General features: G+C 31.7%; 3 protein-coding genes and 1 long non-coding RNA gene across 4 annotated transcripts; 2 read left to right on the top strand and 2 right to left on the bottom strand.

Annotated features, from left to right (window-relative positions):
* Window positions 1–817: 817 nt before the first annotated feature.
* Window positions 818–19,753, bottom strand: LOC134693965 (uncharacterized). Its single transcript, XM_063554979.1, has 15 exons — window positions 19,645–19,753; window positions 18,029–18,138; window positions 14,881–15,026; window positions 13,733–13,841; window positions 10,535–10,647; window positions 10,113–10,219; window positions 9,513–9,652; window positions 8,895–9,062; window positions 8,572–8,699; window positions 7,200–7,342; window positions 4,628–4,701; window positions 3,540–3,666; window positions 2,804–3,088; window positions 2,013–2,213; window positions 818–1,029 (listed from the first exon to the last, which is right to left on the bottom strand). The coding sequence occupies exons 1-15, from the start codon at window positions 19,751–19,753 to the stop codon at window positions 818–820; spliced, it is 2,172 nt and encodes a 723-aa protein (XP_063411049.1).
* Window positions 19,754–67,205: 47,452 nt separating this feature from the next.
* Window positions 67,206–69,986, top strand: LOC134685004 (uncharacterized). The gene is made up of 3 exons (XR_010101243.1): window positions 67,206–67,326; window positions 68,859–68,930; window positions 69,901–69,986. It is a non-coding gene; the product is annotated as an uncharacterized LOC134685004 (long non-coding RNA).
* Window positions 69,987–76,858: 6,872 nt separating this feature from the next.
* On the top strand, window positions 76,859–117,858 carry LOC134684997 (uncharacterized). The gene is made up of 19 exons (XM_063544330.1): window positions 76,859–76,948; window positions 79,154–79,258; window positions 81,431–81,730; window positions 82,932–83,064; window positions 85,728–85,938; window positions 100,523–101,385; window positions 104,588–104,705; window positions 105,958–106,137; window positions 107,205–107,241; window positions 107,912–108,178; window positions 109,434–109,487; window positions 109,876–110,033; window positions 110,416–110,620; window positions 111,062–111,181; window positions 111,405–111,559; window positions 113,286–113,405; window positions 114,689–114,803; window positions 115,305–115,398; window positions 117,592–117,858. The coding sequence occupies exons 2-19, from the start codon at window positions 79,207–79,209 to the stop codon at window positions 117,725–117,727; spliced, it is 3,318 nt and encodes a 1,105-aa protein (XP_063400400.1). The 5' UTR covers window positions 76,859–76,948; window positions 79,154–79,206; the 3' UTR covers window positions 117,728–117,858.
* A 2,265-nt stretch (window positions 117,859–120,123) lies between these two features.
* LOC134684987 (uncharacterized) lies at window positions 120,124–142,994 on the bottom strand. The gene is made up of 18 exons (XM_063544318.1): window positions 142,884–142,994; window positions 141,604–141,804; window positions 140,897–141,064; window positions 139,913–139,975; window positions 137,378–137,643; window positions 136,666–136,752; window positions 134,615–135,007; window positions 133,956–134,105; window positions 131,170–131,373; window positions 129,692–129,900; window positions 128,295–128,664; window positions 126,716–126,865; window positions 125,709–125,895; window positions 124,158–124,342; window positions 123,494–123,739; window positions 123,106–123,145; window positions 121,759–121,873; window positions 120,124–121,403 (listed from the first exon to the last, which is right to left on the bottom strand). Exons 1-18 carry the CDS (start codon window positions 142,951–142,953, stop codon window positions 121,217–121,219), a joined length of 3,291 nt encoding a protein of 1,096 aa, XP_063400388.1. The 5' UTR covers window positions 142,954–142,994; the 3' UTR covers window positions 120,124–121,216.
* Between the last annotated feature and the right edge of the window lie 1,185 nt (window positions 142,995–144,179).

Genomic DNA, 144,179 nt, shown 5'->3' with positions numbered 1-144,179 from the left:
TTTTTAAAAATCCTAATGTATGAGGTATAACACCCTAAAGCGAGCTAACTTAGATTCTTATCCGGAATATTTTTCATAAGAGAACCACCATTTGTTCTTAGTTCCAACTTACCCTTATACTGTCATAATTTTAGTAACCCTCAACTTTTCTTAAACATCCCGTCATTGTATAATTTTTCTATGATACTTTTAGCAGTAGTGACTTTTTTGCTTATGTGCTTTGTCTTTATGTCATTTTGGTGTTTCTTTGATTCACAAAAACGTGGCTATGTTCTTACACATCCTGTCATTGTATTATTGTGGCATTGCACTTTTTTTTAGTTCTTGACTTTCATTTTTGAAAATGTGATTTTTTTTACATGTCTTTTTTGTGCTTCTTTGTTACATATTCGTTTGTTTTTTTAGTGATTAAGTTTCTAACACAATTTGGACTGCTGTACCCGTTGTTCACATCAACATATCGTTGTCAATATAATTGATTTTGGAGTGACTGTCATACGAGTGAAAAGTAAAGTTAGCTACAAAACCAAAAAAAAAAAATAAAAAAAAAAATGCCTATACATATTCTATTGGGTTTTACATGGGTTTTATTTTGTTTTATATCTTGATCATTGCTTTTGCAAAATTCTGTTCACATAAATTTAAGTTGCAATTTCATGTCGTATACATGCAACAGTAGAATATAGTAGGATTTTTTATTCAGTTTGTATGTCAACAACGTAACTAATATACAATATTTTTTTTCTATTGGATGAACTTCTTATAACATTTGATAACTTTAAATAACTACTAATATAATTCTATTTAAAGAATATCATTATTGACTCAACCGGCTTTCGATCAAATGTCGCTTCTCCTCAGAATTTAGAGTAAATTCTGAAGCAGCTGTATAAGATTGCTTAGTAACAAAGCTCCCTCTTGAGGACAAGAGTGAACTTAATATAATATTTGTGACCATAGATATACACAGAAATACTGTAAGAGCTATAATGTAAGTTCTGTTTTGTTCGGCTGTATTGCCTTTTTTATCTGAAAAAAAAAGAAGTTACAATCAATGTAATATACATAATAACGTTCGTATTCATGGGTAAATAATTTCAATTTTAATTCTATTATTTCTTTAATTTTAAGTTTTGTAACATGTACTGCCGGAAAAACTGAAAGCAGTTTTGTAATCAAAAAGAGCATAATGATGATAAATTAAGAGTTTGACATCCAAGGACAACTATAACATACATGTAAGAAAGTTAGGATGTTAGAAATGTCAGTATGATACGAATATCAATCCTGCTTAGAACTAAACAGAAACGTATTTTGTAATGAGTTTACTAGCACTGCAGGACACTGTAGAGATGAATTATATCATAAACAGCCACATATAGTTTATTTCGTCACCATCGAAAACATAACCCTTGCCAACATTAAAAACAGTTGTCTTAATAAAAGACAGACACTCAGCGTTCCCACATAAAGAGTTATATTGCAGAATGCCTGCCGTTATATCCTTCATTGTACTGTATCATTGGTTTTTTTTAAACTAGCCATTATAGTGTAACATTAAGTTTGTCGGGCATGTTCCGTGAGTTTGTTCTTAAAAATTCTATCGTTGTTGTTCTTAATAAAAAAAAAATAGCTAAGAAACATCGACATCTGGTTCATAAACAATATTTTCTATTTGTCTCTAATATAATATATAATAACATAATTACCAATTTTATTCTCTCCTAAATACATAATCAAAATGTCAAAGAAAAGGATTGGTATTTCTAACTTTTATTTTTAGACATAAGACTGAGGGGATAGGACCTTTATCGGGATTCCGGGACTGGGTGTTTTAAGCTCGGAATTTCGGGATTGACCCTTTCGGGATCCGGGAATTCTTTTTGTCGGATTTCTGGAACTCGGGATTTCGTATTTTAAAGCCCGGGATTTCGGGATTTCGTGTTTTTAAGACCGAGAATTCGGTTTTAGGACCCCTCCTATCCCCCTTAAGACTGTCTGCATAAGTATACCTGTATATGTCGAATCTGTTGAATCAGTAAGCAATCCGTCACCGAAAAGTGCTACCTTTTCATTATCTTTCAATACAAAATCTCCACATGTTCTAAAGTTATCTGGTAATGTATGCAGCTGTGTTCTATTACCTTCTTGTAACACCAAAGCCATTCCGTCTACATTATGCAGTTCGATGTGACAGTGGAAATACCAATAACCTAAACAAAATAGTTGGAACCGGATTAAATTTGATGTTTTATTTTCGAATATTCAACCGAAGCGGTCAGTTTAAAAATAAGTGTTGACAAGTTTGAAAATTGTCATAATCCAAAAAAAATTGTTAAAAATAAGATTCTATGCATTTATTGTAACATTGTTTCGTGGAACTCTATGAAATATTAATAAACCATAAAAAGTTAACAAAAAGAAGAAAAGAAAAAGCGCAAATGTATAATTATTACAGTACGCCTATTGTAAGGTATACTGTTTGTTAAGAGAAAGTCAGCACAATTCACTGGCATTCCAAAATTATACTAATGTTACCCCTCCGACTATGAAATGAAAAACACAGTGGGATATAGCCGGGACTGTCAGGAGATCGTGTGATATCTTTTTTTTTATTCAATTAGTTTTCATTTGTACAGATTTTACTTATTCTTAAACATTTTCAACAGACAGAAGCTATATACAATTTGGTTATGTTTTAGATGGGCACTTCTTTTTGAATATGACACGCAAATAGATTTATATAGGAAGAACTATATATTCATTGTATTACCGCATATACTTTACGATACAAGCAACCTACCAGGATTATCAGCAACAATTCGTATGACAACGTATCCACCCCAGGGCACAATGATAGTGTCTTTAATTGGTGGATTGTCAACATTCATTCCAGGTACATTGCCATAATTCCACAATTTGTCCGCCCATTCAGCTCTATTACACTCCAGTGTATTACACTTTATATCAGGATTCATCCTAGTTAAGTTTCCAGTGGTTGTATTATATTCAGGAAAACCTATCTTCATCACATGAAACCTGTGGCCGTGCATATGTACAGGATGAGCTCTTCCGAAACCAGTAGGTTCTATTAGATAAGAGGTGAAAGAGATGTAATTTGTTTTAAAATAAAGTTCCTTCAAAACGGATAAAATGAAGACTGAGTACAGTACAAAAAAATGTCTAGTTAACGGTGAAATTTTAAAATCATCACCAGTAAAACTAAAACCTTATTTTATTTTTGATTGAAACCTTATAATAGTATCACATAATAAGATTCACTTTTGACCAATTTTGTACGTCAGAAATCCTATTTTGAGTTTACCGCCATCTAAACCACCAAAAAATTTGAACTCAAATACTGTATACTTATTTGAAGAACAACATTACGGGAAATATAAGCTCAAACAACCTCAATCAAAGTTTTGCCTGAGATAGGTTAAAAAAAATATTGATAAGATGCAAAGTAATAGAGAACTCTATTTTTACATTTAAGAGGAGGATCCATATTCAACAAAAATATATTGATATATGTTTACCGTAATTTATAAGTACAAACTGGATCACGTTTCCTAATTTAAGGTTTAGCATATGTGTACAGGTACAAACTGAAGTGCAATTCTGAAAGTCACACGAGGTTGATGAATCAGGACTGTCAGAATCTACCTGTGTAAGTAAAATAGTATATGATATTGAATTTTGTCATTCAAATATTCTTGTTATTTTTATGCAATTTTGCATGTTATTAGACCATGCGTTGACATCTAGTTGTCCTCTTGGTTTTGTGTCATAGGCGCATTCTCAACATTTCCCATTATCGTTATTCAATTTAAAAAAATCACATATTGTTCAGCCAAAATTTCTTTTGCAATTTTTTAATACTATTCAAAAAGATAACAAAACAGGTGAAACTGCGAGCTACTGCTCACTGATGATACCCCCGCCGCAAGTGGATAATATTAATAGTGTAAAAATATGCAAGTGTTCGGTAAACAGGAAGTTGTCAAGTGATGAATCTGAAAACGCATCACACGGTATAGCATACTTATATAAATCCTGAAACCAAATTTCAGAAATCCTTGTATTGTGGTTCCTGAGAAAAATGTGACGAAAATTTTCAACTTGGCTATCATGTGTAAAATCATACAAGTGTTCGGTAAACAGGAAGTTGTCAAGTGATCAATCTGAAAACGCATCACACGGTATACATGTGTAGCTGACTTAGATAAACCCTGAAACCAAATTTCAGAAATCCTTGTATTGTAGTTCCTGAGAAAAATGCGACGAAAAATGTTCATTGGACGGACGGACTGACAGACGGACGGACGGACTGACAGAGGGAAAACAGTATACCCCCCCTTTTTTTTTTTAAAGCGGGGGTATAATAACAATCCACAGGGCAAATAACGACACTAAAAAAATGAAATAGCAAAAATACCGAACTCATCCAAAAAAATCCTTACAGCTGTAAAGTTATAATGAAAAACATTTGAGGTTTTTTACACAATGAATCGCATGAATTATCATAAATAGTTTAATGATTGATTACAATAGAATGAGGAAAAAACATCCAATAGTAACAGTAACAAAACAAACAAATATCTATATGAAACTATTTATGACTTACAAGTAGAGGAGACGCAGGTAAATTCATTCTTATTCCGTTTATAGAGGACTGTGCTTTTGGATTATTATTTAAGTCTGAAAAAATAAACCGTGTTATCTGCTATTTATACTTAAAATCTTGATTTACTTTTCCTATTTTTGAAATCAGAATATTGTTATGAAGATATGCATATGTGTTACAATACGGGGAAAGTTTCTGTAAGTTGGGTAAAAATGTTATCACAGTACCACTACAGTAAGGTTTTTCGTCAGACGTCAGCGACTTGTTTTTGATAGAGCGCGTGTTGCTTAGTCTTTGTTTTTCTATGTTGTGTTTTGTGTACAGTTTTTCCCCCATTGTTTTCGACTTCTACGTTTGAATTCCTTTCGCCTTTAATTTCAGGTTCATCATTTCATTTCAAAATTGAAAATTTAAATGTTGTAATTGTATTAACTTTTGCATTTTTAGATTTCTTGTTATCCGAAAATTTGAGTTATGAAGATAATCCACAACAGTAACTAAATATACTGGCAGATCGTAAGGTATATCTTTAGCTTCTTCCAACGATGGATTTATATATAATGTATATACTAGTACAGAACTATTCAACTCAATGTTAATTGTTTGATTTCCGTTGCCAGAAGAATATTTTTTTGTTTACAAACATTTTTACTCCGAGCAAAACCAGCATTTTGCAGTGCATTTGAGCTTGGCCAACATTGAACATGGTCAAAACAATCGTGGTGCAGTGGTGGCGATTTCTATTAGTAGAGACTGTGCTCCGATCTCAAAGCGACGTTACTACGACCACCACGTTCTCACTGAGATTCATATACGCTTCCACTACGACTATACCACGTTTACACCACGCTGATTAAGACCATAGTACGATTCTAACACGCCCATGACATCTTCATCACGCTCTTGTTACGACTTGACTACGTTCATACTACGATCATCATGGTCATTGTCATTTTCACATGAAATATATAAAAACTCTATAGGTTTTGTTTAAAATTGAGAATAAAAATTGGGAATGTGTCAAAGAGACAACAACCCGACCATAGAGTATAAAACAGCAGAAGGCCGCCAATGGGTCTTCAATGCAGTCAGAAATTTCCGCACCCGCACAAATATGTTCATTATCACTGAACTAGTATATATTTGTTTAGGGGCCAGGTGAAGGGTGCGGGAATTTCTCGCTACATTGAAGACCTGTTGGTGACCTTCTGCTGTTGTTTTTTTTATTTGGTCTGGTTGTTGTCTCTTTGACACATTCCCCATTTCCATTCTCAATTTTATACTAGTTCAGTGATAATGAACGCCATACAAATTATACACAAGAAGCTACAATTAAAAACCATACAAGATGAACAAAGAACAGAGGCTCCTGACTTTGGACAGGCGAAAAAATACGGCGGTGTCAAACACGTTTCTTGAGATTTCTATCGTCTATACCTCTAGCCAATGTAGAAAAAAAGCTCATTAAAACTCAGTTTAAGAGTAGTCCGAGTCCGAGTCCGATGTCAGAATAGGTAACAAAAGAAAATAAACAAAATGACAATAATACATAAATAACAAAAAACTACTGGTAGTTACTGATATGCCAGGACCAGACCTCAATTAAACTGATTCAAAGATTATGTCTTCATTACATGAATTTCAAGCACTATCCCTCCCGTTAGGGGTTTAGTATCTTAACATCACAGTTGTTTGTCTGCATGTAATTTGGACCTCTTGTCCTTTTTCTCCAACGTCTCAATCATGCTTAACACATCTGTATCATCCCTGCTATCGTTCACTAAAACATAATCATGAGCTTGATGGACCAGCAGTAGGTGGTGATTCGGTTTGCATTGGTTACAGTGGTATGTCCGACATCTCATCAGGATTCTTTTCTATTAGAGTTCCCTCTGCCTCTACATCTACTCCTACCACCAAGCCTACGTATTCTGTTAGATTTTTATGACATAACTTTTTTTTTTCCGAGAAATCTACTTATTAGTCAGAAATATAAGGAATAGCACAGCATTTATGGAACACGATGTTAACGTTATTACTGAGAGCGGAAGTAAGATCGCGGAATGAACGTAGTATAATCTTGGTAATAACGTGCTATAATCGCAGTAGAAGCGTGGGAAGATCGTGTTGCAATCGGATAACTCGTGGTATGGTCGTAGTGAGAACTAGATGAGCGTAAAAAGATCTTGATAAGCGTAGTAAAGCGCGGTAAGAACGGTGTATAATCGTAGTGGGATCGTTGTAGAAGCGTAATGAGGACGTAGCATTATCGTGAAAGTAACCAAAATTTACATTTTCATGTCGCTCATACCGCGACCTCAACACGATCTGAATTTATCTAGGATCGCGGTGAGCATGGTGCGATCGTGGTCCAGTGGCACTGGGGCTTAAACAAAACAAAAATCTTCGAAAATTGTGAAAATATAGTTTGTAATCACAAGATCAAGCTTAAGTAAATACATAAAAGTCAATTGAATATTTTTCTGTCAAAGAAAATGTCAGATATAACGAACAATTAAGGAAACCTGCAATATTCCTCATTTAAAAATCATAAGACTACGGTACAACTTACTCGTAAAGTGAAAATTCATGAAGAATTCTTGGAAGTCGTTTTTGGATACGGGCAATGGAACAGGATTGTTTTTTATTTCCGATTTCGACGACTTCAGTGATGACATTGGTACACAATACGTGTTCAGTTCCTCTGGAAATTTGCTAAAACATACAAAACGTGTGATTAACAAAGAACGAATACACGAATTAAGATATGCCATTGAAATGTACTAAGATCGTCTTCACAAATATTCTTTATCAACTTCACAAGAATAGACGATCGTCTTGAATGTACGGATGCTTGGTAATTTCGTTGTTTGTCATCTTAATCAGTGTTATATATATTCTTTTATTTGTCTTTTTATTATGATATTCCTTTGACGCGAATCTGTACTAATACATCCCATTGTGTTATTGTTTTATGCTGCAATTTTTGTATTATTGTCTTTCGATTTTGCATATGCGCTTTATCTGTATACCTTTTTGTGTTTCTTTGTTATATATTACGTGGCCTTGTATTTATACATCCCGTCATTCTGTTATTGTACTGAGGTAAATTTGTGTATCCTTGTCTTTCAATTTGCCAATGTACTTATTTATATTCATTTTTTTCTGCTTCTTTGTAACATATTTTTGAGTTTTATAGCAATTCAGATTATAACACTAGTTTGACTGCTGTTCCCTTATTTTTGTCATTTTTACCTATTATGTCTGTTTTGTTCACACATCGCTGTCAAAATAATGGAATTTTATGTGACTGTCATACAAGTGAGCCAGCAACTAAACCACGTTTGATACACTATTTTCTACATAAGCAAGCGCCTGTACCAAGTCAAAAATATAAAAGTTGTTATCTATTCGTATGATGTGTTTCAGCTTTTTATTTTGCAGTTTGATTAGGAACTTTCGGGTTTGAATGATTTTTTGAACGTAACTAATGATCTTTTTCACGCAGTTTAGAAGTAACCGAGAAAACGCGAAGGAAAAGTGCGTCTGTATTTAATCGGTTTAGATCATAGTTATCAAGGGTACCAGGATAATAATTTACTACGCCAGACGCGCGTTTCGGCTTTATAAGTGACACTCAGATCTAAATAGTTATAAAGAAAGCCAAACAAGTACAAAGTTGAAAAGCATCGAGGACTCCAAAATTTAAAAAAAAATGAATGTGCACAATAGGACTAAGGTAATCTATTCCTGGAACAAAAAAATCATTAGTTTTACGAAAAATTTAAAGTTTTGTCAACAGGAAATTTACTAAAATGACCATATAAATGATATCCATGTCAACACCGACGTGCTGACTACTGGGCTGGGGATAACCTCGGTGACGACACGTCTACCAGCAGTGGCATGGACCTAGTGCACATTAGGTGTTCCAAGAATCTTACCCAAAGAGGCAGTTTATGACACGGCATGGACGATCTTTTGTGCATTCTGTTCTTAGACTGATCGGTTCATCACTTGAAGCTGTTGAATATCTCAAAATACCATAACCTTTTACCATGTTTATTGGTTTCTGAAAAAAGTAAATAAAAGAAAGTATCAGTTAAATAAATCTGATATCAAAACAAGTGAAGATGAGATTTCAAATAGACTACATATATCCGGGTTTCCGGGTCTACGTTCCAGGTATTAAATGTAGCTGATAGCTATACTTTGTCACGTAAAGGTTTAACATACTGAATTTTGCGATCGGGAAATAGTGACAAACCTCATTTGTATCTTTTGCTGCCATATCTTCCATCCGTATCCAATAGTTACCAACAGGAGCATTTGATTGGATCTCAACATCTATCCTCTCGGCTGAATGTAGTATAACTGATTCTGCTTGTTCTGCTTCCACTTCAGTCCCATCAACTGCCACAACTTTCAATTCATGCTAGATTAAAACAAAACAAGATTTGTATTAGATGCAAGTTGTCTGCGAGTTTTTAATTCACCTCTACATACCATGCATATCTACATTATTTTATTTGACTCTTATTCTTCGATTCTAAATCGGGAAATATAATGAAATAGATTAAACGCCTTTCAGTTGTATATTTTATTAGCGAAAATCAAAACTAAGTTTGAATATTTACAACATGGATCAGATAAAATGGACCGTTTTTGAATATAGATGTGCAGCACTTATTTCACTGCATTTCGTCAAACATGTTAAAAAATACTTCGCATCACGGGAAGATAAGTATATGAGTCTTTGATCGTGTATGTCGTAAAAAAAATGACTCTTGTACACTCGTCAAAGACATACAACTGAAGATCATTTGATAAAATTTGGCGTAACTATGATTGATAAATATACAAAATGATATGAGAAACATCTTACATTATCAATAGACACACGGTAAGCATTCATTGCTGCTATACTTATAATTCTAAATCTGTATCGGCCACCCTGCTTCACAACAAACATTTCTAATGGTATATACGGATAATACGTAGATCCATCTTCCTCGTATCGTCTTCCTGTAGACAAAATTATGACAAGTGTGTTATTGATTTTTGGTGTTATTATGTCTTTGGATTATTGTCTCATTAAATGAAATTTACGTTACACCATTTTCATTTTTTTAGTACATTTTTCTTTATACTTCATTTTTATACTTAAGAAAATCATTGCTTTGAGTGCGATGAAGTTAATTTATGAAACACAAGATGCTTTTTTAAATTGTTTTTGTATTATAACAACTATCCAAAAGCTCCTTTACCTCAAACCAAATTAAGTAGGGAACAGTTTTGATTCGTAACAGGAAACACTAACATAGTCAGTGTAGTTTACGTTTGCCAGCACTGTTTCTATTTCCATATCGTTTGATTAGCGTTTTCTCGAATGGTACTTGAATGAAGTGTTTATTGAATTCTGTGTTAGAAGGGAGAATACCCATATGAGATTATGCCTACAAATGCATTTTAATATATAAGTTACCTTTTGCATTTATAACTGGTGTTTGTATTCCCCGTTGTCCTATTTCTGCATAATCATATGTTCTTTTGACATCAAAACATTTTTCCCCGGTCAGGTTGTCTGAAAACCTGAAACATACGGGGTCTACCTCAATTACGTGTATTTATGAATATTTATATGACTAAAGATTAAGCAAAATGAATGTATCTGTATACCAGTCAGTCATCCAAATGGATTTTCAAAGAATATACAATCAATGCTATTTACATGCTTAATTTCATATGTATGCCAGGCACACTGTTACATGTAGTTGTTTTGGAAATTAAACTGATGACGCCTTTTATCAATAAAAGCATTACAAATGCCAGCTATCGTTTTCTAATGGTAATATAAATCGAATGGACATATTTCTGGAATCGTGCACTCTTTTAACATATACAAACCTGTTTATATCCCAGGCAGCCCATTTATCTGCTGTAGCGGAACCAAATGGGAACCAATCAGATAACAAGAACACGAACTCGGGAGCATCAGGTTGTTCTTTTCGTTTCTTGGTCTACACAAATAAAAACATTACTATTTGATTTTTTGTAACCAAAACAGTATACTGAAGTTAATAAAAAACAAACGAAAGGCATCAAGTGAAAATAAAAGTAATCTTAGGTCAGTGAAATTTAGGCATACTAACGAGACAATTAACTTATGTATATGGGTATTGTAATCTTTTTTATTTATAATAAACACGGTCAGGCTAAAAGACCTATTTGCATGCCATTTTGAGCTGGTGCACATACTATGTAGTTCATGATGTGCCTGTTCCCTCTCTTACCAGTGGCTATCTTATGTAATTTCTTTTGTGTTATGATAATTAGAAGTTCTCTGACTGATTCATTCTAAACGTTCAAGTGGAAAATTGAAAAAAGTTGTTATAACCGAAATTGTATTTTTTTCAAATTACCAATTTCTATGAAAATTTTAATGACTTAACATGTTGTAATAGAGATTGCTAGCGATATTTTGTTATGTCAGCCTTTAAATTGAGTAAAATAGTAATGGACACTTATTTTATGCTGTGAATTTTTTTACCACTAAAACTACGGACTTATAATATAAAAAATAACGTGACATATAGTAATGCCCGTGTCACACTGTCCCGATTTTTACGCCGATGGCAACATGGTTATGGAAATTTTCAAAATCGGGTCTGATCGTATCCATATCGGGCTATTCGTAGTGCCATCTTTAACCATCGTAGAACCATCGGCGAATTTTTCTAGCCTTCGGGGACAACTTCGGGGAGGGTTCTAAATTTTTTAACATGTTAAAAAATCCCCGAAGGTGCATCCGATGTTGAGGGTTCGTATTGAGTTCGTATCACCATCCTCACCATCGTAATGTCACCGGGAATGCATCTTTGAACATCGTATTGCATTCGTGTTTCCATCGTTTCCATTGGGCAGTTTTGACATTACGATGTCTACACGAATGAATCACGAAGCTACCCGAAGGTCTTACGATGGCAGCACGACTACGTGAAGACCTCGTGATCCCGTCGTGTTGCCATCGAATAAAAGTACGAAGGCGACAAGATGGAACTACGACGGCAATAAATCCAGCTAAATGTAAGTTAATTTTCGCGCTTAAATACATTTAAAGTGCTATGCGCGATATGCACTGGTCAGTCTAATACGACAGTTAATAAAGACGTTAACAAAACATGGAGCTAATATCATATGATTCTATGAGACCAAGAAAGGCGATAGCGTTGTTTCTATTAATTCAAATGGAACAAGAAGAGCAGCTATTACAGGCTTAGGATTTACTTTATCAAGTCAAATATTATTTTTTATCAATTTTTCATATCAAGTAACATAATGAAAATCCTAAACGCGCCTCGTATACCAACACGGCAGGTACACATATATAGGGAAACCAACTTTTTCTTCATTATTCTGATATTTTTATGTATCGTCTGAGTTGTTGTCACACAAATGTTTACACCATAACCATTTTGTTTTCTATATGTCATATTTTGCCGCATTTGTTGCTTTCTCCACATCCTTCCTTTTGTCTATATTATTATGATTTTCTCCTCGAAAGAGCTCTTTGAATAAAAGGGATCAACGAACCCATTATCTTACCTTGCAGATAGATCAGTAAACATGGGCATAATTATGGGTGATTATTCAGACTAGTCCAAACATTTTACAGTTCAAACCAGTCAAGCCGAGCGTGGCATCCTCTCGTATGTAACATATTGGGGACAAATATGGACACAATATTTGTATATGACACATGCAGAAAATGGTAAATTGAATATGCATATTTGATTCATAAACTATTTTTTTAGAAATCAACCAAAACATTCAGTAACTGGAAATACCTTTAATATTGTCTTTTGAACCAGCAGGTAAAAAATTGAGCAACCAATTTCCTGTGTATTATGCTATTTCAAGGAGAAAAAACAAGTCCATCTGCATCACCTTGGCACTTGGCCTTGAACGTAAAAAATGTCAGATCATTACAAGGAGGAACAATATACCAAATGTGGTTAAAATCTTTTGAAGCATATTGTTTTAGAGTGTCCATAGGGTGATATTGTCTTATAAATAAATTTGGTGTATTTACTGCCTTCTGATTGGTTAAAATTATTAGTTTTATTTTCAATGTTGTCAATTTTTATGGCGACACGCCCACTCTGACGTTGTGTATTCATACGCCAACATGTGTGTATGTTGTTATTGTTAATATAACTAATATAAAAAGTTCTTTGAGCCTTATTTTTGATGAAAATTTATTTATAATAAATGGCAATAATTTATTTGGATTTTATTGAACCATAAAACAAATTTTTGACTCTTCCGTTCGCGGATTATTCAATGTGAAGAGTCAAAAATTAGTTTTATGGTAGTTTTATGGTTCAATAAATTCAAAATAAATAATAGCCATTCATTAAGTATTACAACTGCCACTGTGACCTTGACCTTTGAACTTTAAAGTCAATAGCGCTCAAGATATTCTTAACGAGTAACACCATTCCAAGTTTTGAGCATTTTTGTTTTAGAGTGTCCATAACAATTTTATCTACACGCAACTTACATGTAGTAGGCGATGAGGATAATAAACTAGTTTGTATAAGAATTAGACAAAAAAATCGATTTCCCGTCATTCATGGCAGATTGTACAGAAACGATATGTTGTCGAAATTCTGTTCGTATCATAAAAAAGTTCAAAACAGGTAAAACGTACTTCAGACATCGTATGGCCATCGCGCCATCATCGTAATCTATCGTGTAACCTTCGTAATCAATCGTGTAGCCTTCGTGATCTATCGTGTAGCCTTCGTGATCTATCGTGTAGGCTTCGGCTGAGATATGAAGCTTAAATACCCGTCTTCGGATAACCTTCGTATGTCCATCTTTTACTATCGTATTAAATTTCGGCACCATCGTATAGACTTCGTTATTCATCGTACTTGCTTCGGTCACTTTTTGGTATTTTAACGAAATCGGGACCAACTTCGTACGAACTTACATTTTTCGCATTCGGGTGTCCATCTTATATCAAAATCGGGACAGTGTGACGCGGGCATAAGGGAAAGAAAGTTAACATAACTATAATAGGTTATTTTACGTCATTACCTGTAAGCTAGGATTTTCTAATATAATGAGAGCACCAGCTAATCCATCCGATCTTTGTGTTCCTAAATGAGAGTGGTACCAAAATGTTCCACTTGGTTGTGCCGTAAATCTAAAAATAAGAACGAAAACAGGACTTTTTCAGTAAACTGTAATTTATAGTAGATTGTATGTTTTGTGTATTACCAACTTTGCGGAAAATGTACGAGATAACTTCTTAATATTAATACTAACTCGTCAAAAACAACTACATACATGTAAATTGGCCTTGAATGTTTATCCCTAATATTTTAATAACTGTGCATTTGCATTCAGATATCGCAGATCAAATTTATTCGTTTATAGTGGGTTAATTTAAGTCTAAATTTTAAGTCTTTTGATTGAGTTAAGCCGGTCAATTGATATTTTATCGTGTGTTTTTCTATGTTGTGATGTTATGCCATTGTTTCAGAAAAAGGGAGAAGGTTTGCAACTGTCTTAAGTCAGGAAGCTGATGTACAGTAGTTATCGTTTGTTTATGTGATTTATACGTGTTTCTCGTTTCTCGTTTTTTATAAAGATTAGACCGCTAGTTTTCCCGTTTAAATGGTTTTACACTAGCAATTTTGGGGCCCTTTATAGCTGGTTGTTCGGTGTGAGCCAAGGTTCCGTGTTGAAGGCCGTACATTGACCTATATTGGTTTACTTTTATAAATTGTTATTTGGATTAAGAGTTGTTTCATTGGCACTCACACCACATCTTTCTATATCCTGTGTTGTAAACAGGACAATTTCAGGCTTTACAGAAAGAAAACTATAAATACGTACTATGTTCGAGGATACCGTTTTGTGAGCCAATACATACACATTAGAAAAAAATTACAACCAAGTAGGGTTGTAACAGAAAAGCTCAAAACATTTAAGGAAAACTACAATTGTTGATTTGTTTTTCTAGTTTATAACTGTTCTAAATTTCGAATAAATACCACAGGATTTGTAAAACTAAAGTTATGCTGTTAAAAAGGAGTAGAGAAATGAAAGTCAACACTATAGTTATAAAACGAAATTGATTAATTATTAAAAAAGTTTTAAATTTTCAATCATATTGTTTGGAGTCAAATATAATATCCTATTCTAGGGTATCAAAAAATACTATAACACGTTATATAAACCTGTAAGTGAAAGTTTCTCCAGGATTGATAGGGCATTGTGTCACTCTTGGTACTCCATCCATGTAGGGTGTTCCTTTCTGTGGCAGTCCATGCCAATGAAATGTTATACCTTCCATCCATAGATCGTTCTTCACACGAATCAATATCTATTTTGAAATATCAAGAGTTATATGTCAAACAGTTGTAATGAAAATGTTGTATTCTTAATTCTTTTATGGATTTTCATCAGAGGAAATATGCAAAAGGCGTCAACGATTTGACTGCAATGATCGCCACTTTTGAAATAGACAATAGACAATATTTTATTCGCACAAACACATTTACATTAAATGGTTATGGCATACAAAATTAAGACAATAAACGTACAATAGTTAAATTGATTACAATTATATTAGAGTGACAGTGGTATTCACAACAAAGAAGAAAAAAGGCTATAAATATCAACAGTTAACACATTATTAATGTTCATGAACAATTGAAAAAAGAACACAAACAAAAATTAGGTTGGCATTGCATATTAAAAGAAATACAAGTTATACAGATGTTCTTAATAAAAGACAATCATTAATATACTTTATGGTGATTTTTATAATGACTGGTAGACTGCTATTTAAAAGTACAGTCAAATGCTTAAGTGTTATAGTGGACTGTAATTTAATAAAATTGAAATTAAGATTTTTATTAATATTTTGTATATAGGTATCCCTTAATGATGAATAACATGGACAGATTGAGAAGAAATGGTATTCATCCTCAATTTCTTGTCTGTTACAGGATAAGCAAATGCGTTTACTTCTTTCAATGTTGGTATAACGCCCTCTTTCAATTGCTAGGGAATGTGCACTTAGTTTAAATTTACTGAAAACTGATCGGTCAGTTTTGAATTTACATATATCAATATATGGGGGCCTTTTCCTAATTCTTTTAGTATGACAAAAGAAATTTAATTTTTCACATTTATTGATAGAACAATTTATAATTTGATAAGCCTGGTCATAGATTCTTTGTTGGATACTATTTATGTGATATTTTAAATTAAAAGTATCAAAAGTGAGATGACCAAAACATAATTTATTTAACCAGTCTTTTACAATGTTAACCCATTTACTTGTTTTCTCTACATTATTATATATTTTATGGACTAAAGTGTTAGGCGAGTTTACAATATGGTTTAGAAATTTTATAGCTGAAAGCTGAATTTTAAAGTACAAAGGGATTCTGTTTGTCTCAGTTAAACAGGCTATATTTGTTGTTTTGCACTGTACACCTAAAATTTCTTTAATAAATTTAATATGTAAATGTTCAAATGGATCTGAATCTTTGAACACTTGGCTTACACCCCAAACTTCACTCCCATAAAGAGTTATTGGAACAACTAAAGTATCAAATAGTTTTTCAAGCATACTGCAGGAATTATCTAAAGAGACTGTTTTTTTAATTTTAAACCAAGCCTTTCTCCCTTTTTCCATAAGATTTTTTTTTGAATGGCTTAAACTTCCTGAACAATTTATAGTTATTCCAAGGTAACAAATAGATTTAACAGTCTCAAGATGTTCTTTTTCTACTTTAATATAATTACAGTGAGATTTTCCATTAGAATTGAATATTATAATTTTTGATTTTTGTTTGTTAACATCAAGTTTCCATAGGGAACAAAATTTAGTTAACTCATTAAGTGCATTTTGTAGCCCTTCTTGGGTTTCAGATAATAAAATAATGTCATCTGCATATAATAATGATGTTAATTTAACATCTCCTATAATAATTGGTTGAGTGTTTGCATGATCAAGGTCATTTACAAGGCCATTTATATAAATATTAAACAAAGTGGGGCTAAGTACATCCCCTTGTTTTACTCCATAATTTGATATAAATTCATGGCTCATACCATTTTGAAATTTAATTCTGCATTTGTTGTCATTATACATTGATTGGATGACATTAAAAAGCTTGCCTGGAAGTCTGTTTTGGAGTAGAATGTAGAATAAACCCTCCCTCCAGACAGTATCAAAGGCTTTTCGCAGATCTATAAATGCTGCAAAAATTTTCTTTTTTTTAGTTTTATATTTGTCTACAATAGACTTTAATGAGAAGATATGATCTGCTGTTCTAGCTTTTTCTTTGAAGCCAATCTGATTTTCACTTATCAAATTATTAGTGTTAATAAACTTCATTAGTCTAGTGTGTATAATTTTATTGAATAATTTTCCCAAATTAGAAGTCAATGAGATACCTCTATAATTAGAGGGGTCAGATTTGTTCCCCTTTTTATGAATTAAAGTAATCAAACTTTTGTTCCATAATTTTGGGAAGCTGCCTTTCATAAATACTAGGTTAAAAAGTTTTAATAGGGGTTCTAATAATACTGGCATACCGCATTTAATCATTTCATTAGAAATTAAGTCTTCAGCTGATGATTTACCATTTTTAAGTGTTTTAACTGCATTTAAAATTTCAGCTGGCTGGATTTGTTTATTAAATTCGTTGTCAGAGTTGCATGTATTTAGTGTCTTTTTTAAGGCTGTTAATTTTTCCATAATTATGTCATGGAATTTATTGTTTTGGATGTTAGAAGTACTGTTCATTTTTTCAAAGTAGTTTATAAATAATTCTTGATCAAAATGGTTTTCCTCTTTTATTTCTGAAAGAGAACTTAATTTGTTAAGTAAATTCCAAAATGTCTTTGGGTCTTTTTTCATATTTAGTGAAATTTGGTCACAGATTTGACTCTTGTAATTTCTTTCTTCTTGTTTACACCTTCTTCGAAATTTAGATTTGAATGAGTAAAATGATTTGAAATTACCTTATTATAATTGAATATTTGAAGGTAGCAAAACTACATTTTAGGCCTATTTGGGAAATTCTCTTTATTTCTTTCAATATATATTTTCATTGCAGCAGATAAAAATAGAAAACATCATTTCTGTATAATAGAAATGAATAAAGTTCCCCTTTTTTACAAGCAGGAACATAATTGGATCATAGTTGTCTTTTTTCTTGACCTTTGATTCTAGGTGGATTTCAGTTTTTTGCGGCAACGAATAGTAATGTAGATCAAACAAAAAATAAAAAATAAAAAATGGATTGTCAAAGCTATAATTATGATTGGCATACTTGCATTCTCATTTAGAACTTTTATCTAATATACCTGTTGTCCTTCATAAACTATCAAAGAAGGCCCTGGAATTTGACTATTTATAGCAAATGCCATTCGGGGTTCACCATCACCCGTTATTATACTGTCTTTGAGGTCATCAACTACAATAAACCAAACAAAAATATACAGCAATTAACTTTAAAAGAGAAAAATTAAAAATATTCTGATTCCAAATTTGATGAACAAAAAAGTCTGGTCCAGCAGGTGACACAAAAGTATTCTGAATGCGCATTCCCCTATACCTTATAGTGCTAAATTTTTATGAAAATATAATTTGATTGAAAGCGTCGTAAAACTAAATGAGTGTGTTCTCCTGAGAAATTAAAATTCTGACTCAGAAGAAAAAAACCCAACCCCCCACCCTATATTTATAGATTATCGTTGATTATCTCAACGAGATTGATTTTCTCGCTTGAGCTGGTACAGCGAAAGTGAGAAAAGCAATCGAGTTGAGATGACCAATGATAATCTGTTTATCGCTATTTTACCTATGACAACGTTGTCAATTTCAATGTCAATTTCGTTAGCAACGCCACGTGGCCTCCTTAGTTTCTAGCGATAATTTTTCCATTTCAAGCGAGAAGCATGATATGAAAATTATCACAAAAAAAGATCAAAGGAAAAATGCACAAAATAGCGATAAGTTAAATTATTGCTCTTAAGCTATAGTGCTTTATTTAAAAAAACGCTTTTAAATGTGTCAGTCTAATATACATGTACAAATCATTTACAAATATATCTGTTAATGAGAAAAAACACAATGTTTTCACAGGTCCTTTTCATTTGATAAGCAATGTAGCCCAAACCAGGTGCGGTGAACTAACAATAAAGAAATCCCCAAAAGTATCTGACGCTCATCTAAGTAAATAACATAAAACAAAGAAATAAGACAAGTTGCGAAAATATAATTTATTATTTTATTTTTCTTTCCAATTATGCAAAGTAAACAAAAAATAAGATCATATTTATTCTTATCGTAACCAAGCCAGTATATGCAGTATACATGTTTTACGGTGTATAAGAAACTAACACAAAAAGAATGTATAAATCAAGAGTAAAATATGATTATAACTATGAATAAACGACATAATGGTTTTACATATTAAAAACTTCTCGGCATCTTACTAAAATGAAATCAGCCGAGTTAGAAAACCTTAATCCAAATAAAAATAGTTCTTTTAAATTCCCAATTTTCATGACTCAAACCTACTGCATTAAATCCAACAATAACTACCCACAATGGTCTGTGTTTTTACTTTTTAAAGGGGGAATGAAAAAGAGACGTTATTCTGTAAAAGGTATTAATTGACTTTTTTCAGTACAAGAACAAACACCACTTGAACTGACAAGTGATTTATAAAATTTGATTGATCGAACTTTAATGCTAGATATGCTATATGAGAGAAAATAGAAAATTTAAAAAAATGACAGGAAGTATTTTACGTATGACTGATGAGCTTTTAAAAGTTTTAAAATTACTAACTATCGGCATAAAGAGATATTAAGTCATCACTGGTTTACTAGAATTGATTTATTGAGACTGACCGCCGAATAGAAAATCTTTATGTTGTGTCTTTCTGATACTATAAAAGTGCATGTAACCATACCTGTCTTGTAAAAGTTGTTTGAACCACAGTCTGTTCTAGCTTGAAGTGTACCATTTACTGGTACTATTGGATATCGTGTACCTGTTCCAGAAGGGGGATTGTAAACCATTGTCTGTATATAATTAACTGTCCAATTATATTCACAAACTGTTTTAGTCATATCACAATTTGGTTCCACAACGTTATTGAATGTTGAATTAATCAATTTAAAAACAAAGCATAATGGTATTGCTGTAAATAATCTCATTACGGTCATCTACGCAACACTTGTTTCGCCTAAAAATACAAAAGTTTTAAACAATTTTACAAATACAAGAGATGATGTACGATCACTGATTAAAACAAAGTGTGATTAACATTATTTGATATTTCCTATGAACCGTATACTTTTCCGCAGCAACACTACATTTTTTTCAATCTTTTCGAAGTTATCATATGGAAAACAAAAAAAAAACCAATAAGTATGACTAAATATTGTCCGAATCTTATATATAATTATAGGAACATTCACAAAGATATAATACTAAACATTTTGATAAAGATCCAAAGGCGCTGTTTGTGAAATAAAAAGCTTTATAAAGGAAATTATCGGTACATCAATTTTTACTGATTGATTTGTTTCTGCAATGTATTTTATTCAATATTTACACTAGAAAATAAATTAACTCTTACCTTTTTTGTAAGATAAACTTAGAGTATACTTACCTTTGTGTTGAATGTTATCTTCCGAATGATTTCAAATGATCGCCTTTGTCAATCAAATCTAAACAATTTGAAATACCAGAAAAATCACTGCTGATATTTTTCTCCTAAATCGTGAATTTGATATTTACAAAAAAAAGAAAAGGAAATATTATTTTGCTAGCATAGGTAGTATCAACTAAGCATGTGAGACTGATGTATAAAATCAAACACTGTAATTTGTCCTTGTCCTTAAAGGTACAATTATCTTGTCCCTTTATGTCTTACTACTGTAATTCATTCTCTATTTTACCCATCATACTAGATATTAATCGTTACTTTACCACTGTTTAATATCAATTTGATGCAGTAAGAACATATGAACAGGGTTCATTGCTGATATTCTTGTTATGACACCAAGAACCAAGTTACTAGTAACTTTAAAAAGGGGAAAAAATTGAACATTCGTGTTCAGGATTACTGCATTTTTCATTGATCATTTCGTGTGTATTCTATAATGTTATATCTAAGGAAACTGTTACTTGCATACTGAACTTGTGCAACAGAAAATAGTTTCCATTAAACCTATAATAGAGAACAACTTAAGTATATCTCGTATACTGGCTAGCATCTGATAAGGATCAGCTGAGCAGTAATCTTAGCAAAAATAAAGATTATTTCAATTTTCTCATTATGAACTTATCATATTTATAGAGCATCCCCTACATATATGTTAATGCATACATCTTTAAGTTGTTGCTATATTCCAGGGCTTGCGTTTCCTAGATGGGGATGTTTGTTAAAAGGATGTTTTGAACATGAAGCACCAACCAGTTTAGTTAGGTTCTTGTTGCTCAATGGTTTGTTAACTGTTTGCTGTCGATTCTCTGTGTTGATTGTATTTAATCGGCGTAATAAAAATAACCCCTTGTTGTCTCCTCCCCCTTTTCAATGACTGTTGGTTGTCGATTCGCTTTGTGTTCTGTATATAATCAACTTAATTTAATTACCACATTGGTATCTTCACCTTTTTTATAAAAGGAACATGTTCTTATGTAGTTCTGGTACACCACAGTCTTATGTTAGAGGGGGGGGGGGGGTATGATCATTTCAACATGTTCAATCCGCCACTTTCTGAATGTACATTACATGTTTCACGTCAGGAAGCGGCAATTCAGTACACGTGGTTTTGTTACATATTTGTCATTCATTCAATATGTTTGGCAATAATTCGGCTGTTATTTTTCTCGCTTGAAATGTTTTAAATTGTCATTTCGGTGCCTGTTGTAGCTGATTTGGTGGTATGGGCTTTGTTTATTTTTGAAAAGCCAAGTACAGTTACCTATATTTGTTAATGTCTGTGTCGCCTGGTATTTTGTGGAGAGATTAACTGTCGAGTTGGCCTTCGAAGACTTCCGATTGCCACATAAGCGATATAAACATAAATAAAGATATAAATAGCTAGCATGCTCGTGCAATTTCATTTTTCTAGATCTGTTTATTTTCATATTATAGATTAATGTTTTATAAGATTTTTTTCATGTGGATCGAACCAGTCAATCAAATGATTTACCTTTGTTTCACTTTCAATGTTGACATTCTTTTCCTTTAAATAATTGAACATGCACAATGCAATGCTTCTTAGCTCATTTTGACAAAATTGAACCGTACTGGGTTCTAAAATTGATATAGCATTTCACTTTTTTACTTTCATTAATGATTGAACACAAAAAAAAATCCTATTTTATATTTTTATATATCTCGTATCTAGTGGCCCTTTAGATAGGTAACGTCTTATTGGACATTTTCAAAGATAACACAAACAAACATTATTTTACTCACTTGTACCAAAATAATGTCATAATTTTATATTCTATTTTTCTTATTTTTGCATTTAAAATTTCATATTTTTATTGATGTATTGTTTAAATATAATTTATAAATTACTTTATTTTAAAAAAAATTATTTTGCAAATTATGTCATCATATTAATCAATACATTTAGAATAATTTATGATAAGACATACAACATTTACATGATTTTTTTCTGAAAATCATATTCATATTTGAAAATTTAAAGAACTTGCGACAGGTTTATGATGTCTTAGCTAAGATTATTCTAAGACAGCTTCGAGACGAGGTCTGAGATATGTCCGAGGATAGTCATAAGAGGATCATAAGACATGTCCTAAGATATAGCTTATGACATGTCTAAGGATAGCTCCGTGAAACCGGCCCCAGGCAATTTTTACTTAACCTACAAATTATTGAGTGCTAAATTTGATCGTTGCCGATACAAACCATAAATTATTCAATTTTAACTTTAAATATAGAACGGTTGTATGAATATATTATGTTCAAATAGTTAATTGATTCAAAATCCTTAATTTGGAACCATGATATTGTCCACAACTGGGAAATTAAGAAAATAGTTCGATAAAAAACTTTTTTAAAATTCACTTTGTATAATATACCATACTGATTTCATTGCATAGGTAAAGAGGTATTTACACAAATTCTGAACTACAATGTTATATCAAAAGGTTAAGCCCATTAACCCTGACAAAATCAAGTTTAAACGTTATACTATATCTACCATTGAACGAATGAAAAACATGTATGCGTATACAATTGTCGCTTTATTACTGTAACGTGTACATAGTGCATCAATGAAACATATATTGAAAACTTCTTTAGAACCCTTCACATACTTTTGAGATGATGAACAACGTCTTTGTGTGATTTCTGATGTACCTATATATTAAATTCGATCCATAGAAGCTTTTAAAAACCATAACTGTATCTAATCATATTTACTTATAACCTGTTGATAAAATATTTATTTACGTAGTAGTTTTTTTTCTTATGTTTTGCATTATTTCGGTAAGCTGAAAATAAGTTGTATATCAAGTTTCAGTTTTTAGACATTTTTTTCTCTAGCCTCATGCTATTGTATACAGTCGATTCTTCTAAAAAAATCGTTTAATTTTTTCTCATTTTGGAAGTCCATAGTCATTGTTTCTATCCACTCCATTTGAAGTTTTGTGAATAATGGTCTCATTGACATTGTTATCATATCTCCTTATTTATTTTTTTATATTACATTGATTTTAGTGTGTATAATACTTCAAAATTGGTTTATTTTTCTTGGATCTAAGCAATTACACATTATATAAAAATTCATGGTATTTCTTACTTCTAATTGTTGTAACACATCAAGCATGTGCTTACTGGGTGGGTATAAAAGATTTTATTTCTTTTAAGTACCAAAGCCATGCTTTTAGCAAAAACCCATCATAATGGTATCGCTCAGAATGGTAACTTTATTTGGATGAAACGGTTTGTTAACTGTTGCAATTAAAGATAACACAAGCGAGGTAGCATTAAAGCAAAAATAAATGTACCTTTTTGGTGTGCTGCTGTCTCATTGAAATATACTCTAAACCAACTTGTTTTCGCAAGCGATTCATTTTCGCGGCTTTCGCGAGTAGATATGTAATGCGAATATAATTCGTCGCGAATATGGAAAACATTCATTTTCCTTATTCATCTATATGAGGTAAATTTGAGAATCGCTAAATTAAATCGACGAGAAATTGGTTATAAATGGAAAAAACGCAAAATAAAGTATCCATTTACGTATACTTATAATAAAAAAGCAATCGATAATTGATAATGATTGTTGAATAAAGATGATGTTGTAAAGATTTGGCTACTTTTCTAAGGCTAGTTACAAAAAGTCTAGGCAAACTAAATAACCTCTTATGACTATTTATCTTCCATGGTTTGTTAAACATGACGAAAGTGTATATGCACAATGATATTACAAAAAGCTAGTTCATCAACATTCAGAGAGTTTATCATGAAAAAAGAGCAATTCATTTGGACGTAAAAGTTGGCTAATTTGAACCGAATACACCAAAATATAATTCCTACAATACAAACGGGTATCCCAAGACTATTTCATGAGGTATTTTACCTGTTTTATGTATTTAAAGTCGTGCATCACACCCAAAATAAAGAAGTTACCAATGTTATCAGTTATGCTATAAACAAAATGTAGATAAACAGAAAACAAGCAGACACCGTTATGTAATAACATGATTAACTTTTCATCAGCAAACTTCCTGGATGTTTTAATTCCTGAAGTGGTTGAAAATGAAGAAGGCAGCAGTTTTTTGTGTTTTGGCAATTCTGATAACTCTCTATTGTAGTCTTGTTGAGGGGTAAGCTATTAATAATTATTTATTATAATAAATGAATGGTGTACAAATTTTAGCAATTCAAGTTTGTGGTAGACAAAATATAGAAAAATACACTTTAGGATGGTACCTAACACTGCAGAGAGATAACTATGTAACATCAGCTAAACGTTTTAATAACGTTGTGTTGTTACGGGAATGTAAAGCTTCTCAATGATCAAAATTGGTGTTTGTCAAACTGCTAAATAACCAGTGTAATTTTTCTGACAAAACGGTTCTTTCAAATTTTTTGAATTTTTGTTAAAGGGTCATAGTAAATACTTTGACAAAATTTGAAGAAAATAAAACGAGCCAAATTAATTTTAGTGAAAGTGTTGGGTACCACCTTAATAAGAATATCTCTAAACACATGTGTCTTCTTTATAACTTGAGACATACAGAACGTGGATATTAAAATTGATACTTTCTATGTATTAAGAAGTCTCTATAAAATATATAATAATTTCATGTTTTTTTTTTTAAACACTTTTACAAAACATAACTATTAAAATTGATGGCTAGAAGACATTGGAAAATTCATGAAATACTACAAAAAAAATGTTATTTTGATGTACATGTAGATCAGTTTCCGCTTGTCGTAACCACAACGCCGTCCTCTGTTTCCCACGGTATTCTGCGGGGTTTGTGTTGTTTAATCTTTCATGTATTTATGTAGTTAATTTGCGACTATGTTTTCGTTTTTCTTTCTGATTTTGTCAATCCCTGTTTGACTATGTGTTTTGATTTTCAATTTGTCATCTATTTTTTTACGGTGTTTTGTGGGTTTGTGGGTTTGTTAGTTTTTAGTCATTTCTTTCGTTCTTTACAATCGTGTTGTCATTTTTTCTTCGACTTGTGGAAATTATCACAACAAATAGCTAGACAGTGAAAATTTAACAAAAACGAACAAAAAAACGATACTTTACTATCAGTCATTTTTTTTAGCTCATAGAACGAGGCTGCAAATGCTTAAAAATTATAGTAAAGAAAAAGCAATAAAGAATGTGGATACAATTATTTGCATACTTAGCAATTTTTATACTTATATATTTCTTTCCAAAAACGCTTCGGGATAAAGCATATGTCGTTTAAGATGAATATATAAATATATGCCCCATGAAGGAAGATTATAAATGTTTTTTGCATTCTTAAGATTCCTTGCAACAACAATGCACTGTATGTTGCATGTAAAAAATGTCAAAATGTTTGCGACAATCAAACATGCCCTTTATTTCATTTATGTATATCCGTTATTCCTACAATTAATCCATGTCTTTCTATGTTGCAGCAAATACTTTGTAACGCTCTTATCGGCCCGATATTTTGCCCATGTTTTATTATTTTTGTGATTTTACTTTTTAATGATAATGTATGAGATGGGCATACGTTACCAAAATAATAATGCCATGGGAAGTAAAGTTAAACATGCTCCTTCGATTAAATGTTCATTTATTTTCTTTGGAAAATATCATTTGATATTTGCAATGTTGACTTTGCAATGTGTAAATCTTTAATGTTTGTTTCAATTGTAATATGGAATACGGTTAATGCTTGATTTAATCACGAGGACTGAATTCGAATACCGGTCAGTAATAACAACCATCACACTTCTATCTTGCGAATGAAAAAAAAACCATTCTAACTAATAGCATTTAAAATCTGTTAACAATATCTTTTTAGCAGAATGATCACATCTTTAGAAACTCATCCATTCAGAAAATTTCTATGTAAATAAATGCATGTTATTGATTCAGTACTAGTGATACAAAAGCCTATGTTTTTTTTTCTCATCATGGTGTCTGAGATATACATAGCTTTTTTGCATAATATTTACAGAGGATGGTGTTCTAGAACTGTTCCTCGTTACGAAAGAAGGACAATTTGCTGTAGATATGAATGGAGTCACTGGTAAGTTATCTTTATGTTAACTTATAAACCCTATATTCATCTCGTAAATGCATTACACAAACTGCAGTTAAAGATATTATAAAAGTAAATCAGTACATAATTATTCAAAATTAGAAACATCTCAAGAATTATAACAGATAAATATAACTGTCAGTAGCAACACGATCAGCAATATAGAATATACCCTTAACAAAACAAAAGACGAAACAATCAGATGATCGACCTTTTACACACTTTATTACTATTTTTATCTTGACTATTACAATATATAAATAGTTTTATAAATTTTAAAATCATCAGATATACAAGAGCTTAAACAAATGCCAGTAACCGTAACCAAATGACTCATTCAACATTTAAATGATAATTTTTGTGATTTTGGAATTATCTTGAACACTTTAATAGCTAGGTATAACCTGCGTCACAAGATCTACGAAAATGACAGAAGTGATAATAGTAAACGTACAAATTAATATCAAAACCATCATAACCAGGTGATCGAGTCAGTTCTAAAAAGCCTCTTGTTTGGAATGAAAACAATTCGAGGTTTGAATCGGACACACAAGAGTGAATAATAAATTCAAGGTATTTGGGAAGAATCGTAAAATGAGGCCTTTGTAACTCAGTGTTATCTACACCTCTTTTTAGAAATATCCATATGCATGCAAACTGACAGAAAGGTTGAGGTACATGTACTATATAATACTCGTGCAACAATCTCTTATTTTTCTATTATCTTGTAATTTTCTGGCTGACTTAATTGTAGCTTTTGTTTTGATTGTGATTTTTGCTGTTTAAATATTATCTATAGTTATTCCAAACAAGAATGTGTGACTATAATACAGCTCGCTGCATGCTGAAAGTGTGTACTAAGTGTATACTGATGTGATCATACTGATCTACTCTTAACCAAACTGTTAACATAGCTAAACTTAATAAGGACTGATGGGACAGATGGACGGATATACCAAGAGCATTGTATCCAAGTACTATCGTAGATAACTACTACAAAATATACAACATGCGTTTGTTTTTATGTAACATATTTGTTTTTCGTTTATTTAGTACGGCAGCTTTGTGAAAAATTGTGCACATCCTGCTACAAGCATAAAATTTTGCATAGATCTTCCTCAACTACTTCTCTTTTATTTCAAATTTGAGAGGCATTTGAAAAAAATGTCTAAATTCCGGTAAAATCTAAAATGGCGGATATCATACTAAAATTAGCCCAATATCGAATGCTTGTATGTGAAAAGGTGTTATTAACATGTTACCATCATACTATTTGGTACAAAACTTTGTTTTGTACTACTTTTGGATATATGATATAGATTAGATGTCTTTAAAAACCCTACTTCCAAAAAAATCCAACATGGCGGAAATTGTACTAAAATAAGCTTATTTTTAGGTAGGGTAATTGAAATGTGTTTTAAAGTATTACTCCTATCATTAAATTGTGCAGGAACCTTTCTTTTGTGCTTTTCATGTATAAGATATATGTCTTTAAAACACTTACTTCCGGTTATATCCAATAAGGTGGACATAGAAATATTGATAATTTTTCATTTTAATATTCAACTTTTTTCAAAATGTAAAGAAAATGTTTTTTTTGTAACTGGTCATTAAACTTTTGGCTTTAAGTCATCATCAAAACCGCTAATTTTATTCAGCTTTATATATTGTTCAATACAAAGTTACAGTGAGTTGCCTATAGGTGTTACTGTAAAACTTTACCTATAGCTCAACCTGTTTTTAAAATTGACAACACAATAGGGACATTTAAATTGACCAGTTGGTATTGTTAGATTTAAATCTACCTTGACGCTACCTGTAAAATTCTCCTAATCCCAAAGTTTCAGCATGCTTTTTTCCAGAACTTTTTCTTACCTAGGATTATTCTATTGAGAGATTTTTATTTTACTGTCATTCAAAATATTAGGAGTGATCAAGCCAAACAAGATGGACTATATCTTATATGTTATTTTCTTGCAGTTTATTTAAAATTGCATGGCCTAAAATGCACTACATTTCATCTTAATGTTTGCATAGCCAGATACTAGCAGTGTTTAATACCCTAAATAATCCAGTCGTAATACTTAACTCACTTTTATGAAACATCAAAATCATATTTGAATAAACAATTTCATTTTTTTTTTACACTAATATTTGACATCTCATCCAGAATTCCAAAGATTTTAAATAGTTCCAAATTTTATTCCTTTTTTCACTACTTCACTAGATATTTTTCTAAATCCATAGTATGTATTCTGATTAACTTCCCATGATTTACATCCCAATTAAGCAGGTGCAGAATCTTTACATAATTCAGAATCTTGTATTTTTTTTATCATTTCCATTACTATATTCCAAATAGTTATCCTCTTTTTACAAATATTTTGTAATATTTCATTTATATTTTTACTTTATATCACTTGATTTTACTATATCCACAGTATACATTAATTTTTATTCCATTTCCTATGATAAATTTCCAAATCAAACAATATTTGATCCAGAACTTTATAATGACTATTTCCAATTTCACATTCACAACATTTCCTCACGTAAGGAATATTTTAGAGTATTTTACTTTCATTTTTCACTTTATCACTAGATTAGACTATATCCACTGCATTAATTCAACATTTTAATTCATTTCTAAGATCCCATTTAAATGGTAAATCATCTTAAGTTTGAAAAAGATCCCAAAATTAATAATGAATGTTTTTAAAATCACATTTAAAGCCACAGAAACATGTTGGATTAACTCACACTATGTCTCCTACTTGAATTCCAGTTTTGATTTTTTTTAATCTTTAACATAACTAAATCCCATCTTATGAAAATTTGAATTTCCTTCAGAGAACACCGCATTTTATGCACAAAAAGTCCCACTAATATTATAATAGATTCCAAAGAAAAAACACTGCAAGGTATAATCCAAAGTTATTTCGAATTTGACATGTACAACATCATATGAAAGCCCCACAAAACAGTTTGAATGAATTATTTCCTCCTTGATGTCCTTCATGACAATAAAATCTTGAAAAAATCCACATCACATCTTAAGAAGCTAAATGGCTATAAAAATCTAAGAAGTGAATTTAAATAAAATAAATCCAATATTGTATGCACAATGACACCAAAAGATTTCAAACAATGCAATAATAATCCAAACAAGAATCTTGAAGGGTCATGTGAAGAAACGAACAACATATCCCTCTGAAAATTTAAACTGTAAACAAGTGAACAGCTATTTCTTGTTTCACTGGCAGCTGGACAATACTATATATAAGGGTTATAATTCTAAAGAAGCATTTAGTGTGTTAAACAGTTTAAATTTTCAAGCATATTAATACATATTTAATTTGAACTTTTACTGATTTATAATTTTAGGTAAAAGATAGATAAATCATATATACCAGGGATTTAAAACAATGAAGACCAAAACTATTTTCTTCCCCATCAATTTTTTAATAGAATAATCCTAGGTGAGAAAAAGTTCAGGAAAAAAGCATGCTGAAACTTTGGGTTAGGTGAATAATTTTGTTTACAAGTAGCATCAAGGTAGATTTAAATCTAACAATACCAACTGGTCAATTTAAATGTCCCTATTGTGTTGTCAATATTTAAAACAGGTTGAGCTATAGGTAAAGTTTTACAGTAACACCTATAGGCAACTCAATGTAACACTTAAAAAAAACCATGGTGTATTTTCTCTTCCAGAAACACATGTTTTCTTGGGTCGTTAACCCCATCTGATAAGTTTGTTCGATCTTACAACAAAACCACGTATCGTTCTATCAATGATATTGTCAAATCCATATCTGGTGAGTTGGCTGACCAATCATCATTCTAAATGATAGAGTCACATCTTCAAACAACATCTATGTCACAAACTAAAGTTCTAAAACATCTTTAGAATGACTAAATTATGGCCGCAAATACATGTTTATTCACAATCGGAGAGCTTATTTTCGAAATTTACAAAGATCGTGGTATTGTTTCCTTTTCCAGCAAACGTGTTATCTCCCAATGCCTAGTGTATTTGAAAGGTCATGGAAAGACAAATATCTGAAGCTTTTCCCAATTCCAAATGCAAGCCAAAGTTCGTCTGCCTCTATGTCACCGAAAAGCGAAACAGCAATGACAGCAACATCCGAGTCATAACACAGTTGAGTCTGTCTTTCACTGCATCAGACACATGCATCTTGATTCAAGTGTCAGCCTCTTCATGGGAACATGGTGCTAAGCTTGAAACATCATCATTTGGTGAATAACACAAAACATCCTTTGCAATTGTTGCAACAACTACCTTTTCCTTAAAATCTTTTGAGCAAGCTGTTGCGAATGAAAACTTAAAAGTTCTTTCTTATTGTCGTCATCTCTCAGAAACTTTTTGCCAGTTTTGAGGATTTTGTTTTGACTCTGGATTCGTCTGTGTATTCCCTTTTCCCTAAATGTAGCTCTTGCTCCTTATAACAAATGATCAGGACATTCTATCTTATCTACTTCGGGATGTATTTCAAGTTTATCACCATGTTCACATTAAGAGGCTGACAATAGAATCATGGTGCATGTGTCTGATGCAATGATAAACGAAGTGGAAGTTGTACGAGTCATGATTCGAATAGTCGTTACTAATGATGATGTCATTACTGTTTCGCTATTCCGCGACAGTGGTAGACGAACTATGAATTGTATTTGGGAGGGCAACAAGCTTTGGATAAATATATATCAAAGATCTTTCAAATGCACCTGGCAATAAATGATTACACACACTTATTGTGATCCATGTCTTTACCGGTTGTGGTATGGTTCTCTTATTGCTTAAAAAGAAAAAAAGAAAGACTGCGTGCGAGACACTGATGGCATTTGACATATATAATGATGATTGATCAGCCTAAATCACCGAGGTTTAAATGTAAGATCACACAAACGTATCAGATGGGGTTAACATGGTTAACGACTCAAGAAAATAACTATTTACGCAACAGGGAACATTAATTGAGGGTATTCCCTCAACTTTGTCTAGTCGGTTCCACCATGTAAAACGTGCAATATACTAAGGCATGTGTTTAGGGAACGAGCTTGGAATTGCCTCTTATGCTCCCAAGTTCAGGGGCTAATGGATGGCGAAGGATGGTCCTTTTGTATAACTCTTTCTTAGGTCTCATAATTTTATCAGAAGCTTGTACATTGTGGATGTACTGGGGAAGGCGGTTCAATGCCAAAACATGCTTCATCGTAGGCATCAGAAACAAAAGCCATCAAATCTACAATTTCAATGGACACATACTACAACTAATCAAGCATAACCCGTACCTACGCCTACACATTTCGAAAGACCTCAAATGGACCACCCACATATAAAACAGCAAATTTAACACTAGGCTTTTGAAAGAAGAAACTTGAAATACTGCCCACAAGAGTTCAAAAAACAGCTCACATCTCGCTCGTCAGATCAACGATGGAATATGGAGCCATACATAGTATGAGACTCCTACACGGTAACAAACATAAATAAGCTAGAAAGAATACAACGTCAAGCGGCAAGATAGTAGTAATTTGAAAAATGTTTTAGTACTTTAGTAATTTTATTTTGTTTTAATCAATCTTTATAAAACTCTAAATCAAAGATAATGATTGAGGACTCATTTGTGAAATTTATGCTAATTTTTTTTTTTACCAGAAGTGTTATTCAAAAATTTACAACAGAACAAAATTAGTGGTTTTGAGGATAACTTGAAGCCAAAAGTTTAATGACATGCCAAAAAAACCCAGAAAACCCCTTTTCTTTACATTTTGAAAAAAGTTGAATATTAAAATAGAAAACTGATATTTTTATGTCCGCCATTTTGGATATTACCGGAAGAGATATGTCTTTTACAGTTTATCCATGAAAAGATTCCTACACAATGTAATGATAGTAGCAATACAATAAAACACATTTCAATTACCCTCCTTAAAAATAAGCTTATTCTAGTACTTTGTCCCCCATAGGGCTGATGTAAATATGATGTCCCCCTTTTTGGATTTTACCGGAATTGAGACATTTGTTTCAAATGCCTCCCTATCTGAAATAAAAGAGTACTAGTTGAGGAAGGTCCATTCAAAATTTCATGCTTGTTAGTAAGATGTGTACAATTTGTCTGAAATATGCTTGTAGCCGTCGCACTAATTATCATGTACATATTTATGCCGTTTTTTTCTTTCGTTTGAATTTATTTTAATTTGTCATTTCAAGGCTTTTAGAGCTAACTTTGTGTTATGGAATTTTCTCATTGTTAGAGACCGTACAGTGTCATAAAGTTGTTAGTTTCTATGTCATTTTGTCTCTATTTAAGAGTTGTCTCACTTTAAAACATACTTAATGTTCTTTTTTTAAAGATATAAAAATATATGACAGTGTGTATAGTTTTTGTATCTGTGTTTTATTTGTGATTTTGCATGAATACTCACAATAAATTGAAAAACGTGAGAATTGGAAGTTTCTCTTCAGACTGCCACCAAAAAAAAACCTCTATATAGTTGTTCTTGTTGACTCTGATGAATTTATTTTATTAAATAAGTAATTGGTGGGAATATAGAACTACTACAACCTACGCTACTGAAAGATATTGTTGTATTGGATGGACAGGAAACAGTTGTAACACACGTGAGTGAATATTTTCGCATACCATTATTAGATATAGGCACATTTATTTTCACACACACGCTATGCAAATTTTGAAATTCAATAACAGTATTTTATCTAAGAATACCAGAACATTTTCCAAAATAAGTAAACTTGTGTTGATTACAGTGTTGTGTCGTTGTTCTCCTCTTATATTTAATGCGTGTCCCTCGATTTTAGTTTGTTACCCCGATTTTGTTTTTTGTCCATGGATTAATAAGTTTTGAACAGCGGTATACTACTGTTGCCTTTATGTACATAAAGGTAAAGCATGAATGTATTAATCAAATTTAAGACATTTAAGCAAACGATGAAAAAAAATTGTGACTATGAGACGTCATATATTAAATCATGAATAGTTTAAGGTGGTACCAAACACCTTGACGAAAATTAATTTGACTCGTTTGATTTTTTTCACAAAGTATTTACTTTAACCTTTTTTTCCAAAACTTTTCCCTCTTGCTAGAAAGGTTGCTTGACCGTGGAGAGATGTCTTATGCCGTTGTAATCAGCACAAACAACAAAATGTGGAACAATGATCACATAATTTTGTAAAAGTGAGACAAAAGATACCAGAGGGACATTAAAACTCAGATTTCGAAAATAAACTGACAACTGCATGGCTAAAAGTTGTTCCATTGGCACTTATACCACATTTTCTTATTTCTATGTTTATAGTTGACTGACAATGATGGGCTACTTTTATCGTTTTTTTTTTTCAACAGACAAAAACAGCTGTCCAATTAGGTTTATGAGGTTCTAATCATTAATGAAACCATTAATCGACTAATGATTGTAATATCCAAATAAAGGCAGTTTGGGAGACTTAAGAATGCGGTTTTAACACGCTACATCAGAAGCATGAAGGGAAAAATAAAATCTTGTTATCGCAAATTTGGTGATCTCAAAATTGTTTGGGATGAAGTTTGCACGATTTGTTAAATCGGTGTGAGAAAAATATTTCTCTTCACTAGTAAAAAATCTGTTCTCTGCAAATAATTGATTGAAATTTAATTGTGACGTTAAATTTTCTTTTTTTCCTGAATTTTCTTATTGTGACGTCATGAAAAAAGGCGACCATGTTTGATGACGTCACATCAGAAGTACACAACTTTTCTAAAATCTTTAAAAAGGAAGGAAACACAGGGAGACTTTGTAAACGAGGTAAGAATACATTTTTACATCCTTATTACATGAAAGGACAAATAACTGAATTAATTACGATAATCTCTAGGTGACTAAAGATTTTGATGGAATATAAAATAAAAGATTGAGAATGGAAATGGTGAATGAGTCAAAAAGATAACACCTGACCATTGAACATAAAACAGCAGAAGGTCACCAATAGGTCTTCATTGCAGCGAGAAACTCCCGCACCCGGAGACGTCCTTCATCTGACCCATAAACAAATATATATACTAATTCAGTGATAATGGATGTCGAACTAAACTCCAAATTATACATACGAAACTAAGATTAAACATCATACAAGACTAACAAAGACCAGAGGCTCCTTATTTTGCGACAAGCGCGAAAATGCGGCGGGGTTAAACATGTTTTTTTGAGATCTCAACCTTCCCCTTTTACCCAAAAATAGAAATGTAAACGCATAACAATATGCAGTAAAATTCAGTTCAAGAGAAGTCCGAGTCTGAGGTCAGAAAAGGTAACAAAATAAAATAACCAAAATCACAATAATACAAAAATCACAAAAGACTACTAGACATTTGCGGCAATTGTCATACACCTACGGTTAGGATTACAATTTCACTTACAGGTAGCATATAAATCTTGGGCTTTCTCAAAGTGTAAAAATAAGCCGTCGATTCAAAACAATGTAACGATAGTGATGTTTTTCTGTTGTTGAACATCGATTGTTTTCTAATATATTTGCAATTTGTGTTAACATTAATTATTTTATACAGTTATATCCGGGGTGAAAATGCTGTAATTGTACGAAGTATTATAGAATGAACTAACATTAATTTAAAAAATAAATTTCACATGAGACACACGCAAAATATCGCAATTATCGTTGCAGTAGCTAGATTGGGACAATTGCTGAAAAAAAAGTCAGCAATACTTTGTGTTATGAAAGGTAAAATCATCCATGGAGCATGTTAGCATGTTTATGTTAGGAAATATTTTCTGTCTTTTAATATGTTTAAAAGAGAATGAGGAAATACAGCGGACAAGCGTTTGTTTTTGAGCTATCAATTCATCATGAAGTTTCACTTTCATTTCGGTATCATTTTGAAATCTTTTATTTTTCTTGAATAGCTTGAAACACTTTTGTCTACGTTTTTCGCTGTTGAACATGGGTGGGACTTTTATGCTCGAAGTATGAGCTTTAACAACTGTTCCGAGACTGGTACTATTTTCATGAAATTGTAATATAAAGTGCACTGACAACACAGTGGTCGATCTAACCATTTTCAAAAGGGTATTTCAACCCGGCAAGATAAAAATGGGGAAGGGGATCACACCTGGTCCATATGTCCTTATTCAAAAGGATTGATCGGCACGAAAAGGAGTGTTCTCACTTTTCAATTGTGCGGTCGTGATGGTAAATCCAGAATAGCGTGCCGGACATAAAAAATGTATCCTGTTGCTTACATTTTTTTTTTACAGAAGACACCATTTGTTATTTTGTATCTGTATTGTTGGTTTGTTTTTGAATTTTGAGATGACCCCTTGTTTTTGTCACCTGTAATCTTAGGTCTAAAGTGTAATCCTTGGTATAGGCCTAGTTTCCGCAAATGTCTACTAGCAGTTACTGACATGCCAGCTCACGTCTCATTAAACTGATTGAAAGATTATGTCTTCATCATGTGAATACCAGGCAAAATCCCTCCGTTGTGTGTTCATAACTACACCATCATAAAATATATGAGAAGAATATAATTCCGATGCAAATACCCTATGCAATATTTTATGACCTGACAACAGTATAGAAACTATATGAATGAATGCAGAAATACTGTAATCTAATAGATAAGAAAAAATATTAAGAAATCAATCAGAATCCTCCATTTGAAAAAAACACGATATCAAATAATGCCAGAAGAGAAATAATATTCCTGTGTTATAACCTGTTCAAAATCTGTTATTGAAATAGCTAAAACAATTTAGAAAACCTCAAAATGTTGTACTATTACAGCAATGACCCAATGTATCAGGTTAGAGTGGAGGGAGGAAGAAGAGTTAACGCAAACAAATAAGTTTAAACCCGCCACATTCTGTAATTGCATGTCCCGAGTCAGAAGAATGTCGTTTGTTGCTATGCAGCATACACGTGTTCGATTTTGGTTCATTATTTAGTACATGAATTAGGCCATTAGTTTTCTCCTCTAAATTGGCTAACATTGTTTTATCGGGACTTTTTATAGCTGACTAGGCGGTAAGGACTTTGTCCATTGTTGTAGGCCGTTCGTTGACCGATAGTTTTTTTTCTGTGTCATTTGGTCTCTTGTGGAGAGTTGTCTCATTGGCATTCATACAATCATTATAAGACTTTATATCAACCGGGGGAAAGGGGGGCAATGAAAAGATACTCTACCACATCTTATTTTTTAGAACACACAGTTGAATAATATCATTGACAGTCAAAGAAACAAAAGCCATGATTAGTACTCGCATTCGGTTATTCAATTTTGCACTTATTTTTCAGTTACATGTTCACACATAACACCCTGCTTTCCTGGAAGATGCGACGAAGCATCCATGAATACATGTAGCTGCATAAACGGTTTCACTGGCTCAAAATGCTTAACCAGTAAGTACAAATATTGAATGACAGATGATGAAAGGGAAAAATTACAAACATAAACGTTTGAAGAAAACGAACATCATATTATATTCACCTAATTACTAGTGGATAGTACAGCAACGTTACAGACGATAATTTTTTTTATTGCCAATGAAAGATTCCAAATGAAGCTATAGATCAGCGTACAGCATCTAAAAAACGAGTAAAACACGTATCCTATAGTCAGCTAAAAAGAAATCCGGTCAGGTGAAAAATGCGAAACAGTTTGTACGAAAAAAACCACGACTTGATCTATGACAAAACAAGAAACAAAAAACAAATAAAACACACGATAACCAACACCATCCATTAAGTTTAAGACGCCTGAAAACATAAGTACATGATATTAAAAGAAGAAGAACCATTTCAAGTTTTTTTTTATTTAAATTTTCATAAAGGAATAGCAATATTATTGTTTCACATGAAATTTTGTCGTCACTTGGTTAATTCCGAAAAAAATACAGAAAAGTTTCGTTTTTAAAGAAAAAGTAACACAGGGAGATGAAATAATTGAAAACCATTGATAAAAAGGGAATACAAATAAAAAAATAATGCAATAAAATCAATGTTTTCAAAGTTATTTTTTTATAATTTACATTTTGTCCAAACTACTTGAAATCGTTTGTTGTTAATTCAAGCACGCCATATCAAGCCACTAAACGTTACTGCGAAGTCTTTAAAAAAATACAAAGTTGTTTGATTGATATTTCTTAGGTTATTATTTTTTTTAAATACAATTCAATATATTCAACTGTCTTTGTTGTTGATTCGCGACATAAATTGCGTAGTTGAGATGATTATTTCTTATTCGGAAAGAAAAAGCATGTATGCATCGCCAAATAAATTCATATGTATAGCATGAGTTTTACTGGCAGATGTTTTTTTTTATGTAGTTCAGACATCTTCTAAAATGTTGGGTAGGGGAGGGGAACAGTCAATATCTAATGTACCAATATATGAAATGCTTGTAGCTTATACTATTCAAATATCTTACCCCTTTAAGTTGTCACTTTCAACACTGAACAAAAATCATCCTCTACAAGAGATGTTGATAAAGGTTTCTCTCATGCTAACAATATCAACCTAGATGAACTCTTTTAGATAGGAAATATTCAATAAGCAGCTTAATGTCTACCAAACTTGAACAGAAGCTTGTTTATGATCATTAGATATAGTATCAAAAAATAAACCAACCTTTTTACCCGTTTTCTACTCATAAATCGACTTAGTTTTTTTGCCAGTTAACTTAACATTCACTCTGTGGTAAAAGATTTTGAAATTTTAAACACTTTCTTTAACTATCCTAGATTCTATCTATTTTGGACAGATTCTGAAGTTAGTTTTTGATCATAAAATAGTAAAAAAAAAACAACGTATGTCTCCTAATGATATACGTAGTTTTCTTCCAGTTAACATTACAAACAATCTGCAGATAAGGTTCATAAAACATTTATTAGCTTCAAAAAGAAGGCAAGACACTGGGTTCCGCGGAACTTGACTATTTTATTAATTGTGACTGTTTATTTAACGCATCATGTAAATATAACGGAATTTGATGAGACTGTTATTAAAGTGAGAGGGTTAGCGCTATAGAACCATGTTTAATCCACTATTTTCTACATTTGAAAATGCCTGTACCAAGTCAGGAATATGACAGTTCTTGTCCATCCGTTTTTGATGCGTTTTGTTATTTGAATTTGCCATGTGAATATGGACTTTCCTAATTGATTTTCCTCTGAGTTCAGTATTTTTGTGATTTTACTTTTTACATCTTTTTAACCTGCAGTTACTGATTATTTTGTTCTATTCAACAGTGATGTCTTCCCAACAACCACATATAACTCATGCGTCAACGACCATGAAATTTATACCAAGAGCCGGAAAATTTAAAAATCATTTAATGTACTGGTTTATGTCAGATGCTTCTGAACCAAACACAACAAAGCCGGATCATCGATGGATACATTTAAAAAAATTCAACGAACTAGAATATTCAGTTCAAGCCATGTACGTTCCACGAAATATACCAAACCGGCCATATTATCTCCAAGATTATAAGTTTGGCATTATATCTGGAAACGTCAGGGCTATAGTTTCAAAAGTTCCAAGACTAGGTACAGTATACATGTATATTGATATTTACATATGTTGACTTTATAAATATTTCGATTTGAGCGTCACAGATGAGTCATATGTACACGAAACGCGCGTCTGTCGTACTAAATTATAATCTATATACTTTTGATAACTATTACAGTAAATAGATGAAATTATGATTTACATGTAATTCCTGATGCACTTAGTTAATACAAGTAATTCCTGAAACTTCCCACTTATTACCAGTAATTACCAATTTTTAAATACATTTTTACACCTTTTTACTTCTTAAACATGTATATAAACTCATATTTGGATTGCTATCATTGTCTTGCATGTAGCAAATAAACTCATCATAGATCAAAGATTACATTTTGTATTTGGGCGATTTTCAATAAAAGCGTAACTTTCAAACCTAAAAAAAAAGGAAAACCAACTTGTCTAAAATTTAATTTCGAGAATTATTTTGATACCTCTATTATAGTCCTATTTGTAAAAAAAATGTGCAATCTTAAATATTCTTATAAATGATATTGTTTTCATAGTTTGTGTACTTTTTCTTAGGGGTTTTTTGTCCCCTATGAAACTTCTTCTAAACACACATATTTTTTTGCAATTTTAAATGTTTCCTATCGACATTCCAGTCTGTTTACTTTAAATACTAGAAAAATCTCGATTTTTTCTGAATTGGAAAACCATTTTTATCGATAAAGATTAGACAGTACTTCACATATGAAGGTACAATGTAGTGGACATTTTGATGCGTTTCATAGTGGACATTTTGATGCGTTTTGTAGTGGACAAAACCGTTTCGTAGTGGACAAAAAGTTTCGTAGTTGACATCAACACTATTATATGCTTATAAAAACATAATAAAAATTACATGAAACTAACCCTTTTTAATTGTTTTGCACGAATATAACTGAAAAAAGATTAAAAAAAGTACTGCATCATGGTAGTAGTAGTGTCCACTACAAAACGTTTTTCTCCCATACTTGTTTCGTAGGGGACCGTTTCGTAGGAGACATATTTTGATGTTTTATCCCCCCCACAATCCCTATATTGCAATCGTAACAAGATTAATTTGTACACTGATATGTTTTTCATAATTTGAAAACCAGATACTGAAGGAGCTTTAACCCGTTTTGTAGTGGACATTAACAAAAATACGGTTTCACTCTGGTCCATTTGATGTGCTCAATTTTTCTTACCAACAATTTAATTGCCGTTATAAAAGCATCTCTTGTTTTGTAAGACTCTAATGTTTATATCTCTTGCAAACAAAAATTATATTGATTTTATAAAATGTTTATTGGCAAATTTTAATGACTTCGTTTCGTAGTGAACATTTTGTGAGGGACATACCTTTTGAAATTAAAAATCCTATATTGAAAGCTGTTTATTAAAATATGTTGGCTCTGAACAAACTTTTGAATTATTAAAGAACTTAATATGTAAAGTAAAAATAACATTTATTTCTTCATTTTTTAACGATATTTTAGAGTATGAATTTGGACGAGGCGGTCGAGGGACATGTCATTTTGGTTGTTTTGGACCATTGTGGAGTGAATATCTTATCAATCCCTCTAAAAAAAACTGTTTCTTTGAATAAAAATGTTAATTCTAATTCAATGTACTGACTGCACAAAACATTATTTGCAAAGATCAAACACATTTTTTGTTTAAAATGGCTGGGAGAAGGAAATACGTTTTTATTAAAAAACGCCCATTAACGCCAGACGCTCGTTTTGTCTACAATTGACTCATCAGTGACGCTCGATTCCCATAATTCAAAAGGCCAAATAAAGTACAAAGTTAAAGTTCGTAGAGGACCAAATTCCTAAAAGTTTCGCCAAATACAGTTAAGGTAATCTATTCCTGAGGTAGAAAAACCTCACTATAAGTATTTTAAAAATTCAAATGTTAATTTATAAATATGACCATATCAATGACAACACAGAAGTTTAGCGAGGTTTAAAAACTATAGTAGTAATAATTATAATATAATAATATATAGTAATTACAGGTATTTACTTAATTGTTTAGTAATTAAGTGTAATTCCTTATTTCACCCTTTTACTGTAACATATATATAATTCGCAGTATATTGTTTCAGGATAACCAATAAAGATAATGATTATCTTAAAGATTTCTATAACCAACATTTCTAATGTAAATGGCCACAGCATAACAATTGCAAGTTTATTTACAATAGACAACTTTCGAGTTTGATGCATTGCCGTCAAACACTCTGGTTTTAGTGAACATAATTCGTGCGTTTAGGGACATCGTCACTTCCTTTCCAATGTTGAACGAGTGGTTGGAAAATTTAAATACGATATTGCACGCTTTATTCGGCAAACTAAATTCTCATAATTGACAATCAACACTGCTGTCATTAGGGATTTGTGATAAAGAACTTTCAAAACAAAAAAAAATATTTCTGGTTTATCCTGCACAATGACGATCACCAAAACGCTTGAAGAATGTTGACAGGGCAGCAATACAGGCGATCTGGTAAATGACGTCACAAAGGCGCGCCTAATTGACGAGTTTTGTCCGGTGACGGATGAACTCGAAAGTGGTCTATTGACACAGTGTGTATATGTAAAGAAAGTTTAAATGAGTTATTTTCATATAGTATAGCACGATCATTATAGGTTAAACAATGCCCGCAAAGTTTAGATGTTTATGAAGTGTCTTATATTTTAACTTAAGTGGAACCTTAAGATTTTATTTGGATTTAAAAGCGTTCACCAAGCTTATTTTTTTGCAGAAAGCAAATTTTTATCATATATTTGTTTCTACTGACAGGTAACAACAAAAACATTGCATTCGATCACACTTATCCTCTTGAGGGTGTTAATCGCACGAACCCTGAACCTAATGTGGCTGTACTTAATTATACTGACAAAAGCTTCGTTATCAATCTAGAACACGGAGACAAGTAGGTGATATTTGCTTTTTATATTTGAGATAAGTTTTCATGTATTTATTGAGGGCAATACTATTAAACGATAATCAAAAGATGAAAATAATCTTTCAGGTTAGTAGAACAACATTATAAATTAATAAATGAAATATTTTTAAAACTATATTAATTCATACATTTAAACCTAAGCCAAAAACATAGTATTCTTTTCGCAGTGTTATAGCATAATTGATTGTTTTGTTTGAAGTTTTACAATAACAGCAACAGTCAGGAGTGGTGGATTCGCATAATTAAAGGACGTAAACACAGGTGCATACTATTCTACTTCAGCGTATGTAGGACAAGAATCAACGAAAGTCATGGTTTTTCATTTTGACTTTGAACCAGCAAACCATTGTTCAGAAAAAAAGAACAAATGCGCCTTCAAACCTATAAATATAGGACCGGATATAACAAAGGTATGCATGTTAAATAAAGCTTAAAAACGTATCAAAATTTATAACCAATACTCCAGAGTTTAGAGAAAACCCGAAATAGACGAACAATAAAGTAAAAACCGTGAAAGGAATCTTAAATATCATAAACATTTAAAGAATTACAACTAAGACAACAAATATCAAAGCAATTTGGGGTAGGGTGCTTATTCAATATTAATGTTCCACAAGATGACATTGTATTCTTTAATTTTCTTTCCAAATTTTCATTCATTTTGAAGAACGATAAAGAGGCACCATTCCTTTGCTTTCATTATTTTATATGCGGATAGTGATTTTGTGTCACTAATTTATACAGCATATCACTACTTTTTCTATAATAACTACTTTGATTCTTTTCTATGTAGTGTTCATGAATGTGCTTCCTCGTCTTTTTCATTAAACGTTACTCTTTGATTTTAAAACTTTTGAAGTACTGAAATTTCCTTAGGTCAATTGAATTTACAGAAACAATGAATATGCGTGTAAAATAACTTGACTTTTAGAGCAATGAGCAATAATTTCATTTTGATGAGTATGCTTATTTATGACAAATCCGATTAAAAACAATATGAAGTACATGTATTTACAATAATGGCGTATTTCCTTTTATTCATAATCTGGTATTTGTGCATCTCCATTGCTTGCTCACTGTCAGTTTCTCAATATGCCTCTCCCAAGTCAGATGAATATCATTGTCTGATACTGTCATATGTAGATTTAAGAAGATGTTGTATGAGTGACAGTTAGACAACTTTCTATCCAAGTCACAGTTTGTAAAAATAAACCATCATATGTCACAGTATGGTATTTAACACGTAGCCATGACTCACGTCGTACAGCAACATATAAAGGGCCCAAAAAAGGCAAAGGTTTGTTTATTATTTAAACTTATCATGATTTCTTGTTTGAATTGTATTAATTTTTTTGTTTGAATTGTATCAAGTTTTCTTGTTTGAATTATATCAAGTTTTCTCGTTTGAATTGTATCATGTTTTCTTGTTTGAATTGTATCATGTTTTCTTGTTTGAATTGTATTAAGTCTTCTCGTTTGAATTGTATCATGTTTTCTTGTTTGAATTGTATCATGTTTTCTTGTTTGAATTGTATCAAGTTTTCTCGTTTGAATTGTATCATGTTTTCTCGTTTGAATTGTATCATGTTTTCTTGTTTGAATTGTATCAGGTTTTCTTGTTTGAATTATATCAGGTTTTCTTGTTTGAATTGTATCAGGTTTTCTTGTTTGAATTATATCAGGTTTTCTTGTTTGAATTGTATCAAGTTTTCTTGCTTGAGTTGTATCAAGTTTTCTTGTTTGAATTGTATCATGTTTTCTTGTTTGAATTGTATCAAGTTTTCTCGTTTGAATTGTATCATGTTTTCTCGTTTGAATTGTATCATGTTTTCTTGTTTGAATTGTATCAGGTTTTCTTGTTTGAATTATATCAGGTTTTCTTGTTTGAATTGTATCAGGTTTTCTTGTTTGAATTATATCAGGTTTTCTTGTTTGAATTGTATCAAGTTTTCTTGCTTGAGTTGTATCAAGTTTTCTTGTTTGAATTGTATCAAGTTTTCTTGTTTGAATTGTTTTAAATTGTTTCACATTTTCTTGTTTGAATTGTGTCATGTTTTCGTGTTTGAATTGTATCAAATTTTTGTATTTGAATTGTTTTACGTTTTCTTGTTTGAGTTGTATCACATTTTCTAATGTCATGATTTATTCTAATTGAATGTACAGTATGGTTTTACCTCATTGTGCAAAGCATAACAATGACATACAGTTGCGATCAGTCATGTCTTATGAGCAATGGTGAATAGTTGTCTCATTGAAAAGCATACAACATTTTCATAATTTATTGTAATTGTTTTTCTGTCAATTCAAATTATTTGCCCTATTCGAAAATATTTTATTGCCAGGTAACCTAACATAAAGCTTTGCCCAATTGTTATTGAAATGTTGACAGTATTTAATAGTGAGAGTGTTAGGTAACATTGGCATCATTTTATGATTTCATTGTCAATTAAGATTTAACTTACATTTTTGATTCTATTAGGCCGATCTAGATCTAGTACACTATTCCGCGAAAGAACAATGAAAGGTACTGCCAGGAACTTAAAATGTGATGAAGATTATCTTCATGTAAAAGACCTCATTGGGATTTGATACGAATAACATTCTTCATTTGCTTTTTTAGATGTGCGCCTAATGATCTGAGGCATGTATATGCAATTAGAGTTGAAATGATATAGCATGTTAATCAAAAGTTTGTATTCCTGCTTGCAAACGTCATTTGGTTGTTTGCAACAGGTAGACGTTGCTCTACACTCTGTTGTATTGGTTATGTTGTAACAGTCTGTTCACTGTATACCCAAGATTTATTGGTCAATGAATATCAAAACTGTTTTCATTTAAGCACTTGAAAAGTATGGGCTTAAGGCTGTTGCATGAAAGGTAAATTGTACCAATTTTGAAATGAGTTAAAAGCAGTTTTAATAACTCAAACTATAATGTTGACATGATATATTATTTCTTATATTACTAATAACCGAGACATATATGACATTTTACAGTTGAAATTACTATATTTATTCTACAAGGAAAAACACATTAATCCACTTTGTTGAAAGCTTTTGAAAAATCATTGGCTCGTAAACCTAATGCTAAAAGGGTAGATGCAGTAGTACTAATCAAGGGAATCTGACCATCAAAATTATAAAGGCAATCTGTGACAGTTACAATAATTTTTTTTACTTAAGATAAACAAATATTCATTCTCTAGATTTTTTTTGCTTAGAACATTAAAAATAGACTATCAATATTACAAGAAATGAAACCAAAGTACGGTTTATTTTTATTTTCAGCTAAAACTTCCAATATCATGGGATGGATGGAAAGATGAACTAGCGGGAATCTTTAGATATAATTTGGAAATACATTATCTGAGAGCTGATGCTCTAGGAAATTTGACCGAAGTCTCACCAATGGAACCTCTGTACTTTAAAGCCATGTTCAAGGAAACATATAAGCCATTTCTTTACACTCCACCATCACCTGGCATGTATTCCATAATTCTAGATGTAGCAGATAAGGCAAATAACTCAAGGTTCGCAAGACAGTTCGTGCTGTATGATCCAGTGTCCAATATAACAACCGATGAAACATTTAAGCTATACGTTTCAAGCGCCGAACGGGAAACTCATTACCACTGGCAGTCCAATATACAAAACCAGATGCTCATTGGTCCATCTCTGCGTGTTTCGTGGAAAGGACATTTCAGAAACAAGTTCCACGAAGATAATCAGTTGTTGAATTCTATTAATGCATTCCATGTAACAGCAATGGATGGGATGTACTTTAAAGATGTAGATAATGAACTAGACGATGTGAGTGGGAAAAGAACCAGGAAAGTGATTTCTAATATACACGGAATTGTATTGTTTGAGATTTCATATGCAGTTGACCACCAGGGTGGCAAGACAATTGCAGAGATACCAGCGGCAATAAGCAGTTGGAAAAAAGTAGATAACTTATTGCATAAAAATCATACAATAGATGTTAAACGAAGCAATGGAGATACCGTGCGCATCTGGGTACGATCAACAGACATAATGGGAAATGTTAAAGTAGACAGCACTGTAGTTCATATTGACACCAGTCCACCAACAATATCTGCAGTGGAAATAGAAACAAATGTCAACAGCACTGAATTTGATTTTGCAAGCAGGTATATAATCTTTGATTTGAATTTTCTTTGTTTAGAATGGTTATAAAATAAGGATTTAAAATGCCTTATTATAACGACAGGATGCACTCTGTGCAACTTGTCGTTCCAGTTTGTTTCACAAACTAAAGGTACTTATGGTTTCCAAGGAAATTTACGAAAATACAGAATTCCGCGGCAAATTCATAACGAGAAGTCCCTAATCAAACAGTAAAGACTAAAGACTTGGTACAGGCATTTACAGGATTTAATTGTGAATTAATAATAGATAAAAAGTTAAAAATGCCAAAGAGATTTCCAATGCATGGTTTGAATTTTTCTGATTAGAAACCTATGAAAGTAAAAAGAAAATTTATAGTTTGATTAATAAATTGTTAGGTGATATCATACATGGTTATAGTATTAATGTATGGACTTTTTCATATTGGCCCTGTAACATGCCCAAGGTGTTAATAATGGCCAAGGATGGTTGTAACTGTCCGAGGCCATTATTAATATCAAGGGCATGTTACAGGGCCAATATGAAAAAGTCCATATATTGATACTTTTATTAACCAACTATAAAGGCAACTTCATTCAAGAACAGTCTTCGAGTCTCGGATCCAAAATTATACAGCTATCCACAAACTACAACAGGACCAATACAGAAAAGTCCGTTTCATAACATTTTTATTAAATGGTTTTAATTCTTCGATTAAACAAAGAGTAAAAAACTTACTGTGAAGAAGATACAGGAATTTCATAGCTGAACTTCAACTTGTCTTTTCGCATTCAATTTCGCATGGAATTTTAGTCAACATTGTGACTGTCAGATGTAATTTCTGATTTCTCATCCAAGTACTTAATTTTATGCTATTAAAATTCATTTCATCTAGCAAATAAAAAGTAGCTGGGAAGAATTAATCAGACAGTTTAACTATTCTAAAGTCTGCATTATGAGGATTGAACAACGGAAATGAAACAGTGATAATAATCGAAAGTCGTTCTCAAAAAAGGCTGTGAAATATTTCCGTTTCAAGTCGTTACAAAACAATGTTAATGAACATCTTTTAAACTTATTTTTATGATATTAAGTTTAAAAAAGAATAAAAAAAATGTCAAACTCATTTAAAGAAATAAACGACATTTTGTTTTAATCGATGTCCCGTTTCATCTGTTTATAATGCATGACTGAGATTTCGTAATGCATGACTGAGATCTCGTAATGACTGGCTGTAGCAATTTCTCCGTTCATAATGACCAGATGTCGAAATTTTCCTTTTATAAAGCATGGGCATTTCTATACATATTGTAGTAAGTTGGTTAATAAATAGTGTTAATAATTGGCTGTGTCTGTATTGACCCTGTTTTAAATTCGAGGTTAGCAGTATTGGCCCGCGACTCGTATAGATGAAGGCCAATTTAGCTGATAGAAAATTTATACCAGAGCCAATATAGAATCAGCCATTTCATAACACTTTTATTAAATTTAAATTCTTCGATTTAACCAAAAAACTTAACGTTTTAAAGATAAAGAAATTTATATTTGAAACTCGTCTTTTCCCAGTTACGATGCAACATGAAATTTATTTTTTTCCGTTCAAGTGCTGAACATCTGCTATTTCAATTCATTTTATCTGTAAAGTATAAAGTAGCTAGGAATAATAGTTCAGACAGTTTATTCGTTCTTACTCTTGAATCATATGCGTTCTGATGATTGATTCAAGGAAATTAATCAATGATATTACTCGAAAATTCAAACATAAGACCACATGTATGTATGACTAAATTAAACCAGACACAGCTTTTGCTGTGCAATGCTGCAATACTAGTAGTTTGTTTTTTCTTCTATTCGAGTGAGAGCTTTTAATTTACCAGAAGACTATCTTGTCGGTTATGCAGATATAATATTTGTAACGAACGTTGAAAAGATACTAAATATTAAAAGAGCTGTATTAAAAGTAACGCCCTTCACGTCATGACTAAATATACAGTTTATTCAATTTATACGTATTCAAAGTTACCGCCTACGACTCATAACTATAATATATGTGTACTTATTATATTAAAATAATCTTTAAAATGATAGTTCATGCATTACTCCGATCTTGTTCTAGGGTATATGTCCATACCGAAGATGGAGAAAGTGGAATATATAAAATTGAATGGAGAATTAGAGATGAAATAACAGGGAAAGTTTTTAAAACTGGTAAATTAAGTGGAAATAAAACAAATGTACGTATAAGAAACACGATTATTTTTTAGCATTGATATAAAATTTGATATGATAGTATTTGATTGGCTCCGGTTTATTTGAAACGTATTTGAAACATGTTCTTTTGTATTTAAGCGGATATTATACACAAGATGTTATTTTATAACATATTAATGCAGATTATTGCCATTGATATATCAGAAAAAAATATATTTTACATTTTTAATTACTAGAAATAAAATCTAGGTACTTGTTTTTGTGCAATCAAGATAAAAACAGTGTTTTATAATTATAATCGCAATGACTAAAGTCAAAATAAACTTACACAATAGGTGCTTGAAGAGTCATTACGCCGTTAAATGTTCATGCGCATTATTAAAATCCATTAATCCATCAAATAAAAAGAGCCATTTACAAATATAACCATTATACTGTTTATTTGTTTAGATATCTGTTTCAACTTCACAAGAAAAAAGTAGATATCGTGTTAAAATTTTTAACATCCGAGTTCCAACACTTTCTGCTTGTATATGTTTGCTTGTTGCTCGATTGATAGTTTGCTGATTTCATTGATAAATACCCCAAAATCATTGGATTATTGAATGAAACTTGGCAAATTCACCATTGTCTCCATAAATGATTGTACCCAATCAGGAACATAATACTAGTAGTTGATTCCTTTTCGCTTAGTTAGTTCAATTTAACAAAGATGTGCATTTGTTTTTGGCAGGTTTATATGCACTTCTCTCTTTTTTTTTTAATATAATTTAACCTTGCAATTCGTTTTAACTATTAGTACTTAGTTGTGTGGTAAGTCGTACAACGACTCAATTTCATTTTGATATTTAGTTATACTGAAAGTTTCAACCATATCTTATTTCATTTCAATAGTGACTTTACGACTTTTGTTTCATAAACAAACGACAGAAAATGTCGATTTACATACCATTATACATAATACATGCTGTTAGAAATATTCTTGTTTTTTGACATATTAGACATATTTTGTTCAAATCTTGTAAAAACAAATAGTCCTTACATTCCGCAATTTTTTTCATTCGCAGATAACAACTTATTGGTGTGAAAATCTGTGATTTATGCATTATGAGATTATTCCGTCAATGCAGCTCGTTTTTCGGTCTTGGATGCTTCAATTTTGCTTTTATATAATCTTTATATTTAAGCATAATATTCTTCTGTTCTGTTTTATTCGTAAGACTAAAAAAATATAGTGTTGCAATGAAGCAAAAATCTCCAAAAATACTACTTAATAGACATTCTTATTATCCTATTTATACGTTTTTATTGTATTATATTTATACATAATGAATGCATCTTTAGAAAAGAAAAAAAATCTTCCATACACTTGCAAAACAGTGTGCTTATCAATTTTAGGAAATGCCTGGATCTTTTGGCAGATGTATACCAATTGGTGATTGTTACTTTTTTAAGCATACAATTGACATTAACAACTGCTGGATGGTTGTCCCAAAAGCAAACTTGATGAGTCAGCCGAATGTAACACTTGAGTTGGACGTATTGAATATGGTAATGAAATCAACAATTAAAAAAGAACAGGTAACATTCAAACAGAAGAAAAGATTATCAGGTGGGAATGAGAAAGTTATAGATCTACGTTTTTTTCCTCTTCCTTAATCATGATTAAATAATTGAAACGTTGTGCATTGATCTTAATGTAACATCAGCATTTGAACTACAGTTTATTATAGTTTTTGTTTTAATCATTCAAAACTGAAGCATTTCGCTGCAGGACGGATGATCCCGTAAGGAAATGATAATTAGCTTAAGCGATACAAATCAAGAGGTAGTAAAAACTGTTAAGGAGGTTTTCATGAGAGCACGTGATTCTGCTGTAAAGTATGTCCTTAGGCCAAGTATATGTGATAGTTGGAACTTTGGTATAAGTAATAACCAATTATTTAAAGGTTTATTAAATCAAAATGAAGCGAGAAAATGTTAAGTCACAATTCGGTTCAATAGTTGAGATATAAAAGTAAAGAACGAGCAATACTTTGTGTGTTTTCGAGAGCTGTGAAAAACTGAGGTTATAAACGGTTGAACAGAAAAATCTCATCTAAACTATATAGAACAAGAAAAACATGCCATGTATTCTGATGCAATATTGAGAGACCCAACATCATATACAAAAATAAGTTAATGAAACGACAACAAAAGAATATAATTTAAAGCAAAATTATATGAACGGATTATTGATAAATTACAAATTAAAGAGAAATGTACCCAAGTAATTATAGTTTGCCTTAGACACGATTTATTTAAAAACCTTTTCTTAAGATGCAGATAATATGAAGGCTTTGTATTTACATTGTACCACAGATCGAATGTATTCGTTTATTGTGTGTTAATTTGTGTTACTACGTTTTGATTTTATTTAGTTAAGCCATTCCAATTGACATTTAATGGTGTGTCTTCCTATGTTGTCATTTTATACTATTGTCTCAGAAAATGGAAAAGGTGTGGTACCATTAAAACGTTTAATCCTGCTGCAGTTTTTTGTATCTGTCCTAAATCAGGAATCTGATGTTCAGTGGTTGTCGTCTGTTTATGTGGTTCATAAGTGTTTCTCGTTTCTTGTGTTTCTTAATATAGATTATACCGTTGGTTTATCCTTTGAATGGTTCTACACTAGTACCCATTATAGCGTGTTGTTCGGTGTGAGCCAATGCTCCGTGTTGAAGACCGTGCCTTGGCCTATTATGGATTAATTTTATAAATTGTGACTTTGATGGACAATTGTTTCATTGGCATTCATATACATTTTCCTATAGCTATTGGAAGTGTATGAACTATTATGGATTGTTAGTTATTTAAATATACACTGTAAATGTCTGTATATCTATGCATTGAAAGGCGTTGTTTGGTGTTATTTAGTGTTGTATCCTTCAAAAGATTGTTTTCCTGTTTCACTGTTTTCAATGTTGTGTACCAAAAATAAAGCTAAGATGCGAATTTGGGTGATAGCAATTTACAGTACAAGATGTATGCCTTTATACAAAACAACATTGAAAAATTGTTATTCTGCTTCCAGGTGAAAATGGTTATACCGCTTAACTGAATCTTTTGGAACTTGAAACCAACATCATGAATCATAAAAAAATTGTTGAAGTTTAACTCTTGGGGTTTATACGTATACCGTTCAAAAGTTGTGCTCATTATTATTTAGTTACTTGGAAAGTTTGGATTTCAGATGATTATGAAATACCGTTTGACCAATCTTCGGAAACTTGAACACGATGCCATGTATCACCGTACTGTTTAGGTCGAGATCGATTTTGATGACTTTAACAATTACTATTCTACCCTAATGTTCAGAAATAATTACCTTGACAATTCGTATATCTTGGTTTCCAGACCGTAATTAATGTACCATCGAGACACATATCGTGCAATTGTCAAATTGTCAGGGATCTTTGAAAACATGCAGATCGAGTTCAATTTTGATCGTTTTCCGGAGAGCTTTTGAAATTAGATTGATATACACTTTTTTCATGTAACAATATTGAATATAATACAAATGTGTTAGTTATGATGAATTAAAAAAAAACTTGTTCAGTTAGAATGTGACTCAAATATATTCCTATACCTATATTTTTATATGTGCTCATTTTGCTGATTTTTTATTCAGATATCTAACATGATGCAGTTAAATGGAGTGGAACGTTGCAAGTATACACTAATAAACAAAATAAAATAGAAGAATCACTTACACTCGTTTTTTCGTAGTTTGTTTTTACTTATGAAATCTTGTTCTTAAGCTAGTAAATTCATGTAGTATTGGTCATATCATCATACCTCTAGATGTCAGTATAATGTGTTTTTTTGGGGTAGTGTATCGATTGCTGTCTCCATGATAACCCTGTTTTATTAATATGAACAATTAGCGTATTGTTGATTTTTATAACAGTCTTTATAGGTCTGCTATGTTGTGTTTTTGTATACTGTTAACGTTTGTTTCGTCTTTTCATATTGTTTTTTTGCCATTGTATTGTTGGTTTGTTTTCAATTGCTGAGTTTAAAATTAACTTAGTTATCTTTCGCCAATATTTGCAGTTATAGTTTTTTTTTTAAAGAAATAAAACATTTACAGCTACATATATATTGTAAGATTATATAAATTATAAACAATGTAATAGGTGTCTGCAGTGGAACACTAATTGTTTACACTTCCTGGACAGTCAAATTCATTCCCGCTCTGGTTCGTACTGATTAGTTTTTTTTTCTTTTTTCTGCGCTGCATTTCAAGATTATACTTTTTCCAATTTTTTTTATTTTTTTGACGATAAAATTGAGAATGGAAATGGGGAATGTGTCAAAGAGACAACAACCCGACCAAATAAAAAAACAACAGCAGAAGGTCACCAACAGGTCTTCAATGTAACGAGAAATTCCCGCACCCGGAGGTGTCCTTCAGCTGGCCCCTAAACAAATATATACTAGTTCAGTGATAATGAACGCCATACTAATTTCCAAATTGTACACAAGAAACTAAAATTAAAATAATACAAGACTAACAAAGGCCAGAGGCTCCTGACTTGGGACAGGCGCAAAAATGACTATCTCCGTCTTTGACTTATCTCGTTTAATTGACCAGTTTGTACTTTAACATACGTCTTGATATTTCCTTGTAAAACGAACAGGGGGATAATATTTGAAACTGTATGTTTTTATATTATTGAATTTGACTTATCGGAATAATTTCGAAAAGAAAAACACAATCGTGAACCCAATAATTTATAACACGTCTTTCTCATTTAAAGAGAAATTTAGAAAATTATATCATATTTTAATAGTCTCCTTTAGAAAATTATATCGTATTTCAATAGTCTCTTTTAGAAAATTATATCAAATTTCAATAGTCTCTTTTAGAAAATTATATCAAATTTCAATAGTCTCTTTTAGAAAATTATATCAAATTTCAATAGTCTCTTTTAGAAAATTATATCAAATTTCAATAGTCTCTTTTAGAAAATTATATCAAATTTCAATAGTCTCTTTTAGAAAATTATATCAAATTTCAATAGTCTCTTTTAGAAAATTATATCAAATTTCAATAGTCTCTTTTAGAAAATTATATCAAATTTCAATAGTCTCTTTTAGAAAATTATATCAAATTTCAATAGTCTCTTTTAGAAAATTATATCAAATTTCAATAGTCTCTTTTAGAAAATTATATCAAATTTCAATAGTCTCTTTTAGAAAATTATATCAAATTTCAATAGTCTCTTTTAGAAAAATTATATCAAATTTCAATAGTCTCTGTGAATGCATTATTTAGTGAAAAAGTACATCATATATACATTCGTACAACCACAACTTTATTTACAACTTGATTGATTTCTTTTATGAGTTATTTTACCTGTTAATTGAAGAATGATTTGATTAATTATTTTGCAAGGTTTCGACGTAAAAGCGAACTTCAAATTCAAAACTTCCGGTAAGAGTTTTTGAATTGTAATTAAAAAACTGATCGTGCTATATTTTGTAAATTTCTTAAAACAAGCTGGTTAATTTGCACGACATATGGCAATGTTCTTGTACTTCAACTTGTACATCTTCAACCAACGATATGGGATATGTTCCTTACGTCGTAACTACAATTCCCTTCCCTTTCATGAATTTGACCTACCGAATAAGATTATTTACTGAATTTTTAAGCACATAGGCAACACGACGGGTGCCGCACGTGTACCCCTAGTTTTTGGTGGGGTTCGTGTTGTTTATTCTTTAGTTTTCTATGTTGTGTCAATGGTACTATTGTTTTTTCTGTGTGTCTTTTTCATTTTTAGCCATGGCGTTGTCAGTTTGTTTTAGATTTATGAGTTTGACTGTCCCTTTGGTATCTTTCGTCCCTCTTTTATCATTTTATTACAGAATTAAAATACACAAAAGTCATTTGAAGACAATAAAACATGTCATTGGTCATTTCTCAGCGGCAAGTCATGTTATAAAAATATTGAGAAAAGATATTCTTAACATAAATCGAAGATGATATCGAAAGGAATGAATCTTCACATAACCATTGTCTTGACTTTATAAAAATGAAGTTGCATCACCGTCGTCTAGTGTAGTAAAGGCAAACATGGAGGTTCTGAACAATATTGGAAACACCCAAGTTGCATCCCTTTCATATATAAAAAAAAAAGGAAAAAAGAATGACAAAAGAGTACTTTAATTTGAAAATGAGGGGATGCGTTATGATGCCACTGAAACAGATTTCCACAAAGAAAAATTTAAAACTACACGTCCCGCTCGGCCTTGATAAAATGATCGAAATAGAGACCGTATAATAAATAATAATATGACCCGGCATGACAAGATCGGAGAAAAGAGAAAGTCAACTAGCATGACTAGAGCTAAAATAATAGAAAGAAAATAAGTATAACAGACAACACCCAACATGAATCACTTGTAAACAGGCTGCTGAATTATGTCCGGCACATACACGTACAGAATATTGCGGGACATTAATATGTTTCGTCTCCGAGGTTATCACCAGCCCAGTATTCAACACTTCGGTGTTGACATGAATATCAATAATGTGGTAATTTTTATAAATTTACTGTTTACAAAACTTTGATTTTTTTCGAAAAACTAAGGATTTTCTTATCCCAGGCAAAGATTACCTTAGCCGTATTTGGCACAACGTTTTGGAATTCTGGATCCTCAATGCTCTTCAACTTTGTACTTGTTTGGCTTTATAAATATTTTGATATAAGCGTCACTGATGAGTCTTATGTAGACGAAACGCGCGTCTGGCGTACTAATTTATAATCCTGGTACCTTTAATAACTATTTACACCACTGGGTCGATGCCACTGTTTGGGGACGTTTAGTCCCCGAGGGTTACACCAGCCCAGTAGTCAACACTTCGGTGTTGACATAAATATCAATTATGTGGTCATTTGTATAAATTTCCTATTTACAAAAAATTGAACTTTTCGAAAAACTAAGGGTTTTCGTATCCCAGGCATAGATTACCTTAGCCGTATTTGGCACAACATCTTGGAATTTTGGATCCTCACTGCCTTTCAACTTTGTACTTGTTTGGCTCTTTAAATATTTTGATATGAGCGTCACTGATGAGTCTTATGTAGACGAAACACGCGTCTGGCGTACTAATTTTTTTCAATATTTTCAGATTCAGGACCAATAAACTTAAGAGTGGATAAGATTTATTCTAATGGAATAAAACTTAAATGGACAACAGGGAAAAGCTGTTATGACATACACGACATACTTATTACAATACTTTCAAATTCGGGAAAAGAAAAAACAAGGCATGTACATAAAAATGCTGATTGGTTTGACATAATTGGGTTGGAGTCCAATACCAACTATACCATCAAGTTTGTGACAAGATATGCAGAGGACTCCAGTGATCCAGTTTATATCAATTTTGTGACAGGTTTGTTGATGAATTATCTTGTAAATTTATATGTTATGATCATAATGTTAAATTTATGAAAGAAAAATATGCTTTATGAAAAATGTGTCCCAAATCAGGAGCCTGTAATTCAGTTGTTTTCGTTTGTTTATGTGTTACATAATTGTTTTTCGTTTATTTTTGTACATAAATTAGTTAGTTTTTGCGTTTGAATTGTTTTATATTGTCATTTCGGGGCCTTTTATAGCTGTCTATGCGGAATGGGCTTTGCTCATTGTTAAAGGCCGTTTGGTAACTTATAGTTGTTAATTTCTGTGTGATCTGGTCTCTTGTGGAGAATTGTCTCATTGGAAATATACCACATCTTCTCTAATGTTTTTTAAAGGGGGACATATGCATTTCTTTCCAATTTATACAATACATTTAGTTATGTTCACTATATCAGTTTAAATGAAGTTATATTGACTAATTGCAATATTTCAACATAAAGGTTTATATTTCGGGGCAAAACCCACATTGTTTAAAGCGAGAAGCAATGCACTTCCGAATGCATGTGACAAATGTAGTGATCACTGCTCACGGCAAAATAAACACCAACTTAAAAACAAAAAAAGCTACTTACAATGGTTCAGAAATAGTTTTGTCTTGTATTTATTTTTATGTATTTCAATAAGTTTCTCATAGTTTTAGGATCACTAAATAGATTATTTATGGTTGAACCGTTACTATATACAACTATGTACAGGAAGTAGCAATGTTTTGTTCGTAAACTAATGTGTCATGTAAATATGTTCATATACACATGCTGTACATTACTTTCATTTCATTTCATTGCTTAGCGTCTGCGAAAAACTTTACCGAATTTACTTGCTTGAATATATAATTTTTGATTGTTTATATTCATACAAATGAATGAACAAAAACAAGCATTTAATTGATAGAACGCGTATTTTTAAAATTTAGTCAATCTCTCTAGACTACTACCGTCGATCTAAAGGTATTTATATTAGATATTTATGCTAGAATAGTCTATAATGATAGAATATTATGTAATTATAGTATATAAATGAACTGAAATAAATTTGTCAACAGACATTTTGTACAAGAGCGAGGAATACATATGCATTTTTATATCAGTTCATTACATGTTTGTCTCAAATTATAATAGATAAGGGTGATTTTGTCTTGTCAACTCGTAGAAAAAAAACCAGCAAAAGACTTCAATAACCTATCTACTTAGACATTATTCAAACATTGCATTTACATATGTAGGACTCTAAAGTGCTATGGTACTCAATAGTGCGATGGTCACGCTAAAGTACAATGGTTTACGCTAAAGTATGATGGTGTCTCTGTTTGCTAAAGTACGATGGTATAACACGCTAAAGTGCGATGTAACAAAAGAGAAAGCTTCAAGGGCACTAATGTTAAAAACAAGTGTTTTTGTAAAATCTAGTTTGCTATGATATAACATATAATGTGATAGGCTTTTACTTTACACGTAGTCTTATGTGACTGTTTCTTAATTGAGAAGACTGACCTACTAATTATTGCTAAAAAGGTAATTTAGGTATCACAAAATACCATATTTTCGTTAAATGAATTTTTAACAATTCGAGCGTATTGGATTGATTGTTGGTTGCAAATATTGCATGCAAGTTCAGGACGAGGGGCGTATTGGATGTAGCTTGTCGCTTTAATACACAGCATATTAATGTAAACACACACCCTTAAAGTTGTCAGTTGCAATTGAAAAAAAATCGGTCATTGTCGGGAAAAAAAATATTTATTTGTACAAGCTGTTTAATTTAAATGTGAGAGAAAGGGTATTTTGTTCCAGCTTTCCCCTTTTTCGTTGCGAGTGTTAATGTATGTTATATTTTACTAAAATGTACACACTGATTTTGTAATGAACAAATTATGATATACGATTGAAAACGAGTACCTTAATCTACCGACGTTTATGCTTTATAATAAAATCAACAGTATTTTAACGTAAACATTTTAATATGCATATTTACGCTTCCATTATTTTTCGAATTTCTATGTGGCGAAGTCACATCTTGTAAAATTCGTGTTTTAACAACAAATGAAAAAAAAATACATTCGTAAACATAACCGTCTTAGAAACCATAAAAAATAAATTGACCTCTTTTTGTTAGGTAAATTAGATTCATTTAAATGTCAACTGTGTAGATCAGGATTAAATATAAGAAATCAAAATACAATTTAACAAACTGCCTTTAAATATTTACATAATTATGGGTTAAGTTTGCTAGAATATTCACATACATATAAAGGTAATCTTTTCATACATGCACACTATTCATTTTTTATGTAAGTTATTTGTTTGTTTGTTCGGTTTTCACGTTTTTATCAACTGTCGGTTGATTATGTAAGACTTAACGCAGTCACAATCAAACAATTATTAACGGAAGGTTTCAAAAATAGTTACAAAATGCAATCATTACATGTATGTGTTAAGCAGATATCGATTATTAGTGAAACTAGATTCATCCCATTATTTCAGCCGGAGATTGCTTTAAGTAAGGCTCAAGTTTAAGGAGATATGAACCTGACGAATTTGAATTTTCTGCGCAACTCGAACTGTCGGTAAATACGAAATTCATTATTGTACAAATAAACTATAAATATAAAATTTATTAAAAGATTGAATATGTTGAAACTTTTGTTATAAATGAAAGTTGCAGTATTTGGTGTAGGTATCAGCGGTGGTACCATCAAAATAAATACACCAGTATCAATATAGAATTTGCACATTTATATTAATATTCTGTCTTAAAATGCTTTCATCTACTTTTGTATTCAATTTGTAAAGTTTATTAAATACACACACGAAATTGATTTGTAGACAACAACAAAAAAGTTGAAACAAAACCTCACCAAGAACAAAGACATATTCTTATTGCACACATTAACACTGGTATCAAATAAGTTAGTTATTCTTGAGTATGGACTACATGTATTACAATACTTTTCATTTCTATTAATGGGAACTTATTGAATTTCAGTTGATTCTTCTGTCAGTAATAATCATTTTAATAGTAATATGGAAATCTGGAGGAATTAGTAAACCACATAAAGAGAGCAAGAAAATGCATCTGATAAGTCAGTCGGTTTGCCAGATAACTTCAAGTTAATAAAGAAAGAATGCAATGTAAGTGTTTTATACAGCCAATTTAGATTTGAAATAAATTAATTCAGACCGAAGAGCCCAATTGGTATGTTTGACATGATTTTTCTTTCTAAATATAACCGAACCTTTCGGATTAATCATTGAGTAAAAGATATTTCAATTTATCAAAAAAAAAAAGTTAGATATTTAAGAAATAAAGAAAAAAAAAGAGTACTATACTTTCGATGATATTTGTTATCTTCACGCCTTAAAATATTATTTTGTATATTAGACGAATGGTCGTAACTTTTATTTACAAAGACAGTTATATTATAAAACAGATGAAACTTATACGACTGAATATTAAACAGAAAATATTCACTTATGTGTGGAAATGATTATTTTAACTGGTTGTACTTGATACGATACAAAAGATGTCCTTGAAGATAAAAAAAAATAAACAGCGGTAGATTTGCTGATATATTTAAAGCTAGATATGACACCAAACAGAATGGCATGACAACTGTTGTGGCCAAAACATTACAAGGTAACTGAAGTAACATGTCCTTTTCATACTCGAAGAGAGACGCAAGAAACCAGAGGGACAGTCAAACTCATAGATTGAAAACAAATTAACGCAACCATAGCTAAGAATACAAAGACAAACAGACAAATAATAGTACAAATTATAGTACAGAAAACACAACTTAGTAAAATATAGACTAAAACACGAACCCAATCAAAAACTGGGGGTGATCTCAGGTGCTCCGGTGCTCCGGAAGGGTAAGAAGATCCTGCTTCACATGTGACACCCGTCGTGTTGCTTATGTTATTACAAATCCAGAAAATAGTCCAGTTCGGTAGGCTACATTCGTGAAAAGGGAATGGTTTGTAGTTACGACATAAGGAACAAAGCCGATATCATCTGTGAAACGATTATTACATAACGGTCAACCAACTCGTGATGGCGTTCGCAAAATTTACGAAGGGGTGATTTCAACTTCACCATTTGGGAACTCTTGGTTTAATAGCTTCCTTGTGAGCAGCAATTCTCTATCAGGGAAATTGTAATAGGAAATACAAGCCCGAGATTATAGTATCAGGTGGGAGATATATACTTCGTATGCAGTTGATGCTGGAATGTTGCTACATAGAAATTGAAAGTTCACAATTTGGAATCTGAATTCATCTCTGTTGTCGTTACGTTTAGTTTTCAACCGACCCTCATTGTCAATTTTTAGATTAAAGTCAAGATATGAGGCAGACTTAACTGTATCTTTTGCATCCTTTATCTAGTTAGTTAGGATAGATTTGTTCCAGTAAGTCACCAAACTTTGTATTATTTAGTGAGAGAACATCATCTAATTAGCGGATCGTAAAGTTAAAGGATATTGCTAACTTCTTATCTTTCTTCCTGAATAGTTCCTGTATGAAGTCAGCCTCATAATAATAAATAAAAAAGTCGGCAAAAAGAGGGCATAACTAGGGAGATAATACACCAAGGGTTCGATTAAAAAAGACAAACCATGGCCAAAACAACAAGACCGACAAAATACAAACAAAAATAACGCTACATAACAAATTGATTTTAGGATTTAGCAACACGATCAGGAAACATACATATTGGGCGAACCTAAGTGCTATAAAAAGGGTACAGCATTTCCTGCTCAAGTGAGACATTTTGTAAATATCGTAGTGAAATACAAGAGGAATGGGCATTGAACATGTTTTAGTGCACATCAACATTAAAGATATATATGCACAAATGTGTCATAAACTTAATTTTATTCATCATTTTAAAAATAACTTTCCTGACTCTTTAATAATCCTGGTACTTTTGATAACTATTTACACCACTGGGTCGGTGCCACTGCTGGTGGACGTTTCGTCCCCGAGGGTATCACCAGCCCAGTAGTCAGCACTTCGGTGTTGACATGAATATCAATTATATGGTCATTTTTCATAAATTTTCTGTTTACAAAACTTTGAATTATTCGAAAAACTAAGGATTTTCTTACCCCAGGAGTAGAATACCTTAGCCGTATTTGGCACAACTTTTTGGAATTTTGGGTCCTCAATGCTCTTCAACTTTGTATTTGTTTGGCTTTTTAACTATTTTGATCTGAGCGTCACTGATGAGTCTTATGTAGACGAAACGCGCGTCTGGCGTATAAAATTATAATCCTGGTACTTTTGATAACTATCTTTACATATCCTAATTTGTATATTGACCTTGCAAATGTTAAAAAAAAATCTTTTCATGCCAATGTTTGGTTTCTAGTTCAAAAAAACTATGAAATCTGCATACATTTGTAAATTTACAAAATTCTGCGATAGCATGCAATTTCTAATTCCACCTACATAATCATATAAGGGTACAATTCATGTGATAGGGACGTACTTTTGATTAAGCAGAGAATAATAACTGAACAAAAAATAGTATCGTAAAAACAATATCAAATCACAAGAAAGCTTTCTTATTTCTATTTCCTGTTATTTCTCATGACACCAGTACTAGTGGTCGGAAGACAAGCAATAGATTTAGAGACTCTTATAAGGGGCAATGATCTCGTGATACCAAATATATACTTAGAGGGTCTCAGATATTGGTTGATCGGGTTAAGTTTTGTAAACCAGTTTACACATAGTTTACGTTTTCCTTATTTATGTTAAATGTTTAAATATTGACTTTAACATATTCCAATTAGTATGTCTGTAATTACTAGGGTTCCTGGTTTTTGATACGCCCGTTAAAATTTTGACGGGACGTTTTATGGTATACAAATGTCCGGTGTCCGTCCGTCTGTCCGTCCGTCCGTCTGTCCGGCGTAAACATGTCGCACCGTAACTTGAGAACGACTTATCCAAATTTCATGACACTTAAAATAGTTGTTTCTTATGATGGTCAAATGATCTGTATACTTTTTGGCGAAAATAAGATTAAAACTGTATGAGTTACGGCACTTTGTAACTAAAATAGGGGTGTGTTTTTTTCACATGTCGCACCGTATCTCAAAAACGATTCTTGATTATGGCTTAAAACTTTAAACACTTCTTAGTTATATTAATCTTAATAACTGTATACTTTTTGGTGATGATTCAAAATTTTATTTTTGAGTTATTGAGTGTTTTGTAAAAAAGGGAGAGGGTTTTTTTTACATGTCGCACCATATCTCTAAAACGATTTATGATTATTGCTTAAAGCTTTACACATGTCTTTGTTATATTAATCTAGAGATCTTTATACTTTTTGGTGATGATTCAAAATTTCATTTTTGAGTTATTGAGTATTTTGTAAAAAAGGGGGAGGGTTTTTTTTACATGTTGTGCCGTATCTCAAAAACAGTTTATAATTATTGCTTTAAACTTTACACACTTCTTTGTTATATTAATCTAAAGATCTGTATACTTTTTGGTGATGATTTAAAACTTTATTTTGGAGTTATTGAGTATTTTGTTAAACAGGTGAGGGTTTTTTACACGTCGCGCCGTATCTCAAAAATAATTTATGATTATTGCTTAAAACTTTACACACTTCTTTGTTATATTAATCTAAAGATCTGTATACTTTTTGGTTTTGATTCAAAATATTATTTTAGTGATATTTAGGTTTTTGTAAAAAAAAAATAGGGTTTGGGGTTTCACATGTCCCGCAGTGTCTCAAAAACAATATATGGTTATTGCTTAAAACTTTTTCAGAAACTATTTATGATTATTGCATAAAACTTCCACACTAAACGTCGGGCGTATCATGCGCTCATGACGCAGCTGTTTATTAACTACTATTTTGAACTGAAGCAATGTGAATTATATTATTTAAACTTGAACCTCACTCACATTACATGAATTACGTAATCATTTCGGTAAAAGCTTTGTTACCATTATGCTTCTTCTAGTCTTTAAAGAATATACAACGATGCCAAATTATAAAAATATATAAGAAAGGGGAAACAAGTTTTGGCGAAATCTGTTTATATGTTTGTATGACTTTTTTTTAATATGTATCAATATGCATTTAATTCAGTAATTTAGTATTGATGGCAAACATAAGGTTTTTTTGGAGCTTTAACTGACAACACTCTTCGTAAGTCAAATTAAAACTTATTATAATATACAAGTTTATGTTCATATATAACTACAATGTAACTTTGAAAGCAATTTTAAAATTTCAAAATATGTAGAAATGCAGAATACAACATACAATCGTAATATTTTTGGTGGAGTGCGAGTTGCGCAACATTTACTCTTCTGTGTAGTTCTTTGTTCATTTGTTAGTTCAAGTATGTTTCATATCTTAGTTTACATCTAGTGATAGTAGGTTGATCACTTATCTAAATTAAAATTTTCATTTTGTGTGTTGCAGCATTTCTACACATTCTCTTCTTAGTCTTATTATAGACATATCTTCAAGTAGTTATGGTATTTCAGAGATTGCGCTTCCTGATGATTTCTCTTTTGTAGGGATGCTCTAAGAAAGAAGCTGCGGTGCTTTATTTTCGAAAGTTTTACTGATGCCTTCAACATGTTCAATATTTGGTTGATGTTAGCTGTTTTGGAATATCAGTCATAGTTATCAAGGATTTAATTTTTTCAACGAAGCCACACTATTGTACTCTTTGCATCGGTTATAACATCATCGAATGCTACTTATGTCCGACATTTTCTACTTGTCTTACGGAAAACGAAACTGTACTACTTTTGGATCAAGAATCGAAAAGGTTATCAATCCGAAGCAACAGCCGCTAGAGCCAGATTCTTGTTGCTGAATCTTTTTTTGTCCGAGCAATGTTTTGTTAACTATAAAGATAGGAATTGTTGTATGGTGGCCAATTTGATAACTATCGACAAAAAATAAAATGAATCGAATATAAGCAATTATAGGCAACCTTTCTGCCTTCAACAATGAGTAAAACCCATACCGTATAGTCGGCTAAAAAGGTCCCATCATCGCTGTGTTGTCTGTTTTTAATCGATTTTAATGTATTTGCCCTTATGTATCTTTGTCCCTATTTGTTAAATGGACCTAGTTAATGCAGTAAAGAAAAACAATATTATTTTACAAATGAATATAAATGATGTAAATGAATGATGTCAAGTTAAACGAAAGATAAACATTCATATATCATGAGGATCCCTTTAAACCCGAATCGATTATTATATATCTAAAAATTTTCATTTCGAAAAAGTATTAAAATCGGTTTTAGAATTTTATTCTTTCTTTATTTAATTTCATGTTGAAAACATACGAAAAGTAATCATAAAGGGTGCTCCGAAAGAAAGTAAGATTTATCAAATTAAAAGTAAATTGAAGAAATGTCAGATTCAAGACAAATCATAAATAAAAATACCAGGTACACAAGTAGTTCTTGGCAGATACATGTGTAGTTAAGATAACTACATATGCTTATTATTGAAGCCTTAAATATCATGGCTTAATCTAAAACAAGAATGAAAATACATAAAACAACATTACACTAACATCTTTCAACTATTCTGACTAAAACCCAAAAATAATCCTTATTCTTTAATAAAAAAACGATCCATAGCTTTACATCTTTAAACGGTTAGGTGCGTGTAGGAAAGTTATTGTCTTTTCACAAGATTAGATATAGACTAGTTATTTAATTAACCCCTAAATGGTTTTATTTTTCAAATTGATTCTCTAGTCTAACTTAGGTCGAGGACAGAATTATGTCAGCATTTTATTTTATCAATTACTTCCTTAACCAGGTAAAGAAAAGATTACAAAAATAAACAAAGATATTTATTTAATACTGGCATTTTTCAATGAGAGGGGGTAGGAGGGGTCCTGATACCGAAATCCCGGGCTAAAAAACACCAGTTCCAGAAATCCTGGGCATAAAAACACGAAATCCTGAGGTCCCGAAATTCGAAAAAAGAATTCCCGGATCCCGAAAGGGTCAATCCCGAAATCCCAAGCTTAAAAACACCCGATCCCGGAGTCCCGATAAAGGTCATACCCCCCTCTTCAATGTAGACATGGTAATTCCATGTAACAGGCTATGTATTGAGTCAAATTTAATAAATTGAGTCATGATTTGTAATTTGGGACCTTGATTTTGAAAGGTTTTCAGTTGAAACAACTAAAACACTTGACAATTATTTGTATAAAATATCATAATGATTTCATAGCTAATGTAAATGGAGTCAATGAAAAACGAATTGCATGATCACAGATCTCATCAATGATTGTTTATCAGAATCAACTTAATTAGATTGAAACACGTTAACATCATTTTTATTTGGTTTGGCACTTATCTTAAGTGCAAACTCTTTCAACATTTTATTTCAACCTTAAAAAAAAACAATGAAATTCATATCTGTATCGAATCAAAATTATCCGTTAACTTTCGATTAAATATGCATAAACATGGTATTCTTTATATTTTTTTGTTTCAATTTGTTTTACCTACATGAACCGTATATATATATATTTTGAAAAGTTTTGAAAAGTTTATATGCGACAATTACATTTGTTTCACATTATATGTAGCAGCTTGGTATAAGGGTTTGAAAGGCAACGTCGGTGTTTTGGAAATCTTATTTTTAGAATCGCTTGAGACCAAAATGTGTAGAAGTCAATACATATAACATTAGTCAGCATCAATTTTAAAATCAAAAGGAGTGTCAACATTTTTTCATTTCGTACACTGTAATATATTAATTTTGAGAATACTCGCAGTTACTGAAAACTAGTTCAAACAAAAAAAAATTATAAAAAAATGCGTCTAAAACTAAATTATCTATCATTACACAACCAACATCCAATAGATATATTGTGAATACGTCATATTAAACAGTGGCATTTTACTAACGTTGACTAGTTATATGGTGGAAAAACTTTTTTTTTAAATTTCCGATTATTTCTAATCTTTTGACGAATTTATCACTCCAAGTTTTTGGTGGGGTTCGTGTTGCTTAGTCCTTGTGTTTTTATGTTGTATCTTGTGTACTATAGTTTGTCTGTCTTTTTTAGCTGTCGTTGTTAGTTTATTTTTGATCTATGAGTTAAAACATAGATATATTTCGCCCCTCTTATGACAGTTATATTTCCGAAAAACAACCCGTCCGATCTATTGAATCAAAGATAATAAATGAAGCAGAAACAACGAAACTCAACAGATAAGGATATTCTTTTCTAAACGTGTGTTACAGTTACGGATATCAGCCTATATAGTTACCCCTACTCTCGCATTTGATTTTTTGGAATGCTGTTTTCTTCATTTAACGATCAAACCTGGAAAAGGCCCGTTTTGTGTCAATTTTAAAACTTGTTCCAAGAGACACGAAATACAGCCACGAAATACAGCCATCTTTGAATATACGTAACTGCTGTTACGGATAGCCCATAAACCCCAGTTATATAAATGATATTTGCAGTGTTGTAAAGTAGGCAATTCAATCTTGCTGAAAAACAGCGATTATATCTGTACTATTCCTCCTCCATTCATTTTAACAATAAGTATCAATTGTATTTGCTTAAGTGAGTTCGTATCTCAGTTTCAAAATAACTTACTTTTCAAAACAAGTTTTTTTATTCGAGCGTCACTGATGAGACTTTTGTAGACGAAACGCGATTCTGGCGTAAGTGAAAATTTTTAGGCGTGGTATAGATCTATGATGAGTTTATTTATATTGATAGGGGATTAATAAAGGAATCGAAAGAGCAAAATAAATATATCGTTTAATGTGCTTCTTTTTGAGATAATAGCCTTTGAAATTTTGGCGGTAAGATATTCTCCCTTGACTTTTCTTAGCTTTATCATTGATAATGTAAATAAATTTCTCAAAAACATTAAAAAATAATTAAAATTGATAAGATTTTTACAGATGTCTTATTATTGTACATTATAAACGATTTATAAAAAGAAAAATGTGTGTCAATGGGCAATTTTTTTAATGGCACTCAAATGGATAAAACAAGAGGAGTCCAAAAATCTGACAAAATTCCTAAAGATGACAAGCTAACTTCCTTAAGGTCCATTGGCAAATATTACATGCATATTCAGTAAGTTCATTATATTTTCACAAAACTGTAACAGTTATTCAAGAAAACATAAATATTTCTAGAACTTCAAAATACGAAATGTACAACAAAGTTCAAAGACTGCTTCAATCAGGTACTTCACCTGTTTTGGTGGTTTAATTCAAAATGACGTATAGGTATTTACCAATGTTATCAGTTATGTTATTAACAAACTGTAGATAAACAGAAAAAAACAGATACCGTAATGTGATAACGGGCTCAACTTTTCATCGACAAACTTCCTGGATGTTTAAATTCCTGAAGTGATTGAAAATGAAAAAGGCAACAGCTTTTTTTGTTTTGGCAATTCTGACAACGCTCTATTGTAGTCTTGTTGATGGGTAAGAAATTAAGTATTATTTATTAAAAAATGTACATAACATAGATTTAAACAGCAGTGTGGATCTCAAAATAATGTAAGTGGCACGATTTTTGTCACTGAGTTCAAATATGTCTGTGTGTTGACAATATGAAAACATAAGCTAAAATGACAAAAAGGGGGGGGGGGGGGGGGGGGGCTATTTTTTTTTTGAAAACAACGGTGAATCAAAATGAGGTTAAATATTTCATAAAACAATTTATACGATCTGTTACATTTAATCTAACCGTTGTGACATTTTGGTTTACTTTGATCATTGATATACAAAACGCTTTGGGTGGAATAATAAAATAATTTACGAGTTTCAAGAGAATACACAATTTGAGAAGACAAAGTTTAAAAACAAAACGAACAATACAAATAACTACGACTGATGCAAAGTGAAAACAAATGAAGAAAAAAATAGAAAAAAATTACCCGGAAGTGACCAGTTAGCAAAATCAGGAGAATAAAAGGAAGGAAGTGGAAGTATGGTGAATATGGAAGAGAGTATCATTAACTCGCATCTAACATGTCAATTAACGAACAATGCTGAACATTCTCGACAAAGAAGTAGTTGAGATGGGAATAGACGAATACGAATTGGAGTGAAATCATTTCTTTTAATATTCGTTTTCTTCGCCATTTGAAGAATAGAAAATTGTTTAACTGTTATATTCAAAGGTTACAAGAAGGATATATGAACTGTCTTAATGTTACTATCTCACCTTGAATCATTTTAGTTAAATTTCCCAAATTACACAGAACTTTAAAAATTTCTTTACAACAGTTATATAAAACTGAAAATGGAAATGGGGAATATGTAAACGAGACAACAAACCGACCAAAAAGCAAACAACAGCCGAAGACCAGCAATTGGTCTACAACGCAGCGAAAACATCCCACACATACAGTGATCCTCAGCTGCCTCAAACATTAAAATTCAGTGAATATGGTCATCACACAAATCCAAAACATAGAAATGAACTAAAATAGTAAAAAACATACAAGACTAATAGGGCTTAGAAGCTCCTTACTTGGGACAGGTGCAAAAAAAATATAGCGGGGTTAAACATGTTTAAGTGACAGAGTCAGATCTCAATCCTCCATCTATTTCTGTAGCCAATGTAAAATAAAGAAACACGTAGCAATACGCACATTCAAACTCAGTTGAAAAAAAGTCCGAGTACGATGTCAGTATATGTAATAAAAGGAACTACACAAAAGACAATAATACAGATATCAACAAAGGACAACTAGCAGTAAATTACTGACATGACACAGACCTTAATCAAACTGTATGGAACATTATGTCTTCATCATATTAGTATCAAACTCAATGCCTCCCATTAGTAGTTCAGTATCATACCATCATAAAATATGTGAGAAGAACATAAACCGTGCCATGCCAACACCTGGTTTAAGAATAAGTTGCAAAGACCCGATAAGTGTATCAATATTAAAGCCAAAGTATGCCATCTTGAATGACCTGTATTTTAAATGTACTATTTACAGAGGGTGGTGTTCTAGAACAGTTACTCGTTACGAACAGAGGCATGTTTGTTGTAGATGGGACTGGCATCACTGGTAAGTTATCTTTATGCAATGTGAATGCTACACTTGTCAAGCAAATGTGTTGTTAAAGTTATATTATTGTATAGCAATATAATATTTCCCACAGAGAGTAACCAAAAGTTAGCGTGCAATAAATTCAAATATTGCACTAGTGCAATAAAGCTTCAAAATTCAAGACGTCATCAACGACAAAATTGTAGTTTAAAACAAGTTTTACCTTCAAATATTATATTGCTATACAATAAAAGGGTTATTGCATGAATATTGGGGAATATTGCCCTCGTAGAACATATATTGCACTCGCAAGCTCGTGCAATATAAAATTCTACTCGGGACAATAATCCCCAATATTCATGCAATAACCCTATATTATTAATCAGTACATAATTATTCTGTATTAGAAATATCTCAAACATTATTACAAACATAACAACTTTGAGTAGCAAAGCTCATCAGCAATACAGCATATACTCAAACAAAACGATGTGCGTAACATTTAAGGTACTTATCATGCTTATAAGAGTTATGTCCTTTACGCATTTTGTAAACTATTTTGGTAAGAGCTTTAGACTATGATTGGCCTCTTGTTTCATATTGAATAGAAACGAATAAAATAAGGGTTTAGAGGGACTTATAAGAGGAAATATTTTTTTGTCAGATATAACAAATGTATGGGACATAACCCGACTAAAGAATGGTGCACTGACCTAGAACATTATACATCGGTACTGTTGTAGGCAAGGCAATAACATATACATAATATTTAATAATATGCGAAGTTTTATCGCATTTGTATGAGATTTAAAAAAAAAAAATATTTTAAAGTTTTTTTTGCCATTTTGCATAGACCTTCATAATCAAATAAAATGCGTGAGAATTGGAAGTAATTATTTAGAATTCAACCAAAAATTGAAACAAAGAACAAACTCAATAATGTTATTCCGATTAATTCTGATGAATTCATCCTAAAGTATTTTTATAGTAATTGGTGGGAATGGAGAACTGTTACAACATATGCTACCGAAAGGTACTGTTGTATTGGATGGACAGGGAATAATTGTAACACACGTGAGTGAATATTTTCACATACAAGTTATGCATTAAAAAAAAATGAATTAGAACAGTGTTTAACCTAAGAATGCAAGGACATGTGTATAACAAGTAAATTACTGCATACATATAATGCACGAATATTACAATCATATTAATAAAATTTGACCGAACGACGAAAAACCTTGTGACTACGTGACGTCAACAACATGTCAAATTATGAATAGTAGAGTCGGAAACAAAAAGCAGCATTCTTTATCATTGTCCTTCCTAAACAAATCGGTTGATGAATCGGTTGATTGTACTTTGAAAATGATGAGTGAACAAGTGCCTGTCAACTGCAATTTGTACAATTGTCCGACACAATAAACATGTAAAATCTCGAGAAAATTAGGTAGAATTTAAGAGTCATTCTCTGTAAGCATCAAAGGATTTCAAAGAAAAGGAGAAATGCATACTCATGGATATCCTTTATTTTCATATCATGGGTTAGTAATGGTGCACTGACAACAAAAAAAATAATCATTTGCAAATTTGAAGTGTTGGTTGCCATGGAAACAAGTTGCTCTGATTTTGGTGGAAAAACGCAAAAAATGCTTGATGAAAACTCCATTTTTACCCTTTTTTACCGCTTTTTTTCCCAATAGACTGGACACATTTATCCCCAGTTTTCTTTTGCTCTACAACTATTATCTATAAGTGTTTCAAAATACATTTGAAAGTTTTGAATTTTTTTTCATCTAAAGTAAAAAATTTGAAATTTAAAATTTGATGTTTTTCAAAAAATCAAGATTTGCAAAAAATCACAAATTAACCCAATTTTATGGCTTCAAAAATTTTTTTCCCAGATTTGTTGGCATAAACGAAGATGATCATTATAAAATATTGCATATGATGCATTCTTGACAAAAATATCTCAGAGGGTATATTTTTTATTTTTTTTTAAATTTTGTTTGAAAAAAGGTCACTTTTGAATTTTTGGATTTTTTTTTTTAATTTTAGGGGAAAAAAATCCAGGCATAAATGTTATTATTGCAATCCTTATCATATCAGATGATTAGTTATGATAAAATAATAACATGAAAATAAATTACACACATTCTGATACCTTACATACATGTAGTCAATGAAAAAAATTAAAATGAGATATAAATATCTTGTTTTTTATACCAAAAATGACCCCAAAAAATCCTTCGAATGATCTTGTCTGTTAACTTTTCTCATACATTCCCTGATTAGACAACTGAAATCTACATTTTGCATGCAAGTTGTTGGAAACTGGTAACTTTATAATGAATGACTGAATTGCAAGCTTTCAATTAACTGCCTTTTTTTTTTTACATAGTATGTGTCGCAATTGTTTTCATAACCATACTTAACTATTGCTATCAAAACTTATGTTTCGATAACTTGACGTGATGGAATTAACTTGCATAATTTATTGTGCTATTGACAACTGATCTCTGTCAAATAATAGATATAGGAAGATGTGGTGTGAGTGCCAATGAGACAACTCTCCATCCAAATAACAATTTAAAAATTAAACCATTATAGGTTAAAGTACGGCCTTCAACACGGAGCCTTGGCTCACACCGAACAACAAGCTATAAAGGGCCCCAAAATTACTAGTGTAAAACCATTCAAACGAGAAAACCAACGGCCTAATCTATATAAACAAAACGAGAAACGAGAAACACGTATATATTACATAAACAAACGACAACTACTGTACATCAGATTCCTGACTTAGGACAGGTGCAAACATTAAACGTTTTAATGGGCCCAAACCTTCTCCCTTTTTCTGAAACAATAGCATAACATCACAACATAGAAAAACATACGATAAAATATCAATTGGCAGACTTAACTCAATGCATACATTTGTTGATCCAAATACTATAATAGAGGGGGAAGACAGGGGTAAGGGAGAAAGGGGTAGGAGAAAGGAGAAAGGAGAGGAAGGCTGGGAGAAGGGAGAAAAAGTTGGAGAAAAAAATTAAATATGAAAAAATAAAATATCTCTTTTTACGGTAAATTAAGAAAAATAAAAATAAGGAGAAGAGGGGTAGGAGAAAGGAGAAGGGGGAAGGGTACCCCCTGTCCTCCCCCTCATAATAGGTTTAAATCCAACATAGTAAGATTAAGATATTGTAGTGTTTATTCAGAGAAATATTTTTAATTTCTACAAAGTTGGTACAGCAATGATCATAGTAAGATAAAAAGTAAATGAAGCAAAGAACGAATAACGAGTAAGCTAAATTGTTATAACGAGTGAAATTAGCTAAGTCGTTATAACTAGTTAGCTAAGTTGTTATAACAAGATAAATATGCTAAGTCGTTATAACGACTTAGCTTACTTGTTTTAACGACTAAGCTAAGTTGTTATCACGGCTTAGCATATTTATCTTGTTATAACAACTTAGCTAAGTCGTTTAAACAAGTTATCTAAGTTGTTATAACAAGATAAATATGCTAAGTCGTTTAAACAAGTTAGCTTAGTCGTTATAACGGACACTGACTTCGGTGGAAACATGGTGAACAAATTAACATATCTCCTTTGGGCCAGGGAACCAATTGTAATTTGTATAATATTTAATGTTGATTCTGGTTACTTGAGAACTGATATTCAGAACATCTAATTGCATCAAAAACGTCTCGAAATATCACAATATTGCTGAAAGCAAATTATACATTTAATCTTCAGTAAAATTATAAATTAAATCTACAGATATAAATATAGAATACAAATTCATCACCGGTCTTCGTCCAAATATGGCGATTTTTAGGAAATGTTTACCGCAAATGTTTTTCCGTTATTTCAATAAATTCCATTGGACACATATAATGACCTCGCTTGCATAAAGTTATAATAAGACATAATTGAGGGATGTTGAAAGTGATGCAATGTGTACTTGGTCCGATTTTGTGGCAATAAGTATTGAGTATAAAATTCATAACATTTTGTTTAGGTAAACTTACATTCAAGTTGGAGAACTGAATTGAAAAATTTAGAAATTCTTCTATATGTAAAAGGACATAAAACTCGCAGTCTCTGCACTAAACTACAAGTAAAATTCTTCTATTCCAACTAAATTTTTTAAATAATTAATCTTTCGGCTTGTGGTCTCAAAAGTTTAGCATACAGGCAAAACTCTTGAATAGTTAAAGTGACATCACAAAAAATTAAACTTGATCTGTATTATGTAGTAATTATCATTGTGTATAAGTTTTATCACATTTGGTTGAGGCTAACTTTAGAGAATGGAAATTATGTCCTGACCACATGATACGCCCGTCACGTTTTCAAAGCATAAAGATCGATAACAGCTGTTTAGTCAACAACATAATTGTGCTACTTTTTATAAGCCTGTTTACAGGATGTATTTTGGTATACTGCATTGTACTTTGGTTTATGAGAATACTCTTGTCTACTCTATGGTTAGGTTATTGTCTCTTTGACACATTTTCAGTCTCAATTTCATTGTTCGTCCGTCATCAACATTTGGGACATTTAACTCAAAAACGCTTTTATCAATTTGCATACAACATTGGTGAATTGTTTATATTAATTGACCTGAGCTCCCTTTCGTTATCAAAATTTTTAGATTTTACCTTTCTAAGTTTTTAGGGTTTTATTCATTAAAAAAGGAGAATTTTCCAGTTTTCGGACAAAAATCAAAAATGCTTTTACCAACTTGCAAATAATTTTAGAGAATTGTTTATATCTTTTGACATGAACTCCTTTTTGTTTTTTAATTCTAGATTTTACATTTCCAGTATCATACCTGCCAACTTTTCAAAATGCCCATGGCAGTTTAGCGTGCAATATTGCTTTTACAGTCTTACAAAACCTTCAAGGGGGCCTTAATATATATTTTAATGTTGTTTTTAGGCTTCTTCATTCTGTTACAAGCCTATAGCCCTTATAAAATCAAATGTTCTGTTTAAAATTGTGAACAAAATTGCTCTTTCAAAATTTCCATTTAGGAGTCTTCATGGGGGAAATCCCCCGCAAATAGTGACAGTTGGCAGGTATGCAAAATACAGGATTTTATTCATAAAACTAGAGGCTATAAAGAGCATGTGTCGCTCCCCTTGGTATATGTGCATGTTAAACAAAGGACACAGATGAATGCATGACAAAACAGTGTTTTGGTGATGGCAACGTGTTTGTAGATCTCACGTTAATGAACATTATTGCTGCTTACAATTATCTCTATCTATAATGAACTTGGCCCAGTAGTTACAGTGGGAAATATTTTGTATATATTTAAAAAAAAATCACGGTATACAATTCATGAAAATTGTTTAAAAGTGAATAAAAAGGGCAATAAATCCTTAAGGGGTCAATTGACCATCTTGGGTATGTTGACTTATTTTTAGGTCTTACTTTGCTGTTCATTATTGCTGATTACAGTTTATCTCTTTCTATCATAATATTCAAGATAATAACAAAAAGCTGCAAAATTGTCTTAAAATTACCAATTAAGGGGCTGCAACCCAACAACGGGTTGTCCAATTCATCTGAAAATTTCAATGTAGATAGAACTTGACGTGATTAACAATTCCCCCCCCCCCCCCAGGTCAATTTGCTCTAAATGCTTGAGCTTCAGAGATATAAGAAAAAATTTAAATTTTACCTCTATGTTGTATTTTTAGTCATGGCGGCCATCATGGTTGGTGAGCCGGGACACTGGACACATTTTTTAAACTAGATACCCCAATGATGATTGTGGACAAGTTTGGCAAAATTTGGCCCATTAGTTCAGAGGAGAAGATTTTTTTTTAAAGTTAACGACGGCAGGCGACGGATGCCGGACGCAAAGTGATGAGAAATGCTCATTTGTCCCTTCGGGTCAGGGGAGTTAAAAAGGGTGATTTTCCACTTTTCAGACAAAATATCAAAAATGCTTTCAGCAATTCTTATGAAACTTTGATGTATAGGCGTCCATTATAATTTTATAACTTTTACAATTTACATTTCCAAGTCATAAGGTTTTATTCATAAGAAAGGGGGATTTATAAGGCTTTTTTTTTAATAATAACTCAAAAATGCTTCCGGCAATATCATGAACCTTTGATGAATTGTTTATATCTATTGATGTAGGCGTCCATTATAATTTTATAACTTTTACAATTTACATTTCCAAGTCATAAGGTTTTATTCATAAGAAAGGGGGATTTATAAGGCTTTTTTTTTATAATAACTCAAAAATGCTTCCGGCAATATCATGAACCTTTGGTGAATTGTTTATATCTATTGATGCAAGCTAACTTTTTCATACATTAGCTAATACGACATTGAAAAGTAATTGAACTTTATTCTTTGAAAATATGACGGACGTATCATGCACTCATGGCGCAGCTGTTTAATAGACAGGTAGATACTGCTATAAATGGTGATCTTGGCTTGAAGTCCCGTTCCTTGTCCCAACCCCCACATCAATAATTTCATACAGTTAAAGATTTTATATTGTTTTCGTGTCACAAGTATATTTCTTTCTGGCAGAACATTTCCTCTTGTCATCAGGTTCACAGCAAGTACTGCTCGACCCAATCTCTTCTTTTAATTGTCTACATGTTTGGTGTGTTCCAATTTCAATCAACACCAGACACAGAATTTTCCTTTTCCTTTCTCCATTTAATGGCATTTTGCATGAGCAATTGTTGGGAATGTGTTAAACATTACAAAAAGAATCATTTGTAAAATTTCTACTAAAATAATTTAGCACAATAACCAATTGATGGAATGATTTCATTTTCACAAGTTCAGTAGAGCACCGGGAATGTTTTCAACAGACTTATTTGTGATTAAACCTCGAGCGGTAAACAAAACACATTCTATTATGTTTATTATAGTACTTTGAAATACATTTGTCATGGTCCTACGATTGGAATTGTTTTCTGTAGACAAACAAAAACGTTTGTGTCTTCTTGTCTGAACAGTAATTCAGGGGAAGCTACTCCTGCTACACAGGGGTAACTAAAAGGGGCTCTAAATTGAGATTTTAGAGTTTAGCAGTTGTTATATTTAATTTTGGTAACATTTATTTTTTTCTGAGATCAAGATTAAGTATTTGCAGACAAATTTAGCATTCTTGTTAATTTCAATATTATTTTTGTAGCAATATCAAAAACAGTAATTTCGAAAAACCATGTTTTCAAAAAATTGAATTTTGAAAATTTTTCAAATATACCCCTCCCAATTTTTTGTATTTTGATTTAGCAATGGTTAAACTATTTAAAAATTATTTTAACCATGTTGAGAAAATCTGGGTTGAAAATTTTCGATGCTTTCAAAACAGGGTAAAATTGGATTTTCAATACCCATGGAATTTGACCCTTTTTGGAGCTAGGTTCTTGACATACATGCTATATAATATATTTTTTCAAATGCAATTTTTAAATATGTCGTAACCATACTTATTCATAATAACAAACACAATTTTCTTTTTTATTCTCTTGAAGGCCGTATTCATCTAACAAAAATTGCACATTTTTAGCCTTTTTTCCTTACCAAAATTGACCAAAAACTGTTCAAGCCGTTACCATAGCAACCACAAATTTTTACACGAAACTGGTTGTATTTTTCAGTATATCACAACTGTTAGATCAATTTTACAAATTTTTAACCAATTCTGTGACATGTCATTTCCACATGATTTTGATGCTTACAGAGAATGACTCTTAATGTCCTGTAAGTTATGCACAGCATCATATGGAAACAAGCTAGATATTTTAGATGTACATGCACGAACTAGATGTCAATGTCAAAGACACTAGAAGATGCCCGCGAAATTGCCCTTTCGTTCTAGATGTGACAAATTTTACGAGAAACGCTACTTTTATTTGCAAAATTTTCATAAACATTTTTTTTTTTTTAGCAATATGTGATCCAGCTTGTGCCAATGGAGGCAGCTGTATTGCGCCAAATTCATGCAAGTGTCGTGTTGAAAACACAGGGCGATTTTGTAAAAAAAGTGAGTAAACATTTAGAAAATGATTTACACCCGTATAACCAGTTATGGCAACCAAATTAATTTACTATGATAATCTCTAAATAGATAGACTTATTAGTGTGATAAAGGTGATAAGTGTGACATGTATACACAAATAAACAAAAGTCATATGAAACCGATCAGGATCTTGTATTTGATAGATCACGATATTAAATGTATGTAGGAATCAGTCTGTGATATATTTAAATAGTTAATAAAAGGGTTTCATAATTTACGACTAATAATTATTCAATTAAATAAATTAAAAAAAAAAAACGAAAACAAATGCATATGGAGATTTCTGATATTTAAATTCTTCTTGACAGAAACACTGTATTTATGCTTAAAAAACCTACTTATTAATGTCTGTATCTTTTTGATTTTTTCGTATTGCAATTTAGGAGTCGAAACCTTAATTTAACAAAGGAGAAGGACCGATTTTGGCCTCAAATTTCAGTTTCATCTGACGAAAGATTTTGCCCACTTTTTAAACACTTAAGTGTCTATTTCATTTGATTCGATGGCTTTTTGTGAAAGATTTTAACTCCTTTAGTCATAAAAAACGATCTGATTCAAGCTAAAATATGAAAAATCTACCAAATATGTGAAAAAATGTCACTTTTCAGATGGTTTTTGTCAAAAATGAAAGTGGCCACATCCGTGTTCATCCTCAATCTTTATATATGTTATGTATTATCATCAAATACAACTTCCATTTTTATATTTTGGATGAACACGAATGCGGCCACTTTCGTTTAACACGGAAACCGTCTAACATTTAACTAAAATGCTTGAATTTAGCATGACTTAATGGTGCTAGTACTCAATATATGTGCATTTTGTTGCCAAAAACAGCCCATATGTATGTAGCAGAACCATTTTACTATCCAATAAATAACTGAAAGTTTACATTTTAACAATTTTGTAAAACTGCTATATTTTGGGGCCAAAAAGGGCTCTTACCGGACCTACTCCTTTAATTGTCTCATTTTTTTTTCATTCTTTTTTATAAAAAAAATAATCACTAACTTATCTTTCATTTGAATTTATGCATTTTATTGCAGAAATAATACATAAAGTCTGATCAAACATTTGTTTAAATCTTTTCTAATTTCTATTTAACTCTAAAACGATACCAACAAATCAAAAACTATTTTAAATTGAATCAAGTGTTTAACATGAAGAAACGAGATGTGGTATGATTGCAATGATGCAGCATTCAATTGAAGATTATAGTATGCATACTGTGTGTGTGAAATATACCATGATTTTAACCAAAGATGGTAATAAGAAAGAATAAAATACCGTAGGAATACAGGGATGGCATTTATTCTTAATCAAAAGCTTTGCCCTTTAGATTTGAAAATTCGTAAATTTAAAGTTCTTCTTTACAAAATGTAAAAAATATTTTTTTCAATTTATGTGCGAAGAAGACTTTCAAAAATTAATTTCCCGTTTAGCGAAAAAAAAAATAGACGTTTTTTAAAATGCTATTGGAGTCGACTTTTGTCGCATGACCATATACAATTGTTTTGACTGTAGTATATCGCTAACATTTCTGGAATCAGAAACTGCTTCCACTTTTTTTTTTAATTCTTTGTATCCTTTAAGAAATAAAACATGGAACACCACTGATAGTATATGATAAAAGCATTACGAGTAATTTAAAAGCTTTTGTATGGAGCATTTTAAAAAAAAAATAAAACCAATACGATATCGCAAGCCAAAAACGTCTCCGGGATGACGAAATGTAAAAAAAAATAAAATTAAAGAACAAACTTATGGACTTGTACATGTTCAAATGATAGCACGAACTATAATGAAAGTTAAATATATTAAGGCATATACGATACAGTTTTGATACACCAGTAACAAAAATATTTCAATAACAATAGTAGAAGTACAAACTACGAAAACCACTGCAAGGTCAATCTATGAGAAGCACAGGGTTATATTACAATTTCGAAAATATAAAAACGGAGAGTTTGATTAATCACGTGAACTAGAATAAGTTAAAGAAAAAAACCCACACTATTTAATAGGCAAGAAGACAATAACACAACTACAACTGTATCTAAGATTCTTCAGAACAAAACGTTACTAATATCACCATCAGTAAAAAAAGTAATCATGAGTGTAAAAGTACTTATAAGCATTTCTCAATTCATTCTGAACTTTAATGTTCAGGTACATGTTCACACAAAAAACCATGCTTTCCTGGAAGATGCGACGACTCATCTATGACTATATGTGGCTGCATAAATGGTTTCACTGGACCAACATGCTTAAACAGTAAGTACAAATCTACAGAGTATTCCTGGTGTACTAACAAAGTGAACCATTGTAATGTAGTTTTGAAGACTTTCATTATTATTTACATATATCACTCCGAGGAAAGAAGTTGGAAATAACAAAAAATGTACACAACTAAGAAGCAGCAATAAATTTAAAGATGATGGCTCGAATAAAAGAAAATATTGTATGGGGGACGAAGTACTGAAAACCTCTATGCATACATGATAAGTTCAACTTTTCTATGGGTTTTTTTAACAATATATATCATGCACTTCTGTGAACACCATATTCACCTTAGAAAGTAGTTACAACAACGTAAGCGAGCTACCATTTGATTGTTATGGGGGGGGGGGGGGGGGTAGGATGAAAAAGTGTGTCCTGCCTTTTTTTTATTTGTAATCTCTGTCCTACCTTTTTATTTTTCAGTCTATTCGGTCCTGCCTTTTTTTTCTTAGCTTATCCTAAAAATTTTTACAACAATTGTCATCCTGCCTTTTTTTTGCCAAGTTACTCATCCTGCCTTTTTTTTTACTCAAAATCCTGTCCTGCCTTTTTTTCAAATTTCATCCTAGGCCTTTAATATAAGACACAGAAACCAACGACAACCATTAAATTACAGACTCCTAACTTAAGAGAGACACATATATAATGTGGTGGGGTTTAACATTTTTGCAAGCGTGCCATCACCCCCTTTTTTTCGAACAATGGTGTAAACTAAAATCAGGAGATAAGACGTGAATCATAAAAAGTCACACGATCATGCAAAATTTTTAAAATAATGTATTATCATAAGAGATTAAACACAACGTAACGATGTGAGAGTACTCGGAGCTACTGTAAGCTAGTTAAAAGGAATTACAACAAATACTTACATTATATTATGTTCTCCTAGACTGAAGTATCAGTTAGCGAACATTCAACATATTTAGAATAAAGACGTCAAGAAAAGTCTGAGAAACGTATTTCCTTGTGCAATCACTAAACATAACTACATGATATCGGTAGGATAAAGGACCATAAGTTTTCATAAATAAACAGAAATATAATAGTTTTACATGAAAATTTGTCGTCACTGGGAAAATTCCAAACAAAAACATACACAAAAAAGCAAATTGATACTTACGATTTCGATTTGGCTACGAGCATCACTGAAGAGACATGTATTGTCGAAATGCGCATCTGGTGCAGGAAAATTGGTACCGTTAATGTTATTACTACCACTGGGTCGATGCCTTTGATGGTGGAATGTTAGTCCCCGAGGATATCACCAGTCCAGTAGCCAGTAATTCGGTACTGGCATGAAAATACGGATATTTAGTGTTATTCAAATTTTCTGTTACAAATTGTTAGAAATTATTTTAAATTGAGGAATGTATCTCCCTCATGCAAAGCTCTGATTTCTTTCACGGATTTGGCTATACTTTTTGGACCTTTTGGATTATAGCTCTTCGTCTTTCAAATAAGCTTTGAATTTCAAATATTTTGGCTACGAACATCACTGAAGAGACATGTATTGTCGAAATGCGCATGTGGAACAGGAAAATTGGTCGGATTTTTTGTCTTTCAATCGAACTATGACGTTTGAACAGCAGTGTACTACTGTAACCTTTGTTATCCCAACTCTCTGTTTATTCTTTTGATAAAGAATATCACAGGGTTGCCCTTGCTCTTTAAAATATCAATGACCATATTTCTTGTACAGATGAAACAAGCTGGTTTCCAAAAAATGTTTTTACCTAATTAACAGTTTGCCTTTGTTGTAGAATAAGAAATTATCTTCCTTTTATGTTCTTATATATGAGTTATGTTCTTATATATGAGCATTGATACGCATTGTACTATTATTGTTATCGTACATGTAGAGTTTATGTGCATTTGATGCTGTTTCTATATATTTACACACAGTAAATTGCAAAAATACTGAACTCCATTGAAAAATCAAAACGGGAAGTGCGTTGTCAATTGGCAAAATCAAAAGCATTGTATTTGATTTTTTTCCAAAATAATTCCATGACTTTTTTTGCTTTTAAAAAAATGAATAAAATAAAATTATTTCTAACTTGAAATAAACTACATGAGAGATTGACAAAGTTTAAAAATTATAAAATGAATGCATTATTTTGACATCAACTTTTCATCCTGCAGTAACTAATGTGTTTTATTTAACAGTGACGTCTTCCCAGCAACCACATATAACTCATGCGTCAACGACAATGAAATATATACCAAGAGCCGGAAAATTTAAAAATCAGTTAATGTACTGGTTTATGTCAGATGCTTCTGAACCAAACACAACGAAGCCAGATCATCGATGGATACATTTCAAAAAATTCAACGAACTAGAGTTTTTAGTTGAGGCAATGTACGTTCCACCAAATATACCTAACCGGCCATATTATCTCATAGATTATAAGTTTGGCATTATATCTGGAAACGTCAGAGCTATAGTTTCAAAAGTGCCAAGACCAGGTAAAGTATAAGATACCATGGATTATGAATATGGCCGATATATTTACAAAAAAAAAAAAAGATCGTCAATATATCTTTCGTATGTAACATATGCAGCAACTTAATGGGTTTCTATAAAAATATCCATCTCTTTATATATGCGATGTGGTTTGTTTATAAAAGAAAAGACATATTGTCTATTTCGCTATAAAGGCATAAATCTGCGTCTTCTACTTAATAACACAACGAATGTAAATGAAAACTGTGATATTAAATTTGAGACATAATGAAACTGTACACTTTTAAACTAATAGTAAAGCAATGTTTTGTATATTTTAAGATCGATATATTCTTCTTTAATAGTAGAATTTAGTCACAAGGTAGGCGTTTACTTCAAAAGGCTAAGTATAAAGTAGAATTACTACTGCAGACATGTCAAATAAAAATGCCAGTATACTCAACTAATAAGTAGCGAACAAAATCATAAAAAGAGTAATATATGTTAAAGATGTCTTTATTTTCAATAGTATAACAATGTTCAATAACTTTCGAAAGGTCAAACAAAATCCCAATATGGTTTCTTCAACTTCACATAATCACTAATAATCCTACCATTCAAGAAAGACTCAGAGGAGAAATGGTCATTTTTAGTTTCAGAACTATATGGTCAAATGGCAAAATGTCTCAGAAATAGTACGCTAACAAGATACTGTTTTTTTTTACACTGACTAGAGGTATATGGGATTGTTGCTATCTAACAAAACATGTTTAATACCGCCGCATATTTGCGCCTGTCCCAAGTCAGGACCCTCTGACCTTTATTAGTCTTGTATGAACTAGTAGACTTTTTTGTTTAGGGGCAACTGAAACACGCCTCTCGCGGGATTTTCTCGCTGAGTTGAAGACATATTGGTGGCATTCGGATGTTATCTGCTCTGTGGTCGGGTTGTTGTCTCTTTGGCACATTTCATATTTCCATTTTCAATTTTATGTCATTAAGTAACTGAAGCATTACAAATCGTCAAAGTAATAGAAAGGACATGGTGTATTATTCGTGGCACAAACTCATTTCGGTAGATGAAAAAAGCAAAAACCAAAACTAGAGGTTTCATTGATCGTCTTCATCTCAAAGTCACAATAAGGCCTTTACTTAAAACAATAACTATCATCTCATTTCTCCTAAATTCCGTAAATATTGTAATATATTCATTGTTCTTGACAGGTCAAAAAGTAGATATTGCCTTCAATCATACTTATCCTCTTAAGGGTGTTGATTCCATGAAACCCGAACCTAATGTGGCTGTACTAAATTATACTGACACAAGCTTTGCTATCAACATAGAACATGGAGACAAGTATGTGATGTTTTTTTTTATATTTGAAATAAGTTCTTATAAATTTATTGATGCCAATACTTAAAAAGTTACGTTTCAACGATAATCAAAAAACGAAAAAATATAACCATTAAGCTTAAAAGAACAGCATCATAGTATAATGCGCCCCTTATTTACTGTGCCTATCCAATAAGCTTTGTGGTAGTGAATTACCTATTGCCTGACCAGTTTAAAAAATTGTCAATACAATTTGTCCGTTTAAATTGTACAATAGGTATTGTGAGAGCTATTATCAACAGGTGGTCATTTAACTACCTGTAGATTTATTTACCTGGTTTCTTTTTGACAGAGCTAATTTAAATGAATGATACATGTAGCTAGCTTGCTTTCCTCATGTTTAATGTCCTGAATGAACTATTCTATTAAGGTATGGGACATTTTACATTACATACAATATTTGTTCTTTTTAATAAAGATATTTATTGTAAATTTATTCATTTTGCTTACAATCACAAATAAATCATTGCTGGTATATCCCACTTTCATAATGAAGAATAAAGCATTGAAATTTCTATTCACTAAGCCATTTGTACTTTTTTTGATATATTGAAAATACACTTTTAACAGTAATTCCAATTGAAGTGAAGTAGATCCTGAATATTAAATGAAACTCAGCATCACTACTATTCCATTTCAGGAATCTTACAACATGAAAATATATCCCATTAGAAAACACTACTCCACACATAATTCGTCTTGTAGAATTATTCACAAATGGATGGGCTTATATCCAAAAACAATCCATTTCACAAACACTTTAATTCCATTCAGGAATCAAAAACTTAAAATACATCCCACATTAAAAACACCATGAAGCAAACATATATCTCCTTTTTTATAAACTAAATCCACTGATTGAAATTTCCATCTTGACTATTTAGAGACACAAAAAGAAATGGCTTAAAATGTCCCATATCTAAATAGAATAGTCTATTCAGGACATTGGTCATGATGTATGAGGAAAGCAAGCTAGCTCACTGGGGTAAAGCTGATGACCGTAACTGCATTCACGGTCATCCCAAGATGTCGGATGAAAAATTAGGTCAGTATTTGTATTGTCTGTTTAAGTGTTTCTAAAGCATTTTCTTTACAAAGCATACATTGGTACGATTTAAATGTATTATAAAAGAATCACACGTAAATCACATATTACTACCGAGAAATGTGTATGAAACAGTAAATTGACTTTGAAAAAATCGTTAAGATGACCGTAAATCGTAAGTAAAATATTTTCAAGATGACCGTAACATAAAACAAGGATGACCGTGATTGGCAAAAAGATGACCGTAATTTGTAAAGGATGACCGTAACTTATAAAGGATGACCATCGATTCTTATAAAGGATGACCATCGATTATAACAGATATCCGTATTTGTATTACCTTTTTTGTAGCAAATAATTAATTGTGTTGGTATAAAACGTATTTATAAGACTGCATTATCCTATAGGTAGAAGAAAATAAGACTTGCTTCAAATACAAAGTTCACCATTTGATTAAATCGTATCCGAATGAAAGAGGAATCTTGCTAGCTTTGAACATGAGCCATCTTGTAGACAATGTGCTTACTATGTAAACATTTTAACCTGTCTGTAACTTATAACCCAAGGAAACAGGTGTATATATGTTGCACCTGCTTTGCACGATAGTGTTGCATATAAACAACAAATGGAAGTTTTCAAAGACCTTGACTGGCTATACAGCCCTTGCATATTATATATTATTGGAGGGCACCTTTTAAATATACAAGGGGGTTGGATTGTTCAAAAAGTTTTACATTTCTAAATCTATCCGATGTACAATGTATATAGTACTGTAAAAAGTCTAAATTATACAAGTGAAAACCAAATTTAGAAGAACTAAAATAGTTGAAAAGAAATTGATAAAACGTATTTATAACCGCTTAACGAATCCCTATTGAGACAAACTCGTCAAACAGTTATGAATACACATATGAATATTTCTTAGAATTGACGGTCATCCTTTAAAAGTTACGGTCATCCTTAACAATTTACGGTCATCTTTTAACCAATTACGGTCAGCCTTGTTATGAATCGCTAATCCTGTTACGGTCATCTCGATTACGATTTACGGTCATCCTAGCGAATTTTTCAAACCCAAATTCCCGTTTTATACACGTTCCTCGGTAGAGATTTGTGACTTCCGTGTGAATCTTTTATAAATTTACATCGTATCAAAGTATGCTTTGTAAGGAAAATGAATTAGAAACACCTTAATAGACAATAAAAATACTGACCTAATTTTTCATCCGACATCTTGGGATGACCGTGAATGCAGTTACGGTCATCAGCTTTACCCCGGTGTAGCTATCGGTCATATACATTTTATCTTTTAGAAATAGTGAAGATTTTTTTATCTGGGTAGTTAAATGACCACCTGTTGATGAGCTCTCACAATACCTTTTGTACAATTTAAATGGACAAATTGTGTTGACAATTTTTTATTCTGGTCAGGCAATAAGTATTTAAATACCTCATAGGTGATGGGATAATGACAGTAAAAACCTGCATTTACGAATGACAATGTAATTTTCCTAAAGTTAAGTATTGCTTAATCGAAAAGTATTCCTTTCTTAGTGGTATTACATAAATATTTTTTTTAAAGCCTTACAATAACAGCCACAGTCAATAGTGGTGGATTCGCAAAATTAAAAGACGTTAGTACAGGTGCATACTATTCTACTTCAATATATGAAGGTCAAGAATCACAGAAAGTCATGGTTTTTCATTTTGACTTTGAACCAGCAAACCATTGTTCAGAAAAAAAGAACAAATGCTCCTACGAACCTATAAATATTGGTCCGGATATTACAAAGGTATGCATGTTAGATATAGAACCAAAACTTATTTCCTATACTCCAGAGTTCAAAATAGACGAAGAATAAAGAAAATAACGTGCAAACATTTTCGCGCAGAGTTTCAAATATCTTATATAGTTTAAATAATTAGTTAAGATACAGTAAGCACATATTAAAAGCATTTGGTTGGGGAGACTATTCATTACTTATGTTCAACAAGTATGGCATTGTATTATGCAATTTTCTTTCAGAAGTTTTTCATATTTTTGACAAAAAACGACAAAAAGGTGCTGTTCCTTTGCTCATTTATGAATTGAATGTCTCTTTTTTGTAAATTAATTGGGGTGTAAAAGCGTTGACCGAAGTAAAGGAGTAGGTCCGGTAAGAGCCCATTTTGGACTCAAATTTCAGGTTCATCTGATGAAAGATTTTGTACACTTTTTAAACACTTTTAAGTGTCTACTTCAGTCGATTCAATTAGTTCATGTGAAAAATTTGAACTGATTAATACATTGGAGACGCTCATATGCAAGTTTACATATGGGAAATCTATCAAACATGCCATTAAATGTCACTTTATAGATAGTTTTTGTCAAAAATGAAAGTGGCCGCATCCGTGTTCACCCTTAACCTTTATGATATGTTATGTTATATCATCAAATACAACTAACATTTGAATATTAAGAATGAACACGAATGCGGCCATTTCCATTTAAGACTAAAACTGTCTAAATTTTAACTCAAATGCTAAAATTGAGAAGATTTCAGTAATTTAGCATGACTTAATGATGCTAGTACCCGATATATGTGCATTGTATTGTCAAAAACAGACCATATTTGTGCAGCAGAAGTATTCTACTATCTAATACTCAGCTAAAAGTTTATTATAACAATTCGATAAAACTGATATTTTGGGGTCAAAAAGAGGTCTTACTGAACCTCCTCCTTTGTATGAAGCGCGGAAGTGATCCGTTCTAAAAATGTACACACGGTCAACGCTTTACCAACCCTATGGAATTACTAAAAGAAGCTTTCAATTACTTGTTTTTGGTTATGGTTATGAAATCACTATCACTATCAAGTTTTTCTTTTTATTTACCTGTGTACTTTACTGTGGAAATGCGTGTCATCATGTATGTTACAATTCATGAAATTCATTTTGAAATGAAGAATGACGCGTGATTGCATTAAGTAAATCAAAATAACGTATGATAATGAAACATACATCTAATGTAATTATTATTTCATATTCAGATAATCATTATGTGTCATTATGTTCTACCTCGCTATGCTCGTCCGAACTTAAATTATTTTTCATTCTACATGAAGAAACAACAAAGACTAATATATGTCAGGAGATACACACCAAACAGTTTTAATATAACTTTTTTTTTCAAATACATCATGCGTCATTATATAATCTATATAATCAACTCAGCTGTTCATACTAATATCTACAAAAAGAAAATACAAAGAATTAGGATTTATACAAAGCATAATATTACAATCTAAATGTAATAAAGTTGTCGAACAAGTTTAGTGTGATTCCGATATCTCGATGAAATAAAAAGGGCGCTTAAAACAGTGTACAAAGTCCCGAAACCGAATTACTCAGTATTGCGCTAGACAGAAATAGAAAAAAATCTCAAAACACAAAGAAACACAATTATGTTCTACCTCGCTATGCTCGTCCGAACATAAATTATTTCTCATTCTATATAATAAGAAACACCAAAAACTAATATGTCAGGAGATACACACCAAACAGTTCGACAAAACAAAGGAAATATATTTAGTTTAAACATATTTTATTTGCAAAAGTAGCAAAAGGGATTGGACACAAGTTATAACAACATTAGAGACGTCCTCTCCCAATATAAATATAAACACAAAGTACATTAGATAATGGCGAAAAAGAAAAAATACAACATAGTAGTAATGCATGTAATACATACTTCAAACAAAAATTAGAAATAAAAAGAAAAAAGAAAAAAAAAAACACAATATAATAAGGAATAATAATTAAACAACTAGACTGGAGTGAAAGGTTGTAAAGTAGAAATTTAGAATGTTAATTGATTGTTTTAAATCTTTGTGTTATTCTGATATAAGATTGTACGGACTCAAAAATGTCTTTGTTTTGCTGAAAAGAAAGGTCACCGTCACCAGCTAATAGAAGCTCAATGGATATAGCATAACTTTCTAATTTTGTAAATAGTATTTCTCTTGCTTCGTTGTGAAGAGCGCACTCTAAAAAATAGTGTATACTATCCTCAACAGGGTGGCCACAGCTGCATGCGGGACTTGGTTTAATATTAACACGATGTAAATCTGAATTTAAAGAACTGCACATATGTCTCAAACGTGTATGAATGATATTAAGTTTTCTATCCCCACAACTAAAATAGGAAGGCGGCTGTATCAATTTGGACTTCATCTTTCGTTTAAAAATATTTATGTTTTTGGACGTACGTATGTCGGGGGGGAGGCTATTCCATTCAATAGTAGTGGAAAAAGGATTTTCTAGTTATGTCTAGTCTATAACCGGGTACTACATAATTATTACTGTTTCGCAAATCGTAGTTAGATACTTGACCAACAAGCGGGGGCATTAAATCACAGAGATAATCAGGGGCAGTCCCATTATGTAAAGAATAGAACATGTTGAGCTTTCTGGATTTTCTTCTGTCCGCAAGCAGTTGCCAGCCAGTTTCAAAATATATAGCTTCCCGACTAGCAAACACGGGCAACCCAGTTACTAACCGCCCTGCTTCTAACTGAACATGTTCTAAATTGTCGGCTTCTTGTCGAGTACAACCATCCCATAACTCACATGCATATTCCATAACAGGTCTTATAAAAGTTAAATATATACGAGCAAGATAATTTCTATTCAATACATATTTCAATTTTTTAAGAACATTTAATCTTGTGCTTGCACACTTTAAAATATTTTCTATATGTGTATGGAATTTACCATTGGAATCAAAAGTAATTCCTAAGTGTTTATGACAGGAGACAAATTCTACTAGTTGGTTTTGAAATTCTATTTCAATATCATCTGGGGAAGTATGGCAGGAGAATATCATAGCCTTTGTCTTATTAGGGTTAAAGTTAATAAGCCAATCTTTAGACCATACTGAAATTTGTTCTAAATCGCTGTTTAAGACATCCTCTATAGTGTAAGGGTTATTGCTGGAATAAGAAAGAGATGTATCATCAGCGAACAATCGAGTTAGACTTGTCAAATTATCAGCTATGTCATTTACATAAATAAGAAATAGTAGGGGACCTAATACAGAGCCTTGCGGAACTCCTGCATTAGTATTATCAAAAGGCGAATAGGCATTTGAAACAAAAACGCTTTGTTTTCTATTTGAAATATAACTTTCAAACCATTTATAAAGATTTCCATCAATACCATACGCTTTTAGCTTTATTAAGAGGCCACTATGATATACCCTATCAAAAGCTTTCGAGATACCACATAATATAAGAGATGTTATACAGCGATCATCAAGTGACATGCATATCCTATAGTAAATTTCTATTAGCTGGTGAACGGTAGAATGACCTGGAATAAAACCTGATTGAAATTTGTATAATAAATTGTTTGCTATTAAGTGATTAAATACATTTTTAAACACAATTCTTTCAAAAACTTTACCCACTGCTGATAATAATGAGATTGGTCTATAATTGGAAACCAGTGATTTGTCTCCGGTTTTGAATAACGGCATGACAATAGCTGTTTTCCATTGACTAGGAAACTCTGCCTTTTCAAATGACAAATTAAATAACAATGATAAGGGTACACTGACAGTATAACTTGTATTTTTTAGCATTTGGTGACTAATTGAGTCATTACCTGATGCTTTTCCCAATTTTAAAGTCTGCAAAATATCAATGACTTGATTTGAGTTTATAAAGAAAATATCTATTTTAGAATTTGACCTAGTCAGAAATTCTGGAGATTGATCATTATTTTCATTTATAGTAGATATGGAACAAAAATACTTATTCAAAAGACATGCTTTATCGTAATTTTCAGTGACTAATTCGTCATTTTCATTTTTAAGTTGAGTGATATGAGTAGAATTACCCGATGTCTTAGTTAATTTTTTCATTAATGACCAATACGATTTAGAATTACCAGATGCAAACTCGTCCAACAAACTATTTGCGTTTAAGTAAAATTGATCTTTTGTGTATCGTTTTAAATTATTCACATTATTTCTTTGCTTTTTATACTTATTCAGATCTGGAATACTATTGGACCTACGAGCTTGTTTGTGTAGTCTATCACGTTTACGTATTTCTCTTAGTAGGTCTGAATTAAACCATATTTTATCATTTGGTCGTATAGTTACTTCTTTTTGTGGGATACAGTCATTAATATATTCACGAAATTTATTTGTAAAATTTTTACAATTTTGATCCATACTATTTTCAGCATTAATTATTGATTCCCAATCAAAAGTAGCAATGAGCTCGTTACATTTGTCGAAGTCGGCATTTCGATAGTCCCAAATCATTCTTTTATAAGTAGTATTATTTTGTGACCTAGTGAGATTATTCAAGAATATAATAGTTCCGTCATGATCACTATACGTACGATCTATTTGTATTACATGGGAATCGTAGACATCACATGAATCTGATACCAAAATAGGATCTAACAAGGACTGGCGTGTGGCACAAAATCTGGTTGGTTCGTTTATAACATTTTTAAGGCCATTAAGTCTCATAATATCAAAAATTTTATGTGAATGGTCAGTGAGAAAATCTACATTTACATCACCCGTTATAACAACATTTGGAGTATAGCTCATTGCATTTTCGATAGATTCATGAAATTTATCCCAAAAAGTATTGTTGTTTGAAGGTTGTCGATATACAACACAAAGGAGTAATTTGTTAGAAGGGAAGGTAATTTCAAGCCATAATGCTTCATTATCAAAATCCAAATCAGGTCTCGGTTTGGCTTGAATAAATTTACTTATATAGATTATAATTCCTCCTCCTGAGCTATTGCGGTCTTTTCTATAAGGATCTCTATTATAACCCTCAATAAGAATATCTTCATTTTTTATATTTTCGTCAAGATGCGTTTCGGTTAAACAAATCACATCAGCTTCATTACTAATGTTTTCAACATAGTCTACTTTATTACGCATACTTCTAATATTAAGGTGAAAAATTGAGAAAAAACCACCTAAAGGACCAGGATTAACTTCTACATCATTACTTAGCATTATTAATAATAATATCACAAATGTTAACATTGGTTTCAATAGAAACAAATCAAGATATATAGAATAGCATACCGACGTCAAACATTTGCATTTCATAATAAGCAAGAACAGTTCAAATAAATAATTGTGTCTTTTTCTTAAATACATCATTTTCCTACAGAATACTGAATTAAGTTTACAGTAAAATTGACCTATCGACGAGCGATAAGGAAATATATGTAGATTAGTATAAATAAAATACAATAATAATAATTTACAAATTCAAATTATTGGTAACAGATAACCTGTTATTTAAATTTTCTTTTATGTAACAGTCTTTTGAAAGATTTGACTTCCATCATCGACCGTGTGCTTTAAATGATCTTTCTGGTATTCTATTATGAGCTGCCTGAGTCACGTCTTCACTCCTCAATCTATGAAGGCCAAATTTACTTTAATTAAAACCTGCTTAACACAAGGCATCTAAAAGTAGCTCTCTTTCTCTAGTATACCGGTATGATATAGGTTTGTTAATTTTGCATAAAGCATAACTCTTTAGAACGTTTGAGAATGTAATTGTTCTAAATACATATTCGGAGGAAATCACAGAAATATTTGTTAATCTTAAATATCACTCTAACATTGTCACTGGACACAAGTCCGAGTTCGTTCTAGCAATACAAATAGTGTTGCCCTGTCTATACACATCAGTTTTACTATTTTCTATCAAAATTTCGAGATGAGATTTGTGAAAAGTTAGTTTAGATGCTTTGAAATTTGCAAGCTCGCTGAAACGCATAAAACCGGCGTATCCCAACAGCATCAAACAACATATTCTTAAATTCTTAATGTTTTTAAAATCTTCATAGTTATCGAAAACATTTTGTAAAATTTCAGCCGTAATTGTTTTTTTTTTATTTACGGACTTTGATATAAAAAAAACATCGGCAAAAATGTTTCAGAAAAAACTGAATTGTACAATTTAAGCCCCTGCTCCCATTTAATTGCGTAATAAGCATTTTGAAAAACTAACGAAGATACTTCCAACTGAATTAAATATGATAAATAGAGTGCAATGTTAGCAACTGACGATGGTAACGCACATAAGTCATAATTTGTACACCAAATGTTAGTTTTTTTAAAAGCGTAATAATTAATTTTTAAAGTGTTATAGAATTTTTACTTTTGCTGGACATAACAACATAAGGTAGTTGACAGCTAGGTTGCGTAATTAAGGATTAAGATCCTTCCAGTGAGAAAAATTAAACCGAACCTGAAAGGAACAAAGAAAACAATTAAAAGAAAAATGACTTATATTGCGCCAATTATCATATCTTGCAGGGGTCTCCGTCACGGAGTATACAAATCTTTTCACAGGAGATAGAGTCTCATCACGGGAACGTAAACAAAATCCCATAACGGGAACGTCAACAAAATCCCATCACAGGAAATAATCTATTCGATTATACATACCCATAACAGGTTAAGAATAGCAATACCCATCACGTGAAAAAAACTTGCTTGGTTTGGCGTACTCGATTACATTTTTCACGAAGTATTTAAATCTTTGATCGTTAAATGACCACAATAAAGGCCAAAAAGGTGACGATGTCCATTTCGGTATGACTAAAGTGCCTTGACCTTTACAGGTAAACAGATGTTAAATTGATCTACTACAGGTGGTACAATTCTGATTCTGTCCCAGGGAACCAATATGGAGAAAAGATTTTTGCAAATTTCGGTTATTACTGTCTGCAAATAGGTCGCACGTATATGGACCTCACGCTTTATTAAAATAATTAAAATACAAATCGGATACAAACCAATCATCAAAGTCAAAACATTTACTGTAAATATTAGCAATTTGATTTTGATTTTTAGGTATCCATTCTACTTCTAGAGAAATACTGAATTTTAAACAAAAATAAAAAATGTCAATTGCAACATCTTGTAATTAAGAGTTCATACTGCCTGCGTTTATAATTCTTACTACATTATGATAATCAGTGTAAACTTTAACTAAACGATTGCTGAAACATTGAACCAAGGAAGATAAAGTAATAAAAAACTACCTTTAATTCTCTATAAGTCGAACTTTTAGATGCTTCTATATTATACCACATCTTGTGGACTACGTAATGAACTGTCTCTACTATAACACCAGCACATGCGTAACTGCAAGCGTCTGTATATGTTATTGAACATATGAGTATTTGGACCATACGCGTATGGTCCGACCGTACGCGTATGGTCGGACCATGTGAGTATATACTCGTTTGGTTATTATCGGGCCGGACCATATGAGTATATACTCGTTTGGTTATTATTGGGCCGGACCATATGAGTATTTGGACAATATAGGTATTTTTTTTCAAATATGTATTAGAACCGTTTCAATGATACAATAAACTTTGCAACTCAAAGGCTACATAAGCATTAAATATTTATGCCATAGTTAGTTTTTATCGCTTCTTGTAATCTTGTATTTATGCGTAGGTAGAAATTTATTTCCACACGGTACTAGTCGCCGTACCATAACTTTTCTGCATTAGCTCGTCTTGGTTGTGCACGATCCTTTGTAGTTACACTTTTTGCATTCGAGTGAAAAGTTAACCTTCTTTGCAGCTTCGTGCAGTGATGACGAGGTCTTGATAATTCCATAACGGTTCTTTTAAGAAATTTTGGAAAATATCTTCCAAAGGTCGACATGTTGCCATTTTTAAAAGCGTAATAATAAATAGATAATTAGGTATAAAATGTGAAAAATCAAATGCGTGATACTGCTTATTGTTATATAGTTAATCTTTTTATATTCCTATATAAAATGACCTTTGGTATCGCCTTTTTGATGGCGGGACAACAAGAAGAGCCATACCTTAAGAAGAGTTAAATATAAACTGTAAACTTAATAATTACCCCGACCATACGCGTACGGTCGGACCATATGAGTATATACCCATACGGTCATGATCATACGCGTATGGTCCAAATACTCACATGGTCCGGAACATATAAACTATTCTGTCGGGTAGATAGAATTGTTGGAATAGATTTTTTCTAGGCAAAAGATGACAATTATTCAACCAAAAATCAATTTCGTGCTGTGCTTTTAATGTTAAACTAATTCTTTCTTCCCAAAAACGAAAAGTAGCAACTAACATCATCATATTTCTACTCATGATTCTACAAATATTACCTAAACTAGGCATGAAAGAAATAATTTACCCATTAAATCTAGCTAATTGTCTGGCTGACAGCGAATTACAGGAAAATGTATCTATGTCTGTTTTAAAACGGATCATTTTATCTATAGGAAGATCTAAAGTTCAATTATGCAAATCCCATTCAAAACTCGGCAAAGTTAATTTTTGAGTAGGCTTCCAAATGCTTTTCTCTTGATTTACGAATAAACATGCGGATTTAAGATCTAACTGCATGATATTAGATAAAACTTCACAAGATTGTGCATAAGACTCTGCTCCCCAACCATCTTCAAGGTATAATATAACTCTAAGACCCTGCGAACGCCAATGCTTGACAACCGGACGTAAAACTTATGAAAACACATGTGCTGCTGTAGATAACCAAAATGGGAGAGCTGAAAATTTAAAGTATTTAGTTGTGTTCTAAAATTTCCACGAAAATCCTAAATATCTCAGATGATCTTAATGTACGCTGACGTGATGATACCCGCTTGTTAAATCGAATTTTATCATGTATACGTCTTTAATTGTGTATTGTAAAGCCTCTGATTCGCCTTCAAACTTAAATATCTTTTTTTCTATAAATTGATTGACGTGCCTTAAATCTAAGATCAACCTTTCTTTGCCTGAGGCGTTAACTGATACGGTTAGTGGATTGATAACAAAAGTAATATGACCTTTGCATTCAATAGCTGCACCCGTTTCTAAAAGCTTATTAATAGCACGCTCCACTAATACTGAATGATTAAAAGCAGAAGTATTGTTGTTTAATCTAACTGATGAAAATAAATTTCATAGAAAGGTATTAAATAACCGCTAGAATTTACGTTGAGAACAAAATTGTTTGCTTAAAAGATATCTTTTCAAAATGAAAATGTTTTGTAAAGACTACCAATATAAAATGGTGTTTTATCTTTAAGTGATTTTTCATATTTATAATCTTGCTCGTGTAAATCCTAAAACTGACACTTAACTGTTTCACTACTGCTGCTTCTCTTGGGGTATCCGCCTGCTGCTTTCCTGGGACATTGATAGGCCCAATGACCTTCCTCGTTGCAGTAGTAACAGCGGGTTGCTCCTTTCTTTCCACCAAAGTACTCACTTGATGTGTAAACGCCTTTTCAACCAGCCATACTCCTGCTCCTAGATGAGTCTTCTGTATATGTTGCTTTAGGGCGACAAAAAAGATCAGAAGTAGCCTTTTCGTCATCTGGGTACCTGTAATAAGGATTCGGTCCGTCAGCTTTTACGTACTTGTCCCTCCTCTTCATTTTTGCTCTGTATTCTGCCTGCTTTAGCTTAGTTGCCACTTCTTTACTGTCGGTCCATGAACTCTTTAACTACATCCCAACCATATTTGTCGGCTATGCGGAGTAGCTTGTTCCTTTCTTTTAAAGCTGCTTCTACTTACTCCAAAGCTTTAACTGCTGTTCCGACAGAACCACTCTCTAGAAAATCTGTCGCTCTGCTCAGTTCATTCATACGAGCAGTATTGAACTCGTGCTGCCTTCCATTGCCCTCGAATTTAAACTTGGGAGCGATTGATGGTAAGCGAGAACTCTTTTCCAAGGACTTTTTGCCAATCTTTAAGTCAATTTGTGTGAAAAGTTCTTTCTTGTGTCTAACTAAAGCGGTATCTAGTTGACGGGAAAACAAAGAAAGGGCGTTGTCAGGAGAAAATCCTACATGATTACCTGGGTCTGTTTGATTTAGCGATTCACTATCTCGGCTAGTAGCATCGCGTTGGTTTTCCTCATTACTCATGTTGAACGTAAAGTTGTCGAACCAGTTTGGTGTGTGAAATCTCGATGAAATGAAAAAGGCGCGTAAGACAGTATATAAAGTCCGAAAACAGAATTACTTAGTATTGCGCAACAAGAATAGAAAGAAATCTCAAAACGAAACGAAATACAAACAATCATAATAATATATCACTACTCTTTCTTATGATAAGTAAACATACTTTGATTCTCGTTCTATCATGCTATGTTTGTGAAATTGCTTCCTTGTGCTCTAGTTCAATGCTCTAATTCATTAGAAAATTACTCTGTGATTAAAAAGCTCTTGAAAACCTGAAATTTCTTTAATGCAATTGAACTATACTATATAGTATTTACCGAATCAATAAACAGTTTTGTTTCTTTCATATTCTGATTTTTTTTTTATCAAATGGCAACTATTTGTGATTGATTATTACAGTGTTCATTTTACAACTATACGTGTAAAAGAACTTGACGTTTAGTTTTGAGCGATCAACATTAATTTCATTTTGGTGAATATGCTATTTTATTAAAAATCCGATTCGAAAAAAGAACATACTGAAATAATACCAATATGAAGTAACTACCGATATGACGTATTTGACATTATTCCTAATCTGGTTTATGTACACCTTCATCGTTTTGCTCACGGTCAGTTTCTCAATGTGCCTCTCCCTGTTGGCATTGTTTCAGTGTTTTACAGTGAGAGTGTTTTGCAACATTGCCATAATTTGTTACATTTCTTTGTCAATTATAATCCAACTTACATTTTTGGTTCTATTAGGCGGATCGAGATCAAGTACACTGTTCCGCAAATAACCGATGAAAGGGACAGGCACAAACTTGAAATGCGATGAGGATGATCTTTATGTCGAAGGCCTCCTTGTAAATTTGCAATAAATATCATCAATAATATCGCTTTTCGTTTGCGTTTTTAGATGTGCGCCTAATGAGTTGTGACATGTATATTCAATGAGAGTTAATGATATGGCATGTTAATCTTTTTATTTTTATCCCTGTTTGCAAACTTTTTATGGTTGTTTGTAAATTTTGTTGGCAACAGGTAAATGTTGCTCTAAACTCTGGAGAATGGGTTATTGAGTAACAATCTATTCACTATATACAAAAGTTTGATTGGTCAATGAATATCAAAATTGTTTCCATTTAGGCACTTAAAATACAAAAAAAAGTATGGACTAAATGGTGTGCAGGAACGGTATTAAATTAACCAATTTTGAAATGAAGTAAAAGTGTAAACATGAGTAGTTTTGATATCATATTTTAATTCAAACTATAATCACGGGTATCATTTGGTTTGACGAGAGAAATGGTCGTGAAAGAATATCTAACGGCGTTTGAGTATTTAGAGACGATCGTGAAAGCTCTGGTAACGGATCGTGAAAGACATTTATTGAAAATTCTAGGTCAGAATCTTTGAAAAAATCCCTCATCTTTCAAAACGCGGAACTTCCTTAACATAACTGTGAAATAAGATAGAGAAAATATGCAGTACTTTATGAAAAAAACACAAAAGGAGCAATGCATGTCTATGAAATTAATTACAAATAACACGCTTTTTGTACCTATATAAATGGTCATATATCAGTTTATGGTGATATATTTGAAATTTAATCTTTGGTGTATCTGATAGTACAGTAAAATTAAGGTATGTTCTTCTCTTAAAAGCCTTAATTTGTATATGAAAACCTTGAATTTGTTGAATATCCATCAAACTTGGTCGTGAAAGATCAGGCAACGCATTATTTTGATCATGAAAGATAATGCGTGACCAGACTTATTACTAGTAATCAGAAATCATATTTCTTTTACCATTTGATAAAACTGCAACTGGTTGAAGCCTGTAACTATTTGGATGAACATTAAAGCTATTTTTTTTTATTCAACACTTTACCTCGAAAGTTAAAAAAACAACAACTAAAAACGTCTCTAAATAAGTTTGAAAGATTCATCTCTTAGAATCGGTCAAGTGCAATTCAGGCAGACCGACACTATTTAGCCATTAATATTGATATGCAACGTTTAAACCAAAATGATATCCATCAAACAAAAAATTACAGCAAAACAGCATCTTTCATGAGTAATTTGAGATTGAACGATAACTAACATTTTGTGCAACAGTACTTTCTTAAGTTCTGTATATACAACGCAGATGTGGATTGATTTAACTATATACTACAGACTATAGAATACCAGAGCGCAAATGCTGCAATGCCTCGTCTGCTTTACTTATGATAGTTAATTTTTGGAACGTCTATAATATCAAGGGTGTACTAGAAGTGTCAAATGCGCTTAATGCGCTTAATGTATTTTTGTCCATCTGATGAGTTAAGCCTTTTCAATTGATTTTTATAGTTCGTTCTTATGTTGTACTGTTATACCACTGTCTCAGGTTAGGGGAGGGTTGGGATCCCGCTAACATGTTTAACCCCGCCACATTATTTATGTATGTGCCTGTCCAAAGTCAGGAGCCTGTAATTCAGTGGTTGTTGTTTGTTTATGTGTTACATATTTGTTTTTCGTTCATTTTTTTTATACAAATAAGGCCGTTCGTTTTCTCGTTTGAATTGTTTTACATTGTCATATCGGGGCCTTTTATAGCTGACTATGTGGTATGGGCTTTGCTCATTGTTCAAGGCCGTAGGGTGACCTATAGTTGTTAATGTCTGTGTCATTTTGGTCTCTTGTGAATAGTTGTCTCTTTGGCAATCATACCACATCTTACTTTTTTTTAAAATTAGGATTGTCAATGGTTCATAAAAAGAGTGCAAGGTCAGATGAACCATGACATACAGATCTCTACAAATATCCCGTAGACCAAATAAATGTGTTCCGATCCTTACAATGCATTAGAAACTGAAAAATGTGAAAGTTATGCTTGGCCAATTAATTCGAAACATAAGGTCAAAAGTATATATATGAACCCCGACCGACAGCCAGACATAGACATCGTACTATGACTACTATCATTCAATATATCAAATACAATTGACGTCATCACGGTCATATATGAAACATGCAGACAGACATGTACACCATACACGAAATACCATGGCGCTATAGCATACAGGTATATATCCAAAAGGCTAAACAACATAAAACGAACATTGCCGAATGATGCATGATAATGAGTTCGATGTTATTTGAAACCTTGCAGAAGTCGAAAATGTAAACCTCACAATCATAACAACAGACAGTTATCCTAAAGCTTAACGAACGGACTTGACCACAAAAATGAATCTTCATCCATTAAATAAGGCAAATTCGGGGTCAGGTGAATCCTGTCTGAGGGACATGTAGTTTATAGGATCCAATATACAAAATATGGGTATCCTATAACTCGTGATAAGTGAGTACTTCACATGACAATAAAAAGCTTCATCCTACAATCAAGCAACTATTTTACATTTCATTTTCTGGAAATATTTTAAAATACTATGAAAAGCTAAAACCTATTGAGGATGTTGGCCTATATAGCTTTTCTCAATACCAATAACAAATATTAATTAAAATGCCTAACGTGATCTTTCACGATCCGAAAAATCATTTTTTGTGTAAATAGTTCTTTATTTACTAAGTTTCAGATTATGTTTATACAAAATAACTATGAGAACCATTTGATTAATTCAAATAGAATGCCCTTATTCGTATTAAAGTAGGTTTTCTAGTCGAATTTGTGAAAAAATCATGTTTGTTTACATTTTTTATGTCATTGAAATGTCGAGAAGCAATCTGCCTTTTGATGTTTTGTAATAACTATGTACTTTTAAAACTGGATATTCTCACATATTGATCATAGTGTTGAACCATTTTGACAGACAGTTTTATTTTGTCGTAAATTTGTCTGTGTAATTAATTAAATTAGAATATGTATTGACCTTTCATATGTCTTCTCGATTAAATGTCTTTCACGATCCGTTACCAGAACTTTCACGATCGTCTCTCAATACTTGACCGCCGTTAGATATTCTTTCACGATCATTTCTCTCGTTAAACTGAATAACACCCGTGACAATGTTGATATGAACTATTATTTCTTGTTACTTATTACCGAGACATACGATACATATATGACATTTTGCAGTTGAAATAACTATAAATATTCTACAAGAACAAAAAAACAAAAAAACAAATTCAGATCACCTTTTGAAAACTGTTTGAAAAATCAGTGGCTTGTAATGCTGAAAGGGCCAATGCAGTATAAATAATATAGGGATCTGACCATCAAAATTAAAAAAGGCACTTTTCGACAATTACAATCATTATATATTTACTAACATTTATTTGAGATAAAGAAAAGCAATTATTTTCTTATTTGATTAGAGCATTAACATTTGAAAATAACGCAACAAGAAATGAAACCAAAGTTCTGTTTATATTGTTTCAGCATAAACTTCATATATCATGGGATGGATGGAAAGATGAACTAGCGGGAATCTTTAGATATAATTGGGAAATACATCATATGAGAGCTGATGCTCTAGGAAATTTGACCGAAGTCTCACAAATGGAACCTCTGTACTCAAAAGCCATGTTTGAGGAAAAATATAAGCCATTTATTTACACTCCACCATCACCTGGAATGTATTCCATAATTCTAGATGTAGCAGATAAGGCAAATAACTCAAGGTTCGCAAGACAGTTCGTGCTGTATGATCCAGTGTCCAATATAACAACCGATGAAACATTTAAGCTATACGTTTCAAGCGCCGAACGAGAAACACATTACCACTGGCAGTATGATGTACAAAATCAAACTCACTATGGTCCTCCGATTCAAGTTTCTTGGAAAGGACATTTCAGAAATAAGTTCCACGAAGACAATCAGTTGTTGAATTCTATTAATTCATTCCATGTTACAGCAATGGATGGGATGTACCATAAAGATGTAAATAACGAACTAGACGATGTGAGTGGGAAAAGAACCCGGAAAGCGATTCCTAATATACATGGAATTGTATTGTTTGAGATTGCATATGCTGTTGATCACGAAGGCGGAAAGACAATCACAAAGATACCAACGGCAATTACCAGTTGGGAAAATGTAAACAACTTTGAACATGAAAATCAAACAATAGACGTTAAACGAAGCAATGGAGATACTGTGCGTATCTGGGTTCGATCAACAGACATCATGGGAAATATCAAAGTAGATAGTACTGTAGTTCATATTGACACTACCCCACCAACAATATCTCCATTTAACCTAGATATAAATGTCGACAGCTCTAAATTTGATTTTGCAAGCAGGTAAACAATCTTTCTATAAGTCATATGAAACTAGTTTCTTGTAATTATAATGTTTAGGAAATTATCAAATATGTACTTAACTAAGTCCTCTGTGCACGAATTCTAACAATTGTGACGAATCCATACAATAGGCACATTATTTTTATTTAGTACAAACGTTACTGCTTATTATTTTTTAATTTTGTTTTATTGCCTTATTTTATCTAATGTGACCTTGATAATTAATCAACACGACCATGTGGAATAATTAAGTGAGTGAGACTGAGACGATAGACGAGCAACAACGATTTTAATTTTTTGTAACATATTTTCCATGCGTTTCTATTTATTAATGAGACTTTTCACAAAAGATCAATAATTTTGCATTTAAAATTTTCTTTCTCGATGCAGAGCTATTAGCTTCAGTCGAAATATACGACATCTTGATTTAAAGAACCTGTATGAGCACGCTCACATACCCACGCCTCAACATTGTCACTGGACAAACAAAGTCTCAAAAACTTTATAACTCTACTAAAGCCAACTGATATTTTTTTTCTTGTGGATATGAACATTTACATATTATATACTCATTAACTACAAAGTTTCTTGAAATTCTGTTGTGTGGTTTCAGAGAAGTTGCGATTACACACTTTTGCAGTAGTTTATTTAGGCCAAAATTCTTAGTCCAAAGGGACATAACTCCTACAAAATATATGAATCGTAATTTCCTGTCGATATGCACATTTACGTAGTACGTCCATTTTTCTACAAAGTTTCATGAAATTCCGTTATGTTGTTTCAGAGGAGTTGCGATGACAAACTGTTGCACTAGTATATGTTGGCCCAAATTCTAAGTAAGGAGTAGAACTCCTACAAAAAACATTGAATCGTAATTTCCTGTCGAAATGCACATCATTTTGGTATAAAATTGAGAATGGAAATGGGTAATGTGTCAAAGCGACAACAACCCGACCAAATAAAAAACAGCAGAAGGTCACCAACAGGTCTTCAATGTAGCGAGAAATTCCCGCACCCGGAGGCGTCCTTCAGCTGGCCCCTAAACAAATATATACTAGTTCAGTGATAATGAACGCCATACTAATTTCCAAATATGTCCTTTTTATCTACAAAGTTTGATGAAATTCCGTTGTGCAGTTTCAGAGAAGTTGCGATAACAAGACCAGGACTGACGAACTGACAGACGGACAGACAGATGGACGGACGGACGAGTCAAACATATTATACCCTCTGCAACTTTGTTGCGTTGGATATAAAAATAACTAATCACATATAGATTCTGATTGGTTGCTTCACGATGCAGCTGATATACTGCAACAGCTATTGGCTTCAATGAGCTAATGAATTATAGATTTTTCTCGTCTCAGGATAAGACATAAAATTTCGGAAAATTAACTATGTCTATTTAAGTTCCATTCAACTTTTATCAATTCATATTCGTTTCTTTATGCACATATTGCACACTGAAATTTAATATTGAAATAGCAATTATTAGTACGTGTTTATTTGCTTTGTTTATTTGCAATATGCACGATTTGTTTTACTTAACAAAGTTCCTATACAATGTTTACAAAAATGTAGTATCTGTATTTTGTAACTTCTGCCAATTTAGAACACACCAAGAGATGTTCACCTCTAGAGTCTAGTCTATTTGTAAATGTTTTCAACTAGTAAAGTGAAAAGCTTTTTAAAAGCGTGGTTGTACAACGCACGCCCATAAAGTTAAATCCGATTTATGTCAAATCAATATCTAAAAACCATGTACCACATTTCCAATAATATATCAACATCCACATGCACACATATTACTTTAAATTATGATAGAGCGAAGCATTACTCAGCTTTCAAGAAATCTCAAACTTAAATATAGGATGATGTGGTATGAGTGCCAATGAGACAACTCAAATAACAATTTATAAATTAAAGTAAACCATTATAGGTCAATGTACGACCTTCAACACAGAGCATTGACTTACACCGAATTACAAGCTATAAAGGGCCCCACAATTGCTAGTGTAAAACCATTCAAACGGGAAACCAACGGTCTTATCTATATAAAAAACGAGAAACACGTATAAATTACATAAACAAACGACAATCTTGTTTGTTAACTAGATGTGTCTCTTTTTTTTAAATGATTTACGATGTTTGAACATCAATAAAATGTTGTCATTTTAATTTGATATTGGCTTGTCCTGAAATAAGAAAATTACCGTTAAGCAACGTTCTTATCGTTTGTTGTAGTCATTCCAATCCTAAGATATGCAAAATAAATCACCAAATCTATATGCATTTAAACCAAAGTTTACAATTTCAAATATTGAATATTTTCCCAAGTGAAGTAGGATTGTTTTGATAGGGTACTGCAGCCAGTAAAGAAGTTATAACAGTAAAGTTTGCCTGTTTCCTATAAAAAAAAAAAAAAAAAAGACAATTGAAAAAAGTAAAAGAAAGTATACAGTTAAATAATTGATATTTTCAGTAATTTGTTGACATACAATGTACCTATTTTACAATACAATATCAAAAGTAAGAGCATATCTTCATGAGTCACAGAAAATAAAAGTAGAATAACAAAAATACCTGTGTGGAAAATTCTAAACAGATAGTCAAGTCACTAAGTAAATGGCAAAATCAAAAGCTCAAAAACTTTAAACAAATGGATAACAATTGTAATATTCCTGACTTAGTACAGGCATTTCCTTAGATATGAAATGATGGACCAAACCTGCTTTTGTAGCTAGCTAAACCAATCACTTGTATGACATTCGCATAAAATTCAATTATATTGACAACGATGTGTGAACAACACAAACAGACATATTGGTATCTTGTGGACAGTTGATTCATTGGCAATCATACCACATCTTCTTTTTAATATAATAGGTAAAAATGTCAAAATTAGGGATAAAGCAGTCATAATGAATATCACTATAAACACAAGTAAATAATATAATGTTAATAATATAAAACCAGGAAACAATTGTTTCTATGCAATGTAGCAGTAGTTCCCCTTGGTATCCAAAAATAGAACATTACCATAAGACTTCCGCGAAGGTAATGAATGGTAGAAATAGACATTTTAAGTTGTCAATTCAAAGATACCCCTACGAGTCATGACTAGATGTACAGTTTCTTACATGTCTTCAAACTTATAAACCTTAAACATAATGTTTCTTACTCATTTTCGATCTTGTTCTAGGGCAGTTATTAGTACCGAAGATGGAGAAAGTGGAATCGATAAAATTGAATGGAGAATTAAAGATGAAAAGACAGGCAAAGTTTTCAAAACTGGCAAATTAAGTGGAAATAAAACAAGTGTACGTATGGAAATCATTAATGGTATCAATTTCAGGACTGAAAAGGTAAAAGTGACAAAGGTATCGATTTTTATGACAACATTTCAAGTTAATCAACGGGTTTAGGAATGTCCGTTTGGTTCATTTCTCTGGACAAATTAAAGCTTTATCTAAAGTTTTATGCATGTATATCTGATATCCTTCTTGATATTCACACGGTGGGTTTTTGGTCTAAAGATGTTGATGATTTCGTAGATAAATACTCCTAGTTGGTTTTGAATCACTGAACCAAACCTGTGAAATGCACAAATTTTCTTTATAAATTCCTGTACCAAGTCAGGAAGATGATAGTTGTTTTCCATTTGATTAGTTGGTTTAAGGGGATATAGTCGAGAAATTGAATTTGTCTGGTTTATTGGCCTTTCCCTTTTTTGATTCTACCTTGAAATTCGGTATTTTTGTTAGTATTTCTTTACTGATACTGTAATATAAAGTCGTACAAATATTCATTAGTTTTTTTTATATTTAAAGCTTATCTCATTTGTTTTATACGTCCTGATTTTATCACTTATTGATACAAGTCGATTTCTCAGATAAACGACAGATAATTGTCATTTGCAAAACATTATAAATAATACTGTTATAAATGTTTTTGTATTTTGACATACTATACTTCTACAAAGTTTTTGAAACCTGGTATACCAATTGGACACGTGTATCATACTACATAGTTTTACAAACGCAGTTAAAACCGAAATGAAATTTAAGTTTGTAATTCATGCGTCATTGAATAAACCCGTCTATACATTTTTGTTGGGTCTTTGATGCTTTTTGAAATATTCAGTATTTGATCTCTTAATCTTCATATAAACTGACGAATAAAGGCAAGAGAAGTATAATACCGCTTTTCAATACTCATATAAATGAAACAAAGCATGGTCACAAACAAAAATGAGGGAAACACATCAACTATAAGAGGAATAAAACAGAATAACAATAAAAGGTGAAAGATACCAAAAGGAAATTCAATAGTATTCTTTCATAATGTTCTTTTTTTATTTGTCAATGAAATAAAGTTTTACAATGAAGTGAAATCCCTTATTGTACTGCTCGATATGTATTCTCTCTCTTTATTCACATGATTTGCAATTGAGACTTAAAATTTCACGTTACAAATGTATCTTTAGAAAATAGAAATAATATAAAAGTTTTGTTTTCCTTAGATCGCTTTTATTACTCCTGCAGAATAATGCAATATGCCTATACATTTCAGGAAAAACCTGGAACTTTTGGCAGATGTATACCAATGGGTGATTGTTACTTTTTTAAGCATACAATTGACATAAATAATTGCTGGATGATTGTTCCGAAGGCCAACTTGTCAAGTCAAAATTTAACACTTGTGGTCGACGTGTATAATATGGCAATGAAATCATCAACTAAAAGGAAACAGGTAATTGGGTGTTTGTCAGAGTACTAGTTGACAAGATTTTCTTAAATTTTAGATCAATGTCGTGGACCGAAAATACAGGGCAGGTAGGATTTTGTTGGATTCACATTAACCGTTAAAAACGTATGCCTTTAGTTACACTTAAGGATGTACTTAGGTGACGTTATGTAAAAATTAAGTAATTAAGAACTTTAAATTGATACTTTAAGCTGGTAGAGCATCAATTAAGGATAAAGATAAGCTAAAAATATTGATAGGTCATGGAGCTCCTTTTCGAGATATTTGAGATTTAAAATATGGCGGGAAAAGGCTGACTCGGACTTTTACCTTATATTTGCATAGGTATTATTTTGGTCTCAAAATAAAAGAAAGAAAATAAAAAATATTCTAAAATTTTGGTAAATGACCTTTCATGAGCTATTAATTCTTACATGAAAAAATAAATGGGTGTTATGGGGCGAAATATTTTACATTGTATTGTATGGAAAAACACCAATGAGTCCGAACATTTAACACAAATTCCAAAACCTCACTTAAGTACATCCTTAACATGATCTTCTACCGTTTTCGGTTGGTCATGAATGTACGCATAACTTGATCTTTTGGCACTGGAACCTATAACGTCATTGAACGTAAAACTCAATTCTGATTGTTTATTATGTTTCCAGAAGATAATGAAGACAGCGTTTGACCAAAAAAGTGAACACTTTAATACAATGCCCTTTATCATTATAAAGAGAACGATTTTGAGATCATCTTTTAAACCACATGCCCGTAATAAATAGCATGAACTATTGGTATATCTTGGTTTCCAGATAGATGCACTACTTGATCAAATGTCTTAATATTGTCCAAATATCACCTATCCATAAAAACAGGTCGAATTCGATTTTAATGTTTTCAGCCGAGCTATTACTTTTTATTGTATCATAATTGAATATAAAAAAGTGTTAATGATCAATAAAAACTAGTTGTTCCTCAAGAATGTGCTATAAATATTTATCGAAGTTTATATTTTGTATCATTTTGCATTTTAAATTTATCTGTACATATTTTTGTTTTTTATACAGATATCTAATTTAATGCAGTTTCATGGAATGGAAAGTTGTAAGTACACATTAGTAAAGACATATTTCCGATAAGATGACGTTTGGTTTTTTTTGCCGAAAGATTGCACTGATGATGTCACTGAAATAACATCAGAATCGAATAGATGTTCTAGTTGGTCTTTTTATAACATAGGCTAATACAAAAAACGTATTGTGTATATATAAAAAAGAAGATGTGGTATAAATGCCAATGAGACAAGTCTCCGAAAGAGACCAAAATAACACAGAAACTATCAAATACAGGTCACCGTACTGCCTTCAACAATGAGCAAAGCCTTTACCACATAGTCAACTATAAAGAAATTAACAATGCAAAACAATTCAAACGAGAAAACTTACTGCATAATTTATGTACAAAAAATTGAATGGAAAACAAAAATGTGTGTATTGTCATAACTGTTGTTGTAAGTGTTTTCAGATGTATTTGGTGTGTGTGTCGGTTGATGTCTCAGACAGTGATAATTTTCGTCGAAGATCCTGTGTTATTCAAACGTACATTTAAGGAATTTCTTGGTTTTATAACAGCCATATTTTTTAATATACTGTCGTTTTGTCTTTTGATAGTTTTTTTCGTAATGACATAGCCAGTTTGCGTTATTAGTTTGAATGTCGCTAAAGTATCTTTTTAGTTCTCTTTACAGTGATTGAATTGAAGCATGTATTTTCAGATGCAGGACCAATGAACTTAAGAATAGATAAGATATATTCTAATGGAGTAAAACTTAAATGGACTAAAGGTAAAAGTTGCTACGACATACAAGGCATACTTGTTACATTTACTAACAATTCAGGATATCAGGAAAACAGGACTGTAAGTAAGGACGCTGATTGGATTGACATCATTGGTTTCAACACCAATACCAACTTTTCCATTAAGTTTGTGACAATTTATGAAGAGGACTCCAGTGATCCAGTTTATATCAATTATGTCCCAGGTTTGTTTAATAATTTAGCAAATTGTTATCCTTTTCACCATAAAGTTGAATGTGTATAAAAGAAAGGTGTGCGTTATAAATAGGAAAACAATAAAATTCAAATTTAATATTGTCTATATAATACATATTTTGTGCTTGTTTCACTATTTTGACTATTTGCAATACATTAGCATGATATTTAAGGTTATATTTTTGAAGGAAATCATCTCATTTAATTAAGAAGCAATACACTTTCGACTGTGTGTGATAACTGTAGCACAGTTAAATATTTTTTTAAAACATTTACAACATCAAGAAATAAAAGTATTTAAAGCGTACAACGAACAACGCCACTTGCTACACAACTACACCGGATGATATTCCTTTTAATCTTTTAAAAGATGTCCGATTTTCTTTAAGGACATCATTATTTTTGTAATTAGTTATGCAAACATTTTTTGTCTAGCTGTGCTATCCCAGTCATTTTCATTTTCTTATATGTAGATATAACGATATTTTATGTCCTTTGCCAAGTTTTAAAATTGTCATTTGGTACACAATGGTCTAAAAAAAAATTGTATCCGTTATCTGGTCGATCGTTGATGTCTATTCCAAGAAAGGAATATGACAGTTGTTTATTATTCGTTAGGTGTGTTTAAGCCTCTGATTTTGGCTTTTGAAATTTCCTTGCATACATCCGCTTTCAATTAATAGATCGAGAAAAAAACTGACGACTCATTGGCTAAAAAAGAAAAGACAAACAGACATATATAAGAGTTCACAAAACACAACATAGAAAACTAAAGATTAAAAGTAGAAATCATTATACAATGTAACAACTTCCTCTTTCTAGTTACACACTTATATGTGTAGTTTGAAGCATTAAAATATCCTGTCGAAATTCATGCATCTTTTTCATTACATTTTCATATTATGAAATTTGAATGGTTTCTTCTATACGGTTTTCAAGTTAATATCAAAATTCTTTCGAAAGTAGCTGAAACCATGCACCCTAAATTAGTGTGAGACTTACGTAGTCAATAAATTCAAATAAAAATTGAAGGTTTCATCTCAATGATCCTGTTCAAGGCTTAGGTACTATGCACATATCGATTATTTCGTAAATAAAGGCAACAGTAGTATACCGCTGTTCAAAACTCGAAAATCGATGATAAAAAAACAAAATCGGGGTAACAAACAAAAACTGAGGGAAACGCATTAAATATAAGAGTAAAACAACGACACTAGTAAAACTAGTTGCGTTTCAATATTATAGCTTCTGAGGAACAAAGTTCAAATGCTGCAGTCATTGGTGGAACTATTGGCGGTTGTGAGTACCATAGAATAAATAAGATAAAACACCTCGGGTGTTACGATGATCAAAGGGGCCGGAGGTAGGGGGTGGGGTGTATTTCTTCGGAAAGAAAGATTCACTTTAGATAAAAAGATCAGTTTCACTATAGAATTTGCAACGAGCTTGTTCTATTGAATATTCAAATTTAAAAGTTTTACTTGGAATATTGAAATAAATTTATTATGGACAAATATAAACTTAACATTTTGACAAATAAATATAAAAAAGTATCTACCATACGAATAAAGAAAGATTAAAAGGGCTTATTTTAACTGCTTCATAGTATCTGCACCATATCAATTTGCAATTGATAATGGAATAATCATTTTTTGAATACACTATTGTTGATTATGATTTATTTCAGTACTGTTTCTCCTGTTAGTAATAATCATTATAGTAGTACTATGGAGAACTGGACGACTTTGTGAACCACGTAAACAGCATCAAGACAACGATAAAGCATATGCTTATTCGTCTGGTTTGCCAGACAAACACCAAGTTAATAAATTGACAGAATACAATGTAAGTTTATTAGTATTCTGAACATTTAATCTGAATATAATTTAATTCAGTCTGATGAATCAAAATAGTATCTTGGACATTGATGTTATCCTGGTAATTATAGTACTGGTACTTTTGATACTATAATATGTCTAAATGTTAATAAATGTGCCGGTTCTCATAGAATAAGTATTTAGTAAAAGGTATTTTAAATATTTTCCACAGTTTGTTGTTTAGAGAAATAATGTGATATATGTTTTCAAACGTTAACAAATCTGTCCGTTTCTGTCATATACATTTTGTAAGTGAGCTTAACGTATATGTCAATTTAGATGTGTATATAAGATAAATGATAAATGCTCATAAAAAAATACTTCTATTTTTGTTTTGTATTATACAACAGAATAAAACTTATGCGACTGATGATGGAATGGAAGATATTTACTTGTATGGGGGAATGAAAATTGATAATCCTACATGGCTTATACCACATACTAAAATAGTCCTTGAAGAGAAAATAAACAGCGGTAGATTTGCTGATATATTTAAAGCTAGATATGACACCAAACAGAATGACATGACAACTGTTGTGGCCAAAACATTACAAGGTAACTGCAGAAGCATACTTTCTTCAGGCTCAAAGATGGGGAGAGAATTTAAAAAGGGTTTAAAAAATATTTTTGTTAATAAAAAATAAATAAAACCGTGATCAAAAAATTATACAAACGAACATACAATGACTTCGAAACAAAGTAAGTTAATTGGCGGTAAGAGATTCTCTTTATTTCCTATCTTTAACATTAACTCATTTTTTTCTTTCAAAATTCATGAAAAAAAGATTTTCAAAAGTGGCTCAGATTTAGATTTTTTTCTATATATTAAAAAGTGATGAGAAAAAATTTGAAGAACGCGGTTCAAAATATCAAATGACACTAGATAGATTAATCATGAAGAATCCAAATATTCGACAAAAAATGGAAATACAAGACAAGCGAACAATCTAAAAAGAATATAAAACCATTCAAATCTATATGTCTTTCTCTTTGTAGCAAACTACAATGATGATACTAATCTGGTTATGATGGCAAAAATTAACTTCTTTGCAACAAAAGTCGGCAAACATCGAAACATTCTTGGATTCATTGGAGCTGTTACTGACAACACTCATCGTAAGTCGAATTTCAATTAATTTCAATTACTTAAAGTGCATTCTGTTCCTTCTAATCTAGTATTGCACTTTGTTTAACTTTTTGAAACAGTTTCCTCAGTAGAAGGTTCATAGAACATAAATTTAAACAACATTTTAGGCATTTCGCATTTCGTACAAAATCGTTAGAATACTAATCTTAACTATCTAATACAACAATATGTTTGTGTTAATTTTTTTCACAGTTGGACCTTATATGGTATTGGAATACTGTGAGGAAGGAAATCTTAGAGACTGGCTTTTAAAAAAGAAGGATAAAATAGGAGATGAAATGATAGAACAATTGTTTCAGATTGTTTTCGGGGTAGCAACTGGAATGGAATACTTGGCTTCTAAACAGGTAGCCAAAATTAATTGCAAAGAAAGCTTTACACAGAAAAAATGCGTTGTACTCTTACTCAAGGAACACGAAAGAAAATGATTAACTCAATATGAATATCTTGCATTGTATTGAACGTTATTTGTAGTCTTTAGGGTTTAGCACCAAATCGTATTTGTGCAAAACGTTTAAACGTTGAATCGGATCACACCATAATCAATGCGTGCGTTAACTTCATCAGCAAAAACAGTCTTGAACTTGTTATGTCAGGTAAATGTTTCGTCTTTATCAGACTCATAAGTGGCGATCGAATCAGATCAATGCGCAAGCCAAATCAAATGTAGAGTTGAAGAGCAATACAACCAAAAATTTCGAAAGATTTTTTCTATATGACTAGTGCAATTTATGCAAATGATAATAAAAAAATATTAGTATTTATACCTTTTACGACGGACGTTCAATGCTAAATGAGAGTTGCATACACTCCAATGTGCGCGTTCATTATCAATGTATCGTGACAGGAATTTAACATTTTCATTTCTATTTCCTTTTTTTAAATTAATTGAATTTTTCAAATACTATTCTGTCTGAACATTGGTTGTGAGTATTTAGTTAGAAACCACGATGGTAGAAAATATTTTTTGTAAAACAAATATTTTCTGTCAAGTTTGGGTAGAGGAGTGGTTGCTAATTAACTCGTGGTTTACTCTTACGAACTCAATTATGTGTTTCTCCTCTTCATTTACAAGTAAATTGAATTCATAGTTTTAATATTTGAAAACAAAATTATATTTATGCTTGGGTTGGGAACCGCGGTGTATTCACAATGCCTAAGAAACAATATTGAATCAATATCTATCTTCATCGTATATGTTTATTTGTTTTTTTCTTGTTTTGTTGATATCCAAGTGCTAGTACCGCTGTTTTCTATACAAATGATCCTATGTTACATTTTGAAAGTAGGAATATGTATTATACTAAAAGTCAACGTTTTAGGAATAACGAGATAGAAAATTACAAGATACTGGATTTAGTTTGATGCTTTGTTATCGCATTTTAAAAATTTTAAAAAGAGGGACGAAAAATACTAAAGTGACAGTCAAACAAATCTAAAACAAACTGACAACGCATTGGCTAAAAATGAAAAAGACAAACAGACAAACAGTAGTACACATGACACAACATCGAAAACTGAGGAATAAACAACACGAACCCCACCAAAAACTAGGGGTGATCTAAGGTGCTCCGGAAGGGTAAACAGATCCTGCTCCACATGAGACACCCGTCGTTTTGCTTATGTGATATCAAATCCTGTTAATAGTCTAATTCGGTAGGTCACATTCTCATTCTAGTGCTCGAAACCAAATATCTCTTGGTCAAAATATCAAACGATGATATACCAGTTCATCTAGTGAGAGGGTTACATCTCATCTGAACAATGATTTAAAAAACGAGATATTTTATTTCGGAAAAAATCGTTAAAACCCAAAATTTGTACGGAATTCGTGTAGTAAAACTTGATCAACTTGAATAGGCAGTATGGATTAGATGACTGTGAATATTTAGAATTGTCCGACAAACGAAAAAAATAACCAGTAAATAAGATTTATGAGTCTATCGCGCCCGTGGCTTACATGTATGTTGAACGACTTGACACGATAACTGTTAACCTCCAAAATAGATAGTACAAACAATTATAACTGCCTAAACTTGTAATACATGAGTACTGTATGTCATTTCTAAATAGATTGTTCATCGGAGACTGGCTGCTAGGAACATTTTACTTCCATTTACATTGATACCGAAGATTTCTGGATTTGGGCCAACATCAAATGATGAGACAAAAGATAAGAATGATATAACAAAGGTAAATATTTGCCCATGTTCTATAAGCAACTTTTGTATTTATCATATTTCATTTTAGGTTGCATTTGTTACTTTTTCAAAAACAAAAATCCAGAAATGCTTTCAACCTTATCATTTTTGTCAAACATAAATGTTCGACGATTTTCTGATAGCTTCAATTTTTGTTTGTTTTAGATTTAATTGTAGCTCGTAGCTAATATCTTATAAATTTCAGCCAAACATATTAATACACCTTTGAATATATTTTGATACATGAACAGGTATATATAAAACCAAAACTTCTGCTTTTAAATTATACATATACATCGCATTATTTATTTAAGTAGTTTAAATTTCTTATTTTAGTAGATATTTTGCATATGGCCTCTGTAGTATTGTAATCAGGTACATTTAATCAATGGTTTTAATCAAACGTGGATTCCAAAATATATAGAGTATATTTGACTTTTTAATCAACCATATAGTTGTTAAAATTGGTGGATTGGTGTTTAGGTACTACAAAGGCCACTTGTATTTTTACCTACCGGGCAACATGTTTTTGAACTCTTTAAAAACTAAATTCAGACAATATACCTTTCAAAAACAAGAGAAAATTCATCTTGCAAAGTTCTTTAATTACACTTTCAGATATATGAATGATTTCTTTTTTTTCTCTCTTAGCCGAAAATTTGCGTGCGTGCTTAAATCTCATATATCACATTAATATTGAGATGAAGGAATAAGGATACAAATAGTATGTCTGCTGAACATCTCGAATATGTCTTTGATATTGACCTTAAATCAGCAAGTCTTCACAAAGTCGTTATGATGTCCTATCCCATGACCACCTATCTTACCAGATACTTATCCTCTGCCCAATCATATAGTTATAGTTATAAACATATTTATATATAGTGGATTGGGAAATACGTTTTGCAACTTATATTAATTCCTTTCCACTTTGCGGGTGCGAGTGCTGCCTAGCAGAGGCTTTAGCCTGTTCTTTTTCGAAATCCACAAGAGTGTCTTTAACTTGCAAGAGATATGGCTCTCTCTTAACACGTGTCTGCCATTTATCGTCCCCTTTCGACGGACTATCATCGTTTCCACAAGACCATACTCGCAAATGGAGTCAAGGGAGAGCCGAAAATTCAGTCCCGAACGGGAATCGAATAGGAACCTTTGTTTTAGTAGTCCGATGCACTAACCACTACACCAGGGTTATTTCTTAATCGTATGGTTTTAATACATCTAGTGAATCAAATATACATGTACAAGCGTGTGTTAACAAATCCTATCTTACAGGAAAGAGTACCAGTAAAATGGATGGCACCAGAATGTACTTTGTCTACAGTAAATGCGAACACAAAGAGTGACGTTTGGTCATATGGAATTGTTATGTGGGAAATTCTAAGTTTAGGTAATTTCCTATTGCAAACTTATTCTGACTTTCTTCAAATAAAAATAGAAATAATAATAAAGTCTTGAAATAAGTCATTTGGAAATGATTCAGCTTGTTTTTTTTCTAAATTGATACTTTAGATTTGCAGATAACTTTACATTTTTGGTAATAAAGGAGTACGAGATTTCTTATATTATTATTTGATTTGCTTAGACGTGAGATCGTCCACATGGATTATATGTACTCGGTTCAAAGCGGTTGGGAAAAAATCAAAAACGAAGTTAAAGAGTCTTGAATACCAGAAACTCCGCAACAATTTATGTTCATATATATTATGATAAATTTTAATGCATATATGTGTCTTCTGAAGTAATCAGTTAGATTCATATACTAATATTTTTATATAGCATTGTTTGATTCAAATATACATTTTTATGTTTTCTGCATATTTGAATGGTTTAAGGTGCTTTGCTGTTTTTTACTGAAGAAACTAGATGTGATATTTATATAATTATTCAGGCGAAACTCCATATGGAGGAATTTCCAGTCGCAATGTTCCAGACAGAATACAGAATGGACACAGACTTGACCGACCTGAGTATAGCACAGATACGTACGTACACGTTATCATGGTTTTTGTTATTGTCTATATGTTAACTGATTCAATTGAGATGAGCATTTTACATCTTTAATTTTGTATTAACAAGATTTCTTCAAAACTTAATGTTTACTTTCATTAATGATTCAACAAATACAAAAAGTATATTATAAGTAAGTAAGTAAGTAAATTACATATAATAGTGACATATGTAAATATGTACAAATTGAAATTATAAATATTGAATAATAAATATTAAAACATCCCGCTCAATGGACCTTTAAGTCACCTCAAATGCAATTGAATTATTATAAAACAATTATATCACGTTCTAAGCTTCTGCTGACGTAATACCGCAGTCCCATTTTCCCACGATCGAACTATCATCTGTGAAAAAATGCAAATTTTGATGATCATAGTACGATTATGTAGATCGCAGGAAGGTCGCATCACGGTCGTGGTTAGGTCTGAATGATATTAAAGAGCGTGGCCATCTTTGATCATGTTCAAAACAATCCTGGTGCGGTCGTGGCGAAATAAGGTCGTAGTAGAAGCGACGTGAGAGCGCACTAAGATCGTAGTAAGATTGCAAAAGTCGCTGTAAAATCGCAGCGAGAGCGTAGCGAAAGCGTGATTTTATTCGGAGAGACTGCGCTATGATCTGACAGCGACGTTATGAAGACCTCACTACGACCATCACGTTTTCACCGCGACCAAACTACGCTGCCACTACGACTACACCACGCTGTTTACGACATTAGTATGATTCTAGCATGCCCTTGCTGTCCTCATCACGCTCTTCTTCCGACCTGACTACGTTTACACTACGACCATCATTCTCATTGTTATTTTCACATAAAATATATAGAAAAGCTTCCTAGATTTTGTTTGTCTGCATGTAATTATCCATTTGCTCTAACGGCTCAACCATGCCTCTCGTTTTTATATAGATTAGACCGTTGGTTTTCCTTTTTAAATTGTTTTACACTTGTATTTTATAGCGTGCTGTTCGAGGTGAGCCAAGGCTCCGTGTTGAAGTCCGTACCTTGGCCTATAATGGTTTACTTTTATAAATTGTTACTTGGATGAAAAATGGTCTCATTGGCACTCATACCACATCTTCCTATATCTATTGACACATCTATGTCATCTCAACCATCGTTCACTAAAATGTCGTTATTTGAGATTTATGGACCAGCAATAGGGTGTAATTTAGATTAGATTGGTCGGTCCGACATCTCTGCTTGATCAGGATTCGTTACTTTGATCCCTCTGCCTCAACATCAACCGTTACCACCACGCCCATGTGTTCAAGTAGATTTTGGTTGCATCACTGTATTATTTCCGAGAAAAAAAAATCTACGTATTAATCAGAAATAGAAGGAATGGAACTGTATTGATATGGAATACGATTTTGACGTTATTGTTTAGAACGTAGTAAGATCGCGGTATGCACGTTATATAATCGTGGTAAGAACGTGCTATAATCGTAGTAAAATCGTGTTGCAATCAGAGAACTCGTAGTATAGTAGTGAGAACGAGAAGAGCGTAGAAATATCTTGATAAGCGTAGTGAGGTCGAAGAATAAGCGCAGTGAGAACATGGTATCATTGTAGCGGAATCGCTGTATAAGCGTAATGAGGACGTAGTGGCATCGTGAAAGCAACGAAAATTTACATTGTTATGCCGATCATACCGCGACTTCATCACGATCTAAATTTATTTTAGATCGCAGTGAGCGTGGTGCTATTGTGGTATACTGGGACTTGGGCTTAAGTTATTTTTTAAAATATATAAACATTAAATTATGTGTTATATGTTTTATATTTTGTAGCAAATACCTCTTTCATAAAAACTTCCACAAAAGAACGTTTGTTGGAACACACATAACCTTAAAACCCTAAATAAACTTACCATGAAATAACCATTCAGAACAATTTTAATTACTTATTATCGTTGATTGGAAATAGTGGACATTTGGTTTCTTGGTTTTAGTCTGAAATTACCACTATCAATCAATAGCGTTTCGATGGTCTGTTTTGCTCACATATATGTACATAAGGTTCAGTCGTATGTTTTGTTTGACATACGGTATAGTCAAATGTTAAGCATCGGAGTAATCTTTTGCACTGTCAGTCGCCTCAATTTCTGTTCTTCAAACCATGAGTGCTTGCCAAAACTACAAAAACATTATTCTTACTCTTTTAGGCACTACAAAATAATGAAAAAATGTTGGAGTCTTAAACCAGGAGATCGTCCATCATTCAAAACCATTGTGAAGGAGTTCGATAGCACATTTAAGACAACCCCATCTGATGCTTACTATTATGAAATGCAGAAATGAACAACGATTTTTTTTTAGGGTAGACACACATACAGCTTCCTTCATAAATGTTATAGACATTTATTTTTTTATGTTTTTATCTAAATCATTCATAAATATTTTCAGTTGTAACGAAGAACACATTAGAAATTGTCAAGATTGTTATTTCATTTAATGTCACTCGCTGATTTTTATGTTTGGTTTTCTACAATTTTTGTAAGAGTAGCAATTTCTGTAGTTTTGTTTTGCTTGAATTAAAAATTTGGTTAATAACTTTTTGTTGCTTTTTCATAAATATGAAAGTCCTTAACGAAATTTATAAACAAATTTCCCTGTGCACTGGAAATACAAAGGATCTTGATATCGAAACCTTTTCCGGAATCTTGATATCTATATCTTAAACGGAAAACTTAATACCATTTATTATGATAACAAGATAATGTATTACCTGTTGTTAATTATTCATTTTTAGATGTTCTGTTTTTACAAACTGATGGTGTTTATGTATCTCAACCATTCCAATTCGCTCGTGTACGTAACAAGGTATCTGATTTTAACAAAATTAATCTCTGTATTACTGAAAAATGGTCACACCAAAAATTTCATTTCCTATTTTACTAGTCAACATATTCACTAAATAATATCCCCGATACAAGGGATCTTTCGTAAATTTAAATCAACATGCAGGCATTTAAAACGTCAAGGTTGCAGTCTTGTAATTGATTGCTCTATAGGATGTCATACAAATCAGATGATCTACCAAAATGAAAAAAACTACATGGAAAAAACAAGAATGTGTCCAAAGTACACGGATGCCCCACTGGCACTATCATTTTCCATGTTCTATGGACCGTGAAATAGGATCAAAAGTCTAATTTGGCTTTGAAATTAGAAATATCACATCATAAGCATCAAGTGTACTAAGTTTCAAGTTAATTGGACTTCAGCTTCATCAAAAAAACTACCTTGACCAAAAACTTTAACCTGCGGACGAACGAACGAACGGACGGACAGATAGACGGACGAACGAACGAACGAACGAACGGAGCCACAGACCAGAAAACATAATGCCCCTTTACTATCGTAGGTGGGGCATAAAAATCATGTTTATATCATGTATATACTAATATGAAATTGTGATTTAATCGAAAAAAGTGGGTAAGTCCACGAGGAATAAAAGGTTACGTAACCCTGTCAAAAAAACATTTTACTTTCGGTTTGCTGTTTTACAATGCTTTACCACTTCCATTAATATGATACCATTCTACTTAACTGGATTGATATCCAAAAAAAAGATGCAATATTATTTTTAAAATATATATATATATGTTTCAATTCAGCAAAAACCTATAATAAAAAAGAAAAACATTAGTCCAGAAAATAATTCAAAAGAAAATAGACTATTTTGTTTCCCTCCATGTTTTGACATGCACCGGAAACTGGGGTCGTAATACAAGACTGGTACCTTAAGATATTTCACATCTTATATCTGATGTAAACTTTTTACAAAGAACAACCATGTCAATACTTACCTCAAAAGGTTACTTTCAAACAGATTTATTCAGAAGGGATATAGTTACGATACTGTTGTCAGGTCGTTTCTGATGATATTTTTGGTATGAATATTTCCTCCTGCATTCACCGTGCCGGAAGGTCATGCAGGTCATTTTCATGTCCAGGATTTATGAATATATAAATGCGTGATCACTGACTTTACCAAATAGAAGCTAAATAGAAAAACTGAATTTATCTAGTGTTAAAATGCAAGTTTATTTTAAGGAGTTTGAATCTAAAAATGAGACGATAGATACCTGAGGGAGAGTAAAACTTATAAATCGAAAATAAACTTCCAACGTCATTGTTAAAAATGAAAAAGACAAACAGACAAATGATAGTACACATGACACAACATAGAAAACTAAAGAATTAGCAACACGAACTCCAACAACGACTAGGGTTGATCTCAAGTGCTCCGGAAGGGTAAGCAGACCCTGCTCCACATATGGCATCCGTCCTGTTGCTCAATGATATTACAAATCCGGTAAATAGTCTAATTCCGTGGCTCACATTCATGAAAGGGAAAGGGGTTGTAGTCACGAACTAAGGAACGTATCCGATTTAAGTTTCTTTGAAAACAAAACTGGAAATTAAAAAATACAAATGTTAAATACTAGATCCCGCCAACACTGGCATACTCGTAGTCCACAGGCAGCCGTATTGACAAAGTACTGGAATTCAAATAAAGTAAACATCACAGTTTTGCTGAAAAAATGGCATCTTTCGTAAATATGCTGTCTCACTTTATAATAGCAATAGTGCAACATTATTAATGCAACATTTTTTTTATTAACACATGTTGAAAAAAAACAACACTTTTGACATTAATAGACAAAAAAAAAAAAATTGGCACAATAATGTCTTTAAACCTCCAATTGAAGGTGTGTTTTCAGTAAAATTAGTAATTATAAAATAGTAACATCATAAAATAGTAAACAATAAAAAAATAAAGAAACATATGAATAAGAATTGGGCTATACTTTTTTTCCTGCCTTTTGATTTGGTGGTCTCTTAGACATTTCCGTATTTCCATTAAAGAGTGCTATAAATTTAAAACACAGATGTACAAGCAATTTATGTTAATCTTAATCAACACAAAAAAACTCAGAATACAACCAGTGATCCGCATACAATCTTCACCAACACACGAGTGCTTTAAACAACTGATTAAGTGTTAAATTAGTTTTAACATATCACACACAGTTAAAGACATATAAAATCAAATCAAATCCTCAAACAATGAGAAATGAAGGTATAAATAAAATGAAAAACACAACAAAAGGTACACGCATGTAACAAAGTCATAAGCAATACTTGTAATTTGAAGTAAAAAAACACAATGCCATATTTTGAAAGTTACAGAATTCAAGCTTAAATCCATTTTTTTGTAATTCTTACCAAATTTGGTTAAACAATGTAGATATATATGGTATAATGATACAAAAAATGAAACATGAAACATGAAACAAGTTATTTACGGGGTTTTTTTTTATCACGCGACATGTTAAAGCTTACTAAACGGATTTGAGTTTTTTTTTATTTTCACTGAAAGTCGTACAATACCCTGTATAATATCATATCCTCGTATTTTTGCCTCTGGTGGGTCGATGTCTGAAAGCCAAACATACCACATCTCTTTTTTCTAACACTATTTCGGTCAATATTCAAAAGGTATGGTTAAATAATTATATTAATATCACTCTGTCATTACTATTTAATTCGTCAGTCTATAGCTATCCACTCATCGATCAAAAAATTAGCATAATTGAGAAATATTTTAAACTCTAAAATGTTGATACCGCGCACCGTTTTAGTGGACTGATTTTAGTTCGTATCATACATTATCTTTTCAATAAAGGAATTGTTTATGGTTGCATTAGATGAGTGTCTTGGTTTTGTTTTAATTTTTAAAAAAATGATGGTTTTACAGAGTTTATGATGACTTAATTAGTTTTATGAATTAGCTCTAAAGAGATCTACTGGGCTAGCGTTTCCTTCTGTCCATGCAATCGATAGGTCACTTGTGTCTTTTCTATACTGCATTGGAACGCCTGTTGAGCATGGTGGACAGTTTTCGTTATGAATACCTGTCTTTGGGAATATACTATGATCACTTTGATTACTATTTCGTCGCTGTTTTCTATTAAATAAATACCAAATCATTTAGAAAGAAGATGAAGCAAATAACGCCGAATAAAGTTGGTATTCAAAACATACTGGAGTATATCCATAATGAATTAATGAACATTTCTTTCTTACATATATCCGTTTGATTACATGACAAACAAATAAACTATTTAAACGTTTCAGGTAAACTTCATATTTCTAAGCATTATATATATATACAGTTAAAGCAGTAATGTTTAATCTGTTATTTTATTATCAAGAATGGTCAGATATAGCTTCGATTAATATGAAAATGTATCAACGTATTATTGTTTATCTTATTTAAAATTTATGAAAGTAACTAGTTTTTATGTTAGGTCAACACTTACCTTTCTTTGGACTTTTTATATTTCATCCAGACAAGCACTGACACAATTGTAATGAACACAACTATTGATATGATAACAGCTATGATGGCTGTCGGAAGACTACCTGATTTTGTGTCTAAAACAAACAAATTAAATATCATAAAAAATTCAGAATGGAAATGGGAAATATTTCAAAAAGACAACAATAAGGCCAAAAAGTGCAAAAAAACAAAGTACACCAAATACAGGGAAAAAATCCCGAACACGGTGGTGTGCTTTAGCTAGACCTTAAACAAAAATGTGTATTGGTTCAGTGTATTTCATTTCAATTAATAATAATTCAAGCGACAAGAGACATTTTAACTGATAAAAATGAAAATCAACCAGGACTTCACGTTATTATGGAGATAAACCGATATGGATCGTATAAGAGACTGTTACGTATAACTGCTTATGTACAAGGTTTCGTTAGTTAGTGTCGTAAGCAATGCAATTTAATACAAACAGGACAATTGAAACCACCAGAAATACAGAAATTTGCGGAATTATGGATAAAGCATTGTCAGGAGACGAGTTTTCCACAAGAATATAAGGGCACTGTTGAGTCTACACGTTGTGCATTTTGACAAGTGTAAAACATTTGAATAAAAGATATGAATGTTAAACATTAGGCGAAAGAATAAACGTCTCTTATCTCACCTAGGCCATACCAATTGAAATGAATAGATATATGTTTAAAAAAGACACAACGGTTTGTTTTTATTACGGAAAGGGTTTTAAGGTCGTCTGTTTTATGCAGTGGAACGACCAATATCTTAGATCTCCCGTGCAAAAGCGGAATAGTATGTGATGTTGTTATTATCCTATACTAATTCGGATATTTATAAGTAGTAACTTGTACTTGATTAGATATAAAATTATGAAACAATGAAAATGTGCGACTTTCCTTGTGTTTCACATTGAACATATGTGCCATCCCTGCAGTCAAATTTGTCATTCGTTTACTAATTCATCTTTTGTATTAAAATGTGGAGAAGAAATTTGCGAATGAAAATGAATAACGTAAGCAGTAACATTTCTCAAGAATTTAAACAAAGTTGGATTCAAAAATGAATGATAAAAACGTATTACTAATGTCTGCCGTTCAGGTCTGTATTGCTTCAAAAGTTTCTCGAAAAAACAGATTAAAAAGCAAAAAGTGATATGAGGGGCAACGGAATTTATGTCATGATAGATCATTTGTCGCTTTTTTTCAGACGAGATTAGGTTAACATTTCCACCTGTTATTTTATTCCTCGTTACTTCCACAATATTTTTTACATTACAATGATAAGAATCAATTGCTAAATTGATAAGAACATTACTTACCTTTAACATCATGGGTTTCAGTATCTGATGGACAAGTTTCCTATGAAAATACAATACCTCATAATTACAGAAAAATGTAGGTATACCAATCAAGACAAACAACTTCATAAATACCAAACGTTACATTGATACTAATAAGAAGGATCTATCTTGGAATTATTTAAGAAATAACAGGATATGACTTGCTTATATTCCTTTAAAGATATAGTATATCTTTCTTCATTTGAAATGATAAAGTTCAATATACTATATGGATGTAATGCACTTACCTTCCTCAATGCTAAATTCTAAGAAATTTCTTTACCGGATTTATTCCAGTTAATTTAAATTCGCTATTTAATTTTCATTATATTAATGTTTAACAAGTTGATCTGTGTAAGATACTTACTACTTCAACACAAGTTAATGTTGAAACATTACAAGCCAAACAGTCTTCTGGAAATAGTATAACGGTGACCGAGTCGCCGTAATTTATTTGATCATATGACAGATATATATCATATCCTTCTGCATCGTTGTATGTTGATCGCCGTTTCCTTGACTCCGGGAATTCGCAGGAAATCATATTGTCAAATGAAAAGACAGCTGTTTTGATCTGTGTACTCCCAGAAAGTTGTTTCCCATCCTCAGCAATCTTTAAATGTTAAGTAATACAAATCAGTTAATATAATGCAAACCATAAAGATTAATTATAACACTACGATATCAAGTGTGATACATTATTTATCCACTCGAGACAGTTGAATTTTCAAGTTTAACTGACCAGAGGGAATGCATATCGTATTCCAAAACAAATGGTGGTGGAATCTACTACAAGGTGTATGGTGTAAAGGTGTATGGTGTTAGTGGGAAGTTTACACCATCCAAGGACTGTACCTGTGCACTTATTTGTGGACTCCTGTGTCATCATGTATGTTTCAATTCATTCAATTCATTTTGAAATGAAAATTAACACGAGATTGCTCTTAGCCAATCAAATAACGTATAATAATCAAACATAGATCTAATGTTATAATTGGAATGTATATATTATAACCAAAGATTAAACTTACAGTAAAATGTTGAAATTTGCAATATACAACCGGTGTGTGAAACACTCCAAAAATGTTTGTCTTTTTGCATGCTCTTGACTTAGTTCGACATAATCCTTCGTCGGGTACAGTTACTTCTCGTGGTGGTTCAGATATTGAGGTCGAACAATCAGATCCAATATACCCATCATAACAAACACATTCAGCTGTAATACACATTGTAATACACATCAAGACAATTACTCTGGTTAAAAAAATTCACATACTATATAATCAAAAAGGTAGTCTTAACATGTTCTGCCGCAGAATTCGAAAAATCGGACCCTTCATTCGAAATTAACCATCATCATACGTTATGCTGTCAAAGTGAAACACATCATGATAAAAAAGACAATTCTCAAATAAATAAAATTTCTCATTATGACCAAATAAACACTTTTTGTACTACTGTGCAATTTATTAAAATGTTATTTAAGTTGTTATGTAGATTTCAACATGTTGAATCAGAATCATAAAAGAAACCATCGAGTGACCAAGAATAAATATGAGAGACAACATTACTTAACCAATGTTTAATTAACATGATTGACCCGACATTAATCTACAGATAATCAAAAAAGATAGTCATATGATAACTTTATGAGTTTTACTGCTGAAAGGTGATTTCAATATCTAATAATCGGAGACGAGTCACAAAAAATATTACCTATTCAATCCTATGTCAATTCAATTGTTATGAGATATAAATATAAACATATGTACACATTGTAAAGGTTTTATATCAGACTAATTAGTATTATCCATATATCATTATTAATTTATATCCTGTGTTTAATCTTAGTATCTGGCCTAATCATGATAATTAATTTTATCATATGTTAAGTAGTAAATACAGTAGTTTTACATATCTGATATAAATAAATAGCCTGCTGTTTAATCCATATCGCGCTACTTTGATGCGCACCCTTTATCAAATACCCTTAATCGCACCCCTACCTTTATCGCATAGCCTTTATAACACCCCTACTTTTTTTCTTTAACATAAAGTCAGTTTTGTTGGTTTTTTTTGCTTAAGAAAAATGTTCCTCAAAATAGGTAAATTTTTGGAATGATGTCATTGTTTGGTATGTGACTTCATGAACGTCAAGTTTTCATATTGTATGTGACGTCACGAACGTCAAGTTTTCATATTTTTTGGCACACTAAATGCAACTATAAAAAGTACAAAACACACAAATAAATACAATAATAAACAAAATATTTTTAAAACAACAGCACGCAAATTGTAAGGTAACCAAGGTGATTCGGATAAGTAATTGAGCAGTTCTTTGGATCAGAAAACAGTTCATATACTAGTAATATAATACTCTTCTGTTGGAATATATGATAAAGCGTATAAAACATGGCAAAATCCGTATCACATGCCGTATCACCCTCGACCAATATCATCCCTCGGGCCTAACGGCCTTTGGGCTGATATTGATGTCTCGGGATGATACGACATATGATACGGATTTTGCCATGTATTATTCTCTATGTAAATTTTTAAATTTAATTTACATATATACTTACTTTTGTTACAATGACCATGATTACTACAGTTAGAAGGACATAACAGATTTTGTATCATTTGGAGAACAGAATTTCCATCACTACCAGAGGTACTTGTGAAGAGAGTTTCGTTTCTGTTTATTTCATATTTACAAGCATCCTCCATTAACCAGATGGTATACTGAAGGAATTCTGTACTGCCTGCTATCTAAAAAATCAATAGAGTCATGAAAATATACTAAAATGACGAATGTGCAAAATTCATTATGCACATGTATTTTGTTTTCTTTTCAGGGGCATATGAGTACTCTTTTGACAAATCAGATATATCTACAGAACTAAGGTGCCAATTTTCCAAAGTTGCATTATAATGGAAAAAAAACAATATTTTTTCTAAAAAATTTAATTGCATTTTTTTACCATTTTTCACTCATTGTAAGCACACAAACATTAGTTTGTTTTCGAAATTACCCAAAAAATACATACATGCTTTTCGCATTGACATGGTTTAAATGTTCCATTCTGATTAAATATAATCAGTTTTTAAATCAGTCAATGTATGAAAACTACGAACACAAATCCATAAGAAAGCGTTTTAAACCTAGGAAATTCTTTAATACATAATGTAACTCCTAAGCCTATTATCCTTTTGGGATATAAAAATTTTTATTAGATAGAACTTATGAAGGTTATGCCAGAAACATGAATTAATCATACTCGACGGATGATACAGATTTGGTGTATGTTGATTCAGATATTTCAAAATGAAGATTTCCTTGTAAATTATGACATTTATCAATATACCGAGAAAACAGTTATCATCGAAGCAACTTATATAACTGTAGATGCTCAAGCTACCATCAAATTCAAAGTAAACACTTAGTTGCTTACATGCATATAACGCATTTAGTTCTCGAATAGATTAAACTGGGGAAAAACTGCTAATTTGTCATCATGGTCAAAATAGTGGTGACAGATGAAGGAACTATAAAATTTATTTCACAATGAAACAATTGAATTGATCATACCTTAACGTCTATTACACATGATTCTATGTAGTATGATAAAACTAAATGGCCATACATCTGACATAAGGCAAGAGCAGGCATCTCTGAAAGTCCATTGGTACACGCCTGCCTTGCTGATTCTTCTGACCATCCATTTCTCCATACAGGATCCTGAATATGATTTTTATTTTATTAAAGATCACTAGGTCGTAATAATATTAATGATAGCAACTAACATATTTAACGTATGCTTTGTGTAAAAGAAATACGTACTTATATATGTTTATCAGCAAACATATCAAACATATGAAACGGAATAAATATATTGGAGAACAAATTTTCATTTTTTTGTTATTGTTTTATATGTCTACCACGACGTATGCTTGTGCATATGCATATCAATGACTATTATAAGTGGTTCCCCTTCACCTGACATAATCAAAAAATTTTACGTTTAAACTAATCAGATGTGTAAATCAATAGACCATGTATATATGAGGGGGAAAAGGGGGGCGAAATGAGACTTGCCAGTAGCATAATAAATAAACACCAAATTTTATTAACCTTCCATTATTGGACAATGGTACCGCGTAAATTGACATAATCACTAATTAATGAGTGTAAACCAAGCAAAAGTTTCAAAGTCAATACTTCTTGTCAGTCCTCATAAACTTGCCTAATCTGAAACTAATACATGTAACCAAAAGGTTTCGAAGTCAATAGACCATGGCTGAATTATTTCCATGGCATGTGTTTTTGTTGAGACCAATGAAAGTAATTTATTCATGTTGAATACTTGACCCTTTTCACATGCCACTAGTCCAAACGCCAAATGTTAAGATACAAAATAGTCGATAAGATAAATGTCTTACACCGTGTGTTATTGACATAGTACTATATAACAGGTCAATAAATTAAATGTTGAGTGAGAGCGGAGTGTAGCTAATTATATTATGTTATAACTTAACAAACATTGTATGAGGGAAGGTATATTTGATTTAGTTGATAAAGCAAGAAACTCTGCATGACAAGCACATTTTTCAAGTGTTTCAGTGTGTGAGTTGGAATATGAAGAATAAATACAAAAGACAATTATTTCAGTCAATGTATTTTAGTATTACGACAAATTATGGTCTAGCAAAAATTCTATGAATAGTCTTTTTAGTTTTGGAATTCGGTAAGACACTACGGAGAGAAACCAATGGTATAGTTCTAATTGTTAATTAAGATATTGCTCGATTTTTAACGATTAAAAAATTCTCTGGCAGCAGTGGAGCAAAATTAACCATTAATGTTATCTTGATGAATCGACTTAACATAAAGCTAAATCATAAGCGTTTGAAATAATATGATTTGTACTATTTTCCTTCAGTCGTAAACTGTTTGTACGTTTATACTTCCGTCAAGTCAAGATCAGAGATTAAAGCTGGCCATGTGTTCATCATGTTTACGCAATATCATATACTGTATTCATATCAACAGAAAAACGTATAAATACAAATAAAGTTTTAACATCATAAAAGTGACTGATTCATAACTCCGATACGTTGTCTTATAATTTGAATATTTAATACTGTTTCTACTTATATGAATTACTTACTGGTGGTAAATAATCTTGATTGTAATTTGCATCATATGTCAGTGTTTTCTCTTCCATTATATCATCACTATCTAAAACATTTCGTTTTACAATTATTTTATCATGAAGTTCCATATCTGAAGTGTCCCTTTTTCGCCTGGTTGTCACTGTAGTATGACATTCTTGATATAACCTATCTGCTAGTGGTGTTCGTGTGTTTTTACATTGTATCATTGGCGTTGTTAGATTACAATGGACATCTGTAAAAACTGTAATATCATCATTATGACCTGCTTCACTGGCGCATATACAATATCCTTTTAAAAACAAATCTTCTGATGTAAAAATTGGAAACGGTGAAAATAATTCCTCTGTAGAATTCTGAGTGACTCTGAAAGAATTACTTAGGCTGGTTATTAACATGTGGAATGGTAAAATGGGCTAGTTGTTTAGACTACATAAATTAAAGACTAAATATACTGCACTTACATATAAATCTTTTTCATAAAAAGGATTATTTCGTGATTAAAATTTGAAAGTAGCCAATACTAGAATATTTTCAGCTGAGCTTTAATGAATGTGTTCGTAGATAGTAGATGTTTTGTGTTCTGTTAAAATTTTCCTTTTAAAATTGTTATACGATGATGACTGCTGTACCCCTATTTTGACTATTTTATTTATTGTGTCTGTTTATTTAACGCATCACTGTAAATAAAACGGAATTTGATAAGACTGTCATTAAAGTGAGAGGGTTAGCGCTATAGAACCAGGTTTAATTCACCATTTTCTACATTGTAAAATGCCTGTACTAAGTCAGGAATATGACAGTTCTTGTCCATTCGTTTTTGATACGTTTTGTTATTTGGTTTTGCCATGTGATAATGGACTTTCCGAATTGATTTACCTCTAAGATCAGTATTTTTGTGATTTACTTTTTAGTTAGATATGCTTTGATAAAAAAAAAAATTTGCTAAAAACTTGAGAAAATACTATTTAAATAACATAAGAAAAATTCTGATCTACAATGAAATGTCTATATAATTTGTAAACAATTTGGTTTCTATTTGAGAGATATGCAAGCCAAATATAGATGCAATCATGTTGGTTTGTTTGCTATATTAAAATATTTTTTGTAGGCTTTGACGCTTTGTGGCTTAAACGTAACTAAAATCAACACAAAACACATTTGTTTGCCTTTATTTGAATCTTTTAACGACGAATTGTCCATGAAGTTTGAAAGAGCCCCAGTCTTTGTTTTTTTTATATTGCTCTCTGTTATCTAATGCAATATGTGTCCTTCATTGTTGCCTTCTATCCTTTTAACTACAGATTAAACTATTATACATTTAATGCATATTTGATGAAAGATTTCAAAATATACCAGAGAGCGGATAGTCAAGATAGATAAGGTTACATACCGCCATGAATTCACAAACTCTGTACTTGATGATATTGAAGTTGTTGATCCTCTTGGTACGAAATCATCTGATGAATCTTTTGTTTGGCTAATAAATCCACAGATGCCCTCACTTTGTTCAATATCTAAGGCAGAGGGTTTTAGCGTAATTGTTGGAATCCAGTTTCCACTCACATGAATACTAATTTCTGTGCCTATTGGAAGCGTGACCTTTTACGAAAATAGAATTTATTAATTAATAGGATACTAACATGAATGAATTTGTCGAATTAGGAAAAAAGTTTATAATTCAAGATTATTCACGAATGCCGATCTAAAAAACTTTTTTATACTGTTATGTCGGATTTTGTCCTCTGGAAACATTAAGTTTCCTGAAAATCAAGTTAATATTTCAATATTGAATTGTTCCCCTTCTGATGTGTCGGAAAGGTAGAGTTTTTTTCTCGGAAACATCATCTTTTTTTCCCGGACAAGTAATGCCAATTTGCGGAAACGTAAAATGCCGGCGCATCCATGTTTTACGGCTCTTAATCTTTCTCTCACATTTGGCAGTGATGTGACAACACAAGTAAGAACACGCTATAACAATCAGTTTAAAGGGGCGTAGATCATCAAAATATAAAGCACAAATAAAAATAAATAAAAAAGAAAACATTTTAAGATACAAAGTGCAGATTTGACAGTACTCGCAGTTATTGAAAGGTAGTTAAAAACCAACAAATGCTTATAAAGATATAAGATATATAAGGGCAATCAGTTCACATCCTATATCCAATAGATTTACTGTAAAGACCTCATTTACAGCCAATGAAAAAACATTAAAACGTCCAAGATAAAGATATTCAAAGAGAGTATTACCCTGAATGTGTATAAGTGTATGCAATAATATTTTGTTGACTCTTATGTAGACGAAATGCGCGTCTGGCGTATAAAATAATAACCCTGGTACCTTTAAAAACTATTTTTTAAAATAAACTATTAAAATATCCCCCTAAAAAGTCTTTAATTATACACAAGTTATCTCAAATCAAAACTGCATCAATGGGCTTTGGAGTATGTAAACAGTATACCAACATCAAGGGCTGTTTATTCGGCGAGTGCCGAAGAGTTCAGGTTTGAAAATCCATCGTGTCTAAGGATAGTCTTCACACACTGCAGTTTTCAGATCCAGCAATATTAGTCAAAAATAGTATATACGTATAAATATAACACACAAAATATTTCTCCGACGTTAGTGTTCGACAATCTTTAGCAGTACTTCATTAAACCTGTTGTTCTTCAACATGTATATATAAGTTCATAACAACAAAATCATTCTGGTTATCACAAGTTGCCAATTTCAATTATTGACAACCATGACCAAATATTTCCATTTCGGCATTTCTCGAATGGTCTATAATCATTTGTTTGACGGTTTTTTTCTTGAACAGATTGACATTTTTCAAATGTATATTGAATAAAAAAAAAATCTGAACTTACCTTATAACCATTTGACGTTTTTTCAATGACCATGTGCTTATTATCACAAACAGCATATGATATGCTTGGATAATATCTTCCTGACGCATAAAACTCTGTTGCGATTACATCACAAGTACGGATTACAAAGAGAGAGTCGTGACTTCGAACTGCAATTCCGCAGTTGCAGGATCCTTGCGGGCAGGTTGTTGTCAACGTGTGTACCTGGAATAATTTGTTTCATTAACTGTTTCATGGAGAAATATAGTGTTATTATGCATACGAATCTTCCTTTGTCAGTGAATACATATTTTTATATCAGATTATATTTAGCATTTTTATCACCTAAAATGAATGAAATCTATTGAATCAAACCTTAATAATGATAATAAATTACCGTTTTCCCCCAAATAAAAAAACCTCACTCATTGGGAAATATATCGAGAGACCTTTTTTTTTACACCAGGGTTCTTGTTCTTTATCGTTTCCATATACTAGACTTTACACTGAGCCCGAGTCTGATGTCAGAAGATGTAACCAAACAAAATAAAGAAAATGACAATAATACATAAGTAACAACAGACTACTAGCAGTTAACTGACATGCCAGACCCAGACTGCAATTCAACTGATTGAAAGATTATGATTTCATCATATGAATATCAGGCACAATCCTTTTCGTTAGATGTTTAGTATTATACCCTCATAACATATAAGAGAAGAACTTATATACCTATATGGAGTTATTTTCTTTCGGAACGTCAGGTGATTCTCTTTCAGAATCAACCCGGACGACACCATGTTTCAATGATATATGCTCCAAGGCATAAAATAATGACCTGTGTAAGGCCATTATTTTCCTTGATAAACTCAAAACTTTATTCGTCTAATAGTTTTTTGTTGCCGATTTGGAAATTTATTTTTTAAAGTTCAATCGATGATAGGTGTAAAAGAAACCGTCATTGTAGTCCCGCATTTTAATTTTAGAAACAAATAACGTGAAGTTTTGTTTATGTATCGCTACAATAAAGAAACATTATCATATATGTCAGATGAATTTTAATGTAGACTTTCATAAAAAAAAATCCAGATTTAACATATTCGTGTGTAAGATTTTGTAAATCTTATTGAGTCAAACTGAATAGGTTAATTGATTTTTGGTTGCTTACTTAACGTCCAGTGGCAAATATTTAATGCATGTTCAGAACAATACACAGTGAATAGAAAATCATACTATGACCTACATGTATTTATATTGGTCTTCGTGTCAGTTCTTAACTTTTTAAAATTTATGTATACCTTTTACTCTATCAAATGATCAACTAATAAGAATATACGTTATATTCAATTAAATAACATTACCATAACTCACGAAAGGGTCGGATGAGGAGGTTATATAATTATATCCTCATCATCTTTTATAAAATGTATTGATATTCAAAGGACAATATTTCTGAATTTTTCATTCGATTCAAGTAAAATTGTTAAGAAAAAATAACCACTTTTCCGCGATAAAAATAACATAACAAATAGGAAAAAAGACATAACCCCTTCCCCTTTTTCATAAGCTAAGTGGTACACTAAATAACTTACAATGTGTCTTGTATTTGTCATACACCGTTATCGGATGGTAAAAATACATTTGTGTCTTACTTCATGCAGTTACAGTAATATCTTTATGTGTATGGATAACTATTTTAAAAAGTTTTATATCGAAATCATTTTGTGAGTTTTATTTCACATTTTAAATTAGCCGCAGGGCGTATTAAAACCTGAACGCATTAGAAAGGAATATCCCACTTAAGTGAAGTCGGTGAAATAGGCTACTAACTTTTACAAATCTTTATAAAATTAATATTTTTTGACGGTATATAAGTCCGATAATGCATATTTTAAGGTTTTTCTTGTCGTAGAACACACCTCGGTATGTCAGGATTTTCAATTATTTGATCAATCCTGACACCCCTTGGTGTGTTCTACGACAAGAAAAAACTTTAAATATGCATTATTTATAACATATTCCGTGTCATGCCAACAACTGGTTTTTGAAAAAATGTGTTTAGTTCCGATGCAAAGACCCTATAAGTAAATCAATATTAATGCCGAAATATGCAATCTTAAATGACCTGACAATAGTTCGTAACTATATCCCTTCCTAATAAGTCTATTTAGGACGAATCTTATGATACTTTCATGAACTTACCCTTGGTTTAACACTAGGGTACCAATTTGTTTGATTTATAAATGCAAATATACGCGTCTGGCGTATATACTAGATTTAGTTCTGGTATCTATGATGAGTTTATTTACATAAACTAGACCTGTTTTTCTTACTGATATTTGTTTTTAAGAATAACATGGACCCAACGCGCTATTAGGTATTTTTTTTTTATTGATATGCGTCCTCATGTTAAACTTTGTATAATAGAGAATGCACTTCTAATTGTCGATAAAACAAAGGCTCGTTTGCCCTACTAACAATCATTTTTGTTTTCTATAGAAAGTAAAAAAGATTCATTTATTTTACATCTTTAAAGATGCTACATTTTTTACTTGTTTTTCAACTTTAAATCATTGTTTTTTTCTTTCTGTTACTATATTAAGTAAGTATAAAGATGTGTGGCGTTTGCATTTCAAAAAAAGAAATCAAAAGACAAAAATTGACAGCTGCCTGAAACTGTAAAATATAAGATTTTTCATTTCGGTTGGTACAGTTTTTTAAATGTCAATTTGCTAAGCATTGGTGATGTTGTATGGTCTTGACAATTTACATAAAATATGTTAAATTAACTATTGAAGAATACTCACCCAATATGGATACCTTTTATGTTTGTATAAAATAAACTCTCCTGAGCCATGATGCCAGAAACTATGGCCATCAGCAGTTTGGTACCGCGGGTCATTCCACGTACGACATATGCGAGATGTCATCGCAGAGTCATGATCAGACACTACCACCTTAATGAAAGGGACCATAGTAAATAATTTGAAACTTAGGTAGATCATCAAATACTGGCTGGGATACAGATGAGAGCGACTAGTTATTATAAAATGTATGTAGAAATGGTAAAAGAATTTTACTAGTTATTGAAAATACACCTAGTAAAACATTCGTTTATTTTCTCTATTCCATTAAATGTACATGTGTATTTATGATAAGCGCAGGGCATCAAAAATTCTATGATTACTTTATATGCTTTATCTTTGCCGCACAAAATCTTGAATCACAAAATATAATGTTTGTTGTTTAAGAAATCCATTTGTCTACTTTTTTGTAATTTCATTTTATTAACTTTTCGTAAGGCACTTTATTTTTAGTAATTCGTGAACTACACGACTTAACACTAAATCAGGTGTAATAAATAACGCACTTCGATACAAACTACTGCACTCGGGTTCGTTTCAATGGTTCTTGTACAAAAATGTCGCTATTATCCTCAGTACCAATCAATAAATTGTATAATTACCTGAATATCTGGTATATTCACTGTATTCCAAACACCTGAGAGATCTGTTACACTGTTTGCTTCTGTTGTTATTCGAATGTTACCTGTCCTATCAAATGAATTGTAAACGTTATCAACGTATCCAGTAACATTCAAATAAACAGGCTCGTTCCAGTTCGTCGTTGAAAGTGTTATCCCACAATCCTGTGTTTCAAATGCTAATGACTGCGGTTCAATGTTTGTTGTGCATGTTTCCTCTGGACTATCTTGATATTCCGGCTGTGATACTTTCAGTGTATGTGTGCACTGTCTCTTTATTAAATCTATTGAACCAATGCAACCAACAGGGACTGAAGCCCTAAATGGAATTGCTATTTCCTGTCCTTCGACTATTTGATAGTTGTATTTATCAGGCTGAAACATATTTACATATGAGTATGTTCATATTGATTTATAGTAAGGGTTGGTAATGATACGTTTGGGTATTTATGACTGAAAATATGAAGGAAAGATTGGCTAGTTTATCAATGAACAATGAGTAAGTTAGATAAAAAAATAACTTTCTTCTGGAAGGATAATTATATTTTGGAATCATCTTTTAAAAAGAAGTCTATTCAGTTTTTAGAAGATAAAAATGACACAAAAACCCAAAATTCAAAGAACATAAAACCCAACATCTGCTGATATATACAGCAGATTTGCGTGCTTCTGTTTTAAAGATTTTATTTATTGTGTTTTTTTGCGTGTTTTAAATGGTATTTCATTTAGGTATTTTTTTTAGCTGCATTTCTTTTGTATGAAATATGAAAATTCGATGTTTGAGATGTTACATGCCCATAATATGACGTCATTCAATAAATTGCGTCAAGCCCAATTGACCGTTCATTTAGGACATATTTTGAGGAAAAATATTTCTGAAGAAGCTTGCATAATTTAAAACGGATTTATGTAAAATGAAAAAAATAAAGGGTACGAGGTTTTTTTTTGTAAAATATGAGGGTTTTAATACCATAACAGGATCAAATTATCCTTCTGGTTATCTCAGTTCGATCATTTTCCACAATGGTGTGCAGTTTGTTCTACGGTTCCCAAAATTGATAACAAAATAGATGAGTGTGTGGTATATTTATAAATGAGAAAACCTTCCACCAAAGTTCAAAGGAAGAGAATGTAAGCAGGTTTATGCAACCGTTCGGCCTAAAATAATGAGAAAAAAATCATACCTATGATCGGTTATAAGAAGCTTTTTTTCACTTTCGATCTTTCATATCTGGGCGTCACTGGTGGGTCTTGTGTGGACAAGGCGTATTGAATTTTAGACCTGATGCTTTCTGTTATCTATTAATCTTGTGTTTCTTTGTCTAATATGTTCTCCTGTTCATTTGTATTGTAGTTTTGTTATATTATGTTGTCATTTCAATGTTATATTTAAAATTGCCATTAAAGTGCGAGGTTTGGTATGCCACAAAACCAGGTTTAACCCACCATTTGTATTCCCCTTTAGAATGTCCTGTACCAAGTCAGGAAGATGGCCATTGTTATATTATTGTTCGTTTCTGTGTGTGTTGCATTTTAATGTTGTGTCGTTTGTTTTCTCTTATTTTTGAGATATTAAGATAAGACGTGGCACGGTTTGTTTTCTCTTATTTTTGAGATATTAAGATAAGAAGTGGCACGGTACTTGTCTATCCCAAATTCATGTATTTGGTTTTGATGTTATATTTGTTATTATCGTGGTATTTTGTCTGATGCTTGGTCCGTTTCTGTGTGTGTTGCGTTTCGGTGTTGTGTCGTTGGTCTCCTGTTATATTTAATGCGTTTCCCTCGGTTTAAGTTTGTTACCCCGATTTCGTTTTTTGTCCATGGATTTATGATTTTGAACAGCGGTATACTACTGTTGCCTTTATTTGACATGAAAAATAAGGAACAATTCAATTAAGAAAAAACAACGGCGTATTTTATAACGAAACAAGTTTAAAAAAAAAACAAATATGACAGATATGACCACTAACCTACAAGCTTTATAAAAGAGAGTGTTTTAAATTGCACTTCGTTAACACAAAGCTGCTTACCTTTACACCGGCTTCAAACAGATCGCTATAAAAATATGGTCCAGGAACAGAGTTTGCATCAAGTCTTGCACGAATAGCACATTTCACCTAAAAAGTAGTAAAATTAAAAATCTCATAATGTTTTACCAGTAGGTTCTCTAGCACTTCTATATAGGCACCCTGTTTCGTTCGTCCGAAAACGTTTTGCGTAGAAAAACTTACAATTAAACAGTTATACAATTTAACTGTGTTGTGTCATGTACATATATACGGTGTCAAATTACAGACTCATAACCTTCCGAAATTGAAACCTATAAAGGTGCAACGTCTAACCATAAACCAGTAATCTATAATATTGTATTCTTATTCATTCAAAAAAATCATCATTAAACTTATATTAAGTGCGTGCGTGTCTAAACTGTGGGCGTTTAAGAATATGTTAAATTCTTGCATAGTGTTGCAGACTGTTGTTTGTCTAGTGGTCTTTTGATTTTTGTATCGATTGGTTGTTCTCTTTCAATATTTGTTATACTAGTACAAATTATCATGGGAAGAGGAATCAACTTCATGCTGGTTCTTGTATTTATAAAGGAGAGTCTAAACAAATTATAGGTGTTTCAAATCACGCATGATGAATTAATAGGTGTGATACTTCATGTAAAATGATATTTTGAAATGAATTTACATGTATACCTTTTGTGCATATATATTTAGGCATTTATATTTTACCTACCACCATATTCATTTGGTAGTTTCCGACCCAGTCATTCGGACGCAATAAAGCTTGGTCGATGTTGGGGAACTCAAGTCTTCTATGTGTAACTACAGACTGGTCATTTATGAACCAATACACATCATACACATAAGCTTGTCCAGCAACTTCAGTAAACGAGCATTTAAATACTGGCTCTAAGCTAGGTCCTAGTGCAGGATTCAAGATAGCACCTTCTGCCAGTTCTGGTTGAACAACAGATACAAATGTGTCAGGGGGCACGTCAGCTGAAAAATGATAAATAATAATATACTTTAAGGTTTATATCTATAACATAAAACATTCTGACCAGAACCCAGGAACTTTTTTTACCCCATATACAAAACCCCCATGTCCATTATTAAATATTGTTATTTAGAAAATTACCCAAACAACAATCCTTGACACATTGACATACATTTGTTCCTGTAACCTTACATACAAAACCAAATGCCCATTTTTGAATAGCCTTAATCTGTGATGAGATATAAGCATAATGCATATGGGTTTTTTGTAGATAATAATTAGGACACAAACAATTGAGGATGACAATATTGGGATAAGTATGTGTGATAAGTGGATAGTTTTTTTTAAAGACGTTTGTATTACATTTAAGTTATAACAAAGCGACTGTATTACAGTGCCAATTTTTAAAACATATTTAAAATACTAACATATAAACATTATCAACAGCATATATCACTCAACTATAATTATAATCGTGAATAGTATTGTTTAACTTAACTTCAGTAATTTGAGACGATTGTAAAATGTCTTGAGTGACATTTGAATAGTGTATGTACTTTTTCGAAATTTTACTTTATGAATATGCAATATAAAGTCAATATCAAAAAAATATACGCATTTTGTATGAGCTGATCATGAGAAACTGAGGAAGGGCGAGGTTATATACCTCGCCCTTCCTTATCCACTGTTGTGCAGAATACACAACTAAAATTAATACACTGATAGCTATTTAATTTGTTATTTTCATCCTTTAATGACCTTCTGATTGTGGAAAAAGTAATCCATCATGAAATTGACGTTGCACGAAATATAGCTGTGTTACTATATTTAGAAAATAAACAAAACTATTTGCTTTAAATAATAATTTGCAAATCATTATCAGTAATTCAAACCCTGGAATATCGTAAACGTTACAGAAGTGTTACTTCATTCAATTACTTAGAATTGTCCTTTTTAATTTTAAGTTATTTTTAATTTTTTTAATTTGCAATCTGTTGTTTTGAGGATAAACCTGTACAGTTTCAAAAGAAATGACATTTAAACAAAGAAGTAAAAATTCAAAGAGAATAATGCTATTAATTATTATATATTATCAGCTTTTGATAAAGCGAAGGCGTCTCAGATGTAAATACTTTTTTACTTCAGTTTTGCAGACTGAGACAAAGCATGAATGTACTTATTATTCTCTTTTGTTTGTATATTTTAACGAACAAAGGTGATTGCATCAGACAGAACTTACAACCCTTAATGCCAATATTATTACTGTCGTCCCATATTGGATATGTTGTGACTAAGTATTGTTAATGAGATATATATATTAGTGAATTATTGTTACTAGTAAACACTATGAGGTTTTGTCATAAGACCACGTTTAACCATCCCTTTTCTTAAGGGAATTCCTGTAAGAGTAAGAAGAAGTTAAGAATATGACAGTATAGTCGAGCGTTTGATTTCGGCAGGTCTTAAATACTTCGCTTTTTCTCACTAACATTTGAGTGCGGTATTTTTCAATACTTTATCATTGTATTAATATAAAGCAGTTGTTAAAAATGACCTTTTTTACCATTTTTCGACTACACAAATTTGTTTTCGTTACAGATTTTACACTAAATATCAAAACTCAAAGAAATGTGATCTAACATTATTGATTCTTTGATTCGTTTCAGGTTTTCCATCATGTAAGTTCACAAAAACTCAACTTGTATACATGGATTTGTAAGCCAGACGCATGTTTCGTCTTTAAAGACTCACCAAACACTCTCAAATCAAAGTACGAAGTTCTTGACCATTGAATGACAGAATGGCTGTTTTTGATTGTCAGAATGTATGCGTCGTATGCTAAAAAGGCGACGAGAACCTTTATATTTTAATTTGTAACTTTATAAGTTCTTAAATAATGTAGATATACCAAAACTTTGTCAGAAAAACACTCTGACTTCGGTGATTTCGAACAACTGATAACGTTTAATTAGTCTATTAAACTTGCGTTATAAAACTTTTTCTAGTCAGTTTAGTTTCAGCTGTGCCTAAAATTCAACTTTTCAACTTGAAAACATTCTTTGCTGAAAAAAAGAAATGTATTTGCACGTTGACACTTTGGTTGAAATGTAAATACCAACTTGGTGTCAAAATGTATACTATTGACCATAGTGGACTCACGGAAAATATCTGTTCTATTGTTTTGGGCAAATCATGAATGCAAAGACAGTTCAGTTATAGCTTACAAATAATAAAACAACAATAAGGTACAAAAAATATGCATTAACTTACATGAACACCCAGGTGAATATCCTGTTTCAGAATACTCGCCATCGGGACATTTCACCTCTGTCCCTAAATGTAAATTTGTAAATATGTTAAAATATCATAGAAAGATAAGTCAATCCCGAAAACATATTCGTTAAGAAATTCCAACCACAGTAAATATTTTGACATGTTCATGCACGAGGCATATTTTCTTTTTCAAATATAAATATTGTGCCAAACAAATAACTAGTTACTCATCTAGAAAATCACTCCATTATATTTTAAAACTTGATTTTAGGATGCAAATGTGACTACGGATGCTTATTACTAAAAAAAAGTTGCATAACATTACAGTCCCGATTTCAAAATGAATTAAAAACAAGCAGCAGAATTTACAAAATAGCGGCTTATATGAGTAACAGACATATCATCCATTCATATCGTATTTTAAAGATATAAATAATTATTTCATCCAATCAAGCTGTCTTCATAGCTAGCCATTACATCAGTCGAACAAAAGAAGATGTTTTTATTATATTTTTTAATATCTGTACTCAACGATTTAAGAGAAGATATTCTTTATTAAATAGTAACTGAGGATTTGAATGCTAGATAAATATACATATTTCCTCCAGTACTACAACTTATGTTAAAAGAGCACCGTAAAAACAAGCACACTTAGTATTGTGTGGTCGAGGCCTAGAACTAGTATGTTCGATGTACAGAACATAGACTTCGATTTCACAAGAGGGAAATGCGTTCAAAATTTGAATACAAAATGTGAAGTTCGTTGGTAAAAGATAAAAAAAAATCGCAAGTTAAAAGTTAAAAGTCTGAATGTGATATTACTCCAGTTGACAGTTGATTCTTTTAAAGTCTACGTTTTTAAAGAAATGGTTTAAAAGAAGACAATTGAAAAAAATGTGTAGATTATCTTCTCTGATGTCAAAAACCTATTCAAATTTGTTTTATTACCAGGTTAAAAGTTTGATTTCTTTTGTAACATACCAAAACAATAAGCCGACTTTGTAAGCTGACTACTTAGTAAATTGTAAACAAGAAATCCACCAGCACACCTTCTAATGTCGATATTCCAGGTGGACTGACAGTCGCTAATTAAAGTTTGAACGCATACAGGTTGTGACACTTCAGAGTTTACATCCGTTGGTAGGGTACCTAAAAGTAATGAATTATATTCCTAAATTGTTGAAAAAAGTTATGTATAAATAATTATAGTAAATTTTCCTTACATACATATTTTGTTATAAAAAAGAAGATTTGGTATGATTGCCGATGAGAATTATAACTCTCAATAAGAGACCAAATGTCACAAAAATTAACAACTATAGGTCAACGTACGACATTTAACAATGAGCAAAAGCGATACCGCATAGTCAGCTATATAAGGCCCACAAATAACAAATGCAAATCACTTCAAACGAGAAAACTAACTACCTAATTTATGTACAAAATGAACGGAAAAAAAATATGTTACATAATTTTCTTCTTTCTGTAATAAAACAATCATAATTGCTACCGTGTATATATTTGCCTGTTTGTACCTTAATCATCATTTTCTAATTCTATTCATGAATTCAACTCCAGAATGTGTATAGATGCATTTATGCGATATAACTTACTATTTATATCCTTAAATATACGTTGTTAGTAGAAACTTATATCATAATTCGAAAGTATAATAAAAATGTGCATACCATCTAACCATATCGGGTACCACGAGCCGCATCTGAAAGTACCCGGCGCTGCAGTAGGCATGTCTTCTCCAGCTACACTAACAATTCTATACCATCTAGGATCAAGTCTGTCATCACTTATTGCTATATCATTATCCAAGTCAAGAACATACCCAGCAGACCTTTTAACATTGTCTAAAGTTGAATAACTTTCACATGGATCTGTAATTAGAGTTTTAAGTACATTCTTGTTTAAAAACATTTAACACAGGAGAATGAATTTAGATGTAATTGTTCGGGACTATGCTGTTCTATTTTGGTTTCACCGGTTATTGCTGCTCATTCCAGGAGAAAGATTGCCATGAGAAAACTTAAGCATTTAGAACTGTCATCAGTAAATTGCGTCAATGATTCTTTGTCGATAGTTTTAAACAAGAAGAAGAAACAAAGATATGAATCGGAATACTTTATTTGGTTACATGTAGATGTATGTAAAATGCAGAAATTATGAAAAAAAGTATGTCATATAAAAAACATTACATTAATTTGCCGAAAAAAAAAAGTCAAAAGAAACAATACTTAGTATGCTATTATAATATGTATATTTAAAAAAGAAGGCATAGCAGGATTGATTGATTAGTGTTGAACGTCGCTTTCAGCACCATTGTGCTATATCGTGGCGGTCCGTTTTATTGATTGTGTAAGTTGGATTGCTCAGAGAGAACCACCGACATTCATGATCAGTTGGAAAAATCACAATCCTAGTCAATTAAGATTAGGAGTCGAGCGCACCTGCTAGTCATATAGTAATTGGACAGCAAGCCTCCTAAGTTATATCTGGAAGACATTGATATATGTATGTACGATTGGTACATCTTTAAAGTTTGATGAGTCTTAAGTTAAAAATTCTTGTCATTTTTTTCTGAAATTGAAAGGGATTTTCTCTGATACAATCACTTCGAAGTAATACCGCCTTTGTATAAGTCAAGGGCGAGATAAATTTCCTTCAGTTTATAATGCCACAGATGATCAGTTGTTAAGCAACATTGATCGATCACATCACAGTGTTCCCACTCGACCTGACTGCTGAAAATCATTCGAAAATTCGTTCACAAATTTTAAATCTTTTGCATTTCATGTAAAAAAAAAAAGAATATGAAAATATTCAACACGTTATGTTATACGACGACAGGTATTTTTTTTTTTAGATATTCCAAAATGAAAAAGGACAGTAGTTTGCCAAGGATCTTTACTAATAAAACTATGAAAAGCACAAGAGTTCAAAATAATACTGTACTTACCAGTCTGTCCAAACGTTATATCAATTTGTATGAAAATAAAGAAAATATATAATACTGTGTCCATGAACATTTTTCGTTAGCAGTTAATCATTCAGTCTTTATAATAAGTTAATACTCTACTCAATGCTATTTTAACAGCAGTCAGATTTTGGAATTTCCAAAGTTTTAGACCAATAAAAATCAACTTCCTTGTATACTTTTTAAAACTGATTTATTTATTGATATATTATAAAGACGATTCTTTGTTTTTTGGGGTTTATTTTGTTCATTCCTATTTATTTAAATGTTGTCTTATATAGATATGAGGGATCCTTTTAAATTAACATCACAATGGTTAAAACAGTATAAAAAAATATTAAATAAAACACCACAATGGAACGCTCTTTTAAGCACACTAAACTTACGGACCAACTTTGTGTTTACAAGATTCAGACGGATCACATACATGATACAAGAGACACGTATGTTGCAGTTTCAAGTGGCAGAAAATAATTACGCTATTTATATGATGAAAATTAATACCTGTTTGTACTTTTTGTAAATCTGTACACAATAGATAAATTGACTAAGAGGTAAACGTTTTTTTTAAATAAATAAAACCATTGCTTCATTTGTCTAAGAAAAAGCTTAAAGTTTTGAATACTAGTAACTGTCAGTGACAATTTTTTTTATTATAACTATAAGTCTCCAATGCCATTTTACCATTACCCAGTTAAAAGAAATAAAAGTTCATAAATAATTATATAAGAATAGTGAAGTTTCATTAATTTTCCTTTACATGGGCATGGAATTTTCGTTACGTAATGATTATTTATGTTGATGATCATGACAGAACTTGATTTTACATTCAAATTATAAGAAAAAAAATGCTTTAAACATTCTCTTGAATGCTATTCTTGGGAACTATCATAATAAGGAAGACCAACAAGGAAATCATTGGTAGATCATTGCGTACTAGTATTTTTAAATGTCTAATGTCAAATATATATCTCTTTTGAAAAGTCATGCGAACTATTTTAAAGAGGGAGCGTTGTATGACGTAATCGATATAACAGAACAAAAATGCAGAAATTTGATTAATTAAAAATGAACAAGTTTTGTTATTTCAGTTGTCGTTTCGTGGCATCTGGAATTTATTTTTAAATAACAAATTCTTTTTTTAATAATTTGTTTTTAATAATTGAGAAACTCGAGTTTTTAAAGGGGATTAGCTGTCAAAATCATATTCACCAATTTGACTCAAATTCTCATACTTGATTTATAACATAATAAAACACATATCCAACATGAAAAAGT

The sequence above is a fragment of the Mytilus trossulus genome, chromosome 1, assembly GCF_036588685.1.
Source record: "Mytilus trossulus isolate FHL-02 chromosome 1, PNRI_Mtr1.1.1.hap1, whole genome shotgun sequence".
Classification (NCBI taxonomy): Eukaryota; Metazoa; Mollusca; class Bivalvia; order Mytilida; family Mytilidae; genus Mytilus; species Mytilus trossulus.
The sequence above is the reverse complement of the archived record's forward strand: the minus strand, read 5'-3'. Positions and strand labels throughout refer to the sequence as shown.

What these genes read in the sequence shown, in the direction of transcription:
- LOC134684997 (XM_063544330.1), top strand. Translation starts at nt 79,207, where the DNA reads ATGACTATATGTGGCTGCATAAATGGTTTCACTGGACCAACATGCTTA. An exon ending in TTCAAAAGTGCCAAGACCAG is followed by an intron (nt 81,731 to 82,931) that starts GTAAAGTATAAG and finishes TGTTCTTGACAG; the next exon opens with GTCAAAAAGTAGATATTGCC. An exon ending in TTGGTCCGGATATTACAAAG is followed by an intron (nt 85,939 to 100,522) that starts GTATGCATGTTA and finishes ATATTGTTTCAG; the next exon opens with CATAAACTTCATATATCATG.
- LOC134693965 (XM_063554979.1), bottom strand. Translation starts at nt 19,753, where the DNA reads ATGGTTTACAATCCCCCTTCTGGAACAGGTACACGATATCCAATAGTA. An exon ending in TAGAAAATCCTAGCTTACAG is followed by an intron (nt 10,648 to 13,732) that starts GTAATGACGTAA and finishes TTATTTGTGTAG; the next exon opens with ACCAAGAAACGAAAAGAACA. An exon ending in AACAGATTCGACATATACAG is followed by an intron (nt 1,030 to 2,012) that starts GTATACTTATGC and finishes TTTTTTTTTCAG; the next exon opens with ATAAAAAAGGCAATACAGCC.
- LOC134684987 (XM_063544318.1), bottom strand. Translation starts at nt 142,953, where the DNA reads ATGTTCATGGACACAGTATTATATATTTTCTTTATTTTCATACAAATT. An exon ending in GAGTTTGTGAATTCATGGCG is followed by an intron (nt 128,665 to 129,691) that starts GTATGTAACCTT and finishes TAATTCTTTCAG; the next exon opens with AGTCACTCAGAATTCTACAG. An exon ending in TGAAACCCATGATGTTAAAG is followed by an intron (nt 121,874 to 123,105) that starts GTAAGTAATGTT and finishes TGTTTGTTTTAG; the next exon opens with ACACAAAATCAGGTAGTCTT.